The sequence below is a fragment of the Lepus europaeus genome, chromosome 10 (genome assembly GCF_033115175.1).
Source record: "Lepus europaeus isolate LE1 chromosome 10, mLepTim1.pri, whole genome shotgun sequence".
NCBI classification, from domain to species: Eukaryota; Metazoa; Chordata; class Mammalia; order Lagomorpha; family Leporidae; genus Lepus; species Lepus europaeus.
Window position 1 is genome coordinate 77574427 of NC_084836.1, and position 144179 is coordinate 77718605.

Consider the following 144179-nt stretch of genomic DNA (forward strand, 5'->3'; position numbering starts at 1 on the left):
TCAACAGGTAGTAGCTCTAAAGACAGATCATCGTCCCTCGACCCCTCCCAGACTTTTGGGACTAATATAATCCCATACAAATCCTGCTTTATAAAAAACAAAAGGGGGGATGTTAGGAGACTGGTGCAGTTTTAGCCAGGTGGCCCCATGGCCCAGCTACCTGAGCCAGGCTCCAATCCCATCCTAATGGGATTCTCTGCTCCTGCTTCCCTGCCCACCCTCAGGTAAAGTTTTAAAAGGGCTTGTTCCTGAACACGTGCTTTCTAGGCTCTTGATCCTTCTTTCCTGCGCTCTCTCGGCCTCTCTTGGCTTCTCTCCTCCTCTCATCTCTATTGTCTCTCCTCTGTCTCTCTCCCTCTCTTATAGTCTCTTTCTCTCTTTTTCCTTCGCTGCCCCTTCACTCTGGCCTGTTGGGTGTTCCCCAACAAACCTTTTCCCTTAAAAAACAAAACAAAAATAAAAATAAAAATAAAATAAATGATTCAGACTCATTAGACTGTGGTAATTCCATCATTATCAAAATGCATTCAATCCATATTAACATTTTCCTAGCATTTATCTTAGCACTTTCAGGAATGCGAATCTATCGATCTCAATATCTTCTCCTTTATGCCTTGAAGGAATAATACTATCACTTCTTATCTTAATTACATTAACAGCCCTAAATGCCCCTTTACACTTTCCTTTATGTTTCCAATTATCCTCCTAGTATTACAGCCTGTAAAGCTGCTGTTGGGTTAGCATGACTAGTTACAGTCTCTAATACTTATGGCATCTAGATTATGTTCAAAACCTTAACCTCCTACAATGCTAACAATTATTATTCCTACAATTATACTTATCCCTACTACAAGATGGTCTAAGAATTCTATAATTTGAATTAACATGACCGCAAATAGTCTCTTAATTAGCCTGGCTGCCCTTTTTCTATTCAATCAACCAAACGACACCAATCTAAGCTTCTCAACATTTTTTTTCAGACGCCCTATCTGCTCTTCTCCTCATAAGTACAGTTTGACTCCTTCCCTAATAATCTTAGTGAGTCAACATCATCTAGACAAAGAAACCTTAGTACAAAAGAAAACATATATTTCCCTTTTAAACTCTTTACAGGCATTTTTAGTTATAACATTTTCAGCCACAGAACTTATCTTATTTTACACTTTATTTGAAGCAACACTAATCCCCACACTAATTATCATCACACAATGAGGTAACAAAACAGAACGACGTAATGCAGGAACTTACTTCTTATTCTGTACACTTCTAGGATCTCTGACACTTTTTGTTTTTTTGACAGATAGAGTTTTAGACAGTGAGAGAAAGAGAGACAGAGAGACAGAGAGAAAGGTCTTCCTTTCATTGGTTCACTACCAAAATGGCTTCCACAGCTGGTGCTGCACCGATCCGAAGCCAGAAGCCAGGTGTGTTTCCTCCTGGTCTCCCATGCGGGTGCAGGGCCCAAGCACTTGGGCCATCCTCCACTGCCCTCCCAGGCCTCAGCAGAGAGCTGGACTGGAAGAGGAGCACTGGGACTAGAAACCAGCACCCATATGGGATGCTGGCACCAACTGCGGAAGATTAACATAGTGAGCAAGGGCACTGGCCCCTCTCTGCCACTTTTATTTGCTTTAATCTATAGCCAAAACTTTACCAGATCTCTTTACTTTTTACTTATACAATTCTTAAATGAAGCACTGGCACCATCAAAATCTAACTCACTAATATGAGTAGCATGCATAATAGCATTTTTAGTCAAAATACCCCTTTATGGGCTTGATCTCCAAAACCCAGGTTTTAGCCCCTATTGCAGGCTCAATGGTCCTAGCAGCCATCTTACTAAAACTAGGCGGCTATGGCCTATAAGTTTTACCGTTGTGTTTAACCCAATCACATAATATATAGCCTACCCATTCCTTATACTCTCACTTTGAGGCATAATTATAACTAGCTCTATCTGCTTATGACAAACAGATCTAAAATCACTCACTGCTTATCCTTCAGTTAGTCATATAGCCTTAGCAATTGTCGCAATTTTAATCCAAACTCCATGAAGTCTACAGGAGCCACCGCTCTAATAATTGCCCATGGCCTAAACTCCTCTATATTATTCTGCTTAGCTAATTCTACATATGAACCTATTCATGGCCGAAATATACTATTACCACAAGGTCTTCAAACTGTCTTGCCATTAACAGCTGCATGATGACTACTTGCTAGCCTCACTAATTTAGCTTTACCACCTACTACTATCTTACAAGGGGAACTTTTTGTTATAATAGCATCCTTTTCATGATCTAATCTATTATTTTAATAGGCACTAACACTAATTGGTACTAATTACAGCACTTTATTCCCTTTACCTATTATCTATGACCCAAAGAGGAAAATTTACATACCATACTAATAATATTTCACCAACATTCACCTGAGAAAATACTCTAATAATGCCTCACCTAACTCCACTCCTTCTCCTATCTATTAACCCAAAAATTATTCTAGGCCAATATTCTGTAAATATAGTTTTAAAAAAGGATTAGATTGTGAATCTAATAATAGAAGATTAACTCTCCTTATTTACCAAGAATGTTTGCAAGAAATGCTAACTCATGCACCCATGCTTAACTTCATGGCTCTCTCAAGTTTTAAAGGACAGAAGTAATCCGTTGGCCTTAGGAGCCAAAAAATTGGTGCAACTCCAAATAAAAGGAACAAACTTATTCTCCACTTTAGTAGCTCTCTCAATCATCATTCTAGTTCTACCTATTCTAGCCTTGTTCACTAACATTTTAATAACATTAGCTACCTCAATTTTGTAAAAAAGTCAGTATCATATGCATTTGTTATTAGCCTCATTCCAACCCTAATTTTTATTAGAACAAACCAAGAAACAATAATTTACAACTGGCACTGAATGGCCATTCAAACTGTTAAGCTACCATCTAGTTTTAAACTAGATTATTTCTCTTTACTATTTACCCCAATTTCACTTTTCGTGACACGGTCTGTTATAGAATTTTCCATATGATACATATACTCAGACCCCAAAATTAAACAATTCTTCAAATACTTATTAATATTTGTTATGACTATATTAATTCTAGTTACAGCAAATAACCTTTTCCAACTATTTATTGGATGGGAGGGCGTAGGAATTATATCATTCCTCTTAACCGGACGATTACATGGACAGACAGATGCCAACACCAGGGCCCTACAAGCAATTTTATATAATCGCTTTAGAGATAATCAGCTTTATTATAGCTATAGCCTCATTTGCCATTAACCTCAGTACATGGGAATTCCAACAAATATTTATTACAGACCACAACGTTATGATTCTCCCACTAAGTGGACTTATCTTAGCTGCCACAGGAAAATCCGCACAATTGGGATTACACCCATGACTGCCCTGAGCAATAGAAAGCGCCACACCAGTTTCAGACTTACTTCTTTCAAGCACTACAGTAGTAGCAGACCATCTGTTAGAAAACAGCAGAACAGCCCAAACACTAATCTTATGCCTAGGAGCATTTACGACCCTTTTCACAGCCCCTTGTGCTCTCATCCAGAAAACAGGTGTCACCAAAAACACACACTTTGTCCATTACAGACACTCTGTACGTATTAAAAGAAAAGCTCAGGACATACAGAAAAATGGCTGAAACTATTCCAGGTAGGAACACACCACTCTATGACCTTTGACAATTCTTCCCTCCCAATTTCTCCAGACCACAAAACAAGCTCAGGTTGTACAAGGCTCACAGACATGGCCAACAATGCCATACCCCAGAGACGCATTTCATGAGTTTTACCACAAAGAGATTTCGAGAGCGATTTCACTACTTCTACATTTCACCTAGGCTTGCTCAAGAACCAAGGGCATCACGCACAAGCCCTGCAGTGTTTCTAACTCTCCCCTGCGGTACTCGGCGGCCTGGCCTCTGTCCATCCAGGACCCCTGGACGCAGCCACAGCCGCTGGTTTGGAAAGGCCGTGTTAAAGCAGACAGCAGCTTCTGCATCTGACACACGCAGGCCTCCCGACAACGGCCGCCACATCCTCCCGAGGGCCACGGGCTTCTCAGCCGGCCTTCTCCCTGTGCACACCAGCGTCCAGCAGCGCCCAGCCCACCTGCCTGGCCCATGGCCACTCACCGCTCGGCCGCCGTCGTCCCGCGGGGCTCCGCTCCCTTCCTGGCCGCTCAGCTCACTTCCCTTCGCAGAGACCTCGGTCCGGTCCCTCTTCCGGGGCTGCTGAGGTGTCCACCAGCTGGGACACCGCACTGGTTCTGGGTCCAGCGTGGGTGAGGCCCTAAGGCCCGAGGACCAGGCCGTGCTTGCGCAGTAGAGCCCGCCTCCCCTGCTCGGCCCTAGAACTGCCAATGGACTCCCCGGCCTGCCAACACCTGCCAGGCTCCTAGCCAGACCACAAGCGCACACCAAGGCCCATGGTCCCTGGACCGCACCCAGGAGGACTGGAGCAGCCATTTGCAAATGCTGCCAAACTGCCAAGTGCAGCATCACCCTCTAGACTAACCACACATGCACACACAGGAATACAGCTACCCATGCACACACACAACATGCCACGTCACACACACACACAGGCATGCACAGGCACAACACATGCAGAGACTCAGACACCACACATACACTGCCCCACAGACTCAGAGACACCACATATACACACATGCACACACACACTCACCCATGTACTGACACACAGACACACCAACATGAACACATGCACTGACACACACCCTCCCACACACAGACACCACACAGACACACAGGCACACACAGGCACTCATGCTCACAACCCACACACACTCACAGACATCACACATACCCACATGCACACATGCGCAGACACATACCACAACATGCACACACTTGAAAAGCCTACATGTGTTCGTTGATTGTATTGAATCAACTTCATCAATAAACTACCATTCTGAATATGATCCGGCTTTAATTACCTGAGGGTCCCTAGATTCTCGGTCGGGCAATAGTTTTATAGCTTTTGTTTCGGTTTGGTTGTTTCTTGGGACAGGGTGAAGAGGATACACCCTTTGTTCTCCCTGATCTGGGATAACTTATAGAGCCCTGAGAAGGTCATCTATAGAACTGAAATCCACACTGTGACAAGCAATGTCTTTGAACAGCCCTTGGTTGACTGTGGAGGAACAGTTTTTTTTTTTTCCCCATGCAATCTGTTGAACACTTTACTTAGTAGAGAATTAACTCTATGCACATACACTTAATTGAAATAGAACTTAGTAAAGAATAGGAATGGGAAGAGGAGAGGGAGGAGGAAGAGGGGTGGGAGAGGGGGCAGAGTGTGGGTGGGATTGTGGGAAGATATGGTATTCCTAAAGGGGTACTTAGGAAATGCATGAAGTTTCTATTCCTTCATGACAATGTTTCTGGGGGAAAACTCGATGCTTCAGAGTAAGGACTTAGCTGTCCACTATCCACACAGCAGTACAAAACTGCACACTACTATAACAGCCATCATTTGAACAGGAGGTAATGTGTTGATTCAGCAGTGGCCGATCAAACAGGGGTTTATAGTGCTTTGTTAAGTTAAGCTTTTATTTTGATGTACAATCTGGCATAAGGTTTACATTTAAGTGACATGATTGGATTTATCATTTTGAAGGGTCACTCTAGCTATTATGTGCAGAATAGACTACAAGGTAGCAAATCTAGAAGTAAGAGTAGTTTGGAGGTTATCGATGGAAAATTAAAGTTCTATATCTTGCTTCCCAAGCAAAAGTCACAGATACATTTCAATATGCAGACAAATTTAAATCCCAAACAATCCACAAGAAAACTCTTAAGAGTTTGTAAATTCAGTAGAGACAGAATACAAGGTCAACACACAAAATTCAGTTGTATTTATAGGCGGCAAGATGGCGGAATAGGCAGGGAGCACACTTAGTCCGGGGGGAGAGAAAGTTTAATATAAGTGGAGATACTGCAGTGTCAAGGAAGAGTAGGGGATGAAACAGCAGAGGAAACTCTTCCGGAACTAGTGATTCACAGTGGACCTGCGTGGAGAGCGTGGGAGCCCAAGTTCGGGACACCAGCAGCAGACTCAACGCACCAGCGCTGGAACGCGAGGTGAGCCGAACCTCCATAGCCCGAGATACCAGCGGGCAAGTGGAAAGAGGAGGCTAGAGGGAACGAGGCTTGAAACTCCGTGGGGAAAAGTTCACCAGGCTAACTAGAAGAGAGAGAGGAAAAAAATAAAAAAAGTGACTGATACAGACACAAGTTTCTCTCTCTCCACTCACCTCTCAAAGGCAAGCAAGACAGAGCAGGCGCCATTTTGGACATACGTCATAAGCAGGGCGACCTCAGGTCTGCACTGGCCCTGAGCCTAGCAGAAAAACCTGACTCTGTGGGGAGGGGTGAAATAACAGGAGATTAGCATCTAACTTGGCAACCCAGTGGGAGACTGCAGGAGAATTGGAGCCCACACTGAGGGCAGCAGAGATTCCCTGTGTGGTCCTTGGGAAAGAGCTTCCGATCTCTGGCTCCTGTGGGTATATCATTTGCCTGCTAACTACCTCCAATTACGTTCAGCTGTGCGGAATTACTTCCCTTTTAAATCAAAAAAAGGAGAGAGATTTACCACACCTAACCTGGGAGTGTCAACCTTGACACACCCTCAACCCTGAGGAACCAAACACAGCTCTCAGTCCACACTCATCTCAAGCCTCTAAGGCTCCACCGAAAGCAGACAGTCCACTTAATATAGAGCCATAGTGTAACAAGAAAAAACACCACAGTGAAGAAACCAAATATCTCCAACATGCCAAACAACAAACGCAAAAACCAAGCTAACAAGAACAAGGAAGAAACTATGACGCCCCCAAATGAAAAAGACACCCCAATGCAAGATTATGAAGATGATGAGATCAAAGAAATGCAAGAAGCGGATCTCAAAAAATTGATAAGAACATTAAGAAGTTCTCAAAAACAAATTCTTGAACTACAGAAATCCTTCATGGACAAGATAGAAAATCTCTCTCGTGAAAGTGAAATATTAAGGAGGAATCAAAATGAAATGAAACAACTAGTGGAACAAGAAACTCTGATAGTGACTAGAAATCATAATGAAATGAAGAGTTCAATAGATCAAATGACAAACACATTAGAGAGCCTTAAAAACAGAATGGGCGAAGCAGAAGAGAGAATATCAGACTTAGAAGACAGAGAACAGGAAAGGAAACAGGCAAACCAAAGAAAAGAAGAAGAAATTAGAAATCTAAAAAATATTGTCGGGAATCTACAGGATACTATTAAAAAACCCAACATTCGGGTTCTAGGAGTTCCTGAAGGCATGGAGAGGGAGAAAGGATTAGAAGGCATTTTCAGTGAGATACTAGCAGAAAATTTCCCAGGTTTGGAGAAGGACAGAGGCATCTTAGTACAGGAAGCTTATAGAACCCCTAATAAACATGACCAAAAGAGATCCTCACCACGACATGTTGTAATCAAACTCACCACAGTGAAACATAAAGAAAAGATCCTAAAAGGTGCAAGAGAGAAACGTCAGATCACTCTTAGAGGATCTCCAATTAGACTCACAGCAGACTTCTCATCAGAAACCCTACAAGCTAGAAGGGAATGGCGAGACATAGCCCAGGTACTAAGAGAGAAAAACTGCCAGCCCAGAATACTATATCCTGCAAAGCTCTCATTTGTGAATGAAGGTGAAATTAAGACTTTTCATAGCAAACAGAAACTGAAAGAATTTGTTGCCACTCATCCTGCCCTGCAAAAGATGCTTAAAGATGTCTTACACACAGAAACACAGAAACATGGTCACCAATATGAAAGAATGTAAAGGAAGGAAACCTCACAGCAAAAGATCACAGGAAACTCAAATTTCTTTGACATAGAATTTAAATCTGATTCTCTGTTAAAGCAATGTGTTAAAGTAATCTATTATGTTCTCTTGATGTCTGTTAAATTCTAATTGTTCAAAAACAGCTGAATTTTTATTAAGAGCTATGGGTTATTTAAATATGTGCTTTTTTCAAAAATTTGAATAATCACCTTGTAACAATGATCAAATTTGGTCTATGTTGTGTCATGATTTTAAGGAATCTTATTTCAACCAGATATTTTGGATTTTGAGCCTTCTTGGCATTCTTGACAGGCATTCAAAAAATCAAAGTTTCAAACAATCTGGTCTCTAAAATTTCCAGTAAATCCTGGACTTTGGTTTTTCCAGTTTGGGCCCAACTGAAAAAATTGAAGGACCTATGTCTCTCATCTTATAGAGACACCAACTAATCAGTCTATTTGGAGTATATTAGAAGTACTGTCAAGATGTGATGTGGTACCAGACTTTAAGTTTCTATAATGGAAAATGCTATTAATACAAATGTTTGAGAATTAAAAAGTCTAATGATCTTGTGTTACTAGACATGATAGTTATCTTAATGAGAAAGCCCCAGAGGCTTAAAGGGTTAAATACTTGTAAAGTCCTACAGGTGCTTTCAAAAATACTGTGAAGTAAGCAAGTGCCTCTTGTTGGTTGATGAGTTTATAATTTTAAACATGGCGACTTAAAGTCTTTTGTCATCCACAGTTATATATGATGTGCTGCTCATAAAACTAAAGTGTTGTTGGTTCTGTGTTTAGCTGTCCTCCTATAGGTTCCTATGGACTTTTTCCAGCCACTTTTATTGTATTCAATACTTTGGGATGGCTCTGTAAACAGATGAAGCCAATAATGTATTAACAGTACCAACTGAGAGAAAGTATGGTTAACTGAGGTTACTAAAAAGAAAAAGCAATTCAAATCAATTGGCAATCTACAAAAAGAGTTAAAGATTTTAAAAGCTATTATTAAAATTGCTATATTGGTCTATTATGCTATATGTGTGTACATATTGTATGTCCACATGGGGAAATTTTATTAAGAGTTTTATTTTAAATGGCTTATAGATAAGATTGTCCATAAATTTAAGCTGCTAAAATCAATCAAAGATACATTTTAATTTGTGGGACCTGAATCTGTGTATCATATGTTTTAGACTTGTTGGTAGAAAGAAACTAAAAACATTTTAGATGGTTGTGCTTAAGTTTACTGGCTAAACAAACTACACCATGTTAGATATTTAAAAGGTGTTTTCAAATACATGATTCTTAAAATTTATAGAAGGCATTGGACCTTCTGGTAAATGTTTTCTTAAGTTGTTATCTAATGGTTGAAACGGTTTGCTAAGTATTCATGTGATATTGCTATTGTCAGCAAGCGATCTAGGACTTGCTCCCTCATTTCTCTATTCTAAGCCCAACTTGTTCTTTCATTTCTCTATTCTCTTCAAGGTAGGAAACTAATTCTATTATGAAGGAATCTGTAGGATGCACGATTTAATCTTTAGACCTTATAAAAGAGATGGCTAACATTTTTCTGCAATAGCATAGCCAAAATAAGAACTCAAATAATAATCTCATAGCTAGATTTACTTCGCCATCAGTGAAGTATACAGTAAGTAGAAAAAACCTCCCTTTCAGACCAAAGGGAAAGAAAGTTTTAAAGTGAGAATATAATTTTCCTCATGGGCATTGTCTACCTTAGAAAAACTACTACAGAACATGCCTGTGACTATACACTTGTAGTTCAGGCCACCGAAGATTAGAGATGGGAAACGGGCACTCCCTTGACTTGCATCCTCTGGTCTGCTTTAACACAAACCAGGAGGAAAAGAAAGCTCGGCATCAGAAGCAATGGGTGGCAGGCCTATTAATGGCTGATCTGTACAGTGATCTGCCCTCAAGGAGACCCAACAGGCCAGTCCACTGCAGTGGCTTTCAATGTGGTAAGCCTGGGCTTCAGCAGAAGTCAGCTTGTGAAGAGCCCTGGCAGCTCTGCCAAGAGTTGGATCACTGGAAATGGACCTGCCCTGGAGTCGAAGGATGCCCAGGTCAGAGCCACAGATCTTATTGGCTCTAAGCTGAAAAGCCCTTCACTCAGCCCAACTTCCAAAGTGACCACTGCAGCTGAGGGGATGGTCAAGTAGGGTCAGCAACATTGCAGGCAGAACTGTAAATTTCTTGTTAGAGATGCCACCTGCCTTTACCTGGCCAGCTCTCCTCCCAGGCCAGCCAAGTAATGAAAGTCAACAGAGTGCCTTCCCCTAGGAGGTTCACACCTCCCTTAGGATATACCCCATGGGAAGAGATAGATAGGTCTGGGCCTCGTAACTTACAAGGCCTAAAGCCCAACAGATTATTATCAAGCCCCTTCTATCAGGTTCTATTTGCCTCTCAATCAGAAAACTTAATTGTAGCTTAAACAGCACCTTTCTTAGCTCCTCTAATAATGACTCTGTCCTTTGTTCTAGGCCCTGTCTAGTGCACTTGGGCCTCATTCCTTTGTAATCATAATCTCTACTCTACCACCAATGGCTCTACTCCCAACATGTGTGTACTGATGGTCCTCTTCCCCACTTAATGCTGTATAATTGTTCAAACCTGGTAAATGCCACTCTTAGGATCATTGGTTACTATCCTCACTCTGTCTTTTATGACCTTGTCTAAATATGATCAGAGTCGGCAAACTTGGAAGGCATCCATAGCCTTGGCAACTCCTGACGACAGCCTAGGGTGGTTACTGGCGCCATAAACTAGAGTGTCAATTTGTTGGGTCAACAACAGGAGCCACTGTGCACTTGCTCCTCATGTGGGATCTCTGTCCTTAATGTGCTGTACATTGTGATTTAATGCTATAACTAGTACTCCAACAGTATGTTTCACTTTGTGTTTCTATGTGGGTGCAAACTGTTGAAATCTTTATACTAAATTGATCTTCTGTATATAAAGAGAATTGAAAATGAATCTTGATGCAAATGGAAGGGGAGAGGGAGCGGGAGAGGGGAGGGCTGCGGGTGGGAGGGAAGTTATGGGGGGGGGAACCCATTGTAATCCATAAGCTGTACACTGGAAATTTATATTCATTAAATAAAAGTTAAAAAAAAGAAAAAAAAGATGGCAATAACATAAAAAGCAATCCACAAATTTAATATACTGCAATTAATGTCTTTCTTTTCTTTTTAACAGAAATTGAAAAATCAATTCTAAAATTAAAGGGCATTTAGGAAATTACAAAAAGTCTCAAATATTTATAATTATAAAAAGTCTCAAATAGCAAAAAAAATGATGAAAAGCAACGAAGTTGGAGAATTAATAGTTTGCGTTTTAAAATTTATTACAAAGCTATATCAACCTAAATATGCACAGGCATATAGATAGTCATACAGATGAATGAAATGTGACTGAGAATTCAGAAATAAACTCACCTATCTATGGTCAATCAGTTTTAAAAACTTCTGAGAAAATTCAGTGGAAAAAAAAAACTGTCTTCAGCAAATAGAGCTGAGGCAACTGGATAACCACATGCAAAAAGTGAAGCTGAATGCTCTATCTCACATCATATAGAAAAATTAGTTCACAACTGCTCGAAAACCTCAAATACCAATTAGAAATGACAAAAGTCTTAGAAAAGCAAGCAGTATTCAAGACCTTGTGTTTAGCAATGGGTCCTTAGATATGACAACAAAAATATATACAAAAAAAGAAAAATAGCTAAATTCCACTTCATCAACATTAAAACAATTTGTATATCAATGAATTATATCAAGAAAGTGAAAAGATAGTCTATGTGATGGAAGAAAATCATTGCAAATCATATGACAGTACATCAAAAGGTTCACAGAAAAATGGAATTAAAACAAAGGCTTACTGTGGTGCCAAAAAAGTTTGAAATCCATGCATAATTTACTCACAATTCATCCTTTACATGAACTTTTTTTAAAAAGATTTTTAAATTTATTTATTTGAGAGAGTTACAGAGAGAGAGAGAGGGAGAGGCAAGTAGAAAGGTCTTCCATCCACTGGTTCACTCTTCAAATGGTCGCAACAGCTGGAGCTGGGCCGATCCAAAGAAAGGAGCTTCTTCCAGGTCTCTTGTGCAGGTGCAGAGGCCCAAGCACTTGGGTCATCTTCCACTGCTTTCCCAGGCCATAGCAGAGGGCTGAATCAGAAGAGGAGCAGCCGAGATATGAACCAGTGCCAATATGGGATGTGGGTGCTGTAGGTGAAGGCTCAGCCCATCATGCCACAGGGCAAGCCCCTTTTCCATGATCTTTTTGAAGTACCCTCTTATACCTGATAAGGGCCTAGTGTCCAGAATAGGTAAAAAATTCATATGACTTAACAATAAGCAGACAACCAGGTGGCTGGAGTTTTGGCACAGTAGGTTAAGCTGCCATGCCGGCATCCCATGTAACCGCCTGTTCCAGTCCTAGCTGCTCCACTTCCAATCCAGCTCCCTGCTAATGCTCCAGGGAAAGCAGTGGAAGATAGCCCAAATACATGAGTCCCTGTCACCCTCTTGGGAGACCAGGATGGAATTTCTGGCTCCTGGTTTCACCTGTCTCACACTTGGCCATTGCAACCATTTGAGGAGTGAACCAAAAGATGAAAGACCTCTTTTTCTCCCTCTCTCTCTCATTATTCTGCCTTTCAAATAAATACAATAAATTTAAAGAAAAAAAGACAGGGGCCAGAGCTGTGGAGCAGCGGGTTAACGCCCTGGCCTGAAGTGCCGGCATCCCAGATGGGCACTGGTTCTAGTCCTGTCTGGCCCTCTTCTGATCCAGCTCTCTGCTAAGGCCTGGGAAAGCAGTAGAAGATGGTCCAAAACCCACTTGGAAGACCCAGAGGAAACTCCTGGCTCCTGGCTTTGGATCGGCCATTGCAGTCATCTGGGGAGTGAACCAGCATATGGAAGACCTCTCGCTCTCTGATTCTACCTCTCTCTAACTCTATCAAATAATTAAAATATATATTAAAAAAGACAATCTAATTATAAATAAGCAAAAGACTTGGATAGATATTTGCTCACAAAAAACATTCAAATGACCAACAAGTAAGTATAAAGATGATTATATGATCAGTCAATAGAGAAATGCTAATTCAAATAAGATATCACCTCATAATCACTTGGTTGCATTAAAAAAAAAAACTCAAAAAATAACAAGCCTTGAAGAGAGTATGCAGAAAATAGAACCCTCACAGATTTCTGGTAGAAATGGAAAATACTGCAGCCTCTAGCTTGTCAGTTTCCCAAGAAGTTAAATAGGTGCTCAAATCCACGTCAGCAGCACCATTCATGGAAGTCAAAAAGGAGAAACAATCCAAATCTCTATCAATGAATTCACAAATACAAACATTGTGATATGTACCTAAAATGGAATATTAGCCATAAAAGAAATGAGCACTGTCACACGCTATAATATGAATCCACTTTTTTAAAAAGATTTATTTATTTGAAAGTCAGAGTTACAATGGGAGAAAGAGAGAGAAAAGAGTGAGAGAGAGAGAGAAATCATCATTCACTGGTGCACTCCCCAAAAGGCCACAGTAACTGGGCTGGGCTAGGCTGACACCAGGAGCTTCTTCCAGGTCTCCCACGTGGCTAGCAGGGACCTAGGGACTTGGGCCATCTTCCCCTGCTTTCCCAGACTATATAAAGAGATCACAAAACTCCACAACAACAAAACAAGAAACCCAGTTAAGAAATGGGCCAAGGACTTAAACAGATATTTTTCAAAAGAGGAAATCCAAATGGCCAAAAGACACATGAAAAAATGTTTAGGATCACTAGCCATCGGGGAGATGCAAATGAAAACCACAATGAGGTTTCACCTCACCCCAGTTACAATGGATTTCATACAGAAATCAACAAATAACAAACGCTGATGAGAATGTGGGGAAAAGGTACCCTAACCCACTGTTGGTGGGAATGTTAACTGGTAAAACCACATGGAAATCAGTTTGGAGATACCTCAGCAATCTATGACCCAGCCATTCCATTCCTGGGAATTTACCCAAGGGAAAGGAAATCAGCATACAAAAGAGCTATCTGTGCCCCCACGTTTACTGCAGCTCAATTCCCAATAGCTAAGACATGGAATCAACAAAAATGCCCATCAACTGAAGACTGGATACAGAAATTATGGGATATGTACTCTATGGAATATTATACAGTGGTTAAAAAGTCATTTGCAATAAAATGGATAAATCTGGCAAAATCATACTTAGTGAAATAAGACAGTCTCAGATGGACAAACGCCATATATTCTTTTTGATCTGTGGTAACTAATAGAGCACCTGAAACGTAATCTGTAGAAGTGAAACTGACACTTTGAGAAGCAATGACTTGAACAACCCTTGTCTTGACTGTCGAGGAATAGTTTTTTTTTTCCTCTTTTTCATTCTATTTGTTGAACTCTTTACCTAACCTAGAGCTAATCGTTGTGTATCAAGTCAACTTAAAACAGATCTCAGTAAAAAATAAGAGTGGAATAAGAGAGGGGTGAGGAAGTTTTTAACTGTAAAGCTGTATAGTTCTGCATACCTTCCTCTGGACTTAGTTCTAAGGGCACAGTTTAAAAACTTGCCATGGGACCCCAAATCTCATCAAGCTGGGTGGTAAAAATGCCATCTTAAGTGTTAAAGTGATCAAATAGATAGGATTAAGTGTTAAAGGGATCATATAAATAAGATCAAATGCCTGGTAATAACAATAGATAGAATTAAAAAGCAGAGAAAGTTCCAACATTTTCAAATGTAGGCTTTTTCTTTTGCACCCACTACAGCCAGGGCTGGGCTAGGCTGACGATAGAAGCCAAGAGACTCCACCTGGTCTTGTGTGTGTGTAGCAGGGAATCAAGTACTTAGGCCATCATCTGATGGTTCCCATGTGTATTAGCCGGATGCTAGAGAAGCAGAGTAGGTAGTACTTGAACCAGGCACTGTTATGGGTTGCAAGCATTCCAAGCAGCAGCTTAATCCACTGTGGCACAACACACACCTCTAATATAAACTTTTAGGTGGGATACACATATAGAAAGTGGATACACCATAAATATACAGTATGATGAAAATGATAAAGTGAATTAGTACACAGAACAAAAAATAGTAGCAGCATCCAAGAAACTTCCCCACATACCCTCTTCCAGTTGTTACCCATCCACAAGGGTATGTGTATCCTAGCGATCCTTCCTCCTGCTTTCTGATTTCTAACTTCCACAGACTACAAAATATATAACCAAGCTTTCTTAAAACTCTATACAAAGTAACTGTCGATATATTCTGAAAAGAATGTTAGGGTCTCCAATAAGCAAAGTAGATGATTTTTAGTGAATGAATTTTGTCACAAATTATCCTCAACTATGACCAAGGAAGCTGAAGTTCTCGATAACTGAATTCTAAAAAGTCTGAAACAGCACATACAAGCTGGAAAATGATGAATACATCACACACTAGCAATGCTGTAAAGTATGACCATATCCAAAGGAGAAAAAAGAATAATTAAAAAGGCCCACATCATTCATAAAAACCAAAAACTAACTCTTTCGACAGCTTTCACAGATGCATGTTTGATTCATTATAGATGGAGAGAAGATAACAAAGTCACATTAATATATAAAAATAATCCAAAATTTAAGCTACTTACCGGCAAGCACCAGGGTAATATTCAGTACAATGGATATTCCACAAAATAGACCAACTCTAAAAGTAGTCCATGCTGGTGCCAGCTGTGAACAGAACAACAGCACTTTGGGTATAGGTCAAAGTGTTATAATATAATAGTAGTATAGAGCCTCAGAGTTCTGTCATGAACATTTTACTTTATGATATGAATTTCTATAAATCTTAACCACAGAACCATCTATCTTCCATCATCCTATAATAACTGTAATAGAGTTGCCAGTTAATTGCATTCTATAGAGAAACCTGAGTCTCAAAATAAGATTAAAATCTTAGGCATAAAATTACATGCACACTAATTTTTTTGTAGAGGAGAGATTTAAAAGACAATTTAATTTTTACAATGTATACATCTCTAAATTTTGTGAGTTGCTGATACTCAAAGTTTGCCTACTTTGTACTATGAATACTAGAGTTAATAGTGCAAATAAGAACACTTATTTTCTGTCAGGATTTATTTTGTAGTATTTTTTAAATTACTTTATTATTTTTATATATTTGAAAGGCATAGAGAAAAAGAAAGACTAAGACAGACAAACAAAGATTTCTATCATCTACTGGTTCATTCTTTAAATGCTTGTAACAGCCAAGGGTGGGCCAAGTCAAATCCAGCAACCCAGAATGCAATGCAGGATCTCTCACATGGGTGGCAGGGACTGAACTATGAGCCATGTCCTGCTGCCTCCCAGCATGTGCATCAACAAGGTACTGGAATTCCAAGCGCAGCCAGGACCTGACCAAGGCACTCTGATATGAGATGTGGGCATCGCAAGCAGTAGCATAACCACTGCCTGCCTCCTGATGTAACTTAAATGAACCTTTCTAGATAAAGTACATATTCTCAAGGGACTGGAAAATCAGTCACAAACTAAGAATTTCCAGATTTCATTAAGTTTAAAAAATATTTTTCTCTGTTATGATCTAACTTTTTACATAAAGTGATTTTAATAACTACTGTTTTTTTTAAATAAACAAAATGAAGTGTCTTAGATTTTAACCATAAAGGGGGTTGGGGTGTTGTGGTGCAGCAGGTTAAAGCCCTGTGTGGGGAAGTGCTAGAGATAAAGCCCCACCTCCACTTCAGGTAGTTTCCTGTTAACCTGCAGCTGAGGAGGCAGCAGATAACATAACGGCTCAAGTCGCTGGGTCTCTGCCATTCATGTGGGAGATCCAGATGCGGTTCCAGACTCCTGATTTCTGCATGGCCAAATCCCTGCTATTTTTTCCACATGGAAAGTGAACCAACACCAACAGGTAGAAAATCTCTCTCTCTCTCTCTCTCTCTCTCTCTCTCTCTGCATTTCAAATAAATAAATAAACTTTAAAAAATTAAAAGGGATGACACACATGAAGAAAGATAATCTTAGGGACAAATATATATATAATGAATGTTATAAAAAGTTTTATTAATATTAGAGGTGGCATTACATTTCAGGTATGTTAAATGTTTTCTAAAAATCTATAAAAAATATTGAGACTCAATTTTTCTTTTTTATTATTTATCAATAGAAGGTATCAGACTGAAAACATCCAGAGGATGATGGTCATGTTATTTTAAACAAACTATCTTTAGTTTCAAAAACTGCAAAATTTATCACATACACCAAAAAATGTATACCAGTGACCTCAGACTGGTAGAAATGAATATTAACAGAGTACTACACAGTACCTAGAACTCTTCTTTAGAATCAGAATATGCCCATTAGCTTTGAAGTCTCTACAGCTCCCTGACCCAAAAACCTGCCCGCCTTACCAGGTAACAATTTGCATGCTTTCTTTACCTTAATGCCTCTACATACATTCCCAAATACCTACATCTTTTAAAATTAGTTACTAGCAATTTTATTCAGATATAACTAATTACAATAAATACATACTTTAAGTATATATTTTGTTTTTCCTTTGTTTTAAAATTTTTCTTTAATTTACGAAGTTTGACTATGATATGCCTATTCTAAAAACTGCTTTATTGATTAAACTGACAGAAACTACACATACTGGGTACAATTTATCTATTACCATAATCAAGACAATGAACATACCCATGACTTCCAAGAATTTGCTCATGCCTCTTCTTAGCCTTTCCCTTCAAACCATACTACTCTACCTCTGATGTATGTTTTGTCACAATATATTAGCCTGCATTTTCCAGACACTTGGGTAGGTGGAATCACAAGAATTATAGTGTTGTTTTTTGGGTCTGCATTGCTTCTGTCAGCATAAGGCATTTGAGAGTCACCCATGTGGCTGCATTATCAATAAGTTAATCCTTTTATTGCTGAGTACTAAATCGTTGTATGGATATATCATAAATTGTTTATAATTCACATATTAATGGACATTTAGATTTTTAATCAGTTTTAGCTTCTTACAAATAAAGCTGCTATGAATGTTTATGTATCAGCCTTTATATGGACATATGCTTACATTTAGTAAAATATTTAGGAGTATAAAAGATCATGTTAAAAACGTAGTGGTGGGGGGCCAACGCTGTGGTGTACTAGGCTAAGCCTCCACCCATGGAGCCATCATCCCATTTGCGTGCTGGTTCATGTCTTGGCTATTCATCTTGAGATCCAGCTCTCTGCTATGGCCTGGGAAAGCAGTGGAGGATGGCCCAAATGCTTGGGCCCCTGCACCCGTGTGGGAGACCCAGAGGAAGCTCCTGGCTTTAAATCAGCCCTGCTCCAGCAGTTGAGGCCATTTGGGGAGTGAACCAGTGGATGGAAGAATATTTTCTCTGTGTCCTCCTCTCTCTGTCTGTAACTCTACCTCTCAAATAAATAAATAAATTTTTAAAAAATAAAAAGTGTAGTGGTTATACCATTTTACATTGCATCACAGCATATGAAATACGAGAACTCTTGTTCCTCCAATATTTATTTATTTTTTTTTATTTTATTTTTATTTTTTTAAATTTTTTTGACAGGCAGAGTGGACAGTGAGAGAGAGAGAGACAGAGAGAAAGGTCTTCCTTTTGCCGTTGGTTCACCCTCCAATGGCCGCCGCGGTAGCGAGCTGCGGCCGGCGCACCGCGCTGATCCGATGGCAGGAGCCAGGTGCTTCTCCTGGTCTCCCATGGGGTGCAGCACCCAAGCACTTGGGCCATCCTCCACTGCACTCCCTGGCCACAGCAGAGAGCTGGCCTGGAAGAGGGGCAACCGGGACAGGATCGGTGCCCCGACCGGGACTAGAACCCGGTGTGCCGGCGCCGCAAGGCGGAGGATTAGCCTAGTGAGCCGCGGGGCCGGCCTCCTCCAATATTTATTATGATTACTATTTAAATTTTAGCTGTTCTAATAGGTATTATTGCATTACTGGTTTACTACATAATGATATAGAGGATCTTATCACTTGCTAATATTTTTACCTATATGTACATGATAAAGTTCCTGTTTACCTTTTATTTTCCACCCTGCCTTTTTTTTTTTTGACAGGCAGAGTGGACAGTGAGAGAGAGAGAGAAAGGTCTTCCTTTTCCGTTGGTTCTTTAATGTTTTGTAATTCTCATTGTACAGCTTCTTGATATTCTTAGAAAAATTTTTTCCAAGGTACTTTTTTTGTAGCTATTGTGAATGGGATTGATCTTAGAAATTCTTTCTTAGCCATGGCATTGTCTGTATATAGAAAGGCTACACTCAGCAGTACAATGTTGAACAGAAGTGGTAAGAGAAAATATCCTTTTGGTTCATAGCCTTAGAGAGAAAGTATTCAGTGTTTTACCATTAACTATGGTATTAATTATAGATTTTTCATAGATGCCTCTTATTAGGATATGGAAGCTCTTTCTGTTATTGATTTCAGTTCCACTGTGGTCAAAGAATACATCGTGTACAATTTAAGTCCTTGGAATTCATTTATGATACAGAGGATATCACCTAATAGAGTCTTTTTTTTTTTTTTGACAGGCAGAGTGGATAGTGAGAGAAAGAGAGAGAGAGACAGAGAGAAAGGTCTTCCTTTTTGCCGTTGGTTCACACTCCAAATGCCGCTGCGGCCGGCACATCGTGCTGATCCGAAGCTAGGAGCCAGGTGCTTCTCCTGGTCTCCCATGCAGGTGCAGGGCCCAAGGACCTGGGCCATCCTCGACTGCCTTCCTGGGCCACAGCAGAGAGCTGGCCTGGAAGAGGGGCAACCGGGATAGAATCCGGAGCCCCAACTGGGACTAGAACCCGGTGTGCCGGCGCCGCGAGGCAGAGGATTAGCCTGTTAAGCCACGGCCCCGGCCCTAATAGAGTCTTAATAGAGTCTTTTTTTTTTTTTTTTGTATAACCGATAGATTTCAGACAATGTTATATAGCAGTCCAACACATATGAACACACTGTATCATTTAAAAAGTAAAGTAATCATTTTGAGAAACCAAAGCTACTATGTCATTAAAAGTAAACAAGAGAGGGAATGCAGGCAAGTTAAAAAGAGAAAGTTGGGGTGACATTATAATTCATTATGAACAGAAATCTGGCATCTTATTTTTTAAAACTACAACAATAACAGTAACAACTACTTATAAAATGTGCCTGAAATTCTGGCTTTAAGGTTATGAAACCAGCTAACCAGATTGTGCTGATTATTACCTAGGCAAAAGCAAATAAACCACTAGACATAATACTAACCTGAGCAGCTCCCAAAGAGGGAACACGTAAACTTTCCTTCATAGCTTTTTGTCTGTCACCATCTTCAAGTTCATTGGTCACTAAAGCCTAGAAAGATGTAATTAAATTATGAAATGAGTTATACTAAATTTGAATCTTGCATTAATAATTATGCAACATTTGTATACATTGCTTTGTGATAATCTCTTGATGAGTTTATACTGACATAGCAAAAGTAAAAAATCATAAGACTATTGTATTGAGGGCCAGTGTGGTGGCGTATCAGGTTAAACTGCCATCTGCAATGCTAGCACCCCTATGGGCGCCAGTTCGAGTCCTTACTGCTCCACTTCTGCACCCACGTGGGAGACCCAGAGGAAACTCCTGGCCCAACCCCAGCTGTGGTGGCCATTTGCAGTGTGAAACAGTAGATGGAAGATCTTTCTCTCTCTGTAATTCCACCTTTCAAATAAATAAAAATTAAATTAAAAAAGACTATATGTATTGAAAGCTACCAACTATTTGGAGAACAGGAATGAGGAAGTATTTCTTTAAAAATAAGACATGAATGTGATTGCAGACACATGGTTGATAAGTGGGATGATTATACCTCAGTTTCAGAGATGAGCTGGTTAATTTTATTGCATGTATAAAATGGGGCTACTTCTACATGAGCCACTCACCAATCTGCTCCACGAGATGTTTCCAGGATCTTGTCATGCCTTTTAAGGATTTTTCAAAATCCTGCAAAATTCAGATTCCACAGGAAGAAATGAAAAACACAACCATAAAAATCTATCATCACCAAAGAGAAAACCAACAAGCACTAGGCTGACTAGACAAAAACTGAGTACACTGGGAGACGCAATGCTTCTATGTAAAGAATACTTCCAGAAAAGGTCTTGCATGTATCACACACTAAATATATTTCTTTATTTCTCTGCTTTTTGAGGGACTAGTAGAGATGTGCATTTTCTCCCCTACCACACAAGCATACACGTATCAGCAAGGAAAACAGAAGATCAGCTAATTCTCTTAAAGTACATTCTCCTTCCATTCCTTCTCACTTTGTGGATAGTGGTGTGTGGTCAATCAGTAGAAAGGAGTAAGCGACTACATTTTGGTTCAGCTGATGATGGGTAGGAACCCCCATTTTCCCTGCTTCTTTTTTTTTTTTTTTCACATGCAGAGTTAGACAGTGAGAGAGAGAGAAAGGTCTTCCTTCGGTTGGTTCACCCTCCAAATGGCTGATATGGCAGGCACACTGCACTGATCTGAAGCCAGGAGCCAGGTGCTTCCTCCTGGTTTCCCATGCGGGTGCAGGGCCCAAGTACTCGGGCCCTCGGGCCATCCTCCACTGCCTTCCTGGGTGACAGCAGAGAGCTAGACTGGAAGAGGAGCAACCGGGACAGAATCCAGCACCCAAACCAAGACTAGAACCCAGGGTGCCGGCTCCTCTGGCGGAGGATTAGCCAAGTGAGCCACGGCTCCGGCCCCTCAGTTTCGACAATGACAAAATACCATACTTCTGGGGCACTGGTTCGAGTCCTGGATACTCCATTTCTGATCCAGCTCCCTGCTAATGCACCTGGGAAAGCAGTGGAAGATAGCCCAAGTGTTTGGACCCCTTCACCTGGGAGACCCAGAAGAAGATCCTAGCTCTTGGTTTTGGATCAGCCCAGATGTTGCTGTTGTGGTCATCTGGGGAGTAAACCAGCGAATGGAAGATCTCTCTCTCCCTCAATCTGTTACTCTGCCTTTCAAATAAATAAATAAATCTTTAAAAAATATGCCATACTTCTTTACAGTATCAAATTCTATCATGCTTTATGAAAAAGTAGGAAGCCATGCACTTGCAAAGTTAAATTACAAACCAGAGGGATCCCAAGATGACTGATCAACTATCCCTATCAGCAAATAATTTAGCACTCACTGCAAACAGGCCTCGCTTGCTTCTTTATAATTTTCCCTCATACTTCACTTACTTGGAGTGCATGTGTCATAACTTGGGGGCAGTTTTAGTCAATCTTCTCCCTTTCTCAAAAGAAACACATTCTTACAGAATAACACATTCTTACAGAATCAACCCAAAAACATGGAACAGAACACAATTTGTATAGTCAAAAACTATTCTTGCTTTCCCAAGGAGTATTTTTTAATGATACAAAACAAAATGCTAGTGAATTTAACAGGGAATTTCTCTGTAACACACAAGCACAGAGCTAATGAACTAAGAAATGTTAATGTTTTTAAAGCATTATAGGAAAGTGGAATATATATTAATATATATTAATTTAAATTAAATTATAAAACTTAAATTAAAAATTGTAGAATATGGGAGGCATCATGTTCTTAAAACTGTATATATGAAATAATGAAATCTGTTTTAAATGATAAAACCACAGATAAAGTTCAAAGAAAAGGAATGTATCATTGTATTATATATATTTTATAATGTGAAGTTTTCTATTAAATTATCTTCCCCTGAGTTTGTATGTGAATAACAACACTTAAGTTACCAAAGGAAAAAACTCTGAATTTTTCAAAGAGGAAGATGGAAACACACGCATTAACAATTTATATAGTTATTGCAGATATGAAACTTTAGTTACTCTTAATTTTGAAATTCTCATATCCCAGGTATTGCTTTTATAGCATAATTTAGCTTTTTATATGGTATATCATTCTATGATGATCCTAACCACTCATCTAAGTAATAATCAAAAGAGTAAAATGAAAAAAAACCAGTATATCTAGTCTATAAGATAAGGAAGTTGATTTACCTATTTAAATAGCTTTCAATTAAATTCCTAATAAATGATAAATTTATGTCAAGAAACATGCAAGGAACAAAAAATGAATAAATGTCCTATATCTCTGTAATTTAGGAAAGCTGCAGTTTTAGAAACACTGAGTGATAGATATAAGTGGTAGATTTAAGTCCTTACACCCATTTGCCATATCCTGATTTCTGTTCTTTCTCAGGAACTTTAAAAAACAAACAACAACAAAACAGCCATATTGCAGCCTGTCAAGAAGAAAGGTTCTTTTAGTGGCACATTAAAAGTCCAGATCTTTTATTAATGTTCCTTGAAGGAATTTTAACAATCCAACTGCTTTCAGAAAAATTTTGCCATTGCCTAGAAGGAACATAAAAGTTCTTCCAATGCCAGCAATGATTTGGTAGATATGTATTATTTCTTCTATCAGCATCATCAGAGTTGCTGCTAAAAATAGGGCACAAATGGCTGCTCTGTAAAGCTACCCCAATTCAGAAAGCTTTAGAAAATTAATCTTCAAAAACAGAAGTCCTGTTAGCACTGTTTTACTGCCTCTGGTACTTGCTTTTTAGCCAATGAGGACATCTGAAATCCCAACAACAACATGCTAAGGATTATCCTTTTCCAATGGACTCATTTGTAGAGTTCCAGATAATCCCATCTACAGGGATTTCTCATTTACGAAAGGTGCCATTCACCTGGGTAAAATCTCATTACCTGACAGTTCTGCAGCAGGAAGACTGGGGGAGAACTCGCTGAAGGCCAGTTTAAGGTCTTTAATACTCCTGTGGTGGATACGTTCTTCACGGGACAGGTGGAGGACTGGTTTTCTAGTTGTCGTAGTGTAGTAGCACCAGCAGTTTCCTTCTGCGCCTCCAGTGACAACTGCAGCACATTCTGAAGTGTGGAAACCTGCGCTGAGCCTCTGTGAGCTTCTCTGTAAGAAAACAAGGTCGTCCAATCAGTAAGATAAAAGGTGATGGAAGTTTTCAATGGGGCGGTGGTTAAAAAGCTGACTGGGGCCGGCACTGAGGCTCACTAGACTAATCATCCGCCTTGCGGCGCCGGCACACCGGGTTCTAGCCCTGGTCAGGGCACCGGATTCTGTCCCAGTTGCCCCTCTTCCAGTCCAGCTCTCTGCTGTGGCCCGGGAGTGTGGTGAAGGATGGCCCAAGTGCTTGGGCCCTGCACCCCATGGGAGACCAGGATAAGCACCTGGCTCCTGGCTTCGGGTTTTCGCAGTGCACCTACTGTGGTGGCCATTTGGCAGGTGAACTGGCTGAGGAAAGACCTTTGTCTCTCTCTCTCTCTCTCTCATTAACACGGCCTGTTAAAATTTTTTTTAATTAAAAAATAAAATAAAAAGCTGACTGTGACTCCCACATCCCATACTGTGGAGCCTGGTCAAGTTCCACCTCCATTTTTCTGCTAAGTGCACCCTGAGAGGTAGCAGGTGACTGCTCAAGCACTTGGGTTCCTGTCACTCATGTGGGAAACCCAGATGGAATTCCTAATTTCCAACTTGGCCAGGCTAGGTCCCAGCTGTTGCAGGCATTTAGGGAGTGAACAAGCAGATGGAAGATATCTGTCTCTCCATCCAAATAAAATTTTAAGTAAAATATGTAAAATTTATATTAAAATGTCAACACTGTCCTTTGCATTTTTACTAATTATTCTAGTTTGCTTCTGTAGATTTTTTTTTGATATGCAGAGTTAGACAGTGAGAGAGAGAGAGAGAGAGAGAGAAAGGTCTTCCTTCTGTTGGTTCACCCCCCAAATGGCCACTATGGCTTGTGCATTGAGCTGATCCGAAGCCAGGAGCCAGTTTTTACTCCTGGTCTCTGATGCAGGTGCAGGGCCCAAGCACTTGGGCCACCTTCCACTGCCTTCAAGGCCCACAGCACAGAGATGGACTGGAAGAGGAGCAACCGGGACAGAACCAGCACCCCAACCAGGACTAGAACCCACGGTACTGGTGCTGCAGGTGGAGGATTAGCCAAGTGAGCCACGGTGCCGCCCATGTGTAGAATTTCTAAGAAATAATGTTATAAGTAATATTTAGAACTAGATGGAAAAATATTTTTGTGTAACATCCTCCTTTTATTTTACCTCACACTTCCCTAACCCACAAAATTTCTAAGGTAACCTTTCCTTTCCCCCACCCCAGAAGAAGAAATCAAATGCAAAGAGCTACTAAGAGTGAAAATAAAATGGTACAGCTGTTTTGGATCTTGGAAAACATTTTGGCCTTTTCCAAAAGGTTAAACACAGAGTTACAATATGATTCCGTGATTCTACTCCTAAGTACATACCTAACGGAATTGAAAACACATGCTCACACGAAAGCTTGCACATCTATACATACACCCAAACAGCAGAAAGCAATGCAAATGACCATCAGCCAGTGAATGGGTATATAAAAACATAGGGTATGCACACATGAAAATACACAATGGAATATCAGTCACAAAAAAGAATGAGTACTACTTCATGCTACAATATGGATGAATCTTGAAGATACTAAGTGAAAGCAGACATAAAATACCTCACACGTATGATTCTATTTATATGAAATGTCCACAACAGGGAAATCTATGGAAACAGGAAGTAGGTACGTGGTTGCCAGGGGCTGGGGGAGAGTGGAGTGAGGAGTGACTGCTAAAAGGGACTGATGGAAATGTTCTGTAATAAGATACAGAGGGCTGTTGTACAAACTTTGTAGAACTGTCCACACTTTAAAGGGTGAATGCTGAGGTGGAGTGCCTGGGTTTGTGTTCGAACTCTGCTCCCAATTCCAGCTTCCCACTAATACCCACCCTGGGAGTCAGTAGGTGGTGGGTGAAGTAGTTGGGTACCACAGAGAAGACCAGGTTTCAGTCAGCCTGGCCTAGCCCCAGCCATTTTGGGAGTAAACCAGTGTGGACTGAAACACACTTGCTGTTTGTCTATCCTCTGCCTCTTGAATAAAATAATTACTAATTAGCTTTATCACATAGGTGCAGGTACCGAACCACTTGAGTCATCACTTTTGCCTCCCAGGAACTGCACTGGCAGGAAGCTGCAGGTGGGAATTGAATGTAGGCTCTCTGACGTGGGATGCAGATGTCTTAACTACTCACTGCTCCTCAACTCATTTTTTTTTTAAGATTTATTTTATTTATTTGAAAGACAGAGTTACAGAGAGAGGTAGAGACAGAGAGATAGACAGGTCTTCCATCCACTGGTTCACTCCTCAGATGGCCACAACAGCGGAGCTGGGCCAGTCCGAAGCCAGGAGCCAGGAGCTTCTTCTGGGTCTCCCACATGGGTGAAGGGGCCCAAGCACTTGGGCCATCTTCCACTGCTACCCCAGGCCACAGCAGAGAGCTGGATCAGAAGAGGAGCAGCCAGGACTAGAACCCGCGCCCATATGGGATGCTGGCACTGCAGGCTGTGGCTTTAACCTACTGCGCCAGTGCTGACCCCTCCTCAACCCATTTTAATCCTAGTTAATGGAGTTGGCACTGAGGTGTAGCGGGTAAAGCTGCTGCCTGCAGTGCCGGCATCCCATATGGGCACCGGTTCGAGTCCCGGCTGCTCTCATTCCTATCCAGCTCTCTGCTATGGCCTGGGAAAGCCGTTAAGATTGCCCAAATTGTTGGGTCCCTGCACCCATGTGGAAAACCCAGAAGAAGCGCCTGGCTTCAGATCGGCGCATCTCTAGCCGTTGTGCCCAATCAGGGAGTGAACCAGCAGATGGAGGATCTCTCTCTCTCTCTCTCTCTCTCTCTCTCTCTCTCTCTCTCTCTGCCTCTCCTTCTCTTTCTGTGTAACTCTTATTTTCAAATAAATAAATAAATCTTTAAAAAAATCCTAGTTAACATCAACCAGTTTTCTTCCCAGGTAGTGAATCACAGACGACTGGCTGAAGATACATCCCTGTGGTGAACTCTCCTTGATAAGAAACCTAGGGCCCAACCTGACTGAAGCTGGGTCAAGAATTCTGCACAAAAACAGAAATTGTATCCTCAGCTTCCCCTTTCTGACATAAAAAGGCAAAATCCCTGTACATAATATGTACAATCTCCACCTCCAAATGAGTATGCAACACATGTAACACACATGATAACCTAGTTGGGTATGTGTGCCCACCTTCTTTCAAATAAGCATGCCCATCCCCAGAACTTCCTCAAAAATTAACCAATATTTACTTTCCTAGATGCAAGTCCTACGAAATTAATGACTCCTAGCTCTTCAGTGAGCCTGATTTTGTTCACAAAATCACCTTGCTAAACCAAGTATCTTTTTTTCTGTTTACAGCTCAAATTGCTGTCTGTGTGCTTCCCCTGCCACAATGCTACATAAGAACTCTCTGTTTTCCTTCCTGAATCCACTAGAGTCAATTAAGTTAAGGCTCCAGGGCAGAAGAGGAGGTCATAAGCTGAGGTGACTTGATTCAGTCCCGTAGTTTCAATTATCATTTAAACAGTGGTGGTTCCCAAGCTGACCCACAGCAAGTTTCCTCAAGCTTAGTACAACCGACATTTGGAACCAGATAATTCCTTGTTAAGGGGTGGGAGTGCTGCTACTTGCAATGCAGGATTTTTAGCAGGATTCCTGGCCTATAGAGACCCATTAGATAAATATCCCCTGGGAGGCAAAAAACAACCATCACAGACAAGACTTAGAGCAGGTTAAAGCACCACCTTCAATGCCAGGATCCCATACTGGTGATGGGTTGTGTCCTGGCTGTTCCACTTCCAATACAGCTGCCTGCTAATGCACTTGAAGAGCAGTGGAAGACAGCCCATGTGCTTGGACCCCTGCACTCATGCGGGACACCCAAATGGACTTCCAGGCTTCTGGCTTTGGGCTGGCCCAGCTGCCATTAGGGGAGTGGGAATGAACTAATGGATGGAAGATCTCTCTTTCTCTTTCTGTAACTCTTTCAAATAAATAAATAAATCTGGGGCTGGCACTGTGGCATAGTGGGTAAAGCTGCCTCCTGAGGTGCAGGCATCCTATATGGGCACCAGTTCGAGTCCCAGCTTCTCCACTTCCCTCCCAGCGTTCTGCTATGGCCTGGGAAAGCAGCAGAGGATGGCCCAAGTCCTTAGGCCCCTGCACCCATGTAGTCCCTGGAGGAAGCTCCTGGCTCCTGGCTTCAGATTGGCACAGCCCCAGCAGTTGCGGCCAATTGAGCAGTGAACCAGCAGATTGAAGACCTCTCTCTCTCTCTCTCTGCCTCTCCTTCTCTCTCTGTGTAACTCAGACTCAAATAAATAAATAAATCTTAAAAATTATTTAAATAAATAAATCTTTTTAAGAAAAAAAGATTTATTTGAAACTCAGAGTTACAGAGAGAGAGGGAGAGACAGAGATAGAGAAGTCTTCCATCTGCTGGTTCACTCCCCAGATGGCCGCGATGGCCGGAACTGTGCCAACCTGAAGTCAGGAGTTTCTTCCAGCCTCCCATGCAGGGAAATATCATTATATTAAAAAAAAAGAATCATATCTATGAAACCTGTTTATAATAATGACTAAAAATGTTAAAAAAAAAGTGTGAGAAAGAAGGCAATGTAAAAATTTTTGATTTTTTTAAAAAAAATTTGGATTAACCTGTAATATATGAACATTTTCATGGGGTACAGTGCAATATTTCAATACACGATAACAGCATAAACCAATGGCAGCAGGCCACCAGGCTTTGCATCTCCATGCCACTTTGTTCTGTCTGAAGCCTCCTAACCTCTCTCTTCCAGGTGTTTACACAGTAGGAGGTAACACAGCTTTGAAATGTGTGGTTGTTCCACTGTGCTTGAACCTGCCACTTCCACCCAGCTGTGTTCTGGTACCTGTCATCCTGCCTCCCTGTATCCCTTCCTTGCCATCCTGGGGCGGGGGGGGGGCTTTCTTTTTTAATTTTAAAATTAAAAAGGGGTTTTTCAGGAAACATCCTAGTATTGACCTCATAATTTAGTGGGAAGGACTCACCAGCTCCATGACACTCACCTTCAGTTCTGAGGAACCACAGTGGCTGGAGCAAGAATTTACCGTTGTGTCCTAGCCGGCCATAGCACCCTAGTAATGGAGCCTGCACTGTTCAAGTCAAAGGTGCCTGCTCTTCATTTGAAGCATGGAAATGTTGCTATGATTCCAGCTTACTTTACAGGTTTGCTGTGAGGACCAAATCCTAAAGTGTAAGGTTTCCCAGTATCATAAAGAGAAGAGCAGAATTTTTTGGGGGGGTGTGGGTTCCTGCAAAGATAGCACCTAGGGCTCCCAGATGCCAGGTACCGTAGAAGGGGGTAGGGGTGATCCATGGTTTTACACAGAGTGCCCAGTGCAGGAAGGGTCACTGTGGTGTGGCCCTGGCCAACCCCACAAACACATGCACCTGCCCAGTCCCACTGATTCAGCTGCCTCCCTCAAGCCCCATAGGCAACCCACCTATGACGGCCAAAGCCCTGTTGAAAAGTTGAGGTTGCCAGGGTCTGACAAAAGGAAAGTCAAAGGAATTTTATATCTTGTATAGTAGGATTCCTCAGAACTACTGCTTTTGGAACATAGATGGAGGGAAATAAAAGGGTTCTGGGCCAGAGAGTTCACGCTTTGAAGACACTTTCATATGATAGCTATTGTAGTTGTGCAGTTTTGTACTGCTGTGTGGATAGTGGACAGCTAAGTCCTTACTTTGAAACATCGAGTTTTCCCCCAGAAACCTTTTACTGAAGGAATATCAACTTCATATATATCCTAAGTACCCCTTCAGGAATACCAGAATCTTCCCACGATCCCACCCACACTCTGCCCCACACTCCCACCCCTCTTCCTCCTCAGTCTCTTAGTCCCATTCCTATTCTTTACCAAGTTCTATTTCAATTAATTTATTATGCACATAGGGTTAATTCTCTACTAAGTAAAGTGCTCTACAGATTGTATGGGAAAAAACCCTGTTCCTCCAGAGTCATAAAAGGGCTGTTCAAAGACATTGCTTCTCACAGCGTCAATTCCAGTTCTATAGGTGACCTTCTCGGGGCTCTATAAGCTATCGCAGATCAGGAAGAACAAAGGGTGTATCTCTTCACCCTATCCCAACAAACAACCAAACCAAAACAAAAGCTATAAAATTATTGCCCAACCAAGAATCGAGGCACCCTCAGGTAATTAATGACGGACTATATTTAGAATGGTATTTTATTGATTAAATTGATTCAATATAATCAATGAACACATATAGGCTTTCGAAGTGTTTGTATGTTGTGGTATGTGTGTGTGCATCTGTGTGTGCATGTGGGTACGTGTGATGTCTGTGGTGTCTATGTGTCTGGGAGGGTGTGCACATGTGCATGTGTTCATGTTTGTGTGTCTATGTGTCAGTGCAGAGTGTGAGTGTGTGTGTACAGGTGTATGTGTGTCTGAGTGTGTGTGTGTGTTGTGTCTGTGCATGTGTGTGTGTATGTGATGTGTATGGGGTGCCTATGTTGTGTGTGCATGTGTAGATGTATTCCTGAGTGTGCATGTGTGGTTTGTCCAGAGAGTGATGCTACACTGGGTAGCTTGGCAGCATTTGCAAATGGCTGCTCCAGCCCTCCTGGTGTTGTGCAGGGAGCATGGCCCTTGGTGTGTGTGTGCAGCCAGGCGAGGATCGTGGCAGGCGCTGGCAGGTCACAGAGGCCATTGGCAGCTCCAGGGCCGAGCAGGCAGGCTCTACTGCACAAGCGTGGGCTGGTCCTCTGGCCTTGGGGCCTCGTGGATGTGGGCCTGGGGAGAGTGCGGTGTCCCGGTGATCGACACCTCATGGGGCCCAGGAAGACGGACCAGACCGAGGCCTTGGCAAAGGGAAGTGAGCAGAGTGGCCAGGATGTGAGCAGAGCCCACTGGGATGACGGCAGTGGAGCCGTTTCCAGAAGTTTAGGGGAGAAGAGAGAGGGTTGAATGGATAAAGCACAGGGGAAGTTTTAGGGCAGTGTACTTTTGTGCCTAATCCTAAATTTGTGGAGATATAACATTATGCATTTGTCAAAACCCACTGAATGTTAGAGCAATGCAAATCAACGTTAATATATGTAAATAAAGTAATTATTTAGGCAGTTCAAGGAGTGCCAGCATGAAAGGCAACTAGTGAAAAAACACTGTAACCATATTACAAATGTATGGAACGACTTCATTGAGAAGCATGGGGAAAAAGATGTTAACACAAGTAATTCTGGAAAGGACTGAAGTCTGTGACAGTCAAGGCAAAGGAAGCTGCCAAACACCTTGCTCTAGTTAATAATGTTTTCTAGGATGATACGGGTTTTACTTTCTCTTTTTCTTTAAATTCAACAGGCTTATTGCACCTAATGCCACAGAGAAATGAATCAGAATATGACATGAGGAAGTTTTCAGTTTCCCATACATCGACATTCAACTGATCAGAAGTATACAGTCCCATCCATTTCTGTCCTTGGGGCTTGAATAATAACAAATCCCCAAATTTTCTCCATTTTCAAACACCACTTAAATTTAGGTATATGTCTATATTGCTTCCAAGATTTACGGTTGATAAAACTTTGACATCTAAAAATTAACATTTGGGGGTGGGGAGCTGCTTAATTGATGAAAAAACATTATATTAAAATATAATTTCCAAAAGCCCAATTAAAAAAAAAAGGTCAGATTAATGGTGAAAGCATGCATGAACAAAATATTCCCCAAAGTACACCTTAGTGAAAAAGAGATATTTAAAAAAAATTGGGCTCACTTTTTATTTCTTTTTTATTTAAATGTACAACCAACTCCAGTTAGGAACCTAAAAAGCTACGTAATAAATTGTTATAAAATCTCAGGATCTATTTTAAGAGCCCAAGAAATGGTTTACTATCATTTAGCAAGTAGGGATTTTTCCTCCCTCCAAAGAATAATTTTGAAAAATATGGTTAAGTTTAAAAAGTTGCAGTGTGTGAACAGCAGTTCCATTGGAAGTGAGATTACATTACTGTCATTAAAAAACAGCCCACTTCAGAAAAATGGAATGAAGCCTGTACAAAAAGCTATTTAACACTGATAAAAAATAAAATACTTTGGAATTATGCACACATATGGAAGCTACATTTTAAACTTTTCTCATTGTCATGTTTAAAATGTACACAATTACCTTACATTCATATCACTTATCAATTTATTAAAAATAGAACTGCAATATGCTAGAAGAGGTCCATCCCAGGGACGTGGGCACACATCTGCAGCCCCCTGGGAGGCCGGAGTCCTGTGCACAGCCAGGTTTGGAACAGGCTCTACCACGGTCCTTCCCTGTCTTCCAATAGAAGCCCACGGTCATCCCTATGCTCTCCTTCCGGTTGCCGCTGCACCGTCAGGAGGGGAGAGCGAGCTGGCGGCGTGGCCAGGACCCCAGCAGCAGCATCTGCTGTGGCATCCATTCTGACGCTTCCGTCCTCCGTAAAGCCCCAGCCTGCATGCCCTATGGCTCCCCTGTACTGCGAGTCTGAGGAGAGCAGTCACTGTCCCCAGGGCCAGGTCTGGAGGAGCATCTGGAAACCTGCTGGTCCTCAGCCCCCAGGGGACCCCCGGCTGCCTTGGATGCTGTCCACAGGCCCTCAGCCGCTCCTCCCTTTTTTTGATGTGGCTTTCAAAAACAGACTCTGGTGACACGGAGCGTCCAATGTGGAAAGTGAGCAGGAGGCTTCTGCCAGGAATGTTGGTCAGGGCAAGGCTTGGCTGCTGAGTGGTCCGGCCCTTTCTCAGGCAGCTCCCCTCGGGCCTTCTCGTGGGCAGCTGGTGGGCCGCCCTCATGCCTGCCCCTGGAGCCTCACAGCCGGACAGGAGTAAGGAGTCACCCCATGGAGCCTGTTTCTTACTTTCTTCAGCTCTGCAAAACACACCCTGAGGCTTCCAGGCATGTCTACTGCCGGCTCTGGGGGCCCACACCACAGGACTTGAACTCTACTCCTGCCTCTTGCTTGTCTTTGTCAGGTCTGGGACCTGGGGCTCTCCATGCATGCCCTCTAGGGTCTCCGGTAACCCTGCAGGCCTGGGGTACCTTCTCTATGTCATGGCTGGGGCAGGGTGGGGGTACGAGAGCAGGCTCATTTCTCAAAAGGGCCACCACAGACTCTGACTCCTCCACCTCTTTCTTCTTCAGGGCGGTGATGATCTGGTTCCCATTTACAACCCGGTCACTCTCGCTGTGAGCCCCTCTCCAGGTCAGCTTGCTCTCTCGTAGCTCAGAGCACCGGAGAACGTAGGTCAGGAAGTACCTGTGGGCTGCACCCAATACTTCTGCTCCCCTCACCCCCCACCGTGGATGTCAGCCTCACTGGTGAGCCCATGGCTCTATAAAGGTCACCCAGCTGCACCCAAGAGGACTGTAGGGATGTGTTTTGGCCAGCATGTTCACCGACGGAAAAGTGTGCTTCTCTGAGAAGCGTTCATGGGAGGGCGGTCAATGGACATGACAGTCAGGACCCAGGCCAGGTGGGAGGCTGACCTCGCAGTCAGTAAGGCAGAACAAACCTGGATCCTGTGCTCTGTTCTATCAGCAGTGTAAACTCCTTGAGAAAGCGCTGGCAGAGCTGGGTTTTCCCCAAAGTGCTGGACATCATGGTAAGCCACACAGGTTCAGCTACCCCTGGAACAGAACGTACATTTGAGAGAGTCCCACCTAATGCCCCCAGAGCTTGGACCTGCAGAGTGGACTCTGCTATCTCCCTCCAGCAGATCATGGCCTTTCCAACTGCACTCTTGAGCCTGCTCATGAGAGTCAAACAGGGGAAATGAGAGAAAAAGAAGTCCTGGAAGTTCCTTTTTGCTTCATTTCTCTCACACAGGGAAACGATGATGCTCACGGCAACTTTCTTCCTCCTAACCATGGCTGCGTAGAACTGCAGGTTTCTTCAGCCAAGCTGCATGTCTCGGCCGTTGACTTCCTGGGAGTGATGCTGTTGCCAGACGTTTCATCTGACTTCGGAGCCAGAGGCATTGTAACTACTGGAGGACGAGGTAATGGAGCCCAGGCATGGGAAGGGCATGGAAAAAGGCTGCCCAGGGAGGCTGGTGGAGCAACACCCCCATCCCTGTCTCCATTCTGCCCTTGGCCCTGTGTTTCAAAAGGTGTGCAGGAAGCTACAGAGAAAGAAGCTCTCCTGGTGAGCTGGAGGGGTCCTCCGTCACTTGGCCCTGCAGCAGACCTAGGTCACCTGCATCGCGCCCAGGACCCACACAGTTCTGATGTGTGTTCAGTTTTCCCGAGTTAGGCTCTTGGTGCATGTGGTCCAGGCTGACTTGGCATCATCTGCACTTCCTCGGAAGCTGCCCATTCTAGCAGAGCAGACGGCACTGAGCATCCATTGTGGAGGAGAACGCGCTCAGTGCATCCTTCAGGAGGGTCCTTTGGAACTCACTGCCACAGCGCCAAACTTCATTTCCCCCAGCACGCTGACACCAGAAGCTGGTCCTTTGGGCTCCCCCCTGGCGTGTGTAAAGACCCCGGAGGAGCCATGGGAAGAGCTGCTGCTGCCGCTGCTGCTGAGGCTGCCACTTCCCTGACAGCACCTGGCTGACCCCTTCACTGGGACAGCCTCTGTTTGCTGAGCTGTGGCCTCTTCAACCTCTGAGAAGCTTTAGAACTGCACAAGGCATGTCTGCCTCTTTATTCACAGGCCTGGTAAACCAGCAGGGGAGTTTCATTCAGGTCAGACTTCGGCCATGACCAAGAGCTACAGGTTGCCAGGAGCCAGTCACATGAAGGAGCGGCCGACGCCACCTGGCAAGCTGACAGTACCCGGGTCATATATTCTCATACTGCACTATATGTACACTGGCATTAAACAGTTAATTAAATGGACTGAAGGAGTAACAAACAGATTTCTCACCACTGAAATGGGATTTTACAGATCGTTGGGGGAAGTGAAGCTGTAATTCATGTCTGATGTTTAAGCTTTAGACATCAGTGTGAACTCATGTTTAGTTTGTTTCACATAAATCCTGATGTTACACAGAGATATGTAGAGGTGTGAACACAGGCCTGGGATTGTACGTACATGTGTATTTCTTGGCTTTGTCAGCTCAAAGTGCCCAGAAGTAACATACGTTCCATAGCACGCAGCACACCAATCACTTGACCTTGCCTTCTAACGTTAGTTATTCAATTATGAAGCTCCTTTGGGAAATGAATGATTCTAAGATTGGCACATGGAATATACAAGGTAAGCATGAAGCATGTGTAGTTCCAAAAGTAAAGGAGTGGTGAGAAGAAAAACTTTCCTAGATTGACAGTATTGTCAAAGGGAAAAGAGACAACTGAGGGAGCTTCCAGGTTACTGCTAAAACAATGTGAACAATGAAACAATTACATTACATTATAGTCCAGATTTGAAAAGCATTTCCTTAAGTCTCTGCTCATATAAGTAATTAATGACTAAATTCATCAATGGGGGACAATTGATTCTATGGACACAACGGACTATCACTCAGCCATAGAGACGAATGAAATCCTGACACTTGTAGCAAAACATGTGGAACTGAAGATAATCTTATTAAGTTAAATGACCCAGACAGCAACAGTAGGGCCAGAAGAGGTGGCAGAAGAGATGGCCGAGGCTGCAGGAGTGTGAGGTGCAGCAGTCCAGGCTCCCCCAGGTCCGGTGACCCGGACACCGCTTGGTCACCTTCAGGCAGGAAACTGAGGAGGAACTATGAGAAGGGGGAGGAGATGGACAGTGGCCAGTTGGCCGTCAGCGGAAGTGCCAGAGGAGGGCCCTGGGAGGGTGTCCCCAGCCAAGGTCATCAGGAAGGGGCACCTGTCCTCCAGCCGGCAAGGGGCCAGCTGGGGGAGATGGAGTGGGAGGTGTGCGTCCTACGGGGCATCCCCCAGCATCGCTGAGCTGCCTGATGGCTTCCAGCACAGGATGGGAGTGGTGCGCATCCCGAGCTCTGCTACTTCCTGGCCGAGGAGGAGGCTCTGGCCTGATGTGGGAGGAGGCCATGCAGTTCCGCAAGTGGATCCTGCGCGGCACGCACCATCACGCATTCAGACCTCAAGCCCAATGACATCATGGGTTGGACAAGGGAGCGCCAAGCCCATGGGCAAGCTTGTCGGCTTCAGCATTGCGCACAGGATGGAGGCGGGGACCGAGTTTAAGAACCTCGTTGGCACCTGGAGCTCCTGGCTCCAGAGATCGTCAGCTACACACCTCTGGGCCTGGAGGTAGACAGTGCAGCATTGGTGTCATCACCGACACCCTCCTCAGCGGCCATCCCCGCTCTGGGGGAGACCAAGCAGGAGGCCCTGACCAGCATCTTGGCCGTGAACCAGGATTTCAGTGAGGAGGACTCCAGCAGCACCAGCGAGCTGGCTGAGGGCTTCATCTGTGGGTGCTCGTCATGGACCCCAAGAGGGGAAGGGCTTCGCCCAGAGCCTGGGGCACTCCTGAGTCATGGCCACCGGGGCGGACATATACAGGGAGACAGGGGCTGTGAGCCTGAGCGGCTCCAGGAGGACAGATCCAGTCTGCTCCAGCAGGCCGCTCACAGTAGCTGTCAGCTCCCAGCGCTTCTCCAAGGTGCTGCAGGAGGCGGGGGCCGCCAAGGGCCTGGGAGAGCAGGAGCACAGCATGCGCCTGTGCCAGAGCCTGTGGAAGTGCTCAGGGCCATCTGCGAGGAGGGGGAAGCCTGGTACGAGGAGGAGATGAGAGCATGGTCCAGGGCCTGCGGCGGCTGCGCCAGGAGCTGCCCAAGACTGAGGCTCTGCAGTGCCAGGCCCAGGAGGAGGCCAAGGGCACTCTGCTGGGGGCCAGCTGGCTCAAGTGCAGCTTTGGCCACCTGGAGAACCACTAGGAGGTCCTGGCAGAGCAGGTGGCCTCGGAGATGCACTTGCTGCAGGATCTGGTGTGCGTCCTGGAGAAGAAGCTGCAGGTGGGGGAGTGCCGCCTGTGCTAGGCCATGCCAGGCCCACAGGCTCCTGCTCCTGCTCCTGGGCTGCTGGCCCTGGCAAAGCTCAGAGAAGTTCACAGCGCCTAGGATGTGGGGGCAGGAGTCTATACTAAGTAGAGATTTCATCTATATGCACCCACACGGACACACAAAGTATCAAGTTCAGTTTGAAGACAAGTTTTACCATTGATTCTCAGAGTATACCTCATTAAGGACAGAGGTCCAACATGGGGAGCAAGTGTTGCTGATTTAACAAATGACGTCAGTGATCACCCAAGTTCTCTCCTCCCTTCAGAGGAAAGTACATCCTTCTTTGATGGCCCTTTCTTTCCACTGAGGTCTCACTCACAGAGATCGTTGATGAAGAACCATGTTTGCCACTAAGTCTTGGCTTTCCATGCCTGAAATGCTCTCATAGTATTTTCAGTCAGACCTGAATGCCTTAGGGGCTGATTCTGAGGTCAGAGTGCTGTTTAGGGCGTTTGTCATTCCATGAGTCTGCTGTGTGCACTGCTTCCCATGTTGGAACTTTCTCTCCTTTGTAATTCTATCTATTGTTATTACCCGGCACTTGGTCTTATTTATGTGATCCCTTTGACTTATGGTCTAACTATATGACCAATCCCATACTTAATACGATCACTTTATCCCATAAGATGGGATTAGTGCCAGGAATTTGGAGCCCCATGGCAAGTTTTTAGCTTCACCCTTAGTTAGGGTAAGTCTGAGGGAATGTGTGAGGATCTGTATGGCTCCTCACCCTTTCTTTCCCATGCTTGTTTATAACTGGAATCTATTTTCAATTGACTTAATATATCTATGATTAAATCTACATTAAGTAAGGAGTTCAACCAATGGTATTAAGTAGAGAAAAAATAGAACAAAAAATAAGTAAATAAAATGAAATAATTAACTGTTAAATGACAGTCAACATAAGGGCTGCTCAAGTAATTGCATCTCATAATGTCAGTTTCAAAACTATGGAACGCTTCACGAATTTGCATGTCATCTTTCGGCACAGGCCATTTTGTCTTCTCTGTATTGTCCAGTTTTAGTAGATGTGCTGCTGAAGCGAGCACTCTCTCTAACTTTTTAAATGCACTTTAGATACCAGGGTGCTTCAAGAAGTTTGCAGAAAGTAAGAGAAGTAAAATATAAGCTTATTTTGCCAGAAAAATACTGAAATGTATGCAGAGGTTTTTGTCATAATATTCATGTTCAAGAACATTGTTAAGACGTCTATGCATGGATATTTCTTGGCACCAAAATGAATTCATCCATTTTTTTAAAGATTCATTTATATATTTAAAGGCAGAGTGAGTGGTGGAAAAAGAGAGAGAGAGAGAGAGAGAGAGAGAGATCTTCATTTGTTGGTTCACTCCCCAGATGGCCACAATGGCCGGACCTGGGCAAATCTGAAGCCAGGAGCTTCTTCTGGGTCTCCCACATGGGCATCAGCAGGGAACTGGATGAGAAGTAGAGCAGCCAGGTCTTGAACCAACACCCATATGGCAAGCAAGCATCACAAGCTGCAGCTGTACCTGCTACGCCACAGCCTTTGTCCCATGAACTTGTTTTAATGCTGCTTTCCATAACATTCTCAAGTGCCCTAAAATACACACACACACACACACACACACACATATATATATATATATATATATATATATACACACACATATATATATATACTTATATACTGAGCTGGTCATCTTGCTATGGGGATAGAAATCCTGTGTGATCATCTCTCCCCCACAAGAGTCAAAGCTCTGAAATACAATTTCAGCCATATGCGTAAGTCTGGTTTTGAGCCCTGTGTTGCTGACTTCCTTTCCCTTTGGAGATGGGGATGGGCATTGCCCTTCCTCTAATGGAATTGCTCCAGACCTCCAAAGCTTACTCCTGGGGATCCCTGTGTACACACACAGAATCCTGTGAGTCTGCACACTCAGATGTGCTGTTTCAAAGTGCAGGGGCTCCTGCTTCCTTGGCTTGCAGCTCCTCTTCCTCACCCTTCCTTCCTGAGATTGCCCTGTTTGTCTATCCTTTATGCATTCTCCAGAGGCTTCTCTGAGCCCCTCCCCAGCAGCAGTTTTCCGTCTGTGGTTCTGGGCATGCTCTTAACCATGAAAGGGCCTTCTTGCAAAAAGCTCTTGTTTGTTTGCTTGTTTAAAATATCTTTTCTCAAACAGTATTTTACACTTTACGTTCTGTGTGGGTGCAAACTGACGAAATCTTCATTTAACACATACTAAATCGATCTTCTGTATATAAAATTAATTGAAAATGAATCTTGATGTGAATGGAATGTGAGAGGGACAGGAGATGGGAGGTGTGTAGGTGGGAAGGAAGTTATTGGGGGGAAGCCATTGTAATCCATAAACTGTACTTTGGAAATTATATTTACTAAATAAAAGTTTTAAAAAATATCTTTTCTTTTCTCAAAGCTAATAAGTGCATTACAGGAAACTTAAAAACACAAGACACAAAGAACAAAGTCATCTGCTATCACAACCTGTTGAGTTCATCATGTCCTTTTGGGTCCCGTGCACGCACACACAACACTCACGTTTATATGACTGAGATATAGAATGTACCCATCATGCTTTCTGACACTGCAAGAATATTTACCAATTCCAAATGCCAAAGATGTATGAGTATTTTAATAACCAAAAATATACTACATTAACTCAGTCTTTTAGGAAAAACTGTAATTGATTTTCTTGGAAACAAAAATTTTGTAAAAGACAAAAATAGCAACAGGCCTCTAAATACAAGTTTTCCCCAAGTTGCAATTAAGATGTTGCATTCCCTCACTGCCCTACACTGACACCCACAGCAACGTGTTCTGTGTGTTCTGTTTCTAAGAGAATTGCTCTAAGAGAATTCATGACCACATTGGTATTATAGAAATATTAGAAAGAAAGCATGTTTGCATTCACTTTCTTAATGCATTCCTACAGAAGTTTAAAAAAATGCACATTCACCAATGGTTACAATCAAAATGCAAATAGGGCACCTCTCACTGTGAACTTCTTTCTGCCTCTCTGGTGACAGCCAACAAAGAAGTTCTGATACACACTGACTACTCAGACATGGTTTAATGATTCATGGTTTAATAGATCCAGCATGCATCTATTTTATCACTTATCACAAAAAGATACAAACTGCCTAATTCACCACCGCTACTTTTATCATACATTGCACCCTCAACACGTGTTATCTATAAAGTGTAGCTGTTGTAAAGAATGAACCATGCCCACAATAACCATGGGTACTTACCAAAAAATGCACATAGATACCTACTGGTTTAACCTAAACGCATCTTCTACATATGGAGGTACTAGTAATGATCCCTTCCCTTCACCGTCCCCATACACCATTGCAGTGACTATGCCCCGAACTGTGACATCTCCCTCCCCGAGGAGGGCTAGCAAGGGTCACTCCCATAAGGCATCCCTCCTAAAAACTACCAAGAGCAGTGTTTACACAGGCATTATCTTCTTACCTCTACTTTGAACATACTTTGGACATTAGGAATATGTATCTTTACTACACAGCAATATCAACTAAAATGCACCTATATGACAACAGATAGACAATTGGAGCAATCTAACAGAAGGTAACCCTTCTATGCACACTTCCTCATGACCCCACCCCCACTGCCCACCACCCAGTGACTTCAGCATTCTCTCCCAGACATCAACTATAATGCCATTCCCAAAATGTAACCACTCCTATGAAATAACAAACTACTTCAGCAAGGTGTTACTTTTAAACACCTAGAGACCAGATGTTTCCAGTAAAAACTTCAGTTGCCCACTAAACACACAAGAGCCCCTAAACTACCCACACACATAACAAAGGCTCTAATGGGAGTGTCTTCTCCCAGTTCTGGGCTAGGAAACCTTTCCCTTCCCATCTATGCCAACCCAGTGGACAGGTAGAAGAAGCACCTGTAATGCTTACAGGGAATGTTAACAATATCACTTCCATAAGTGGCTCTAAGAACAGTCTTTCTTATGAGTTTTAACACAAAGCAAACTCCACGTACTCCTTTATTAACACTACATTTGTCATACACCAGCAACCTATTTAACATCTAGGAAGACTAGGTATTGTAAAGTGGGACTTGTTTGCCCTTTATATATACCTTATGTACACACCATGACAAACAGCCTGGACAATGGTTCACCTCATCCCACTGCACACACTCTGGGGAAAAGCCCTGTAGACTTTCACCCGCTGCTTCCTCCCTGAAGCAGCACAAACACCACAGTGTGTACTGCTCAGACCAGGAGTTCATCATTCCACTTCCAAGAAACAGTATTCCATGTGAATTTAACAAAAGGATATCCTCAAAATGTATTATTCACTACCTATACTGCCAACGAGTTTGGCACTTCAGAAGTTTGCACTTCTGAACATCTAGAAGAATTAGATGTTTCAAAGAAGGACTTAAATGTGTCCACCACATACACAGCAGTGTTGAATAAACTGTACGCAGGGAACTGCTCATATCAGAGGTGTCTTCTAAATAGGAGCATTCACATAGCTCTAGAGAAGTCTTCACTTCTTCCAACTCCGTCCCCCTCCCACTCACAGGTAGATGTGGGCAAACGTGTCACTGCAATGTGAAGTGACAATTTCACTTCCAAAAGTCTTTTTCAGAAGACAGTTTTTGTATAAATTTTAACACAAAAATACCAAATGTGTTAGTCTATTAACTCTACTTTTGTCTTCCATTGGCAATCTCTTTAATATCTACAGACCAGACTACATCTTGTAAAATTAGGACTCTTTGTCCCATACATACACAAAATATAAAAAACAGCAAAGTTAAATCAAATGCATGTAACGTATAGTGAAGTACCAAGCTCTAATTTTCAAGCACACAGTAGTAAAAACACAATTTGTAATCTCTTCCCACCCACCTCCCTCAACCCAACCAACAAAGCACAACAGAGCGCAGTGTCCACAAAACTCGCTCACCAATTCCATTTCCAAACGTTCCCTACCACTTTTTTTTTAAAGCTATATAGGAAAGTGCTAACCCACTGTTCCTACTTTAAATACAATAAGCACTTCTAAACATCTCCATCACTAGATAGTTCATATGCAGATCTTCAAAAAGTTCATGGAAAATACTTGTTACACAAAAAGCTTTATAGGTTTTGATACTTTAGCACCAAAATAAACATCCTTTTGACTTCATTTTCCATGAAATTTCTGAAGTACCCGCGGGTAAGGACCTGCCCACTAAGAATACAACACCGTTAAAACAAAATTGCACAGAAGTAAACAATGGCTATGATCTCAGGTATATTCTAAATATGATTATTTTGATAGTCTGCAACCTCTCTGATGGCCTTCTCCCTGGCCACACCGCGTCCAGCGGCACCCAGCCCAACCGCCCCGGCCCAGGGCCACTCAACGCTCCACTGCCGTCGTCCCGTGGGGCTCTGCTCCCTTCCTGGCCGCTCTGCTCACTTCCCTTCACCAAAGCCTCAGTCCGGTCCATCTTCTGGGGCCTGCTGAGGTGTCGGCCAGCTGGGACACCACGCTCACTCCGGGCCCCACATCCACGAGGCCCCAAGGCTGGAGGCCCAGGCCACGCTTGGGCAGTAGAGCCTGCCTCGCCTGCTCAGCCCTGGAGCTGCCAATGGCCTCGGACCTGGCTGCACAGAGTCCCTGGTGTAGGCTCCTTGGGGTTGGTCCAGAAGCCCTGGCCATGGGCAGGGTAAGGATGGGGGCTCTGGGAGGTGCACCGCATGTGTTAAATCACTGAGGTTGGGCCAGGTGTAATTCCCCGTGCTTCAGTGCCTGGGCCAGGGCAGTGCAGCAGGCACAGCGAGGGCTCCGGGTGTCCACAGTGCAGAGGACATAGTTCGTCCCAGGACGCCCAGCCCACTTGCAGGTCCTGGGCCAGAAGGATAGGAGGTCCCTGGGGTAGCAAACCGCATCCTGCTTCTCTGCCAGAAATTTTTTTGTTTTTTTTTTGGACATTTTTATTCCACCCAGGTTGTTGTCATCCACACGGCTGCTCTACAATACCATCTTGTCCCTGGACAAGTCTTTGGGATGCAATGCTCTGGTTTGTACCATGTGCTGATTCTTTTCTCAACAACAGACTCCAGCCAAAGGGGACCCACCATCTACAAAGTTCTAGATGGACACCAGCAAGAAGGAGAATCTGCATCCAGAATCGTGGCTCACGCATGTGACCATCGCCTGGGATCCACCAGGGATTTAAAAGCCTCACTGCACATTTCGACATGGTAGGTAAAGAGAATTATTTTTAAGATGTAATTTATTTATTTGAAAGGTAGAACTAGAGAGAGGGAGAGGGAGAGGGCAACACAGAGATTGAGAGATCTTCCATCTGCTAGTTCACTCTCCAAATGACAACGGTCGGGCTTGGTCAGATTGAAGTCAGGAGCCTGGAATTCCATGGAAGTCTCCCAACTGGGTGGCGGGGGCTCAAGCACTGGATCCATCTGCTGCTTTCTCAGGCACATTAGAAGGAATCTTGACCAGAAGCAGAGCATCTGGGACTGGAACTGGTGCCCATATGGGATGCTAGTGTTGCAGGCAGCAGCTTAACCCCCTACACAGAAGTGCCAGCTCCATGGTAAAGAGAATTTGAATGTCCTCCACACAACAAAATGATCTATGTGTGAAGTGCTGGATATGCTAAGTATCCTGATTTAGCATATATTCATGACACACTGTACACATCTAACACCACACTGCAGCCCTTAGGGATGTGCACTTACGATGCATCAACTGTTAAAGGCACACAGTAAATAGCAATATGACGGTGACATTGTGTGCCTAAGAGTCTTTCCCAGAATAGCTTACATAACTCGGCCTTTCAAGTAAATAAATAAATCTTATCAAAAAAGTACCTGGCCTTCAGAGTCTACTTTATAAGGAATAATTCCAAGTAAAGAAAAATCTAGTTTTTTAAAATACAATTTTCAACTGAAAAGCCAAAGTGACTCCATTTTAAAACAATAAAAAAAAGCAGCCTCCGTTTCCCATAGCAGACCCGGGTCCTTGTAAGAGCAGCCATTCAGGCATTCCGGAGATATCAAAGCTTACCAGGGACAGCCAGCTCAGTAGACCAAGGACAGCACAGTAGAGATTGCTAAACAAATAACTCCCTGCGCCCAAAGATTCTGTGCTGTGAGCCCCCATTGCAACTCTCTGTAACCAAAGCTTCCATGCTGTATGGAACTCTTTGTTTCTTGCCGATGTAGCCCTCTTTTCCTTTAAAAACTCTCCCAAACAAAGACCAGGGCCTCACTCCTTCCTCTGCTGTGCCAGTTGGTTGGATGGGGTCCCTGCTGCGGCTTGTACTCCGGAATAAACCTTGCTTTTGCAGTTCGGTGTGATCAACTCTCTGGGGGTCTCTGCGGGGATCTAACGATCTGGGCACAACACAACCAACTGACCATGACAACTCACCAGAAAATACAATGAAAGCAAGTCTTTGTGCAGTATTTTACAACATCCCTCATGAGGGTGGGGTTCAAAATGCTGGAACACTGGCTTTGAAACATGCCAAGATCATAACAATTTCAGACATGTTGTATGGCTATGAGTCACATCCTCATCTGTTTATGAGAGAAGATGATGCTACATTAAATAAATCACCCTAAGGTGGCGACAGCTTGGTCCACTGCTTGTCCCAGCTCATTGAGGTCCTCTCATCTCTAGGTCATGCATTAGACACAGGTGATACCAGGCCTCAGGTTTCACAGCTCCCACAAGTGCTTAGTGTTCCACACCCAGAGGGCATGCCTTGGAAGCAGATGCTAGAATAATCCCCTGGCTGCAGAGAGGGGACAGGGGAAGCCCCGAGAGGCACAGGACTTGCTCAGGAACACTGGCCTGGAGGAAGGAGATGCCGGGTGTGACCCTGGTCTATGACCTCCCAGTGGAGAGTGTGGCTGGCCCAAGCCTCCCTCAGAGAGCTAGGAGGGGGTGCTGGTGTAACTGGGTGCAGGTGTGTACTCGGCATCTGTCCCTGGGGGCAGTCAGCAGGAACAGAACCCTTGGGGAGGTCAGCTAAGTGGACTTCAAGAAGTGACCTCACTTCCTTGACGATGGCCACAACAGAACCTGGAACCCCGGTTACCAGGCGCCCACAGTGTGGTGCTGGTGACCCAGCCAGCTCAGTTGGTCAGAGGCCATCGAGCAGATATGTTCTCGTGTTGTCTCCCAAGATCCCAAGGCCCAGGCCTGGGCCAGCCCTGGGCTGCGGATATTCTCCAGAGCTACAGACATTGGGTCAGCCCTCGCCCCCAGCAGCTCTGGCAGTTCTCTCAGAGGGAAACCAAGGTGATCTCAGACAGCCAGGCCAGGACCCCTGGGCAGACCTCCCCTCTGATCCTCCTGGGTGGCCCTGCATCCACCTTGGGTGGTGTGTGTGTGGGGGGCACTCTGGGGAGGTCAGTGACCCATGGGAAGGGACAGAGGGTGGGAAGGGTACCTGGTGGTCCCATGACAACCGCAGGAGGGTGGGGGCAGCACATCAGGGTCAGGATGACGACCACCCTCCTTGTCTCACCCCAGAATGACAGTGGCATTGCCACACCCCTGGAGGACACCAGCGGAGTGGGGACCATGGTGGCAAGCAGGCTGGAGGGGGAGCCCTCGCCAAGAGCAGCTGATTCAGCTCCAGTGGAGCCGGACCCAGCCGAGATGGCAGCAGCTAAGATGGGGCCAGGACCAATCCTGGAACCTGAGGAACCAGCAACAGTGGAACCCGTGCCGTCCCTGTCGCCTGCCAGCAGCGTGGGGGCCCAGGAGGCAGGCATGGTGGAGAGGCTGGTGAGTCAGCTGGTGCCTGCCCAGCAGAGAGGGGACCGCTTCATCGTCCCTGCATTCCTGCTCATCTACCACAAGTTCGCCACCACCCAACAGGTGCTGCATCTGCTGTTCCAAAGGTGAGGGCCTGCACCTGCAGGCGCAGGGGGGACTCGCCACCCTTGGCTGGAACCTGGTGACACCCTGCTCCCCTTCAGGGCCTCAGTGTGTTCTTGGAGCATCTGGGTGGTCAGGGGAGTGTCTCTGAGGTTGCTAAAGTTCTTTCTAACCCTGGTCCTGAGGGACAGGCTGCCCAGGAGGTCTGATTTAGAGATTTCCTCCCATGGCTCATGAAACAGCCTTGGACCTAAGGCTTCATCTCTCATGGCCACAGGCAAAGCTGTTTTGCTGTTCACAAAGAACCTTCTAGATGCCCTCTGGAGGACCCTATCCTGATAATGTCCTGAATAGGACCCCTGGGAGCTGGTAGAGGGGACTCAGACCTCTCAGACACATCAGAAGGAGCTCAATTCACCCACAGAGCAAACATAAGAAAGCGCCCAATGTGTGCAGGCACATACCCAGGAACTTAGCAAAAGACAGCACACAGCACAGACCACTCTATCTGCCCTGCTTTTCTTCCCTTCTAGTCAGGGAGTCAGCCCCTCCCCCAGACCTCCTGGCAGGTGGCACACAGGACACCACAGGTGACAGCTCCTGTCCTCCTCTAGGTATGCATCCTTTCAGCCTCACTGCGAAGAGGACGACCGCACTAAGGAGTGAGCGGGCTTTGGGTCAGGAGGGAGGTTTCTAATGTCCACAGCAGGGACATGGGGTGCAACTGGGGGGCTGACCTTGACCCGGGATTGCCCACTTCCTGTGATTCCCACTTGATGTCTGAGGTCGGGCTGTTACCTGAAGAACGTGAGAGACATACGAGGTTCCTGGGCATCCTGAGAGCAGTGGGAATCTGTCCCTACCACAACCCTTCTCAGAAGGGCTGGCCCAATCCCTCCCATCTCAAGAACCCGAGAGCAGGTGGGAGCATCGGGCTACACATGACCCCTCTCTGCCCACCTGCACCAGGGGCTGAGCATCCTCTGCCCAGATCTCAGAGTCACAGGGGCGAGGGTGGGTGTGGCCAGGAGACGTCTGACTCTGCTGCCCACCTGCCTGTCCCCAGTGCCCTGTGCTCCCTCCTGGGAACCTGGCTGGAACGTTATCCTGAGCACTTCTGTCAGCCTCAGGACCTGACCTGTCTGCACCAGCTGGTGGCCTACGTCCAGCTCCATATGCCATTCACAGAGCTGGCACTCCGAGCCCAACGGCTCCTGACCCAGCTGGAGGACCCCGAGCCCAAGGAGGCTGAGGCTGAGCCCAAAGGTGAGGAGGGCTTGGGTACGTGGGAGACTGGGAGGGCATTGGGGCAGAGCCACACTGGGACGAGGCTTCAAGCCTGACGTTGTCTGGGAGCAAAGACCAGGCTCAGAGCCTCAGGCCTCACCACATCTGGGCAGGGTCCTGTTGTGGGCAGGGCTGGGGCTTCCCTGGAAGGCAGGAAAACTCCTGCGTGACCACAAGGAGCAGGAAAGGCTGTGGTGTTGATATTTTCTCCTTCTGCATTTGCTCCTGCATTTCTGTGCTTAGATCTAGCGCCAACTACAGCAGCGGCACCCCAACCAGAGTCGGCTGAACCATCGCTGCCCCGGGCAGTCCATCTTTCAGCTGCAGAAGCGCTGGAGGCCCCTGAGGGTCCAGCAGCTGGAGCAAGTGCAGGACCCCACCAGGAACAAGACGTTGTAACGGCGCCCTCCTTGTCAGCTGCCGGCAGGGTCGGGACCCTGGACACAGGCATGGTGGAGAAGCTAGTGAATCAGCTGGTGCCTGCCCAGCAGAGAGGGGACCCCTTCTTCGTCCCCACATTCCTGAACATCTATCGAAGGTTCGCCACCACCCAGCAGGTGCTGCACCTGCTGTTCCAAAGGTGAGGGCCAGAACCTGCAATAATGGGATGACTCAGTACCTCTCGACTGGGTCTTGGTGATGTCCCAGACCCTGCGTGGTCTCAAATCATTCACGCAGAGTTTTGCTGCTCAGAGAAAAGCCCCTTGGTGATTTCGGGACCAATGGGATGAGCTCCTGAAAGTGCTTCCCCGAGGAGTGGGCTGCCAGGGACAGGGGTCTCATTTAGCATTATGTTCACCCTACAATGAGGCTCTGGGCCCTCAGGCCTCACCACCCATGGCCTCAGGCAAAGCAGTCTTCCTATTCACAAAGAACCTTCCAGAGACTATGTGTGGTTCTCTGTCCTGGTAGTGACCCAAACTGAGACCCCAGAGGGTGAGAAAGGGGCCCAGGCCCACTTAGACCCCCGGGGACAAGCAGGCTGACTTCACAAGCTCACACTTATGCAAACATAATGAAGTGCCCAGTGTGTGCAGCCCCATGTCCAGGAACTTAATAAAATTCAGTGCACAGTACAGACCACTGTCCCTACCCTGCTTTTCTTCCCTTCTAGTCAGAGAGTCAGCCCCTCTCCCCCAGACCTCCTGGCAGGTGGGACACAGGACACCACAGGTGACAGCTCCTGTCCTCCTCTAGGTATGCATCCTTTCAGCCTCACTGCGAAGAGGACGACCGCACTAAGGAGTGAGTGGGCTTTGGGTCAGGAGGGAGGTTCCATTCTCCCCAGCAGGGACACGGGGGTGCCACTAGGGGGCTGACCAGGACCCCATCTCCTACATTTCTGTGATTAATGCTATAGGGCTGAGGTCAGTGACATTGCCTTCAGCAGGGAACAGAATTGTCTGGGTTCCTGGGCATCTGGGGAACTGTGAGAATTCATCCACAACAGAAAAGAACACAGCCAGGCTGGCCCACCCCTTCCCATTTCTGGGGCCTGCCTGGAGGCAGGCAGCAGCCGGCTCACACATGGGCCACTCAATGCCCACCTGCAAACAAGGCCGTGTCTCCTCAGCCCAGAACCCAGAGTCACAGGGGTGAGGGAGGGTGTGGGCAGAAGGTGTCTGACTCTGCTGAGCTGACCTCCTGCTACCCCTAGTGCCCTCTGCTCCTTCCTCGGTACCTGGCGGGACCGCTACCCGGAGCACTTCTGTCAGCCTCAGAATCAGCTGAATCAGCTGGTGGCCTACGTCCAGCTCCAAATGCCCAGCTCGGACCTGGCACGCCGAGCCCGGCTGCTCCTGATGCAGCTGGAGGATCCAGAGCCCAAGGAGGCTGAGGCTGAAGTGGAGCCCGAGGGTGAGGACGACTGGGGTGGGTGTGTGGGAGCCTGAGAGGGTCTCGGGGCTGTCCCACACCCGGAGGAGGCTCCAAGGCTGGTGTTGGCTGGAGTGAAGACCAGGCTCAGAGTCCTAGGGCTGCAGCACATTCTGGCCAGGGCTCTGCTGTGGGCACAGGGCTGGGGCTCTTCTGGAAGGCAGGGACATCTCCCTCTTGGCAAGGACAGCAGGAAGGGGCAGTGGGGTTCATGACATTTTCTCCTCCTGCAGCTCCAGCACCAGGTGGAGACCTGGAGGCGCCTCCCGCAGCGGCTGCTGCCCTTCTGGGGTCAGATTGGGTGGCAACCCCGCCATCTGCTCCCCAGCCAGAGCCACCTGAAGCCTGTCTGTCCCTGGCAACTGTGCCAGCTGTGGAGGCCCTGGAGCCCCCTGCATGTCCAGAAGCCAAAGCAGAGCCAGAGCGTCCCCAGCCCTGGTTCACGAAGCGGCGCTGGCCCTGGGGCCGCCGGCGTGGGCAGCGTGCAATCTCCAATGAGGACCGTCCCCACCGTCGTTCACCCAGCTGGGTGCGCACCCTCCTAAGCTGCTTCCCCATCCGCTCATCGGGGCCCCGCTCTGGCCCCAGCCACGAGTGAAACAACTGTGGTGGCAGCAAACCGGCTCTGCACAGCTAAGCTCCTGGGTCCTCCAGGGCCACCTCCAGCCAGAACCATCCTGCCCCTGGGCAACATAGTTCATTTGTAGCTCCCTCTCCTGCCCTCTTAGACAGTTTATTTAAATCCCCCTCTGTAGTACAATATAGCTCTCTTCATGCTCCTGTGTGGATGTCAGTGCACTGAGTCCCCACCCATGCTGTGCAGCCACCTTCTCCCTGCTGCACAAGGGAGCCCCACGCCGAGCACACGGGGACCTGGGGGGCACCCGCCGCTGTCCTGGGGCAGGGAGGAGGAAGCCCCTGTGTGTCCAGGGCTCACTGACTGCGCAGAAGAGTGAGTAATCCCTGGTGGGACCACCCCATGGGCTGGGGCCTGATGAGGCAGGGGTCGGCACACAGGAGTGGAGGGAGGACCACATTTGCACCCAGGTCACAGGGATGCTGTACCCCTGCAATTTTGACGAGGAGCCTTCTCCTGGGTATGAGCTCCTAATGCCTCTGCCATGGTGACCCTGGACCTCACAAAGTCTACCTCTGGATCATCCACTGGACGAAGCCTCCAGCCTCTTCCCCCTGCACCGTCTGCCTCCAAGCTGTTAACACTGGGTTTGGAGTCTGAGAAACCGGTGTCCAAATGATGGCTGACCACCCACTGTGCTCAGGAGGAAGCTGAGGCTCCCAGAACCTGCTCCCATGCCCCACAGAGTGGCAGAGCCTGCCAGATTCTGGCACGCAGGCCTGACAAAGAGGCTGCACCCAGACATACCACGATGGAGCTCTGTGCCCAGCGGTGCTGAGGATCTTTGGTCCCAGAGAGAAACCTCGTCCTGCACTCACAGGAGCTGGTCTTGCTACCAGGACAGCCAGGCCTGCACTGGCCTTCCCCGGCTGCCACACTTCACTCAGCATGAGGGGCAGGCTCTGACCCCACTTCTCTGAAGGTCAGAGCATGCTGGGACCCCTGACTCTGGAGAGGCCTCTCTGGGGGAAGGCGAGTAGGACAGAGCCCAGGCTGGAATGTCAGAGACAAGGGTCCTTGTCCTGCTAATCGCTTTGTAGCTATGACCACAGATAAGCTCTGGGCCTCAGTTCGCATCCAGGGAACAAGAAAGATGCAGACCTGCCTGGTGGGTTGTCAGAAGACTTCCGAGATGTGGCTGATGGGATGGTCTCCCTGAAGTGGGGCCCCTTAGGGGCCACCTGCTGGCAGGGCACAGGGTCTGGGCAGCACCTCGCATGTGGCTTCTCCTGCAGCCTGGCCACCAGGCAGTCAGCATCACTGAGCAGCAGTGCAGCAGGTCGAGAGCCACAGTCTGTCCCAGGTCAGGGGGCTCAGCAGGACAGGCGGACGTGCTCTGTGCCTCTGGGCAGGGCCTGTACAGGGACCCCAGACCTACACCCACAAGGAAAGGAGCACGGCTTTCTTCACTCATTCACTCACTGAGCCAGTGTCCCCCAGTCCTTGCTGTGTGTCCCTCTCCTGTCTTCATTGGGGACGGCCCCACGGAATCCACGGGAGCCTTACACAGTCAGGCCAGCCCTTAGGAGGCTGCGGACTGCAGTGTCGGACAGAAGGGGGGATTCTCCCTGGACTCCTTCAGACTTCAGTCTACACTCAGTTCCTCCCAGTCAGAGTCTCATCTAGTTCCCCCAGCAAATCTCTCAGAGGTCCTAGCGTCCTACTGCCTCTGCTTCCTGGGAAAACCAGACTACCATATAAATTATAAAGAACAAACGGCAATCATAAAGATGTGTCAAATGGGGTTATAATTTATAAAGATGCAATGTCAATCAAAATAACAGCACCAAGTAGAAGGAACAATAGTGCAGGAACCAAGTTTTTATATGTTATTTTGTACTATATATATATATATATATATATATGTATAATACATTAGGTTGGTATCAATCCAAGCTAGATTGTTGGAAACTTGTTAATCCTAATATGCAAGACAATCTTTAAGAAACTCTACTTATAGTAAAAGAAGCAACGTGAACATTAAAATCATACAATACCTATTTAGTGCAAAAAAAATAGGAACAGATGAAGAGAGGAAAAAAAGCACCAGACCAGATCTCACAGTCCAGGCTTCAAACATACCTCAGCATCAGCCCAGCACCCACAGACCAGATATCAGCCCAGCACCCACAGGAGCAGCATCCCAGCCTGCCCTGTAGACCCAACCACCAGGCTGACCCAAGGTCCCATGCTCAAGTAGACCAAGCGTGTATGCCTGCTTCAGGAGAACCTAGATAGAAGACCTCCTAGTAGAACCCTTCCTACAACCTGCTGCATCTAGGCTCCGGGACACTCCACCCCATATGCATTCTGCTTCTAAACAGTTCCTCAAAGCCCCAAGGTTTAAACCCACTCTCATGGGCCCAGCCTCCAAAATGACCCCTGTGGATCCAGGATCGGGGCCACTCCCCATCTCCCCAGATTGCAGATCACCCCTCATGGCCCAGGCAGCCGGCCACACCTGTGACCACAGACCTTACACTGGTTAGCACAAGCTCAAGCTCCATGCCTGCCCCAGCACCTGTGTGCCCAGGATTCAGCTGATCCCTGTGACCACAGTTTGCAGTAACCTATGTCCGTGTCTGGTCTTACAGACCCAGGACCCAGGGCAAGCACGGAAGATTTTGGTGCTGAGTCAGTCACTACGCACCAATGTTCCACAATCCAACCCTGTGTACCCAAGCTCTAGGCCACAATCAATAATAGAAGGAATATTGGAAAACGCACAACAGGGAAATAAATGTACCTGACCCTGAACAATCAATGAGTCAAAGACAAAAGAAATGGTGATCTTAACATGTCTGCAGCAGAATGAGAATGCACACACCACTGAACAACGAGCAAGGGGACTGAAGCACTAATAAATCCTACTGTCTAAGAAAAGTGCAAGATGGGATGATTTCACTGTGGAATTCTATCAACCATGTGAAAACTGATACAGAGTTTTCCCAAATTCTTCCAAAAATTTGAGGGTGGATCAGCACTCCAAAACTCAGTTTACATGAACAACATTACTCTGATTCTAAAACTAGACTAGGATGCCAAAGAAAAGATTACAGGTCAATATTCATACTGAGCATACATTTTAAAAATCCTTAACAAAATACTATCCAGCAAAATTCAGAGCATACCATCTGACTCAACACATGAAAATCAATAAATACAATTCTTCCACCACATTAACAGAATGAAAATTGACATGTGGAAAATAAATGTGGTATACAACACTACCAGACTGAAGGTCAAACCCATATGATCTCCTCAACGGACCCATGGAAAGTCCTTTACAAAAGCCAGTACCCTTTCATGAGAAAATCTCAACAAACTATCTAGACAAGGAAAGTCCCTCAGAACAATGCAGGTTATATGACGATCCCACACCTAACATCACATTCAATGAAAAGCTGAAAGCTTTTACCCTAAGATCAGGAAGAGACAAGGATGAAACCTTCTAACACTTGTATTCAATCTAGCACTAAATGTCCTATTAAGAACAATGAGGCATGAGAAAGAAAGATATCCACATTAGATAGGAAAAACTTAGTTGCCGCTGACATGATCTTATATGTGGAATATCCTAAAGATTCGAATAAAAACTGTTGAAATTAATAAACATTCAATAAGTTGCAGGATAGAAATCAACAACACACAAAAATCAGGAGAGTTGGGCCCCACATTGTGGCATAGCTGGTAAACACCACTCCAGTATCCCATATGTGCGCCAGTTTGAGTCCCAGCTGCTCTACTTCTAGCTCCAAATTGGCCCAGCTTAGGCCATTGCAGCCATATGGGAAGTGAACAAGCAGATGGAAGACATCTCTCTTTCTCTCTCTCTCTCCCTCTCCCTCTCCCTCTCCTTCCCTATCTGTGTAACTCACTCAAATAAATAAATCTTAAACACATGCACACACACACACACACACTGATATAGTGCCCCACTCACGTCAGAATGGCCAGTTTGCAAATCAAACCAAGACAAAAAGGAACAAGTACTGGTGAGGATGTAGAGAGAAGGGAACACTCCTTCCCTGCTGGTGGGAATGCAAATTCGTATAATGATTATGAAAAGCAATATGGACAGTCCTCAAAAAATTAAAAGTAGATCTACCGTACGATCCAGGAACCCTACTACTGAGGCCTCATGAGTAGATCAGTGCTCTCCTGGGAGCCAGTCCTCACTCTGGCAGGATTCCTTTCCAAAAGACAGGGCTGGTCCTGGTGTTCCCGCCTCCCTTTCACACGTACTCCTCTTCTTCACGCAGCCGTTTCTCCTTTCTGCTTCTCCACCATGAACTGATGCAGTACGTGGTCCCCACCACAGACAGGGATCTCAGACTTTCCACCTTCCACTTCTTGAGCCAAAATAAGTCCTTTTTCTTTAGACAGTAGTGTCTGGGGGGATTTTGTTACAGCAATATTAAATGGTCTAAGACAACATCCAAACAAGTTAGAACATTATGCCGAGGAGGTATCTGCACTCTGATGTAGCAGCAGTACCACAACAGCCAAGAAATGGAAACAACCTAGGCATCCTTTGATGGATCAATGCTTAAAGAAAATATGGCAGGGGCTAGCATTTTGTCGAGCTGTCAAAGCTGACACCTGCAATGCTGGCATCCCATATGGGCTCTGGCTTGATCCCTAGTGGTCCACTTCCAGGGCAGCTGCCTGCCAATGTGCCTGGGAAAGCAGTGGAAGGTGGCCAAAGTCCTTGGGCCCAGGCACCCACATGCCAACAACAGAAAGAAGCTCCTGGCTCTTGTCTTCAGATTGGTACACCTCCGTACACCTCCGGCCATTGTGACCATCTAGGGAGTGAACCATTGGATGGAGTCTCTCTCTCTCTCTCTCTTTCTCTCTTCTCTCTCTCTCTGTAACTGCCTTTCAAATAAATAAGTAAGTCGTTAGAAAAACCAATATTCTTTGCATACACAAACAATGCCATTGCTGAGACAGCACTTCTAAGATCAATCCTACTCACGTTAGCTCCACAAAAAGCTAAATATCATAGAATAAATTAAACAAGGACATCAAAGAACTTTACGATAAAAATTACAAAACATTAAAGAAAGAAATAGAAGAAGGCATTAAAAAGTGGAAAATCTTTCAAATTCATGAATTGGAAGAATAAATCACATCAAAATGTCCATTCTACTGAAAGCTGGGGCAGGCGATGTGGGGTAGCATGTAAAGCGACTGCTTATAGTGCTTGCATCCCATAGTGATGCCAGTTCAAGTCCCAGCTGCTCCACTTCCGATCCAGCTCTCTGATATGGCTTGGGAAAGCAATACAAGATGGCCTACATCCTTGGGTCCGTGCACTCACATGGGAGATCTGGAAGAAGCTCCTGGATCCTGGTTTTCCTTCGGCCCTACTAAAGCCATTGCAGCCATCTGGGGAGTGAACCAGCAGATGGATGATCTCTCTCTCTCTCTCTCTCTCTCTCTCTGCCTTTCAAATAAATATATAAATTTTTTCAAAAGTGAAGTGTAGACTAAATGCAATTCCAAACAAGATAGCAACAACATTCTTTTCAGATCTAGAAAAAAATGATGCACAAATTCATATGGAAACACAAGAGACTCCAAATAGCTAAAGCAGTCTGAAACAACACAAACAAAGCTGGAGGCACCATAATACCAGTGCTCAAGACATAGCACAGGGCAATAATAATCAAAACAGCTGTAATGGCACAAAATCAGATGTGCAGACCAATGAAACAGAAAAGAAACTCCAGAAATCACTCCATGCATCTATAACCAACTGATCCTTGACAAAGGAGCTAAATCAATCCCTCAAGCAAACACAATCTCTTCCAAAAATGGTGCTGGCAATACTGGATCTCCACATGCAGAAGTAGGAAGCAAGACCACTTCTTTACACCTCACACAAAGTCCACTCAACGTGGATCAAAGACCTAAAGCTATGACCCAATACCTTCAGATTACTAGAAACACTGGGGAAACCCTGCAACACATTGATATAGTCAAAGAGTGCTTGAAAAAGACCCAGAGCCACAGGCAAGCAAAGCCAAAAGTAACAAATGGGATTATACCAAATTGAGAAGCTTCTGCACTGCAAAAAGATGTTCAGCAAAGTGAAGAGGCCACCTATAGCATGGGAGAAATTATTTGCAAATTATGCAACTGATAAAAGATTAATTTCTAGAATGGCTAAAGGACTCAGGAAACTCAAAAACAAGAAAACAATTCACTTAAGAAATGGGCAAAAATCTGAACATTTTTCAAGAGACGGACATCAAATGGCCAACAGACACATAAAAAATGCTTAGGATCACTAGCCACAAGGAACTGCAAATCAAACCCATAATTAGGTTTCACCTCATCCCAGTTAGAATGGCTTTCATACAGAAATCAACAAACAACAAATGCTGGCAAGGATGTGGTTGAAAGGGCACCCTAATCCATTATTTGTGAAAACGTAAATGGGTGCAGCCACTGTTGAAGGCACATACCTCAGAAATCTGAATAAATACCTTCCATATGACCCCGCCATCCCACTCCTGGGAATTTATCCAAAGGAAAAGGCATTCAGAACATGAAAGAGTGATCTGCACCCCAATGTTCTCTGCGGCTCAATTCACAATGGCTAAGATATGGACTCAACCTAGATGCCCATCAACTGTTGACTGGATAAAGAAATTCTGGTGCATTTACACTGTGGAATACTACTCAGCTTAAACAAAAATCCTGTATTTTGCAACAGGTCTAAGACTTCACAGTGCGGGTTCTGGTTAGCCCAACCTGCCACAGGGAGCTGATGGGTGACACTGGTATAATGTGTGCAGGTGTGCACACGGCATCTGTGCCTAGGTGGGGGGTGGGGTGGAAGTCAGCAGCCCACAGAACCTTAGGGGAGGTCAGCTAAGTGGACTTCAAGAAGTGACCTCACTTCCTTGACGATGGCCACAACAGAACCTGGAACCCCGGTTACCAGGCGCCCACAATGTGGTGCTGGTGACCCAGCCAGCTCAGTTGGTCAGAGGCCATCGAGCAGATATGTTCTCGTGTTGTCTCCCAAGATCCCAAGGCCCAGGCCTGGGCCAGCCCCGGGCTGCGGATATTCTCCAGAGCTACAGACATTGGGTCAGCCCTCGCCCCCAGCAGCTCTGGCAATTCTCTCAGAGGGAAACCAAGGTGATCTCAGACAGCCAGGCCAGGACCCCTGGGCAGACCTCCGCTCTGATCCTCCTGGGTGGCCCTGCATCCACCTTGGGTGGTGTGTGTGTGTGGGGGAACTCTGGGGAGGTCAGTGACCCATGGGAAGGGACGGAGGGTGGGAAGGGGACCTGGTGGTCCCATGACAACCACAGGAGGGTGGGGGCAGCACATCAGAGTCAGGATTACGACCACCCTCCTTGTCTCACCCCAGAATGACAGTGGCATTGCCACACCCCTGGAGGACACCAGCGGAGTGGGGGCCATGGTGGCAAGCAGGCTGGAGGGGGAGCCCTCGCCAAGAGCAGCTGATTCAGCTCCAGTGGAGCCGGACCCAGCCGAGATGGCAGCAGCTAAGATGGGGCCAGGACCAATCCTGGAACCTGAGGAACCAGCAACAGTGGAACCCGTGCCGTCCCTGTCGCCTGCCAGCAGCGTGGGGGCCCAGGAGGCAGGCATGGTGGAGAGGCTGGTGAGTCAGCTGGTGCCTGCCCAGCAGAGAGGGGACCGCTTCATCGTCCCTGCATTCCTGCTCATCTACCACAAGTTCGCCACCACCCAACAGGTGCTGCATCTGCTGTTCCAAAGGTGAGGGCCTGCACCTGCAGGCGCAGGGGGGACTCGCCACCCTTGGCTGGAACCTGGTGACACCCTGCTCCCCTTCATGGCCTCAGTGTGTTCTTGGAGCATCTGGGTGGTCAGGGGAGTGTCTCTGAGGTTGCTAAAGTTCTTTCTAACCCTGGTCCTGAGGGACAGGCTGCCCAGGAGGTCTGATTTAGAGATTTCCTCCCATGGCTCATGAAACAGCCTTGGACCTAAGGCTTCATCTCTCATGGCCATAGGCAAAGCTGTTTTGCTGTTCACAAAGAACCTTCCAGATGCCCTCTGGAGGACCCTAACCTGATAATGTCCTGAATAGGACCCCTAGGGGCTGGTAGAGGGGACTCAGACCCCTCAGACACCTTAGAAGGAGCTCAATTCACCCACAGAGCAAACATAAGAAAGCGCCCACTGTGTGCAGGCACATACCCAGGAACTTAGCAAAAGACAGCACACAGCACAGACCACTCTATCTGCCCTGCTTTTCTTCCCTTCTAGTCAGGGAGTCAGCCCCTCCCCCAGACCTCCTGGCAGGTGGCACACAGGACACCACAGGTGACAGCTCCTGTCCTCCTCTAGGTATGCATCCTTTCAGCCTCACTGCGAAGAGGACGACCGCACTAAGGAGTGAGCGGGCTTTGGGTCAGGAGGGAGGTTTCTAATGTCCACAGCAGGGACCTTGACCCGGGATTGCCCACTTCCTGTGATTCCCACTTGAAGTCTGAGGTCGGGCTGTTACCTGAAGAACGTGAGAGACATACGAGGTTCCTGGGCATCCTGAGAGCAGTGGGAATCTGTCCCTACCACAACCCTTCTCAGAAGGGCTGGCCCAATCCCTCCCATCTCAAGAACCCGAGAGCAGGTGGGAGCATCGGGCTACACATGACCCCTCTCTGCCCACCTGCACCAGGAGCTGAGCATCCTCTGCCCAGATCTCAGAGTCACAGGGGCAAGGGTGGGTGTGGCCAGGAGACGTCTGACTCTGCTGCCCACCTGCCTGTCCCCAGTGCCCTGTGCTCCCTCCTGGGAACCTGGCTGGACCGTTATCCCGAGCACTTCTGTCAGCCTCAGGACCTGACCTGTCTGCACCAGCTGGTGGCCTACGTCCAGCTCCATATGCCATCCACAGAGCTGGCATGCCGAGCCCAACGGCTCCTGACCCAGCTGGAGGACCCCAAGCCCAAGGAGGCTGAGGCTGAGCCCAAAGGTGAGGAGGGCTTGGGTACGTGGGAGACTGGGAGGGCATTGGGGCAGAGCCACACTGGGACGAGGCTTCAAGCCTGACGTTGTCTGGGAGCAAAGACCAGGCTCAGAGCCTCAGGCCTCACCACATCTGGGCAGGGTCCTGTTGTGGGCAGGGCTGGGGCTTCCCTGGAAGGCAGGAAAACTCCTGCGTGACCACAAGGAGCAGGAAAGGCTGTGGTGTTGATATTTTCTCCTTCTGCATTTGCTCCTGCATTTCTGTGCTTAGATCTAGCGCCAACTACAGCAGCGGCACCCCAACCAGAGTCGGCTGAACCATCGCTGCCCCGGGCAGTCCATCTTTCAGCTGCAGAGGCGCTGGAGGCCCCTGAGGGTCCAGCAGCTGGAGCAAGTGCAGGACCCCACCAGGAACAAGACGTTGAAATGGCGCCCTCCTTGTCAGCTGCCGGCAGGGTCGGGACCCTGGACACAGGCATGGTGGAGAAGCTAGTGAATCAGCTGGTGCCTGCCCAGCAGAGAGGGGACCCCTTCTTCGTCCCCACATTCCTGAACATCTATCGAAGGTTCGCCACCACCCAGCAGGTGCTGCACCTGCTGTTCCAAAGGTGAGGGCCAGAACCTGCAATAATGGGATGACTCAGTACCTCTCGACTGGGTCTTGGTGATGTCCCAGACCCTGCGTGGTCTCAAATCATTCACACAGAGTTTTGCTGCTCAGAGAAAAGCCCCTTGGTGATTTTGGGACCAATGGGATGAGCTCCTGAAAGTGCTTCCCCGAGGAGTGGTTTGCCAGGGACAGGGGTCTCATTTAGCATTATGTTCACCCTACAATGAGGCTCTGGGCCCTCAGGCCTCACCACCCATGGCCTCAGGCAAAGCAGTCTTCCTATTCACAAAGAACCTTCCAGAGACTATGTGTGGTTCTCTGTCCTGGTAGTGACCCAAACTGAGACCCCAGAGGGTGAGAAAGGGGCCCAGGCCCACTTAGACCCCCGGGGACAAGCAGGCTGACTTCACAAGCTCACACTTATGCAAACATAATGAAGTGCCCAGTGTGTGCAGCCCCATGTCCAGGAACTTAATAAAATTCAGTGCACAGTACAGACCACTGTCCCTACCCTGCTTTTCTTCCCTTCTAGTCAGAGAGTCAGCCCCTCTCCCCCAGACCTCCTGGCAGGTGTGACACAGGACAACACAGGTGACACCTCCTGTCCTCCTCTAGGTATGCATCCTTTCAGCCTCACTGCGAAGAGGACGACGGCACTAAGGAGTGAGTGGGCTTTGGGTCAGGAGGGAGGTTCCATTCTCCCCAGCAGGGACACAGGGGTGCCACTAGGGGGCTGACCAGGACCCCATCTCCTACATTTCTGTGATTAATGCTATAGGGCTGAGGTCAGTGACGTTGCCTTCAGCAGGGAACAGAATTGTCTGGGTTCCTGGGCATCTGGGGAACTGTGAGAATTCATCCACAACACAACTCAAGCCAGGCTGGCCCACCCCTTCCCATGTCTGGGGCCTGCCTGGAGGCAGGCAGCAGCCGGCTCACACATGGGCCACTCAATGCCCACCTGCAAACAAGGCCGTGTCTCCTCAGCCCAGAACCCAGAGTCACAGGGGTAAGGGAGGGTGTGGGCAGAAGGTGTCTGACTCTGCTGACTCCTGCTACTCCTAGTGCCCTCTGCTCCTTCCTCAGGACCTGGCGGGACCGCTACCCGGAGCACTTCTGTCAGCCTCAGGACCTGGCCAGCCTGAATCAGCTGGTGGCCTACGTCCAGCTCCAAAGGCCCAGCTCGGACCTGGCACGCCGAGCCCCGCTGCTCCTGATGCAGCTGGAGGATCCAGAGCCCAAGGAGGCTGAGGCTGAAGCGGAGCCCGAGGGTGAGGACTACTGGGGTGGGTGTGTGGGAGCCTGAGAGGGTCTCGGGGCTGCCCCACACCGGGAGGAGGCTCCAAGGCTGGTGTTGGCTGGAGTGAAGACCAGGCTCAGAGTCCCAGGGCTGCAGCACATTCTGGCCAGGGCTCTGCTGTGAGCACAGGGCTGGGGCTCAGAATTCTGGAAGGCAGGGACATCTCCCTCTTGGCAAGGACAGCAGGAAGGGGCAGTGGGGTTCATGACATTTTCTCCTCCTGCAGCTCCAGCACCAGGTGGAGACCTGGAGGCGCCTCCCGCAGCGGCTGCTGCCCTTCTGGGGTCAGATTGGGTGGCAACCCCGCCATCTGCTCCCCAGCCAGAGCCACCTGAAGCCTGTCTGTCCCTGGCAACTGTGCCAGCTGTGGAGGCCCTGGAGCCCCCTGCACGTCCAGAAGCCAAGGCAGAGCCAGAGCGTCCCCAGCCCTGGTTCACGAAGCGGCGCTGGCCCTGGGGCCGCCGGCGTGGGCAGCGCGCAATCTCCAATGAGGACCGTCACCACCGTCGTTCACCCAGCTGGGTGCGCACCCTCCTAAGCTGCTTCCCCATCCGCTCATCGGGGCCCCGCTCTGGCCCCAGCCACGAGTGAAACAACTGTGGTGGCAGCAAACCGGCTCTGCACAGCTCAGCTCCTGGGTCCTCCAGGGCCACCTCCAGCCAGAGCCATCCTGCCCCTGGGCAACATAGTTCATTTGTAGCTCCCTCTCCTGCCCTCTTAGACAGTTTATTTAAATCCCCCTCTGTAGTACAATATAGCTCTCTTCATGCTCCTGTGTGGATGCCAGTGCACTGAGTCCCCACCCGTGCTGTGCAGCCACCTTCTCCCTGCTGCACATGGGAGCCCCACGCCGAGCACACGGGGACCTGGGGGGCACCCGCCGCTGTCCTGGGGCAGGGAGGAGGAAGCCCCTGTGTGTCCAGGGCTCACTGACTGCCCAGAAGAGTGAGGAATCCAGGGGAACCATGAAGCGGCCATGGGCTGGGTCAGTGCTCCCTCATGCTTAGGGACATGGGTTCTGAGGGTAGGCAGAGTGGCTGGTGTCCTCACTGGAGCCTCAGTGTTCTCATCTCTGACATGGGGTCACAGCCCTCCCCACAGGGCCCCATGGAGCCGGGTGGAATTAGATGCATATTGTTCCCTAAGTACTCCTTGAGCTCCCAGCTCCTCAGCTCCTGGCTCCTGGATGAGGACTCACTTGAGTTCCACATGGATAGGGCAACTTTCTCCCAGCAGGGGCACAATCTCTGAGCCTGGGGAACCGTGTCACCATCCGTCACTGTGATCTGAGTTCTGACAGCCCATATCCCAGTGCCCACGGATGGGGCTCTGACAGGAGGAGCCCAGGAGTGCGTGGCCTGGATGGTGCAGGCAGTGGTGTCCACAACACAGGAGAGAAACCAGGCCAGGCCAGGAAGCTGACAGACCCCACTGACAGACCGCCCAGGATCCAGGCCGAGACGCACTGCGGCTGCAAATTGGATTCTGTGTTGTGTCCCTGAGTGGGGGGACAACTCCCTGCATGGATTACTGCTCTGTGCCATGCACCTGGCAGGGCACTGGGTCCCTCCTCTCCTGAAAGCCAGGGGCCATGGTCGCTGACACTGTACTGAGTCCCTGCCCATCGTGGGACTGGGAACTCAGGGGTGGATCCCCTCCACTGCTGCACCCAGACCAGGGCAAGCACCAGGCCCACCATGTGTAGAATCACAGCCCAGAGCCAGAAGCTGCAGGGAGGTCAATGGTCAGGGTAGTTCGTTTTTTGGAAGACTTTGAAACCCGAGGTGATTTTCTTACAGATTTTCTCAACTTTTCCACAGGATTTGGGCTGGGGTGGGCAGGTTGCCTATGGGGCTTGAGGGAGGCAGCTGAGTCAGTGGGAATTGGGCAGGCACATGTGTTTGTGGGGGTGGCCAGGACCACACCACACTGTCCCTACCCACAGTGCCCACTCTGGGAAAAACCATGGATCGTCCCCCCTCCCCAAGGTATCTGGCATCTGGGAGCCCTAGGTGATAACTGTGCAGGATCTGAGGAGGGTGCAACTATATACAGGCCCAGGCTGTGAGACTGGATGGTGACAGGGCTATGAAACAAGTCAGAACAGAGAGGAGATGTGAGTGGCTCACTGCCACAGAAGGACATGGCACAGTGCATCCAGGTGTGTCGCCAACAGAAGAAAATGAAACAACCCCAAATAACAATATAGAAAGACCAAGCAACAACCATGACCTCAGTGAGGAAAATCAGAATCCCAACTTGCGACAACACATGATTGGAAACATCTGCTCTACTTTCCAACCCCCCCTCCAAAGCCCCCACAACGAAAACCATCAGCCAAGCGGGTGAAAGACAAACAGAAATAGGTGACCAATACTCATGGGAAACAAACTGGCAACAAAAAACCAAAATGTGACCATTTTGGTCTGGAACCATTCCCTCTTCACTCCCTCCCTGCCCTCCCTCCTGTGGACAAGTGCTAGCATATGGAATGTTTACCGATGGTGTAACAAACGTTCATCCAAAAGTCACTTACAGAGGACATGCTTTCCCATGAATGTCAACACCAATTACATAAAATATGTGAAGTTTACTGCCTTGTCATACATAGGCAACCTCTTGACATCTAGAAACTAGGTGTCACAAAATTAGGAGTCGTTTGTCCACTATATACACTATAGAAATAGTAAAACAAACGGACCCAAACACAGAAAAATGGCTGAAAATAGCCCAAGCAGCAACACACCATCATATTACCTCTTACAATTCCTCACCTCCCACCTTCTCCAAACCACAGAACACACACAGGTTGTACAAGGCTCCCAGACAAGGCCAACAATTCCATTCCCCAGAGACGCATTTCATGAGTTTTACCAAAAAGATATTTAGAGAGGTATGTCACTATTTCTGCATTTAACCTAGGATTGCTCAAGAACCAAGGGGCATCACGCGCAAGACCTGCGGTGTTTCTAACTCTCCCCTATGGTACTCGGCGGCCTCTGTCCATCCAGGACCCCTGGATGGAACCACAGCCTTAGGTTTGGAAAGGCTGTGCATAAAGCAGAGAGCAGCTTCCACATCTGACACACGCAGGCCTCCCGACAACAGCTGGCGCATCCTCCTGAGGGTGGCTGGCCTCTCAGATGGCCTTCTCCCTGTGCACACCAGTGTCCAGCGGGGCCCAGCCTGCCCACCCTGGCCCACGGCCGCTCACCGCTCTGCCGCTGTCATCCCGAGGGTCTCTATTTCCTTCCTGGCCGCTCCACGCACTTCCCTTCACAGAGGCCTCGGTCCAGTCCCTCTTCCAGGGCCGCAGAGGTGTCCGCCAGCTGCAACACCGTGCTCAGCCCAGGCCCCGCATCCGCCAGGCTCCAAGGCCGGAGGACCAGGCCGCGCTTGTGCACTGCAGCCCGCCTCGCCTGCTAGACCCTGGAGCTGCCAATGGCCTCCGCGGCCTGCCAGTGCCTGCCAGGCTCCTCGCCTCACCGCACGCGCACACCAAGGGCCATTCTCCCTGCACCCAGGAGGACTGGAGCAGCCATTTTCAAATGCGGCCAAACTGCGAAGGGCAGCATCACTCTCTACTCTAACCACACAAGCACACAGAGGAATATACTACACATGCAAACACAACACAGGCACCCCACACACATCACATACACCCATGCACAGACAACACACAGACACCATACATACACCCTCCCCACAGACTCAGAGACATCACACATACACATGTGCACACATGCACTTACACACTACACTGACACACACACAAACATGAACACATGCACATATGCGTACCCTCCCACACACACAGACACCACACAGACTCACTTGCACACACAGGCACACATGCACACAACCCACACAGACTCACAGACATCACACATACCCACATGCACACAGTGATGCACAGACACAGACACACACAGATGCACACACACATACCACAACATACACACTCTTGGAAAGCCTACATGTGTTCATTGATTGTACTGAATCAACTTAATAAACTACCGTTCTGAATAGGGCCCATCTTTAATTAGCGTAGAGTCACTAGCTTCTTCATTGGGCAATAATATTATAGCTTTTACTTTGGTTGGGTTGAGTCGTCCATGGTTAGGTACTTATACTGGTAGCTATCAGATTGACAGCTTGTTCCTGGGAAGTCGCAGCTTTATTTGTCACATCATTGTGATACACGACTTGGAATCATCTTGGGGAACACTCAGAGCAATTTGATCTGTGAAACAGTTTCTGAAGCATCCTTCATCCGTGTCATGGAAGATTAATTCTCTGTGCAGGAGGAGGTCAGCCGCCAAGACAAGGCACCGCCTGTAGCAGCTTCACCTGCCTGCAGGAGGAGGGCAGATTGCACAGTGCTGTTTTTCCTGAAACCAGATCTACAATCGCCCCCCTGGAGCAGTGAGGCATGCTTAGCTGCTGGTGTGGCTTCCAAGAAATCCAGGATCTGGGGAGAGATTTGCCCCAGGCTAAAGAGATCTCTCTCACCCTCCCCAGGAGGCACTGTTGCCCACTCCAGTCCTTTCAGAAAATTATATTCCATGAGTTTCGGCTCCCTCTAAATCTTCCACCAAACCAGTAGAGTGCTTTCATTCTTACTAAGGAAAATATAAATGAGAAAATATAAAAATGAGAGCTATTATGCACTGAATGTGTCAACCATTTAACAGTGAAATGTACAAAAGAGTTCCGGGTGATTATCCTAGTGCTGCCACCACACTGTGACTGGATTTTGGTGTGATAGGTCAGCTGTTCCCAAAAGTCTATTCAGTAGCTGCCAAGAAATGGGCAGGGTGCTACTACTTCAGGGACTGGCTTCTATTCTTGGAAACTTCATCATCTGAAAATTATTGCTAGAATTCTTGGTAAAAATGTCAGTATGCCTAGACATTTCTTAGAAAAGAATATAAATTTAAGGTAGAAATGCTTGGTGTTCTAGGAAAATTCCAACTATCAATAACTTTCAATTTTTAAATTTTATGCCAACAAACTCTCTTCATTTAATGATGTATTTCTGTGTCCTTAGGTTTTAAGGTTTCCTTTATATAGGAAATACACACACACACACACACACATATTGGCAGATGAAGAGGATCCTTATTTAATCCAATAAAAAAGAGTAGGCTATATAAAATCTACCTACAATGTGGTCATTTAGCCCCCGTTCCACTATAGTACCAGACAGCGATGCCTACTCTCATCATTGCTATTCAATATAGTACTGAAAATTTTAGCCAGGGACGTTAGGCAAGAAATAGAAATCAAAAGGATGCAAATTTGGAAGGAAGTAGTCAAACTATCCCACTTCGCAGACAATACAATCCTTTTTTTAGAGAATTCCAAGAACTCCACTAAGAGACTATTGGAACTCATAGGAGAGTTTGGTAAAATAGCAGGATATAAAATCAACACACAAAAAATCAACAGCCTTTGTATACACAGAGAATGCCATGGCTGAGAAAGAACTTCTAAAATCAATAGCATTCAGAACAGCTACAAAAATATTAACTATCTTGGAATAAATTTAACCAAGGTGGTCAAAGATCTCTACGACGAGAATTACACAACTCTAAAGAAAGAAATAGAAGAAGATATAACAAATGGAAAAAAAAATCATATTCATGGATTGGAAGAATCAATATTGTCCAAATGTCCACTCTTCCAAAAGCAAATTAGAGATTAAATGTGATACCAAATAAATACCAAAGACATTCTTCTCAGACGTGGTAAAAATGATGCTGAAATTCATATGCAGGCAGAAGAGACCTCGAATAGCTAAAGCAATCTTATACAACAAAAACAGACCTGTAGGCATCAATACCAGATTTCAAGACATACTGCAGGGCAGTTAAAATCAAAACAGTCTGGTGCGAGTACAAAAACATATGGACAGACCAATGAAACAGAATAGAAACACCAGAAATCAATCCAAACATCTACAACCAACTTATTTTTGATCAAGGAGCTAAATCCAATTCCTCGAGCAAGGATAACGTATTCAAAAATGGTGCTGAGGAAAATAGATCACCACAAGCAGAAGTATGAAGCAAGACCCCTACCTTACACCATACACATTCAACATGGGTTAAACATCTAAATCTAAGATCTGCCACCAACAAAGTATTAGAGAACATTGGAGAAACCCTGCAAGATACTGGCACAGGCAAAGACATCTTGGCAAAGACCCCAGAGGCACAGGCAGCCAAAGGCAAAATTAACAACTGGGATGACATCAAATTGAGAAGTTTCTGTACCAACAGAATGGGAGAAAAAATTATGCAACTAATAAAGAATTAATCACCAGGATCTACAAAGCATTCAAGAAACTCCACCACAACAAAACAAACAACCCACTTAAGAGATGGGCCAAGGACCTAAACAGACATTTTTCAAAAGAAGAAATCCAGACATCCAATAGACACATGAAAGAATGTTCAGGATCACTAGCCATCAGAGAAATGCAAATCAAAACTACAATGGAGGTTTCACCTCACCCCGGTTAGAATGGCTTACATACAGAAAGCAACTAACAATAGATGCTGGCGAGAATGTGGGGAAAAAAGGCACAGAAATCCACTGTTGGTGAGAATGCAAACTGGTGAAGCCACTATGGAAGACAGTTTGGAGGTACCTCAGAAATCTGAATGTAGCCCTACCACAGGACCCAGCCATCCCACTCTTCACAATTTACCCAAGGGAAGTTAAATTGGCAAATACAAGAGCTATCTGTACCTCCATGTTTATTGCAGTTCAATTCACAAGAGCTAAGGCATGGAGTCAACCTAAATGCCCATCAACAGAAGACTGCATGAAGAAATTATGGGATATGTACTCTATGGAATACTACACAGCAGTTATAAAAATGAAATCTGGTCATTTGCAACAAAATGGAGGAATCTGGAAAACATCATGCTTGAGTGAAATAAGCCAGTCCCAAAGGGACAAATATCATATGTTCTCTGTGATCTGTAACTACTAACTGAGCAACTAAAAGGAAACCTGTAGAAGTGAAACTGACACTACGAGAAGCAATGACTTGAACAGCCTTTGTACTGACTGTCAAGGAACAGCTTACCATTTTACTCTTTTTAGTAGTTTATTTTTCTACTTAATACAATTTGTTGAAGTCTTTATTTAACACAGAATTATACTTAGGTGTTTAAATTTAACTGAAAATTGATCTCTATTAAAAATAAGGGTTCAAATAAGAGAGGAAGGAGATGTACAATTTGGCACACGTTCCCTAGGACTTACCCCTAAGGGTCAAGCTAAAAATGTGCCATAGGACTCCAAATCCCATTAAGTTGGCAGGCCCCATTGCCATCTTCTTAGTTAAAGTGATCAGTTTAAGTTCATAACTGATCATAAAGATTCGATTAAGTGTCAGAGAGATCACATAAATAAGACCAAGTGTCTGCTAATAATAACTGATAGAATTTAAAAGGAGAGAATGATCCAACATGGGAAGCAGGATACACAGCAGACTCAGAATGAGAAATGTCCTAAACAGCACTCTGGCCTCAGAATCAGCCCTTAAGGCATTTGGAGCTGGTAAAAAGCCCATGAGAGTTTCTCAGGCATTGAAAGCCAAAACACTCTGGCAAAAAATGACCTACATGAAAGATCTCTGTGAGTGAGAACCCAGTGGAAAGAATGGGCCATCAAAGAAGGAGGTACCTTTCTCTGAAGGGAGGAGAGAACTCCCACTTTGATCATGGCCTTGTCAAAATATTGTAGGAGTTTGTGGACTTAAGAGGCTTCCATAGCCTTGGCATTTCATGACAAGAGCCTCAGGTGATCAGTGACATCATAAATAAGAGTGTCAATTGTTAAATCAGCAACAGGAGTCACTATGCACTTATTCCCCATGTAGGACCTCTGTCCTTAATGTGTTGTACTATGAGAATTAATGGTAAAACTAGTCTTCAAACAGTACTTTATACTTTATTGTCTATGTGGGTGCAAACTGTTGAAGTCTTTACTAGTATAGAGTTGATCTTCTGTGTATAAAGATAATTAAAAATGAATCTTAATGAGGAATGGGATGGGAGAGAGAGTAGGAGGTGAGATGTTTAGGGGTGAGAGGGCGGGTATGGGGGAAAGAACCACTATATTCCAAAAGTTGTACTTTGGAAATTTATATTTATTAAATAAATCTTTCTATAAAAAACTGCATCTCAAAGTGTCAATTTCACTCCTGTACATTACCTTTAAGGTATTCTATTAGTTGCTACAGATCAGGGAGATCATTTAGTATCTGTCTTTTTTGGGACTGGCTCATTTCACTAACTATAATGGTTTCCAGTTGCATCCATTTTGTTGCAAAAGACAGGATTTCATTTTGTATTACTGATTGGCGGTATTCCATATTGTATATATCATAATTCCTTTATCTAATCTAGTTTTAACTTTGATAAGTAGATGGTTTGTTTCCATGATGAACAGCTGAATCTATTTGGATTGCCAGGCTTACATCATGTGTCTGCTGTTCAACAATCACGTGTGTTTTGCGTTGGATATGTGATCACCTATCTTGACAGAATATTTCAGTCTCCCTTGGTAAGCATGCTTCATAATCTTAGTGCTTTTAAATATTGATTCTATTTGAATTTATTTCTTAAATAATATTTATGAGAAGTAGAAAATACAGAAACATCAATATTTCTTAATCATAATTTTTCCAGAAAGCATATTTATATAAGTAACAACAGAAAACTTCCCTGATCTGGCAATAGAAGCCAGTACTCTCTGAAGTACAGAGGTGTCAACCAAATTCTACACAAAAATAAAAGAGCAGAAGAGATAAGAAGCTCATTACATGCAAAGGAGTATTGATATGACTATATAAAAATATGAAGGCCAGGAGGCAGTGCAATATGTTCAAAGTGCTGAAGGAAAAACCTGGCAACCAAGGAAAAGCTTTCTTTCATAAGTCAGGGACAGATTAATCTGCTTCCATCACTGTCACAAAACACCTGAGGCTGGCTACCCCATAAGGTAAACAGGGTTATGTAACTCAACACTTTGGAGGCTCAGAGTTCAAGATCTGACCCCTACAGAGGTTCCCATTGGACACTCACATCATGGGAGGAACATATGCAAGAGGGAGTGGTCACATGGTGAGAAGGGGAGCCAGAGCAAGGGCAGCCTCTCTCATGAACTATCTGGACTCCATGGAAACTCTGAATCTCTTCTGAGGGCAGCACTCCCAATAACTTAATTATCTGGCGTCAGGCCCCAATTCTTCAGAGTCACAACCCTCCTCCAATTTTGCCACATCGAGAATCATGCCTCCAACACATGGGCCCTTGGGGTACACACGAAACCATAACCAAACCAAAGCAAAGGGGAAATTTTAAAATTTCCCAGGCAACCTAAATCGAAAGGAGTCCATTGCCACTAGACCTGTCTTTCAAGGACTGCTGATGGGAGTTCTTTAAGCTGAAATAAAAGACTGTTAGTTAATAACATGAAATATATGGCAGCCCAGAACTCGATGGTACAGTAAAACAGAATATTCTAAGACTGAAATGATGATGTATACAACTTTATCCCTTAAACAAAAGTTAAGAGACAAAACTATGAATAACAACTATAGCTACAATAAATCGTAAGGGACACACATTACAAAATGATATAAATTCTAACATCAAATACATAAAAATGGGAGGTGGAATAAAAGTGTACAATTATTCGATGCAATCAATTTATTATCAGTTTTAAACAGGTTTTATATGTACAAGATGCTCTGTGTCAGCCTCAGGTAAACATGAAGCAAAAATCTTTAGTAAAAGTATAAAACACAGGTAGAAAGGATTCAAAGCACACAAATACAGAAGGCCATCAAACCACAAGGGAAGAAGACAGCAAGGGTGAAGAAAGAAATACTGTCTATAAAACAAGAAAATGACCAACAAAATGTAAGTAGTGAGTCCTTGCCCATCAATAACTACCTGAGTATACCTGGAATAAAGTCGCCAACAGAAAGACCCAAAGTGCATGAGTAGGTTTTCCCTGCACTTCTATCAATCGACAGATGAATAGGCAAAAATCAAAAGAAACAACAGAGCAAACCTATACCATTGGCCAAATGGATCCAATTGATCTAGCAAAAGAGAGCTCACTCTCTCTCCCTCTTTCTGTCTTTCCTGATCTGTTTCTCCATCTCTCTGTTCCTCACTCTCTTCTCTCTCTCTCTCTCTCTCCCTCTTTCATCTCACAAACATAAAAAATAATATAATGGTCACATTCCTGTGCATTATGTCTACACATGTAACTGTTCATGAATGTTTTAGCATCTGTGTTTGCCCAATATTGCAAACAACCAAGTTGTTCTTAAATATATAAATGGAAAAACAAAAAGATGTGATATATCTACACAGTAAAATGTTTTTTTTTTTCAAAATAAAAAGGAACAAACTAATATGCCACATAATGGCATAGATAGAGTTAAATGGATATTAAGTGCAACAAAAGCCTATTTTGAATATATATTATATCTTATCTAATTATATGTTATTCTGCAAAAGGCAGTAGAAAGTTCAGTGGTTTCCAGAAGTTTAGGGGAGTAGAAGGAGGGCTGAATGGATGAAGCACAGGGGAAGTTTTTGGGCAGTGTACTTTTGTGCCTAATCCTAAATTTGTGGAGACATAACATTATGCATTTGTCAAAACCCACTGAATGTTAGAGCAAAGCAAGTCAATGCTAATATATGTAAATAAAGTGATTATTTAGGCGGTTTGTGGAATGCCACTATGAAAGGCAACAGGTGAAAAAACACTGTAACCATATTACAAATGCATGAAATGACTTCATTGAGAAGGATGGGGAAAAGACGTCAACACAAGTAATTCTGGAAAGGACTGAAGTCTGTGACAGTCCAGGCAAAGGAAGCTGCCAAACACCTTGCTCTAGTTAATAATGTTTTCTAGGATGATGCGGGTTCTATATTCTCTTTTTCTTTAAATTCGACAGGCTTATTGCACCTAATGCCACAGAGAAATGAATCAGAATATGACATGGAGAAGTTTTCAGTTTCCCGTACATCGACATTCAACTGATCAGAAGTATACAGTCCCATCCATTTCTGTCCTTGGGACTTGAATAATAACAAATCCCCAAATTTTCTACATTTTAAAACACCACTTAAATTTAAGCATATTGCAAATCTGTCTTCGATGATTTACAGTTGACCAAACTTTGACATTTAAAAATTAACATTTGGAGGTGGGTAGCTGTTTGATTTATGAAAAAAAATTATATTAAAATATTCTCTCTCAAAAGCTCAATTTTAAAAAAATGGGTCATATTAAGCAAGAGAAGCTAAATACCTTTTCAATTTAATGGTGAAGCATGCATGCACAAAATATTCCCCAAAGTACAACTTAGTGAATAAACAGATATTTACAAAAAATTGGGGCTTACTTTTTATTTATTTTTTTTTTAATTTACAACCAACTCAAGTTAAGAACCTAAAAAGCTACAGACTGAATTGTTATAAAATATCAGGATCTAATTTTAAGAGCCCAAGCAATGGTTTAATATCATTTAAAATCATAGGGATTTTTCCTCCCTCCAAAGAATAATTTTGAAAAATATGGTTAAGTTTAAAAAGTTGCAGTGTATTAACAGCTATTCCATGGGAAGTGAGATTACAGTTACTGTCATTAAAAAACAGCACACTTCAGAAAAATGCATTGAAGCCTGTACAAAAAGCTATTTAACACTGATACAAAATAAAATACTTTAGAATTATGCACACATATGGAAGCTACATTTTAAACTTTACATTGTCATGTTTAAAATGTACACATTTACCTTACAGTTATTTCACTTATCAATTTATTAAAAATACAACTGCAACATGCTAGAAAGCAGTCCATCACAGGGACGTGGGCACACATCTGCAGCCCCCGGGAGGCCGGAGTCCTGTGCACAGCCAGGTTTGGAACAGGCTCTACCACGGTCCTTGCCTGTCTTCCAAATACAAGCCCAGGGTTGTTCCGGTGCTCTCCTTCCAGTTGCCACTGCAACATCAGGAGGGGAGATTGGTTCTGAGTCCTCCGTCCTCCGCAAAGCCCCAGCCTGCATGCTCTACTGCTCTCCAACAACAGCCAGTCTGAGCACAGCGGGCACTGTCCCCAGGGCCAGGTCTGGAGGAGCATCTGGAAACCTGCTGGTCCCGAGCCCCCAGGGGACTCCCGGCTGCCTTGGGTGCTGTCCACAGGCCCTCAGCCGCTCCTCCATTTTTTGATGTGGCTTTCAAAGCCAGACTCTGGTGACACGGAGCGTCCAATGTGGAAAGTGACCTTCTCCCAGGAGGCTTCTGCCAGGAATGTCGGTCAGGGCAAGGCCTGGCTACTGACTGGTCTGGCCCTTTCTCAGGCAGCTCCCCACAGGCCTTCTCGTGGGCAGCTGGTGGGCCGCTCTCATGCCTTGTTCTGGAACCTCACAGCCAGACAGGAGTAAGGAGTCACCCCATGGAGCCTGTTTCTTACTTTCTTCAGCTCTGCAAAACGCACCCTGAGGCTTCCAGGCACTGTCTACTGCCGGCTCTGGGGGCCCCACGCCACAGGCCTTGAACTCTACTCCGGCCTCTTGCTTGTTTCTGTCAGGTCTGGGACCAGGACTCTCCAAACATGCCCTCTATGGTCTCCGCTAACCCTGAAGGCCGGGGTTCCTTCTCTCTGCCATGGCTGGGAGCACCAGAGCAGGCTCATTTCTCACAGGGACCACCATGGACTTCCACTCCTCCACTTCTGCCTTCTCCAGGGCGGTGATGATCTGGTTCTCATTTATAACCCGGTCAGTCTCGCTGTGAGCCCTACTCCAGGTCAGCTTGCTCTCTCGTAGCTCAGAGCACCGCAGAACGTAGGTCAGGAAGTACGGGATGCACTGCACCCAATCCTTCTGCTCCCCCCCAACCTCCCAATGTGCATGTCAGCCTCACTGGTGAGCCCATGGCTCCTTTAAGGTCACCCAACTGCAACCAAGAGGACTGTAGGGATGTGTTTTGCCAGCATGTTCACCGACTGAGAAGTATGTTTCTCAGAGAAGGCGTTCATGGGAGGGTGGCCAACGGGCATGACAGTCGGGACCCAGGTCAGTTGGGAGGTTGACCCTGCAGTCAGTAAGGCAGAAAAAACCTGGTTCCTGTGCTCTGTTCTATCAGCAGTGTAAACTCCTTGAGAAAGCACTGGCAGAGCTGGGTTTTCCCCAAAGTGCTAGACATCATGGTAAGCCACACAGGTTCAGCTACCCCTGGAACAAAACGTATGTTTGAGATAGTCCCACCTAATGCCCCCAGAGCTTGGACCCACAGAGCAGACTCTGCTATTTCCCTCCAGCAGATCATGGCCTTTCCAACTGCACTCTTGAGCCTGCTCATGAGAGTCAAACAGGGGAAATGAGAGAAAAAGAAGTCCTGGAAGTTCCTTTGTGCTTCGTCTCTCTCACACAGGGAAACAGTGATGCTCATGGCAACTTCCTTCCTCCTAACCATGGCCAGGCTAGAACTGCAGGTTTCTTCAGCCAAGCTGCATGTCTCAGCAGTTGACCTCCTGGGACTGATGCCGTTACCAGCATTTCGTCTGACTTCAGAGCCAGAGGCATTGTAGCTGCTGGAGGATGACGTAAAGGAGCCCAGGGTCAAAGGCTGCCCAGGGAGGCTGGTGGAGCAATATCCCCGTCCCTGTCTCCATTCTGCCCTGGGCCCCATGCATCAACAGGTGTGCAGGGAGCTTTAGCAAAAGCAGCGCTCCCAGTGAGCCAAGTGGATCCTCCGTCAGCTCCCCCTGCAGCAGAACTAGGTCACCAGCATTGCGCCCAGGACCCACACGGTTCTGATGTGTGTTCAGTTTTCCCGAGTTAGGCTCTTGGTGCATGTGGTCCAGGCTGCCTTGGCGTCATCTGCACTTCCTCGGAAGCTGCCCATTCTAGCAGAGCAGACGGCACTGAGCATCCATTGTGGAGGAGAACGCACTCAGTGCATCCTTCAGGAGGGTCCTTTGGAACTCACTGCCACAGCGCCAAACTTCATTTCCCCCAGCACGCTGACACCAGAAGCTGGTCTTGTGTACGGTCCTTTGGGCTTCCCCCGGCATGTGTAAAGACCCCGGAGGAGCCATGGGAAGAGCTGCTGCTGCCGCTGCTGCTGAGGCTGCCACTTCCCTGACAGCACCTGGCTGACACCTTCACTGGGACAGCCTCTGTTTGCTGAGCTGTGGCCTCTTCAACCTCTGAGCAGCTTTAGAACTGCACAAGGCACGTCTGCCCCTTCTTTCACAGTCCCAGTAAACCAGCAGGCGAGTTTCATTCAGGTCAGACTTCGGCCATGACCAGGAGTGCCCGGGCTGCCAGGACCTGGTCACATGAAGGAGCCAGCCCGCCACCACCTGGCACACTTACAGTTCCCGGATCATATATTCTCATATTGCACTATGTGTACTCTGGCATTAAATAGTTAATTAAATGGACTGAAGGAGTAACATACAGATTTCTCACCACTGAAACGGGATTTTACAGATCAGTTGGGGGAAGGGGAAGCTGTAGTTCCATGTCTGATGTTTAGAGCTCAAGCTCAAGACATCAGTGTGAACTCATGTTTAATTTGTTTCACATAGATCCAGATGTTACATAGAGATGTGTACAGGTGTGAACACAGGCCTGGGATTGTACGTACATGTGTATTTCTTGGCTTTGTCAGCTCAAAGTGCCCAGAAGTAACACACCTTCCGCAGCACGCAGCACACCAATCACTTGACCTTGCCTTCTAACGTTAGTTATTCAATTATGAAGCTCCTTTGGGAAATGAATGATTCTAAGATTGGCACATGGAATATACAAGGTAAGCATGAAGCATGTGTAGTTCCAAAAGTAAAGGAGTGGTGAGAAGAAAAACCTTCCCTAGAGTGACAGTATTGTCAAAGGGAAAGGAGACAACGGAGGGAGCTTCCAGGTTACAGCTAAAACAATGTGAACAATGAAACAACTACATTACATTATAGTCCAGATTTGAAAAACATTTCCTAAGTCTCTACTCATATAAGTAATAAATGACTAAATTCATCAATGGGGGACAATTGAGTCTATGGACACAATGGAATATCACTCAGCCACAGAGAAGAATGAAATCCTGACATTTGCAGCAACACACGTGACACTGAAGATAATCTTATTAAGTTAAATGACCCAGACAGCAACAGTAGGGCCAGAAGAGGTGGCAGAAGAGATAGCCAAGGCTGTGGGAGTGTGACGGGCTACAGCAGGCTCCCCCAGGGTCTGTGACCCAGACACCGCATGGCCACCTTCAGGCAGGAAGCTGTGGAGGAACTATGATATGGGGAGGAGCTGGGCAGCAGCCAAGTGGCCATCGGTGGAAGTGCCGGAGGAGGGCCCAGGAGGGATTCCATGGCCAGGTTCATCAGGAAGCAGTGCTTGTTGTCCAGCCAGCGCAGGGTCAGCTGGGGGATATGGAGTGGGGCATCTAGCACTAAGCATCACCATGCTGCCCGAAGGCTTCCAGCACAGGACATGCATGGTGCGCATCCCCAGCTCTGCGACTTCCTGGCCTAGAAGGAGGCGCTGACCTGATGGGGGACGAGGCCACACAGTTCCGCAAGTGGATCCTGGGCAGTGTGCACCACCTCCACTCACTGGATCGCACACTCAGACCTCAAGCCACTCGGACATCATGCGCTGGACAAGTGCCCTCCCAGCCCTGGATCAAGCTCCTTGGCTTCCACATGGAACAGGATGGAGGCGAGAGCATTGGCCAGGACCTGTGGCGGCTTCGCCAGGATCTTCCCAAGACGAGGCACTGCAGAGCCAGGCCCAGGAGGAGGCCAAGGGCGCCCTGCTTGGGGCCAGCAGGCTCAAGTACCGCTTCAGCTGCCTGGAGAACTGCTAGGAGGCCCTCGCCAGCAGGTGGCCTTGGAGATGAACTTCCTGCATGATTTAGAGCATGCCCTGTAGCAGGAGAAGCTGCAGGCGGGGGAGTGCGGCCTGAGCTAGGACCTGCCCAGCCCGTAGGCTCCTGCTCCTTTGCCGCTGGCCTTGGCAACCCTAGGAGAAGTTCACAGCGCCCAGAATGCGGGGGCAGGAGCCGCACCTCCTCCACCCCTCTTTACCTGGCCCTCCTGCCCAAACTCTGCCCCTCTGTGATTCAGGGAGGGCTGGGCATCCTCGGAGCAGAAGTGGCCACTGCTGGGCTGAGCAAGGTGCACGGAGGTCGGGTGGGCTGGGGGTTGGTGACTTGGGGATCTTGTGAACAGCCGGTCCCCCTGTCCCTGGGAGCCCCTAGGGCACCAGCACGGGAGCTGCGGGGGGGAGGGGGGAAGGGAGCATCCCCTGCCAGGCCCAGAGCCTCCTGGCCTGGGATGAGGGACAGTTGCCACCCATCCTGCGCCATGGTCACTGCCCCTCCCTGTCTCTAATGACATCTGCAGTGCTGCTCCTGAGTCTGTCCGTGCTTGGTACCGAGTGGACGCGTCTCCGCAGGGCTCCCCAGCAGAGGCCCGTGTGCCCCATCACTGGGAGGAAGTGGGGTCCCAGGGGCCTGGGTCCCCCAGCTGGCACCGCAGCAGCCTGGCAGGATACCAAAGCGCCATGTAGTACCACCTGCCACTGCCAGTTTGCCAACCTTCTGCCTGAGTGCAGGTCCAAATGGGCAGGTGGCTAGAACCGCTGGGCGGTGTGCACTGACCAGGCTGGGGGCCTCTATCACGTGCCCCCCAAGAGCTCCATCGGGCCTGCGTGCATGTGCACGCCATGCTCCTGTCAAGCTCAGAGAAATAAAACACAACTCTGCCAGTGGGGTGACTGTCATTCCTTACAATGTAGTATGTAGTGTATAAAGAATTGGAGGAGAGGTGATGGTAGGTTCTAATCAGAAAAAGGGGGGGGGCAGAAAAGGAGAGTTGCCTGGTTTGATCATTTTACACCGCACATAATTAAAATATGGCGCTGTGTAACATAAATATGTATCAACACTAATGCTAACCAAACTTTCCATGAATAACATTATAAATAAGGAAACATGCTAACAACATGGGAGCACAATGCTACCCTATGAGAGCTAGAGAGCAAAATGAGCACCACATTCACATTCAGGAACCTGGAGTCAGACCTCAGCATTACAACTGATTCAGAACCAGTGAAACCATCCAGACCATAGTAATACCAAAATTGCTCCACAGAGACCCTGTCACATGCCAGGGAGAGCTTCCACGTGACAGAAAACTGCTAAAATAAATAGTACATTATCAACTCAAGACATGTGAGACACTATACTTCCAGGAAGGAAGCCAGAGGATGGGAAACAGGAGAAGTACTGTTAGTGAACTGGAAAAACTAAGACAATATCAAGAGTTCTTTCATTATAGTCAATCAACAAAGAGAAGACCTAAAAAGCAGAATTGTGTTGGGAGAAAAGAAATTCAGAATCTCACAAAACAGAATTTCTAAGAGTAAAAATTGCTGAGTGATAACATCCAAGCAATGAAAAAAAAGGTGAAATCATGACACTCAGTGCAAATCTGAAGATAATTTTGGGACATTTCAAAGTTTATGGAAAATGGAATTAAAAGAGATTTATTTTGGTGCCAAAAGTATTGAAATCCTCACATATAGGGGTTTTTTGAAAGTTCATAGAATGCGAATTATAAAAATCATGTAGTAGGTAAATTATGATTTGAGTGGAATGTGTAAACATAGTCTTAGCCAATATAATGGCTTTTCGTAAATTTTCACAAATTAGACTCCCTAACCAAGGCTAATTAGTTTTACTATCACTTTAACGGAAGGAATAGTTACATGCAACATTTCTGAAAGAAAAAGCAAAATGATCTCTATGTCTCCCTGGCAAAGGAGAAATCATATTTACAATTACCATGGAACTCATGTATCAGATTTAGAGGAGATTCTTCAGCATACCCTCTCGAGCTATTTTTCATTGTCCTAATACAGAGTTCAGAAGAGTCCTGGTAGGTATTTCTCCTTGGAAGCCTCACCTCCCACATCATGGAAGTACAGGTTTGCACATATACATAACATGTTGATGGAAAATAAGATATGGTAAAGTAGATTTCTAAATTTTGGTTCTAAATCTCCTTGTCAATACCAGTAGATAAGTGTGCAGGCAGCACTTCTTCTCAGAGAGATGCACACAGCAAAAACTGTATCCAGCGGTTTTGGAGTTAGTTGCAGGAAAACAAATGCGCTGATCACAGTTAAGAGAATCAATCAGGATGTTAAGCTGCCAACATCTAAATGGATGATGGATCCTTGGCGGACGTCTTCCAGAACAGAGGTCTATTGTCCAGGCCACTGGTGCCACAGGTCCTGGCAGAGAAGTTCTCCATTTGGGGCTTCCTCGCTTGTCCCAAGCTGCTCACCAGAGAGCTGGCACTGCTTCCCGAAGCCTCAGTGCACCCGCATGATGGAAGCCCCGCGGGTCCTCACTGGCAGGGTCAGGGCCGCTCCGCCCAAGCCCCACTCTCCTTCTCAGCCTGAGCAGCTGGGCTCGGTGTCCCCCAGGCACCTGCACACTGTGGAGTCTCAGCCACGCCACAGTCCATATTCTCCACCCAGGCTCAGGGCCCCCACAGGACGTGTGGTGTGGAAGGCAGTGTCTGCTGTGGGTCCCTCTCCAATCACATTATTATTAAAGGAGACTCTTACACCTACTAATGTAAGGGGGGTTACTAAGAAACAAGAAGGAATTTAATATTCTGTATACTGAAAATTTGCCTGAATGACTGGAACTATGTCCTCTGAACACTACCATCCCATAATTTAGGCAAGTAGAGCTTGCTGAAAGATTTCCACACTAAAGGCATATTCACAGGTTAAAGGGTAGTTTTCCATTAAAAATGTACCATTTCAGTTAACGTTTAACTATCTTCTACTGACCAGGAAAGAACAGAGTGATTTTATTTTACTCACTCTTATTTTAAAGCTAAAATATTTTGCGTATTTACTATACATTTTGTTTTGTGCTTTCCATTGAATTTCTCATTTATTCAAACATGTACCAACACAATGTCAAGTATGGAGAGCCAGGGTGCCTGGTCCAGGTGGGCTGGAGAAGTCCTCTGGGTGCCCCCAGCCTCTTCTCAACTCTCAGTATGGGCCCCTCCACCAGCCCCAAACCATGCTCCCATGCCTGCTGCCTTTGCAAACACAAGGCTCCACTTCCCTCTCCAGCTGCAAGTCACTCCCATGTCCATCACACCAGCACAGCTTAGCCTTGACCTTAGCCTCACTTGCCCTCTCGCCTCCCAGGGGCCCCTGCTGTGTGACACTCACATCCCCTGCCCACATGGGGCTCCCCCATGTCCCCTCCTTTTCCACCTGTCTAGCCACTGCTCTGTCACTCCAGGACACTATGCCATTATGCGAAGTTGGGCCAGAGAATTTGTGTTTGTGGGAGTTGTCATGAGAATGTGGCCTCAACCCACCAGTGCCAGTCTCACCCGTAGCTGTGATGACCAAAAATTCTTTAGATGATGCAGGTTTTATATGGAGTTAGGGCAACATCACTTGTGGTTAAGCACAAAGATGGCGGCTCCAGTGAAAACTCCCAACAGCGCACCCTCTGCTCACAGCACTGCTCTGCAGTCCATGTTCTCAACCATCTTCCCTGCCCCAAGAGCACTCTAGCAGAGCTTGTGGTATGTGGGAGATGCCTAATGATATTGGCTGGATGATGGACGGATAGGTTGGTGGATGCATGGGTTGTCTGATAGTGATGGACGAATAAATTGATGGATGCTTCATGGATGGATAAATGGATGGGTGGGGCAGGAATGGATTGATGATGGTTGCATGGATGCATGGATGATGGATGGATGGGTGGATGGGTGGAGCATGGATGGATGGATGGATGGATGAATGGATGGTGAACTCATGGATGCATGGATGAATGTTGGATGATGGATGGATAAATAGATGTGTGGAACATGGCTGAATGGATGATGGGTACATAGATGGATGGAGGGTAGAACATGAAAGGAAGGGTGGATAATAGATGGGTGGAACATGGATGGATGGATGAATGGGATGAGTGGAGCCCAGATAGATGGATGAATTAAAGAACAGTCCCATTTATGAGTGCTAGTCAGAGTCTTCCTGTCTAAGAAATTTCTCCCTAGCCACACAGTAAAGACCAGTGGCCACTCAGGCAAGGAGCATAAAATTTGTGGTGGGAAAGTCACCCTATGGCAATAGCTCCCTGCAGGGTACAATCAGGCCACTTGGACCTCTGAGGAAAGAAATAATAAGAATCAGAGAAGAAGCAAACAAAATTGACAAAAAATACAAAATAACAGTGAAATGAAGAACTGACTTTTTGGAAAAATACAAAAGAAAACTGATAAATTACTGGCCCAGCTAACCAAACAAAAAGGGGAAAAGATACAAATTAATAAAATTAGAGATTAAAAAGGAGTTGTAACAATAATGCCATGGAAATTAAAAAAAACGTTAGGAATATTACAAACAGCTTTATGCCATCAAATTGGAAAATCTAGAAGAAATCTAGAAGAAAGACTTCTGGACACATACAATTTACCAAAATTGAAGCAAGAAGAGATAGAAAACCTAAATAGGCCAACTATCAAGATGGAGGCTGAATTGTAATAAGACCATCCCGACAAAGAAAAGTGAAAGACCAGATGATTTACTGCTGAAATTCACAAGACCTTTAAAGAAGAACTAATCCTAATTCTTCTTAAACTATTCAAAACAACTGAAATGAAGGGAATCCTCCCAAACTCTTTCTATGAAGCCAGCCTGATCTTAATTCCAAAGTCAGACAACAACATAATAAAGAGACATATAAACCAACATCCCTGATGAACGTTGATGCAAGCATCCTCAACAAGATACTAGCTAACCTAGTCCAACAATGCATCAGAGAGATCATCTACCTGGACCAAGTGGGATATATTCCAGGGATGCAAGGATGCTTCAACATATGCAAACCATTAAACATGCTACAACATATTAGCAAACTTACAAATAAAAACCAAATGATTATCTCAATAGACACAGAGAAAGCATTTGATGAAATATAACATCCTTTCATGATGAATATTTTAAGTAAAATAGGTATAGAAGGAAGTTACCTCTGCACAATCAAAGCAATATATGACAAATCCACAGCTAGCATCATATTGAATGTGGAAAAGTTGCAAGCATTGCCAGTAAGACCTGGAACCAGACAAGATGCCCACTTTCACCATTGCAGTTCATCAATATAGCTCTGTAAGTTTTAGCCAGAGCAATTACACAAGAAAAAGAAATCAAAGGGATACAAAGTCAAATTATCCTGGGTGGTGGATGACATGATCATATATATAGGGAAACCAAAAGACTCCACTAATATTTTACAAGAACTCAGAAGAGAGTTTGGCAAAATTGCAGATTATTAAATCAACCCATAAAAACCAATAGCCTTTATACACACAAACAATACTATGGTTGAGAATGAACTTGTAAGATTAATGTCATTCACAGTTGCTTCACAATTTTAAATACTTTGAAATAAATGTAACCAAGGGTATGAAAACTCTGTCCTATGAAAATTACAAAATATTAAGGAAAGAAATAAAAGAAAACACACACAAACATGGAAGAATGTTTGTGGTTTGGAAGAATTAATACCATCAAAATGTCCACACTATCGAAGTAATTTTTAGATTCAATGCAATCCCAACCAAAATAACAAGGACATTCTTCTCAGATTTATAAAAAAATACTAAAATTCATATGGAAACACAAGAGATCCTGAATAGCTAAAGCAATCTTTTTTTTTTTTTTTTGACAGGCAGAGTGGACAGTGAGAGAGAGAGAGACAGAGAGAAAGGTCTTCCTTTGCCGTTGGTTCACCCTCTAATGGCCGCCGCGGTAGCGCGCTGCGGCCGGCGCACCGCGCTGATCCGATGGCAGGAGCCAGGTGCTTATCCTGGTCTCCCATGCGGGTGCAGGGCCCAAGCACTTGGGCCATCCTCCACTGCACTCCCTGGCCACAGCAGAGAGCTGGCCTGGAAGAGGGGCAACCGGGACAGGATCGGTGCCCCGACCGGGACTTGAACCCGGTGTGCCGGCGCCGCAAGGCAATCTTAAAGAACAAAAACAATGCCAGAGGCATCACAATGCCAGATTTCAAAACTTAATGCAGGGCACTTATAATCAAAACACTCTGGTACTTGCACAAAAATAAGCATGTAAACCGGTGGAGAAGAATAGAAACCCCAAAAATTAAGTCACACATCTGCAACCAACTAATCTTTGACAAACAAGCTGAAATCATTCTCTTAAGAAAGACAGTCTCTTCAACAATTGCTGTTGGGAAAACTGGATTTCCCCACGCAGAAGTATGAAGCAAGACCTATATCTTACACCATATACAGAAAATCAACTCACAATGGATAAATAAATCTATGGCTTGATACCATCAAATTACTAGAGAGAACTCTGGAAGACATTAGTATAGGCAAAGACTTCTTGGAAAAGATACGAGAAGCACAGGTCATAAAATAAAAAACAGACAAATGGGATTACATCAAGCCAAGAAGCTTTGGTACTATAAAAAAATTTCAGCAAACTAAAGAGGCAACCAAGAGAATGGGAGAAAATACTGGCAAACTATGCAACTGATAAAGGATTACTATCTAGGATCTATAAAGAACTCACAAAACACAGCAACGACAAAGCAAACAATCCAGTTAAGAAATGAGCAAAAGAAATGAACAGGCAATGTTCAAAAGAGGAAATGCAAATGGCCAACAGACGCTTGAAAAAATGTTCAGGATCACTAGCCATTTGGCAAATGTGAATGAAAACTACAATGAGGTTTCAGCTCACCCCAGTTAGAATGGCTGTCATCCAAAAATTTAAAAATAACAAATTCTGGCAAGGATGTAGAGAACAAGGTGCACTGATAACACTACTGGTGGCAGTGTAAACTCATATAACCATTGCTGAAAGATAGCATGGAGATACCTCAGAAATCTGAAAATAGAACTACCGTATGACTCAGCCATCCCATCCTGGGAATTTACCAAAATGAAATGAAATCAGAATATGAATACTTGTACCCTCATGTTTTTGCAGCTCAGTTCACAATCACCAACATATGGAATCAACCCAGATGTTCATCAATGGATAAAGAAAGTGGAGATTAGATAGATAGATGCAGATATAGATATAGCTATACTGTGGGATCCTACTCAGCCATAATAAGAATGAAATACCATCTTTTGCAAAAAAATGGATGCTACTGGAAGCCACTATGTTTAGCTAAATAAGCCAGTCCCCAAAAGAGAAATATCATGTTTTATCTGATATGTGGTAGTTAATATAGAATAAAAAATAGTATAAGTATGAAACAGACATCTTATGATTTGGTTATTGACTTTAGCCTTTGTCTATACTACTGTGGAACAGTGGGCTTTCTGTTTTTAATGTTGAATATTATGTCCTGCATTAAGCCTGTGATCATAAAGAAAACTGAAAGTACAATTTTTAATAAAAATTTAAGAAAAAGGAAGGAAAGAGGGGGCTTGAGGGCAAGGGAATGGGAAGGAAGTAAGTATGATTGTCTTTTTAGATTTGTACCAATGAAATACATGAAATCTGTTCTCTTTCAACTAATAAAATAAAAATGACCCAGGTATATCCTGTCCATAACAGGCTCACCTCACTTTTAAGGATCCACACAGACTGAAAGTGGAGGGATGAATACAGATGTTCTATACAAATAGAAATTAAAAGACAGCAGACAAAATAGAATTTGAATCAAAAACTGTAAAGTGAGACAACAAAGAACATTCATTAGTCAATGCATCAGAAGATATAAGAATTGTAAATATATGAATACAACATCAGAGCATCTAAACAACTAAAAAAGAAACTTAAGGATCTAAACAGACAGATAGATTGAAATGCAATAATAGTAGGGAACTTCCACATCCCACTTTGAACAATGGACACATCATCCAAATAGAAAATCAATGGAATGTTGGATTGAATGTCACATAAGCCCAAATGGAACTAATTGACACTTACAGAGCCTTCCATTCAAAAACAATATTCTTCTCAAGAGCTCATGAAACATCTTGAGGATAGCTCCCATGTCAGGGCACAAAGCAACCCTTAGCAAGTTTCACAAGACTGTAATTATATCAAGTGTCTTTATGGTATGAAGCTAGGAATAAATAATAAGAAGGATTTCAGAAAATGCACAAATACATGGAAATTAAACAGCATATGTATAAACAACTAGAAGTTCAATAAAGAAATTAGGGAAATTGAAAAACAGTGCAAGATGCATGAAAATAGAAACACAAAATATCAAAACACCGGATATAGAATGGCAGCTCCAAAAGAAACTCTCCAATAATAAATGTCTACATGAGAAAAAAAAGAAGGGAAATCTCAAACAACCTAATATTAGTATTTCCTCAAGGAACTAGAAAAAGGAAAAACAAACTAAGGCCAAAGTTAGGGACAGGAAGAAAATAAACAACAGAGCAGTACTAAATGAAATAAACACTGGAACAAAGGGCTGCTTTTTGAAAAGAAATTGACAGACCTCAGCTAGATCAATTGAGACAAAAAGAGGGAAGATTCAAATAAATAAAATCAGAAATGAAAGAGGAGACATTACTACTGATATCATATAAACACCAAAGAGCATAAGTGCCTATGATGAAGAGTGCCTGCCAACACACCAGATAACCTAGAAGAAATGGACACATATCTCCTACCAAGACTGAGACAGAGTAAACAGAAAACCTAAACCAACCAATAATGAGCAAGGAGATTGAATCAGTAATACAAAAAATCTCCCTGGAGAGGATGGCTTCACCACTGAATTCTACCAAAGGTTTAAAAAGAACTGACACCACTCCTTCTCAAACTCTTCCTAACCACCAAAGAGGAAGGAACACTCGCAAACTCTTCCTATATGGCTAGAATTACCCTGATACCAAGGCCAGGCAAGGACAGTACCAGGTAACAGCTTCCTTCTAGAGGCATTAGGTTTTATGTTTCAGCGGTGTGTATTTTTTTTTTATTCAGATGTGCCTTTAGCATAATAGGTGCATGTCTTGGAGTTAAGAAATAGCAGGGATTTTGTAGTTGAAAATACACTAGCAGTGGGCTTCCTTACTCCTCTGTACCCACCCTCTAAGTCAGATGAGAAAAAAAAAAAACAGATTATAGCACCAGTCCCAGGTCATGAGTTCCTTCAGTCCCTGGACTGGGACCCCCTTCTGGTCCCAAACAACATTTCCCTCTACTCCCACCCCTGAGAACCAGGCAGCTGCCATGACCCCAACTACCAAATGTGCCCTTATTTTCTCTGTATTGTCTTATGGCTTTGCCAAATTCACTTTTTCCCTTGCACTACTGGGTTGCCTCCAAGGAGCAGTTGTTTCCCAGGATATCTTAAAAGTTTTCCTTGGCTTGCAGCTTGGCTGCAAGTTTTCCCAGCATACAAACCAGGAGAAAAGATCCCTGTTTCTGACTGCTGTTCTCTCTGTGTTGCTGGATGCATCAGCTGGGAGGTAAAGCAATTTAAATTTTGCTAAAATTCAAAAAATTTTTAGGCTTAATGAACTAGAAATTTTAATTTTTATTTATATGATTTAAAAAGTACCCTCACAATACTGACATAGCACTCTACATTTTATTTCCCTTTTGATGGACTAGGCCAACTAGAGCTAAAATCAATTGGGATTTTAACTAGGAATTCTTTTAGCCAAACCTTACATAAATGGTTAATGTAGCTTAACAATAAAGCAAACCACTCAAAATGCTTATATGAGCTTTTAGCTCCATAAACATAAAGGTTTGGTCCTGGCTTTTTTACTATTTTATAGCAAATTTACACATGCAGGACTCCCCGCACCAGGGAGAATGCCCTTTATATCAAACTAGATGAAGAGGACCAGGCATTAAGCACACCAAGCAGTAGCTCACGATGCCTTGCTTAACCACACCCCCAAGGGATACAGCAGTGATAAAAATTTAGCAATGAACGAAAGTTTGACTGATTTATGCTATGATAGGATTGGTAAATTTCATGTCAGCCACTGTGGTCATAAGATTAACCCAAATAAATAAACACTCAGTGTAAAGCGTGAATAGGTGTAAATAAAAATAAAATCAAATACTAACTAAGCTGTAAAAAGTAATAGTTATTAACAAAAATAACCAACGACAGTGATTTTACAACCTCCAGACTCACGACAGCTAAGACCCAAACTGGGATTAGATACCCCACTATGCTTAGCCCTAAACCTTAATAATTCCATAACAACATTATTCACCAGAGAACTACAAGCCAGAGCTTAAAACTGAATGGATTGGCGGTGCTTTATACCCACCTAGAGGAGCCTGTTCTATAGTGAATAAGCCCCGATAACCCTTACCACTCTTTGCCAACTCAGCCCATATAACACAAACTTCAGGGATCCCTAAAAAGGAACAAAGTAAACTGAATTATCCTCATAAAAACGTTAGGTCAAAGTGTAGCCTATAGAGTGGAAAACAATGGGCTACATTTTCTACTACAGAACATTTACGAAAGCCCCTGTGAAATCTTAAGGCCTAAAGGAGGATTTAAAAGTAAATTAAGAATAGAAAGCTTCTCTGCTGTGGCCCAGGAGGGCAGTGGAGGATGGCCCAAGTGCTTGGGTGCCTGCACCTGCATGGGAGACCAGGAAGAAACACCTGGCTCCTGGCTTCGGCTCGGCACAGCACTGGCCATAGCGGCCTTTTAGCGGGTGAACCAAAGGAAGGAAGACCTTTCTCTTTGTCTCTTTCTCTCTCTCTCACTATCTAAAACTCTACCTGTCAAATAAAAAAAATTTAGAATAAAAAAAAAAAAAGAATAGAGACCTTAATTGAACCTGGCCATGAAGCACACACACACTGCCCATCGCCCTCCTCAAATACTGTATAAATTCTGATACATAATTACAAAATAAACCAGCATAAGAAGACTGTAACAATGTAAACATACTAGAAAATGTGCTTGGATAATTCATAGTGTAGCTTAACTCAAAGCACTTGGCTTCCACCCAAGATATTTCATACTTAATTGACCACTCTGAGCCAATGCTAGCCCTACATAATTAAAATAAAACTTAAATAACTTAATAAACTAAACCATTTACCTTATATTTAAAGTACAGGAGACAGAAATTTATCTTAGGTGCTATAGAAAAAGAACCATAAGGGAAAGATGAAAGAACTATTAACAGCATAAAAAACAGAGATTATTACTCTTACCTTTTGCATAATGAATTAGCTAGAAAATCATTAGCAAAAAGAATTGCTGTTAAAAATCCTGAAACCAGACGAGCTATCTACGAGCAGTTATAAGAAGGAACCCGTCCATGTAGCAAAATGGTGGGAAGACTTATAGAGAGATGAAAAGCCAACTGAGCCTGTTGGTAGCTGGTTGTCCAGAACAGAATTTTAGTCCAGCTTTAAATTTTTCCAAACCAGCATCATAAACTTAATGAATTTTTTTTTTTGACAGGCAGAGTGGATAGTGAGAGAGAGAGACACAGAGAAAGGTCTTCCTTTTTTTTTTTTTGCCATTGGTTCACCCTAAAATGGCCGCTGCGGCCGGCGCATCTCGCTGATCCAAAGCCAGGAGCCAGGTGCTTCTCCTGGTCTCCCATGCGGGTGCAGGGCCCAAGCACTTGGGCCATCCTCCACTGCCTTCCCGGGCCATAGCAGAGAGCTGGCCTGGAAGAGGGGCAACCGGGATAGAATCCGGCGCCCCAACCGTGACTAGAACCCAGTGTGCCAGCGCTGCAAGTCAGAGGATTAGCCTGTTAAGTCACGGCGCCGGCCAATGATTTTTTTTTTTTTTTTACAGGCAGAGTGGACAGGTCTTCCTTTGCTGTTGGTTTACCCTCCACTGGCCGCCACAGCCAGCGTGCTGTGGCCGGTGCACCGCGCTGATCTGAAGGCAGGAGCCAGGTGCTTCTCCTGGTCTCCCATGCGGGTGCAGGGCCCAAGGACCTGGGCCATCCTCCACTGCATTCCTGGGCCACAGCAGAGAGCTGGCCTGGAAGAGGGGCAACCGGGACAGAATCCGGCGCCCCGACAGGGACTAGAACCCAGTGTGCCGGCGCCCCTAGGCAGAGGATTAGCCTATTGAGCCACGGCGCCGGTTTTAATGAAAATTTAGACGTAGATTCACATGCATACTTCACATCTGCCACTATAATCACTGCTATCCCTACCGGAGTGAAAGTATTTAGTTGACCAGCAACTCTACATGCAGGAAATATTAAATGATGCCTGGCTATACTTTGAGCTCTAGGATTTATTTTCTTATTCACTGTAGGTGGGCTCACAGGAATTGTCTTAGCTAATTCTTCTCTAGACATTGTTCTTCATGACACATAAAATGTAGCAGCCCGTTTCCACTGTTTTATTCATGGGAGCTGTTTTCGCGATTATAGGTGGATTTGCTCATTGATTAGTGATTCCCACAATTTTCAGGTTATACACTAGATCCTACTTGAGCTAAAATCCACTTCACTGTAATGTTTGTAGGAGTTAATTTAATTTTCTTCCCTCAACATTTCCTTGGACTTTCTGGCATGCCCCACCGATATTCAGATTATCCATCGCTTACAATATGTGAAATACAGTTTCATCAATAGGGTCATTCATCTCACTCACTGCGGTAATAGTAATAATGTTTATAATCTGAGAAGCCTTCGCTTCAAAACGAGAAGTCTAAACGATTCAATTAACACCTACAAACCTGGAGTGACTCCACGGATGTCCCCCACCATGCACATTTGAAGTGCCTGCTTATGTAAAAGCCTAAATCAAGATAGGAAGGAACCGAACCCCTAAGACTGGTTTCAAGCCAGTCACATAAGCATTATGACTTTTTCTATAAGTTATTGCTAAAATTATCACATAACTTTGTCAAAGTTAATTCATAGGTTAAACCCCTATATATCTTTATGGCATATCCGTTTCAACTAGGTTTCCACGACACCTCATCCCCCATTATAGAGGAGCTACTTAACTTTCATGATCACAAGTTCATCATAGTTTTCCTAATTAGCTCCCTAGTCCTCTACATTATCTCACTAATACTTACTAAAAGACTTACTCACACAAGCATAATAGATGCACAAGAAGTAGAAACCATCTGAACTATTCTCCCAGATATTATCCTAATTTTAATTGCACTTCCTTCCCTGTAAATTCTATACATAATAGACAAAATTAACAATCCATCCCTGACAGTAAAAACTATGGGTAACCAATGATATTGAAGCTATGAATGTACTGACTATGAAGACCTAAAGTTCGACTCATACATGATCCCAACATCTGACTTAAATCCAGGAGACCTGCGATTGTTAGAGGTAATTGAGTTGTTCTTCCAATAGAGCTGCCAATTGGAAAATTAAATTCATCAGAAGATGTACTACATTCATGGACTGTACCTTCACTAGGCTTAAAAAGAGATTCCATCCCTGGACGCCTTAACCAAGCTACTTTAATCTCAACTTGCCCAGGGCTTTTCTACGGCCAATGCTCAGAAATCTGTGCTCGAAAGGCTCCAAGCACAGTTTCAATCCAACTGTTCTTGAAATAGTTCCACTACAACACTTCCAAAGCTGGTCACTATCTATAATCTAAATTCATTATGAAGCTAAACTAGCACTAGCCTTTTAAGCTAGAGAATGAGAGCTGACTAACCCTCTCCATAATGAAATGCCACAACTTGACACATCCACATGACTAATCACCAGTGTCGCTATAATTCTCACACTATTTGCCTTCATTCAACTTAAATTTCACAGATATGTTTATCCAATAATCCCTGTATTAAAAACATTTGAATCCATTTCTCCCCCATCCCCATGAGAAATAAAATGAACGAAAATATATTCTCCTTTCTGTTACCCCTACAATAATAGGACTACCAATTGTAATCCTATTCATTATATTTCCAACCTTGTTATTTCCCGCCCCCACTCGCTTAATAAACAATCGATTAGTTTCAGTTCAACAACCATTAGCTCAACTAGTTCTAAAACAAATAATAACAATACACTCTGCCAAAGGGCAAACTTCATTCCTAATAGTAATTTCTTTAATTATATTATTCTTATCCTCCTCACTGTCTTAGAATTTGCTGTCACCCTAATTCAAGCCTATGTATTTGCCCTTCTAGTCAGCCTATATTTACATGATAACACCTAAGGACACACCAAACCCATGTGTATCATATAGTAAATCCCAGCCCATGATCACTTACAGGAGTGCTATCCACCCTTCTCATAACATCAGGCTTCGCCATATGATTCCATTTTAATTCATCCACACTTCCCCTTATTGGCCTACTAACAAATACACTCACTATCTATCAATGATGAGGAGACACTCTACAAGAAGGCACATTCCAAGGCCACCATACACCTATTGCTCAAAAAGGCCTATGGTATGGAAGAAACCTGTTTATTTTATCAGAAGTATTCTTTTTCGCAGGCTTCTTTTGAGCTTTTTATCACTCTAGCCTAGCCCCGATTCCAAAACTGGGAGGTTGCTGACCTCACACAGGGATTAATCCCTTAAACCCACTTGAAGTACCCCTACTTACTACTTTAGTCCTACTAGCCTCGGGAGTATCAATGACTTGGGCTCACCATAGTCTAATAGAAGGAAATTGTAAAAACAAACAGCACGCCTTAGCCATTACCATCCTCTTAGGTATCTACTTCACTCTTCTTCAACCATCTGAATACTACAAAACATCCTTTACTATTTCAGATGGGGTTTATGGATGAACATTTTTCATAGCTACAGGATTTCATGGCCCTCATGGGATTATTGCATCTACCTTCCTCACAGTTTGCCTTCTACGACAATTTAATTTCCATGTTACATCAAATCATCATTTTGGCTTTGAAGCAGTCGCATGATATTGATATTTTGTTGATGTAGTTTGATTATTCTTCTATGTATCAATTTATTGATGAGGCTCATACTCTTTTAGCATTAATTAGTACAACTGGCTTCCAATCAGTTAGTTTTGGTTTACCCCAAGAAAGAGTAATTAATCTAATTTCAGTTTTATTAATTAATGTATCCATTGCACTAATTTTAGTGATGACTGCATTTTGACTCCCCCAACTAAATATGTACTCAGAAAAATCGAGCCCCTACGAATGCGAATGTGGATTTGACCCTATAGGATCAGCATGCCCACCATTCTCAATAAAACTTTTCCTAGCAGCCATTACATTCATATTGTTTGACCTCGAAATTGCTTTCCTTCTTCCTCTCCCATGAGCAGCACAATTCAACAACCTCAACCTAGTTCTCATCACAGCACTCATACTAATATCAATGCTAGCTTTAGGCTTAGCTTACGAATGAAAACAAAAAGGATTAGAATGAATTGAATATGATAGTTAGTTTTCTTAAAATAAATGATATACTCGGCTCCCCACCCAGGAGACAGCAGCCTGAGACATCGCCCCATGCCAGCAAAGAGTACCTCATCGCCCTATGTCAACAGGTAGTAGCTCTAAAGACAGATCATCGTCCCTCGACCCCTCCCAGACTTTTGGGACTAATATAATCCCATACAAATCCTGCTTTATAAAAAACAAAAGGGGGGGATGTTAGGAGACTGGTGCAGTTTTAGCCAGGTGGCCCCATGGCCCAGCTACCTGAGCCAGGCTCCAATCCCATCCTAATGGGATTCTCTGCTCCTGCTTCAATGCCCACCCTCAGGTAAAGTTTTAAAAGGGATTGTTCCTGAACACGTGCTTTCTAGGCTCTTGATCCTTCTCTCCTGCGCTCTCTTGGCCTCTCTTGGCTTCTCTCCTCCTCTCATCTCTATTGTCTCTCCTCTGTCTCTCTCCCTCTCTTATAGTCTCTTTCTCTCTTTTTCCTTCACTGCCCCTTCACTCTGGCCTGTTGGGTGTTCCCCAACAAACCTTTTCCCTTAAAAAACAAAACAAAACAAAAATAAAAATAAAAATAAAATAAATGATTCAGACTCATTAGACTGTGGTAATTCCATCATTATCAAAATGCATTCAATCCATATTAACATTTTCCTAGCATTTATCTTAGCACTTTCAGGAATGCGAATCTATGGATCTCAATATCTTCTCCTTTATGCCTTGAAGGAATAATACTATCACTTCTTATCTTAATTACATTAACAGCCCTAAATGCCCCTTTACACTTTCCTTTATGTTTCCAATTATCCTCTTAGTATTACAGCCTGTAAAGCTGCTGTTGGGTTAGCATGACTAGTTACAGTCTCTAATACTTATGGCATCTAGATTATGTTTAAAACCTTAACCTCCTACAATGCTAACAATTATTATTCCTACAATTATACTTATCCCTACTACAAGATGGTCTAAGAATTCTATAATTTGAATTAACATGACCGCAAATAGTCTCTTAATTAGCCTGGCTGCCCTTTTTCTATTCAATCAACCAAACGACACCAATCTAAGCTTCTCAACATTTTTTTTCAGACGCCCTATCTGCTCTTCTCCTCATAAGTACAGTTTGACTCCTTCCCTAATAATCTTAGTGAGTCAACATCATCTAGACAAAGAAACCTTAGTACAAAAGAAAACATATATTTCCCTTTTAAACTCTTTACAGGCATTTTTAGTTATAACATTTTCAGCCACAGAACTTATCTTATTTTACACTTTATTTGAAGCAACACTAATCCCCACACTAATTATCATCACACAATGAGGTAACAAAACAGAACGACTTAATGCAGGAACTTACTTCTTATTCTGTACACTTCTAGGATCTCTGACACTTTTTGTTTTTTTGACAGATAGAGTTTTAGACAGTGAGAGAAAGAGAGACAGAGAGACAGAGAGAAAGGTCTTCCTTTCATTGGTTCACTACCAAAATGGCTTCCACAGCTGGCGCTGCACCAATCCGAAGCCAGAAGCCAGGTGTGTTTCCTCCTGGTCTCCCATGCGGGTGCAGGGCCCAAGCACTTGGGCCATCCTCCACTGCCCTCCCAGGCCACAGCAGAGAGCTGGACTGGAAGAGGAGCACTGGGACTAGAAACCAGCACCCATATGGGATGCTGGCACCACCTGCAGAAGATTAACATAGTGAGCAAGGGCACTGGCCCCTCTCTGCCACTTTTATTTGCTTTAATCTATAGCCAAAACTTTACCAGATCTCTTTACTTTTTACTTATACAATTCTTAAATGAAGCACTGGCACCATCAAAATCTAACTCACTAATATGAGTAGCATGCATAATAGCATTTTTAGTCAAAATACCCCTTTATGGGCTTGATCTCCAAAACCCAGGTTTTAGCCCCTATTGCAGGCTCAATGGTCCTAGCAGCCATCTTACTAAAACTAGGCGGCTATGGCCTATAAGTTTTACCGTTGTGTTTAACCCAATCACATAATATATAGCCTACCCATTCCTTATACTCTCACTTTGAGGTATAATTATAACTAGCTCTATCTGCTTATGACAAACAGATCTAAAATCACTCACTGCTTATCCTTCAGTTAGTCATATAGCCTTAGCAATTGTCGCAATTTTAATCCAAACTCCATGAAGTCTACAGGAGCCACCGCTCTAATAATTGCCCATGGCCTAAACTCCTCTATATTATTCTGCTTAGCTAATTCTACATATGAACCTATTCATGGTCGAACTATACTATTACCACAAGGTCTTCAAACTGTCTTGCCATTAACAGCTGCATGATGACTACTTGCTAGCCTCACTAATTTAGCTTTACCACCTACTACTATCTTACAAGGGGAACTTTTTGTTATAATAGCATCCTTTTCATGATCTAATCTATTATTTTAATAGGCACTAACACTAATTGGTACTAATTACAGCACTTTATTCCCTTTACCTATTATCTATGACCCAAAGAGGAAAATTTACATACCATACTAATAATATTTCACCAACATTCACCTGAGAAAATACTCTAATAATGCCTCACCTAACTCCACTCCTTCTCCTATCTATTAACCCAAAAATTATTCTAGGCCAATATTCTGTGAATATAGTTTTAAAAAAGGATTAGATTGTGAATCTAATAATAGAAGATTAACTCTCCTTATTTACCAAGAATGTTTGCAAGAAATGCTAACTCACGCACCCATGCTTAACTTCATGGCTCTCTCAACTTTTAAAGGACAGAAGTAATCCGTTGGCCTTAGGAGCCAAAAAATTGGTGCAACTCCAAATAAAAGGAACAAACTTATTCTCCACTTTAGTAGCTCTCTCAATCATCATTCTAGTTCTACCTATTCTAGCCTTGTTCACTAACATTTTAATAACATTAGCTACCTCAATTTTGTAAAAACGTCAGTATCACAATGCATTTGTTATTAGCCTCATTCCAACCCTAATTTCTATTAGAACAAACCAAGAAACAATAATTTACAACTGGCACTGAATGGCCATTCAAACTCTTAAGCTACCATCTAGTTTTAAACTAGATTATTTCTCTTTACTATTTACCCCAACTGCACGTTTCGTGACACGGTGACATGGTCAATTACAGAATTTTCCATATGATACATATACTCAGACCCCAAAATTAAACAATTCTTCAAATACTTATTAATATTTGTTATGACTATATTAATTCTAGTTACAGCAAATAACCTTTTCCAACTATTTATTGGATGGGAGGGCGTAGGAATTATATCATTCCTCTTAACCGGACGATTACATGGACAGACAGATGCCAACGCCAGGGCCCTACAAGCAATTTTATATAATCGCTTTAGAGATAATCAGCTTTATTATAGCTATAGCCTCATTTGCCATTAACCTCAGTACATGGGAATTCCAGCAAATATTTATTACAGAGCACAACGTTATGATTCTCCCAGTAACTGGACTTATCTTAGCTGCCACAGGAAAATCCACACAATTGGGATTACACCCATGACTGCCCTGAGCAATAGAAAGCGCCACACCAGTTTCAGACTTACTTCTTTCAAGCACTACAGTAGTAGCAGACCATCTGTTAGAAAACAGCAGAACAGCCCAAACACTAATCTTATGCCTAGGAGCATTTACGACCCTTTTCACAGCCCCTTGTGCTCTCATCCAGAAAACAGGTGTCACCAAAAACACACACTTTCCCATTACAGACACTCTGTACGTATTAAAAGAAAAGCTCAGAACATACAGAAAAATGGCTGAAAGTATTCCAGGTAGGACCACACCACTCTATGACCTTTGACAATTCTTCCCTCCCAATTTCTCCAGACCACAAAACAAGCTCAGGTTGTACAAGGCTCACAGACATGGCCAACAATGCCATACCCCAGAGACGCATTTCATGAGTTTTACCAGAAAGAGATTTCGAGAGCGATTTCACTACTTCTACATTTCACCTAGGCTTGCTCAAGAACCAAGGGCATCACGCACAAGCCCTGCAGTGTTTCTAACTCTCCCCTGCGGTACTCGGCGGCCTGGCCTCTGTCCATCAGGACCCCTGGACGCAGCCACAGCCGCTGGTTTGGAAAGGCCGTGTTAAGCAGAGAGCAGCTTCTGCATCTGACACACGCAGGCCTCCCGACAACGGCCGCCACATCCTCCCGAGGGCCACGGGCTTCTCAGCCGGCCTTCTCCCTGCCCACACCAGCGTCCAGCGGCGCCCAGCCCACCTGCCTGGCCCATGGCCCACTCACCGCTCCGCCGCCGTCGTCCCGCGGGGCTCCGCTCCCTTCCTGGCCACTCTGCTCTCTTCCCTTCGCAGAGACCTCGGTCCGGTCCCTCTTCCGGGGCTGCTGAGGTGTCCACCAGCTGGGACACCGCACTGGTTCTGGGTCCAGCGTGGGTGAGGCCCTAAGGCCCGAGGACCAGGCCGCGCTTGCGCAGTAGAGCCGCCTCCCCTGCTCGGCCCTAGAACTGCCAATGGACTCCCCGGCCTGCCAACACCTGCCAGGCTCCTCGCCAGACCACAAGCGCACACCAAGGCCCATGGTCCCTGGACAGCACCCAGGAGGACTGGAGCAGCCATTTGCAAATGCTGCCAAACGGCCAAGTGCAGCATCACCCTCTAGACTAACCACACATGCACACACAGGAATACAGCTACCCATGCACACACACAACATGCCACGTCACACACACACACAGGCACGCACAGGCACAACACATGCAGAGACTCAGACACCACACATACACTGCCCCACAGACTCAGAGACACCACATATACACACATGCACACACACACTCACCCATGTACTGACACACAGACACACCAACATGAACACATGCACTGACACACACCCTCCCACACACAGACACCACACAGACACACAGGCACACACAGGCACTCATGCTCACAACCCACACACACTCACAGACATCACACATACCCACATGCACACATGCACAGACACATACCACAACATGCACACACTTGGAAAGCCTACATGTGTTCGTTGATTGTATTGAATCAACTTCATCAATAAACTACCATTCTGAATATGATCCGTCTTTAATTACCTGAGGGTCCCTAGATTCTCGGTCGGGCAATAGTTTTATAGCTTTTGTTTCGGTTTGGTTGTTTCTTGGGACAGGGTGAAGAGGATACACCCTTTGTTTTCCCTGATCTGGGATAACTTATAGAGCCCTGAGAAGGCCATCTATAGAACTGAAATCCACACTGTGACAAGCATGTCTTTGAACAGCCCTTGGTTGACTGTGAAGGAACAGTTTGTTTTTTTCCCCATGCAATCTGTTGAACACTTTACTTAGTAGAGAATTAACCCTATGTACATACACTTAATTGAAATAGAACTTAGTAAAGAATAGGAATGGGAAGAGGAGAGGGAGGAGGAAGAGGGGTGGGAGTGTGGGGCAGAGTGTGGGTGGGATTGTGGGAAGATATGGTATTCCTAAAGGGGTACTTAGGAAATGCATCAAGTTTCTATTCCTTCATGACAATGTTTCTGGGGGAAAACTCGATGCTTCAGAGTAAGGACTTAGCTGTCCACTATCCACACAGCAGTACAAAACTGCACACTACTATAACAGCCATCATTTGAACAGGAGGTAATGTGTTGATTCAGCAGTGGCCGATCAAACAGGGGTTTATAGTGCTTTGTTAAGTTAAGCTTTTATTTTGATGTACAATCTGGCATAAGGTTTACATTTAAGTGACATGATTGGATTTATCATTTTGAAGGGTCACTCTAGCTATTATGTGCAGAATAGACTACAAGGTAGCAAATCTAGAAGTAAGAGTAGTTTGGAGGTTATCGATGGAAAATTAAAGTTCTATATCTTGCTTCCCAAGCAAAAGTCACAGATACATTTCAATATGCAGATAAATTTAAATCCCAAACAATCCACAAGAAAACTCTTAAGAGTTTGTAAATTCAGTAGAGGCAGAATACAAGGTCAACACACAAAATTCAGTTGTATTTGTATATACCAGCATCCAAAACAATAAAACACCCTGGAATAACTTTAGTCAAGGAAGTGAAAGATTTGCATATTGAAAACTAAAACATATTACAGAAAGCAATTAAAATTGACTTAACTATATGGACGGAAATCTCATGTCAGAGGTTGGAAGATATTCTACTCTTAAGATGGCAATAACATAAAAAGCAATCCACAAATTTAATATACTGCAATTAATGTCTTTCTTTTCTTTTTAACAGAAATTGAAAAATCAATTCTAAAATTAAAGGGCATTTAGGAAATTACAAAAAGTCTCAAATATTTATAATTATAAAAAGTCTCAAATAGCAAAAAAAATGATGAAAAGCAACGAAGTTGGAGAATTAATAGTTTGCGTTTTAAAATTTATTACAAAGCTATATCAACCTAAATATGCACAGGCATATAGATAGTCATACAGATGAATGAAATGTGACTGAGAATTCAGAAATAAACTCACCTATCTATGGTCAATCAGTTTTAAAAACTTCTGAGAAAATTCAGTGAAAAAAAAAAAACTGTCTTCAGCAAATAGAGCTGAGGCAACTGGATAACCACATGCAAAAAGTGAAGCTGGATGCTCTATCGCACATCATATAGAAAAATTAGTTCACAACTGCTCAAAAACCTCAAATACCAACTAGAAATGACAAAAGTCTTAGAAAAGCAAGCAGTAATTATTCAAGACCTTGCGTTTAGCAATGGGTCCTTAGATATGACAACAAAAATATATACAAAAAAAGAAAAATAGCTAAATTCCACTTCATCAACATTAAAACAATTTGTATATCAATGAACTATATCAAGAAAGTGAAAAGATAGTCTATGTGACGGAAGAAAATCATTGCAAATCATATGACAGTACATCAAAAGGTTCACAGAAAAATGGAATTAAAACAAAGGCTTACTGTGGTGCCAAAAAAGTTTGAAATCCATGCATAATTTACTCACAATTCATCCTTTACATGAACTTTTTTTAAAAAGATTTTTAAATTTATTTATTTGAGAGAGTTACAGAGAGAGAGAGAGGGAGAGGCAAGTAGAAAGGTCTTCCATCCACTGGTTCACTCTTCAAATGGCCGCAACAGCTGGAGCTGGGCCGATCCAAAGAAAGGAGCTTCTTCCAGGTCTCTTGTGCAGGTGCAGAGGCCCAAGCACTTGGGTCATCTTCCACTGCTTTCCCAGGCCATAGCAGAGGGCTGAATCAGAAGAGGAGCAGCCGAGATATGAACCAGTGCCAATATGGGATGTGGGTGCTGTAGGTGAAGGCTCAGCCCATCATGCCACAGGGCAAGCCCCTTTTCCATGATCTTTTTGAAGTACCCTCATATACCTGATAAGGGCCTAGTGTCCAGAATAGGTAAAGAATTCATATGACTTAACAATAAGCAGACAACCAGGTGGCTGGAGTTTTGGCACAGTAGGTTAAGCTGCCATGCCGGCATCCCATGTAACCGCCCGTTCCAGTCCTAGCTGCTCCACTTCCAATCCAGCTCCCTGCTAATGCTCCAGGGAAAGCAGTGGAAGATAGTCCAAATACATGAGTCCCTGTCACCCTCTTGGGAGACCAGGATGGAATTTCTGGCTCCTGGTTTCACCTGTCTCACACTTGGCCATTGCAAACATTTGAGGAGTGAACCAAAAGATGAAAGACCTCTTTTTCTCCCTCTCTCTCTCATTATTCTGCCTTTCAAATAAATACAATAAATTTAAAGAAAAAAAGACAGGGGCCAGAGCTGTGGAGCAGCGGGTTAACGCCCTGGCCTGAAGTGCCGGCATCCCAGATGGGCACTGGTTCTAGTCCTGTCTGGCCCTCTTCTGATCCAGCTCTCTGCTAAGGCCTGGGAAAGCAGTAGAAGATGGTCCAAAACCCACTTGGAAGACCCAGAGGAAACTCCTGGCTCCTGGCTTTGGATCGGCCATTGCAGTCATCTGGGGAGTGAACCAGCATATGGAAGACCTCTCGCTCTCTGATTCTACCTCTCTCTAACTCTTTCAAATAATTAAAATATATATTAAAAAAGACAATCTAATTATAAATAAGCAAAAGACTTTGATAGATATTTGCTCACAAAAAACATTCAAATGACCAACAAGTAAGTATAAAGATGATTATATGATCAGTCAATAGAGAAATGCTAATTCAAACAAGATATCAGCTCATAATCACTTGGTTGCATTAAAAAAAAAACTCAAAAAATAACAAGCCTTGAAGAGAGTATGCAGAAAATAGAACCCTCACAGATTTCTGGTAGAAATGGAAAATACTGCAGCCTCTAGCTTGTCAGTTTCCCAAGAAGTTAAATAGGTACTCAAATCCACGTCAGCAGCACCATTCATGGAAGTCAAAAAGGAGAAACAATCCAAATCTCTATCAATGAATTCACAAATACAAACATTGTGATATGTACCTAAAATGGAATATTAGCCATAAAAGAAATGAGCACTGTCATATGCTATAATATGAATCCACTTTTTTTAAAGATTTATTTATTTGAAAGTCAGAGTTACATTGGGAGAAAGAGAGAGAAAAGAGTGTGAGAGAGAGAGAAATCATCATTCACTGGTGCACTGCCCAAAAGGCCACAGTAACTGGGCTGGGCTAGGCTGACACCAGGAGCTTCTTCCAGGTCTCCCACGTGGCTAGCAGGGACCTAGGGACTTGGGCCATCTTCCCCTGCTTTCCCAGACTATATAAAGAGATCACAAAACTCCACAACAACAAAACAAGAAACCCAGTTAAGAAAAGGGCCAAGGACTTAAACAGATATTTTTCAAAAGAGGAAATCCAAATGGCCAAAAGACACATGAAAAAATGTTTAGGATCACTAGCCGTCGGGGAGATGCAAATGAAAACCACAATGAGGTTTCACCTCACCCCAGTTACAATGGTTTTCATACAGAAATCAACAAATAACAAACGCTGGTGAGAATGTGGGGAAAAGGTACCCTAACCCACTGTTGTTGGGAATGTTAACTGGCAAAACCACTATGGTTTGGAGATACTTTAGCAATCTATGACCCAGCCATTCCATTCCTGGGAATTTACCCAAGGGAAATGAAATCAGCATACGAAAGAGCTATCTGTGCCCCCACATTTACTGCAGCTCAATTCACAATAGCTAAGACATGGACTCAACCAAAATGCCCATCAAATAAGACTGGATACAGAAATTATGGGATATGTATTCTATGGAATATTATACAGCGCTAAAACAAATAAAATCTGGTCATTTGCAATAAAATGGATAAATCTGGCAAAATCATACTTAGTGAAATAAGCCAGTCTCAGAGGGACAAATGCCATATATTCTTTTTGATCTGTGGAGCTAATAGAGCACCTAAAACGTAATCTGTAGAAGTGAAACTGACACTTTGAGAAGTAATGACTTGAACAACCCTTGTCTTGACTGTCGAGGAATAGTTTGTTTTTTCCTCTTTTTCATTCTATTTGTTGAACACTTTACCTAGCATAGAGCTAATCGTTTGTGTATCAAGTCAACTGAAAACAGATCTCAGTAAAAAATAAGAGTGGAATAAGAGAGGGAGGAAGAAGTTTTTAACTGTAAAGCTGTATAGTTCTGCATACATTCCTCTGGACTTAGTGTTAAAGGGATCATATAAATAAGATCAAATGTCTGGTAATAACAATAGATAGAATTAAAAAGCAGAGAAAGTTCCAACATTTTCAAATGTAGCCTTTTTCTTTTTCACCCACTACAGCCAGGGCTGGGCTAGGCTGACGATAGGAGCCAAGAGACTCCACCTGGTCTTGTGTGTGTGTAGCAGGGAATCAAGTACTTAGGCCATCATCTGATGGTTCCCATGTGTATTAGCCGGATGCTAGAGAAGCAGAGTAGGTAGTACTTGAACCAGGCACTGTTATGGGTTGCAAGCACTCCAAGCAGCAGCTTAATCCACTGTGGCACAACACACACCTCTAATATAAACTTTTAGGTGGTATACACCTATAGAAAGTGGATACATCATAAATATATAGTATGATGAAAATGATAAAGTGAATTAGTACACAGAACAAAAAATAGTAGCAGCATCCAAGAAACTCCCCCACGTACCCCCTTCCAGTTGTTACCCATCCCCCAGGGTATGTGTATCGTAGCAATCCTTCCTCCTGCTTTCTGATTTCTAACTTCCACAGACTACAAAATATATAGCTAAGTCACATTAATATATAAAAATAATCCAAAATTTAAACTACTTACTGGCAAGCACAAGGGTGATATTCAGTACAATGGATAATCCACAAAATAGACCAACTCTAAAAGTAGTCCATGCTGGTGCCAGCTGTGAACAGAACAACAGCACTTTGGGTATAGGTCAAAGTGTTTTAATATAATAGTAGTATAGAGCCTCAAAGTTCTGTCATGAACATTTTATTTCATGGCCTGAATTTCTATAAATCTGAACCACAGAACCATCTATCTTACATCATCCTATAATAACTGTAATAGAGTTGCCAGTTAATTGAATTCTATAGAGAAACCTGAGTCTCAAAATAAGATTAAAATCTTAGGCATAAAATTATATGCACACTAATTTTTTTGTAGAGGAGAAATTTTTTTTAAAGTTTTTTTATTAAACTTTTATTTAATGAATATAAATTTCCAAAGTATAGCTTATGGGTTACAATGGCTTCCCCCTCCCATAACTTCCCTCCCGCCCGCAACCCTCCCCTTTCCCGCTCCCTTTCCCCTTCCATTCATGTAAAGATTCATTTTCAATTCTCTTTGTATACAGAAGATCAGTTTAGTATATATTAGGTAAAGATTTCAACATTTTTCCCATATAGCAACATAAAGTGAAAAAACTACCATTGGATTACTAATTATAGCATTAAATAGCAATGTACAGCACATTAAAGACAGAGATCCTACATAATTTTTTTTCAAATTAATTAATTTTCTATGCCATTTCCATTTTAACACCAGGTTGTTTTTTTTTTTCATTTCCAATTCTCTTTATATACAGAAGATCACTTCAGTATATAATTAGTAAAGACCTCATCAGTTTGTGCCCACACAGAAACGCAAAGTATAAAAATACTGTTTCAGTACTAGTTATAGCATCACTTGGCTTTAGACGACACATTAGGGACAGATCCCACATGGGGTGTAAGTACACAGTGACTCCTGTTGCTGATTTAACAATTTGACACTCCTGTTCATGGCGTCAGTAATCTCCTTAGGCTCTAGTCATGAGTTGCCAGGGCTATGGAAGCCTTTAGAGTTCGCTGACTTTGATCTTATTCCGATAGGGTCATAGTCAAAGTGGAAGTTCTCTCCTCCCTTCGGAGAAGGTTACCTCCTTCTTTGATGGCCCCGTTCTTTCCACTGGGATCTCACTCACAGAGATCATTCATTTAGGTCTTTTTTTTTCCATGATATCTTGGCTTTCCATGCCTGCTATACTCTCATGGGCTCTTCAGCCAGATCTGAATGCCTTGAGGGCTGATTCTGAGGCCAGAGTGTTGTTTAGGACATCTGCCATCCTATGAGTCTGCTGTGTATCCCACTTCCCATGTTGGATCTTTCTCTCCCTTTTTGATTCTATCAGTTAGTATTAGCAGATACTTGTCTTGTTTGTGTGATCTCTTTGACTCTTAGACCTATCAGAGCTATCAATTGTGAGCTGAAATTGATCACTTGGACTAGTGCGATGGCATTGGTACATGCCATCTTGATGGGATTGTGTTGGAATCCCCTGGCACATTTCTAACTCCACCATTTGCGGCCAGTCCGATTGAGCATGTTCCAAATTGTTCATCTCCTCCCTCTCTTTTTCCACTCTTAGATTTAACAGGGATCACTTTTCAGTTAAAATTTAAACACCTAACAATAATTGTGTGTTAATTACTGAGTTCAACCAATAGTACTAGAACCACAACAACAACAACAAATACTAAAAAGGATAAAGTATTACATTGTACATCTAAAGTCAGGACAGGAGCTGATCAGTTCATTGTTGCTTATAGTGTCCATTTCACTTAACAGGTTTCCCCTTTGGCGCTCAGTTGTCACCGATCAGGGAAAACAAATGATATTTTTCTCTTTGGGACTGGCTTAATTCACTCAGCATGATGTTTTTCAGATTGCTCCATCTTGTTGCAAATGACTGGGTTTCGTTGTTTCTTACTGCTGTATAGTATTCTATGGAGTACATGTCCCATAATTTCTTTATCCAGTCTACTGTTGATGGGCATTTGGGTTGGTTCCAGGTCTTAGCTATTGTGAATTGAGCTGCAATAAACATTAATGTGCAGATGGCTTTTTTATTTGCCAAATTAATTTCCTTTGGGTAAATTCCAAGGAGTGGGATGGCTGGGTTGAGTGGTAGGGTTATGTTCAGGTTTCTGAGGAATCTCCAGACAGACTTCCATAGTGGCTTAACCAGTTTGCATTCCCACCAACAGTGGGTTAGTGTCCCTTTTTCCCCACATCCTCTCCAGCATCTGTTGTTGGTAGATTTCTGAATGTGAGCCATTCTCACCGGAGTGAGATGGAACCTCATTGTGGTTTTGATTTGCATTTCTCTGATGGCTAGTGATCTTGAACATTTTTTCATGTGTCTGTTGGCCATTTGGATTTCCTCTTTCGAAAAATGTCTATTGAGGTCCTTGGCCCATTTCTTAAGTGGGTTGTTTGTTTTGTTGTTGTGGATTTTCTTGATTTCTTTGTAGATTCTGGTTATCAATCCTTTATCTGTAGTATAGTTTGCGAATATTTTTTCCCATTCTGTTGGTTGCCTCTTCACTTTCCTGACTGTTTCTTTTGAAGTACAGAAACTTCTCAATTTGATGCAATCCCAAATGTTAATTTTGGTTTTGACTGCCTGTGCTGTTGGAGTATTTTCCAGGAAGTCTTTGCCTGTGCCTATATCTTGCAGGGTTTCTCCAATGCTCTCTAATAATTTGATGGTTTCGGGTCATAGATTTAAGTCTTTAATCCATGTTGAGTGAATTTTTGTGTAAGGTGATAGGTATGGGTCTTGCTTCAAGCTTCTGCACGTGGAAATCCAATTTTCCCAGCACCATTTATTGAATAGACTGTCCTTATTCCAGGGATTAGATTTGGATCTTTGGTCAAATATAAGTTGGCTGTAGATGTTTGGATTGATTTCTGGTGTTTCTATTCTGTTCCATTGGTCTATCCATCTGTTTCTGTACCAGTACCATGCTGTTTTGATAACAACTGCCCTGTAGTATGTCCTAAAATCAGGTATTGTGATGCCTCCGGCTTTGCTTTTGTTGTACAGGATTGCTTTGGCTATTCGAGGTCTTCTGTGTCTCCATATGAATTTCAGCATCATTTTTTCCAGATCTGAGAAGAAGGTCTTCGGGATCTTGATGGGTATTGCATTGAATGTATAAATTGCTTTTGGGAGAATAGACATTTTGATGATATTGATTCTTCCAATCCATGAGCATGGAAGATTTCTCCATTTTTTGGTATCCTCTTCTATTTCTTTCTGTAAGGTTTTGTAGTTTTCATCGTAGAGATCTTTAACGTCTTTGGTTAAGTTTATTCCAAGGTATTTGATTGTTTTTGTAGCTATTGTGAATGGGATTGATTTTAGAAGTTCTTCCTCAGCCGTGGCATTGCCTGTGTATACAAAGGCTGTTGATTTTTGTGCATTGATTTTATATCCTGCTACTTTGCCAAACTCTTCGATGAGTTCCAGCAGTCTCTTAGTAGAGTTCTTTGGGTCCCCTAAATAAAGAATCATATCATCTGCAAAGAGGGATAGTTTGAGTTCGTCCTTCCCGATTTGTATCCCTTTAATTTCTTTTTCTTGCCGAATAGCTCTGGCCAAAACTTCCAGAACTATATTGAATAGCAGTGGTGAGAGAGGGCATCCCTGTCTGGTACCAGATTTCAGTGGAAATGCTTCCAACTTTTCCCCATTCAATAGGATGTTGGCCGTGGGTTTTTCATATATTGCTTTGATTGTATTAAGGAATGTTCCTTCCATACCCAGTTTGCTTAGAGTTTTCATCATGAAAGGGTGTTGTATTTTATCAAATGCTTTCTATGCATCTATTGAGAGAATCATATGGTTTTTCTTCTGCAGTCTGTTAATGTAGTGTATTACGTTGATTGTTTTGCGAATGTTGAACCATCCCTGCATACCGGGGATGAATCCCACTTGGTCTGGGTGGATGATCTTTCTGATGTGTTGTTGCATTCTATTGGCCAGAATTTTATTGAGGATTTTTGCATCTATGTTCATCAGGGATATTGGTCTGTAATTCTCTTTCAATGTTGCGTCTCTTTCTGGCTTAGGAATTAAGGTGATGGTGGCTTCATAGAAAGAATTTGGGAGGATTCCCTCTTTTTCGATTGCTCTGAATAGTTTGAGAAGAATTGGAGTTAGTTCTTCTCTAAATGTCTGGTAGAACTCAGCAGTGAATCCATCTGGCCCTGGGCTTTTCTTTGTTGGGAGGGCCTTTATTACTGTTTCAATTTCTGTGTCAGTTATTGGTCTGTTTAGGTCTTCTATGTCTTCCTGGCTCAATTTAGGGAGGTTGTATGTGTCCAAGAATCTGTCCATTTCTGATAGATTTCCCTGTTTGCTGGCATACAAGTCCTTGTAGTAATTTCTGATGATTCTCTTTATTTCTGCGGCGTCTGTTGTTACGTTTCCCATTTCATCTCTGATCCTATTGATTTGGGTCTTTTCTCTTCTTTTTTTAGTTAGTTGGGCCAATGGGGTGTCAATTTTGTTTATTTTTTCAAAAAACCAGCTCCTCGTTTGGCTGATTTTTTGTAATTTTTTTTGGATTCAATCCTGTTGATTTCTTCTCTGATTTTAATTATTTCTCTTCTCCTACTGGGTTTGGGTTTGGCTTGCTGCAGATTTTCTAGATCCTTGAGATGACTTGAAAGCTCATCTATTTGGTGCCTTTCCAATTTCTTGATGTAGGCACCTATTGATATAAACTTTCCTCTTAACACTGCTTTTGTTGTATCCCATAGGTTTTGGTATGTTGTGCTGTTATCCTCATTTACTTCCAGAAAATTTTTTATTTCTCTTTTAATTTCTTCTATGACCCATTGTTCATTCAGGAGGATCTTGTTCAATCTCCATGTGTTTGCATGTGCTCTAGGGATTCCTGAGTTGCCAATTTCCAATTTCATTCCTTTGTGGTCTGAGAAGCTGCATGGTGTGATTCTAATTCTTTTGAATTTGCTGAGACTTGCTTTATGGCCTAGTATGTGGTCAATCCTAGAGAGGGTTCCATGTACTGCTGAGAAGAATGTAAAGTCCTTAGATGTAGGATGAAATGTTCTGTAGATATCTGTTAGATCCATTTGGGCTATAGTGTCATTTAAATCTACTGTCTCCTTGTTGATCTTCTGTCCTGTTGATCTGTCTATCTCTGAGAGTGGAGTATTGAAGTCCCCCAGTACTATTGTATTGGGGTCTAAGTCTCCCTTTAAGTCCCTTAACAAGTCTTTTAAATAAGCTGGTGCCCTGTAATTAGGTGCATATACGTTGATAATCGTTATATCTTCCTGTTGAATGGATCCCTTAATCATTATATAGTGCCCCTCTTTGTCTCTCCTAACAGTTTTTGTGGTAAAGTTTATGTTGTCCGATATTAAGATGGCTACGCCCGCTCTCTTTTCATTTCTGTTGGCGTGGTATATCTTTTTCCAGCCTTTCACTCTCAGCCTGTATGGATCATTGTTGGATAGATGGGTTTCTTGTAAGCAGGAAAAGGATGGGTTTTGTTCCTTAACCCAATCAGCCAATCGGTGTCTTTTAACTGGACAGTTCAAGCCATTAACATTCAATGTGACTATTGAGAAGGAGTAACTTTGCCCTGCCATTAGCCAAAGATACTTTCTAATATATGGTTTGAGATTCCTGTGATCTTTTGGTGTGAGGATTCCTACCTTTACCTTCTTTCATATTGGTGACCGTGTTTCTGTGTTTCTGTATGTAACACATCTTTAAGCATCTTTTGCAGGGCTGGACGAGTGGCGACAAATTCTTTCAATGTCTGTTTTCTGTGAAAGGTCTTTATTTCACCTTCATTCATAAATGAGAGCTTTGCAGGATATAATATTCTGGGCTGGCAGTTTTTCTCTCTTAGCACCTGGGCTATGTCTCGCCATTCTCTCCTAGCTTGCAGGGTTTCTGAAGAGAAGTCAGCTGTGAGTCTAATTGGAGATCCTCTGAGAGTAATCTGGCGTTTCTCTCTTGCACATTTTAGGATCTTTTCTTTGTGTTTCACTGTGGTGAGTTTGATTACGACGTGTCGTGGTGAGGATCTCTTTTGGTCATGTTTATTAGGGGTTCTATGAGCTTCCTGTATTAGGATGTCTCTGTCTTTCTCCAAACCTGGGAAATTTTCTGCTAGTATCTCACTAAAAAGGCCTTCTAATCCTTTCTTTCTCTCCATGCCTTCAGGTACTCCTAGAACCCGAACGTTGGGTTTTTTAAGAGTATCCTGTAGATTCCTGACAGTATTTTTTAGATTTCTGATTTCTTCTTCTTTTCTTTGATTTGATTGTTTCCTTTCCTGTTCTCTGTCTTCTAAGTCTGATAGTCTCTCTTCTGCTTCGTCCATTCTGTTTTTAAGACTCTCTAATGTGTTTGTCATTTGATCTATTGAATTCTTCATTTCATTATGATTTCTCGTCACTATCACCATTTCTTGTTCCACTAGTTGTTTCATTTCATTTTGATTCCTCCTTAATATTTCATTTTCATGAGAGAGATTTTCTATCTTGTCCATGAAGGATTTCTGTAGTTCAAGAATTTGTTTTTGAGAACTTCTTAATGTTCTTATCAATTTTTTGAGATCTGCTTCTTGCATTTCTTCAATCTCCTCATCTTCATAATCTTGAATTGGGGTGTCTTTTTCATTTGGGAGCGTCATAGTGTCTTCCTTGTTCTTGTTACCTCGGTTTTTGCGTTTGTTGTTTGGCATGTTGGAGATATTTGGTTTCTTCACTGTGTTGTTTTTTCTTGTTACACTATGGCTCTATATTAAGTGGACTGTCTGCTTTCAGTGGTGCCTTAGAGGCTTGAGATGAGTGTGGACTGAGAGCTGTGTTTGGTTCCTCAGGGCTGAGGGTGTGTCAAGGATGACACTCCCAGGTTAGGTGTGGTAAATCTCTCTTTCTTTTTTTGATTCAAAAGGGAAGTAATTCCGCACAGCTGAACGTAATTGGAGGTAGTTAGCAGGCAAATGATATACCCGCAGGAGCCAGAGATCGGAAGCTCTTTCCCACGGACCACACAGGGAATCTCTGCTGCCCTCAGTGTGGGCTCCAATTCTCCTGCAATCTCCCACTGGGTTGCCAAGTTAGATGCTAATCTCCTGTTATTTCACCCCTCCCCCCAGAGTCAGGTTTTTCTGCTAGGCTCAGGGCCGGTGCACACCTGAGGTCGCCCTGCTTATGACGTATGTCCAAAATGGCGCCTGCTCTGTCTTGCTCGCCTTTGAGAGGTGAGCGGAGAGAGAGAAACTTGTGTCTGTATCGGTCGCTTTTTTAAATTTTTTTTCCTCTCTCTCTTCTAGTTAGCCTGGTGAACTTTTCCCCACGAAGTTTCAAGCCTCGTTCCCTCTAGCCTCCTCTTTCCGCTTGCCCGCTGGTGTCTCGGGCTATTGTGGTTCGGCTCACCTCGCGTTCCAGCGCTGGTGCGTTGAGTCTGCTGCTGTGTTCCGAACTTGGGCTCCCACGCTCTCCACGCAGGTACACTGTGAATCTCTAGTTCCGGAAGAGTTTCCTATGCTGTTTCATCCCCTACTCTTCCTTGACCCTGCAGTATCTCCACTTATATTAACCTGTCTCTCTCTCTACTAATAGTGTGCTCCCTGCCTATTCCGCCATTTTGCCCGCCTTTTTTTTTTTTTTTCTTGACAGGCAGAGTGGACAGTGAGAGAGAGAGAGAGAGAGAAAGGTCTTCCTTTTGCTGTTGGTTCATCCTGCAATGGCCGCCGCGATAGCGCGCTGCGGCCGGCGCACCGCGCTGTTCCGATGGCAGGAGCCAGGTGCTTCTCCTGGTCTCCCATGGGGTGCAGGGCCCAAGGACCTGGGCCATGCTCCACTGCACTCCCTGGCCACAGCAGAGAGCTGGCCTGGAAGAGGGGCAACCGGGACAGGATCGGTGCCCCGACCGGGACTAGAACCCGGTGTGCCGGCGCCGCAAGGCGGAGGATTAGCCTGTTGAGCCACGGCGCAGGCTTGTAGAGGAGAAATTTAAAAGACAATTTAATTTTTACAATGTATACATCTCTAAATTTTTGAGTTGCTGATACTCAAAGTTTGCCTTCTTTGTACTATGAATACTAGAGTTAATAGTGCAAATAAGAACACTTATTTTCTGTCAGGATTTATTTTGTAGTATTTTTTAAATTACTTTATTATTTTTATATATTTGAAAGGCATAGAGAAAAAGAAAGACTAAGACAGACAAACAAAGATTTCTATCATCTACTGGTTCATTCTTTAAATGCTTGTAACAGCCAAGGGTGGGCCAAGTCAAATCCAGCAACCCAGAATGCAATGCAGGATCTCTCACATGGGTGGCAGGGACTGAACTATGAGCCGTGTCCTGCTGCCTCCCAGCATGTGCATCAACAAGGTACTGGAATTCCAAGTACAGCCAGGACCTGACCAAGGCACTCTGATATGAGATGTGGGCATCGCAAGCAGTAGCATAACCACTGCCTGCCTCCTGATGTAACTTAAATGAACCTTTCTAGATAAAGTACATATTCTCAAGGGACTGGAAAATCAGTCACAAAATAAGAATTTCCAGATTTCGTTAAGTTTAAAAAATATTTTTCTCTTTTATGATCTTTTTACATAAAGTGATTTTAATAACTACTGTTTTTTAAAGAAACAAAATGAAGCATCTTAGATTTTAACCATAAAGGGGGTTGGGGTGTTGTGGTGCAGCAGGTTAAAGCCACTGTGTGGGGAAGTGCTAGGGATAAAGCCCCACCTCCACTTCAGGTAGTTTCCTGTTAACCTGCAGCTGAGGAGGCAGCAGATAACATAACGGCTCAAGTCGCTGGGTCTCTGCCATTCATGTGGGAGATCCAGATGTGGTTCCAGACTCCTGATTTCTGCATGGCCAAATCCCTGCTATTTTTTCCACATGGAAAGTGAACCAACACCAACAGGTAGAAAATCTCTCTCTCTCTCTCTCTCTCTCTCTCTCTGCATTTCAAATAAATAAATAAACTTTAAATAATTAAAAGGGATGACACACATGAAGAAAGATAATCTTAGGGACAAATATATATAATGAATGTTATAAAAAGTTTTATTGATATTAGAGGAGGTACAATATTTCAGGTATTTTGAATGTTTTCTAAAAATCTTTAAAAAATATTGAGACTCAATCTTTCTTACTTATTATTTATCTGTAAAAGGTATCAGACTGAAAACATCCAGAGGAAGATGGTCATGTTATTTTAAACAAATTATCTTTAGTTTCAAAAACTGCAAAATTTATCACATACACCAAAAAATGTATACCAGTGACCTCAGACTGGTAGAAATGAATATTAACAGAGTACTACACAGTACCTAGTACTCTTCTTTAGAATCAGAATATGCCCATTAGCTTTGAAGTCTCTACAGCTCCCTGACCCAAAAACCTGCCCGCCTTACCAGGTAACAATTTCCATGCTTTCTTTACCTTAATGCCTCTACATAGATTCCCAAATACCTACATCTTTTAAAATTAGTTATTAGCAGTTTCATTCAGATATAACTAATTACAATAAATACATACTTTAAGTATATAATTTATTTTTCCTTTGTTTTAAAATTTTTCTTTAATTTACGAAGTTTGACTATGATATGCCTATTTTAAAAACTGCTTTATTGATTAAACTGACAGAAACTACACATACTGAGTACAATTTATCTATCACCATAATCAAGACAATGAACATACCCATGACTTCCAAGAATTTGCTCATGCCTCTTCTTAGCCTTTCCCTTCAAACCATACTACTCTACCTCTGATGTATGTTTTCTCACAATATATTAGTTTGCATTTTCCAGACACTTGGCTAGGTGGAATCACAAGAATTATACTGCGGTTTTTTGGGTCTGCATTGCTTCTGTCAGCATAAGGCATTTGAGAGTCATCCATGTGGCTGCATTATCAATAAGTTAATCCTTTTATTGCTGAGTACTAAATCATTGTATGGATATATCATAAATTGTTTATCATTCACATATTAATAGACATTTAGGTTGTTAACCAGTTTTAGCTTCTTATAAATAAAGCTGCTATGAATGTTTATGTATCAGCCTTTATATGGACATATGCTTACATTTAGGTAAATATTTAGGAGTATAACAGATCACGTTAAAAGCATAGTGGTGGGGGACCAATGCTGTGGTGTAGTAGGCTAAGCCTCCACCCGAGGAGCCAGCATCCCATATGGGTGCTGGTTCATGTCTTGGCTATTCATCTTGAGATCCAGCTCTCTGCTATGGCCTGGGAAAGCAGTGGAGGACGGCCCAAATGCTTGGGCCCCTGCACCTGTGGGAGACCCAGAGGAAGCTCCTGGCTTTAAATCAGCCCAGCTCCAGCAGTTGAGGCCATTTGGGGAGTGAACCAGTGGATGGAAGAACATTTTCTCTGTCTCCCCCCTCTCTGTCTGTAAATCTGCCTCTCAAATAAATAAATAAAATTTAAAAAAATAAAAATGTTAGTGGTTATACCATTTTACATTGCATCACAGCATACGAAAATGAGAACTCTTGTTCCTTCAATATTTATTATGATTACTATTTAAATTTTAGCTGTTCTAATAGGTATTATAGCATTACTGGTTTACTACATGATGATATTGAGCATCTTGTCACATGCTAATATTTTTACCTATATGTACTTGATAAAGTTCCTATTTACATTTTATTTTCCCCTCTTGCTTTTTTTTTTTGTGACAGGCAGAGTGGACAGTGAGAGAGAAAGAAAGGTCTTCCTTTTCCGTTGGTTCTTTAATGTTTTGTAATTTTCATTGTACAGATCCTTGACATTCTTAGAAAAATTTATTCCAAGGTACTTGTTTTGTAGCTATTGTGAATGGGATTGATCTTAGAAATTCTTTCTCAGCCATGGCATTGTCTGTATATACAAAGGCTATTGATTTTTGTGTGATAATGTTATATCCTGCCATTTTATCAAATTCTTGTATGAGTTTCAATAGTCACTTAGTGGAGTGTTTTGGATCCCCTACATAGAGAATCATGTCATAATTAAGCTCCAAGTTGTTTTCAATTCAACAATATTTCATAGTTTTTACTATGAATGTCTTGAACATCTTTTGTCAGAATTATCCCTACATATTTCATTTTTTGATGGTATTATAAATAGCACTGTTTCTATTTCCTACTGTTCTTGCTATTGTATAAACACACAATTGATTTTAGAATGCTTATCGTGTATTCTACAAAGAGCTCTTTTATTGGTTCTTATTAGTTCTTACAAACCCATAGACCCACTGTATTTTCTACAGAGATCATCACCGTCAACAGCAAAAAAATCTCAGAAGTTTTACATCATCATTTCTAATCTAAATGCCATTTATTTCTTTTTCTTATTTTACAATGATGTCTACACTCAGCAGTACAATGTTGAACAGAAGCAGTAAGAGAAAATATCCTTTTTGGTTCATAGCCTTAGGGAGAAAGTATTCAGTGTTTTACCATTAACTATGGTATTAATTATAGATTTTTCATAGATGCCTCTTATTAGGTTATGGAAGGTCTTTCTGTTATTGATTTCAGTTCCACCGTAGTCAAAGAATATATCGTGTACAATTTAAGTCCTTGTAAATTCATTGAAATTTATTTATGATACAGAGGATATCACCTAATAGAGTCTTTTTTTTTTTTTGGACAGGCAGAGTGGATAGTGAGAGAGAGAGAGACAGAGAAAAAAGGTCTTCCTTTTTGCCATTGGTTCACCCTCCAATGGCCGCTACGGCCGGCACATTGCACCGATCTGAAGCCAGAAGCCAGGTGCTTCTCCTGGTCTCCCATGCAGGTGCAGGGCCCAAGGACCTGGGCCATCCTTGACTGCCTTCCCGGGCCGTAGCAGAGAGCTGGCCTGGATTAGGGGCAACCGGGATAGAATCCGGCACCCCAACTGGAACTAGAACACGGTGTGCCGGCGTCGCAGGCGGAGGATTAGCCTGTTAAGCCACGTTGCCGGCCCTAATAGAGTCTTAATAGAGTCTTTTTTTTTTGTATAACTGATATATTTTAGACAATGTTATATAGCAGTCCAACACATATGAACACACTGTATCATTTAAAAAGTAAAGTAATCATTTCGAGAAACCAAAGCTACTATGTCATTAAAAGTAAACAAGAGAGGGAATACAGGCAGGTTAAAAAGAGAAAGTTGGGGTGACATTATAATTCATTATGAACAGAAATCTGGCATCTTATTTTTTAAAACTACAACAATAACAGTAACAACTACTTATAAACTGTGTCTGAAATTCTTGCTTTAATGTTATGAAACCAGCTAACCAGATTGTGCTGATTATTACCTAGGCAAAAGCAAACAAACCACTAGACATAATACTAACCTGAGCAGCTCGCAAAGGGGGAACACGTAAATGCTTCATAGCTTTTTGTCTGCCACCACCTTCAAGTTCATTGGTCACTACAGCCTAGAAAGATGTAGTTAAATTATGAAATGAATTATACTAAATTTAAATCTTACATTAGTAGTTATGCAACATTTGTATACATTGTTTTGTGATAATCTCTTGATGAGTTTATACTGATAAAACAAAAGAAAAAAATCATAAGACTATTGTATTGAAGGCTAGCATAGTGGTGTAACAGGTTCAGCTGCCATGTGCAGTGCTAACATCTCATAGGGGGCATCGGTTCGAGTGCTGACTGCTCCACTTCTGCACCCATGTGGGAGACCCAGAGGAAACTCCTGGCCCAACCCCAGCTGTGGTGATCATTTGGAATGTGAAACAGTAGATGGAAGATCTTTGTCTCACTGTAATTCCGCCTTTCAAGTAAATAAAAATTAAATTAAAAAAGACTATCTGTATTGAAAGCTACCAACTATTTGGAGAACAGGAATGAGGAAGTATTTCTTTAAAAATAAGACATGAATGTGATTGCAGACACATGGTTGATAAGTGGGATTATCATAACTCAGTTTCAGAGATGAGCTGGTTAATTTTCTTGCATGTATAAAATGGGGCTACTTCTACATGAGCCACTCACCAATCTGCTCCACGAGATGTTTCCAGGATCTTGTCATGCCTTTTAAGGATTTTTCAAAATCCTGTAAAATTCAGATTCTACAGGAAGAAATGAAAAACACAACCATAAAATCTACCATCACCAAAGATGAAAACCAATAAGCACTAAGCTGACTAGACAAAAACTGAGCACACTGGGAGACGCAATGCTTCTTTGTAAAGAATACTTCCAGAAAAGGTCTTGCATGTATCACACACTAAACATATTTCTTTATTTCTCTGCTTCTTGAGGGACTAGTAGGGATGTGCATTTTCTCCCCTACCACGCAAGCATACATGTATCAGCAAGTAAAACGGAAGATCAGCTAATTCTCTTAAAGTACATTCTCCTTCCATTCCTTTTCACTTTGTGGATAGTGGTGTGCGATCAATCAGTAGAAAGGAGTAAGCAACTACATTTTGGTTCAGCTGATGATGGCTAGGAACCCCCATTTTCCCTCAGTTTCTTTTTCTTTTCCTTCTTTTTTTTGACATGAAGAGTTAGAGAGAGAGAGAGAGAGAGAGAGAGAGAGAGAGAGAAAGGTCTTCCTTCGGTTGGTTCACCCTCCAAATGGCTGCTATGGCAGGTGCACTGCGCTTATCTGAAGCCAGGAGCCAGGTGCTTCCTCCTGGTTTCCCATGCGGGTGCAGGGCCCAAGTACTTGGCCCCTGGGCCATCCTCCACTGCCTTTCTGGGTGACAGCAGAGAGCTAGACTGGAAAAGGAGCCACCGGGACAGAATCCAGCACCCAAACCAAGACTAGAACCCAGGATGCCGGCTCCTCAGGCAGAGGATTAGCCAAGTGAGCCATGGCTCTGGCCCCTCAGTTTCGACAATGACAAAATACCATACTTCTGGGGCACTGGTTCGAGTCCTGGATACTCCATTTCTGATCCAGCTCCCTGCTAATGCACCTGGGAAAGCAGTGGAAGATAGCCCAAGTGTTTGGACCCCTTCACCTGGGAGACCCGGAAGAAGATCCTAACTCTTGGTTTTGGATCAGCCCAGATGTTGCTGTTGTGGTCATCTGGGGAGTAAACCAGCGAATGGAAGATCTCTCTCTCCCTCAATCTGTTACTCTGCCTTTCAAATAAATAAATAAATCTTTAAAAAATATGCCATACTTCTTTACAGTATCAAATTCTATCATGCTTTATGAAAAAGTAGGAAGCCATGCACTTGCAAAGTTAAATTACAAACCAGAGGGATCCCAAGATGACTGATCAACTATCCCTATCAGCAAATAATTTAGCACTCACTGCAAACAGGCCTTGCTTGCTTCTTTATAATTTTCCCTCATACTTCACTTACTTGGAGTGCATGTGTCATAACTTGGAGGCAGTTTTTAGTCAATCTTCTCTCATTCTCAAAAGAAACACATTCTTACAGAATAACACATTCTTACAGAATCAACCCAAAAACACGGAACAGAACACAATTTGTATAGTTAAAAACTATTCTTGCTTTCCCAAGGAGTATTTTATAATGATACAGAATAAAATGCTAGTGAATTTAACAGGGAATTTCTCTGTAACACACAAGCACAGAGATGATGAACTAAGAAATATTAATGTTTTTATTTCCAATTATCTTTATATACAGAAGATCGATTCAGTATATAATTAGTAAAGATCTCATCAGTTTGTACCCACGCAGAAACACAAAGTGTAAAAATACTGTTTCAGTACTAGTTATAGCATCACTGCACATTAGACAACACATTAAGTACAGATCCCACATGGGATGTAAGTACACAGTGACTTCTGTTGCTGACTTAACAATTTGACACTCCTGTTCTTGGTGTCAGTAATCTCCCTAGGCTCTAGTCATGAGTTGCCAGGGCTATGGAAGCCTTTGAGTTTGCTGACTTTGATCTTATTCTGATAGGGTCATAGTCAAAGTGGAAGTTCTCTCCTCCCTTCAGAGAAAGGTACCTCCTTCTTTGATGGCCCCATTCTTTCCACTGGGATCTCACTCACAGAGATCTTTCATTTAGGTCTTCTTCTTTTTTTTTCTTTTCCATGGTATCTTGGCTTTTCATGCCTACAATACTCTCATGTGCTCTTCAGTCAGATCCGAATGCCTTAAGGGCTGATTCTGAGGCCAGAGTGTTGTTTAGGACGTCTGCCATTCTATGAGACTGCTGTGTATCCCACTTTGTGTTTCTGCATGGGTACAAACTGATGAGATCTTTACTAATTATATACTGAATCGATCTTCTGTATATAAAGTTAATTGGAAATGAAAAAAAAAACCTGGTGTTAAATTGGAAATGGCATAGAAAATTAATTAATTTTTAAAAAAAATTATTATGTAGGATCTTTGTCTTTAATGTGCTGTACATTCTTATTTAATGCTATAACTAGTACACCAACAGTATTTTTTTTTCACTTTGTGTTGCTATATGGGGGCAAACTGTTGAAATCGTTACCTAATGAATACTAAACTGATCTTCTGTATATAAAGAGAATTGAAAATGAATCATGGTGAGATTGGAAGGGGAGAGGGAGCGGGAAAGGGGAGGGTTGTGGGTGGGAGGGAAATTTTGGGAGGAGGAAGCCATTGTAACCTAGAAGCTGTACCTTGGAAATTTATATTCATTAAATAAAAGTTTAATAAAAAATAATAACGTTTTGAAGCAGCAAGATGGCGGAATAGGCAGGGAGCACACTATTAATCCGGAGAGAGAGACAGGTTAATATAAGTGGAGATACTGCAGGGTCAAGGAAAAGTAGGGGATGAAACAGCATAGGAAACTCTTCCGGAACTAGAGATTCACAGTGTACCTGCGTGGAGAGCGTGGGAGCCCAAGTTCTGGACACCAGCAGCAGACTCAACGCACCAGCGCTGGAACGCGAGGTGAGCCGAACCACAATAGCCCGAGACACCAGCGGGCAAGCGGAAAGAGGAGGCTAGAGGGAACGAGGCTTGAAACTTCGTGGGGAAAAGTTCACCAGGCTAACTAGAAGAGAGAGAGGAAAAAAAATTAAAAAAAGCGACTGATACAGACACAAGTTTCTCTCTCTCCGCTCACCTCTCAAAGGCGAGCAAGACAGAGCAGGCGCCATTTTGGACATACGTCATAAGCAGGGCGACCTCAGGTGTGCACCGGCCCTGAGCCTAGCAGAAAAACCTGACTCTGGGAGGAGGGGTGAAATAACAGGAGATTAGCATCTAACTTGGCAACCCAGTGGGAGATTGCAGGAGAATTGGAGCCCACACTGAGGGCAGCAGAGATTCCCTGTGTGGTCCGTGGGAAAGAGCTTCCGATCTCTGGCTCCTGCGGGTATATCATTTGCCTGCTAACTACCTCCAATTACGTTCAGCTGTGCGGAATTACTTCCCTTTTGAATCAAAAAAAGAAAGAGAGATTTACCACACCTAACCTGGGAGTGTCATCCTTGACACACCCTCAGCCCTGAGGAACCAAACACAGCTCTCAGTCCACACTCATCTCAAGCCTCTAAGGCACCACTGAAAGCAGACAGTCCACTTAATATAGAGCCATAGTGTAACAAGAAAAAACAACACAGTGAAGAAACCAAATATCTCCAACATGCCAAACAACAAACGCAAAAACCGAGGTAACAAGAACAAGGAAGACACTATGACGCTCCCAAATGAAAAAGACACCCCAATTCAAGATTATGAAGATGAGGAGATTGAAGAAATGCAAGAAGCAGATCTCAAAAAATTGATAAGAACATTAAGAAGTTCTCAAAAACAAATTCTTGAACTACAGAAATCCTTCATGGACAAGATAGAAAATCTCTCTCATGAAAATGAAATATTAAGGAGGAATCAAAATGAAATGAAACAACTAGTGGAACAAGAAATGGTGATAGTGACGAGAAATCATAATGAAATGAAGAATTCAATAGATCAAATGACAAACACATTAGAGAGTCTTAAAAACAGAATGGACGAAGCAGAAGAGAGACTATCAGACTTAGAAGACAGAGAACAGGAAAGGAAACAATCAAATCAAAGAAAAGAAGAAGAAATCAGAAATCTAAAAAATACTGTCAGGAATCTACAGGATACTCTTAAAAAACCCAACGTTCGGGTTCTAGGAGTACCTGAAGGCATGGAGAGAAAGAAAGGATTAGAAGGCCTTTTTAGTGAGATACTAGCAGAAAATTTCCCAGGTTTGGAGAAAGACAGAGACATCCTAATACAGGAAGCTCATAGAACCCCTAATAAACATGACCAAAAGAGATCCTCACCACGACACGTCGTAATCAAACTCACCACAGTGAAACACAAAGAAAAGATCCTAAAATGTGCAAGAGAGAAACGCCAGATTACTCTCAGAGGATCTCCAATTAGACTCACAGCTGACTTCTCTTCAGAAACCCTGCAAGCTAGGAGAGAATGGCGAGACATAGCCCAGGTGCTAAGAGAGAAAAACTGCCAGCCCAGAATATTATATCCTGCAAAGCTCTCATTTATGAATGAAGGTGAAATAAAGACCTTTCACAGAAAACAGACATTGAAAGAATTTGTCGCCACTCGTCCAGCCCTGCAAAAGATGCTTAAAGATGTGTTACATACAGAAACACAGAAACACGGTCACCAATATGAAAGAAGGTAAAGGTAGGAATCCTCACACCAAAAGATCACAGGAATCTCAAACCATATATTAGAAAGTATCTTTGGCTAATGGCAGGGCAAAGTTACTCCTTCTCAATAGTCACATTGAATGTTAATGGCTTGAACTGTCCAGTTAAAAGACACCGATTGGCTGATTGGGTTAAGGAACAAAACCCATCCTTTTCCTGCTTACAAGAAACCCATCTATCCAACAATGATCCATACAGGCTGAGAGTGAAAGGCTGGAAAAAGATATACCACGCCAACAGAAATGAAAAGAGAGCGGGCGTAGCCATCTTAATATCGGACAACATAAACTTTACCACAAAAACTGTTAGGAGAGACAAAGAGGGGCACTATATAATGATTAAGGGATCCATTCAACAGGAAGATATAACGATTATCAACGTATATGCACCTAATTACAGGGCACCAGCTTATTTAAAAGACTTGTTAAGGGACTTAAAGGGAGACTTAGACCCCAATACAATAGTACTGGGGGACTTCAATACTCCACTCTCAGAGATAGACAGATCAACAGGACAGAAGATCAACAAGGAGACAGTAGATTTAAATGACACTATAGCCCAAATGGATCTAACAGATATCTACAGAACATTTCATCCTACATCTAAGGACTTTACATTCTTCTCAGCAGTACATGGAACCCTCTCTAGGATTGACCACATACTAGGCCATAAAGCAAGTCTCAGCAAATTCAAAAGAATTAGAATCACACCATGCAGCTTCTCAGACCACAAAGGAATGAAATTGGAAATTGGCAACTCAGGAATCCCTAGAGCACATGCAAACACATGGAGATTGAACAAGATCCTCCTGAATGAACAATGGGTCATAGAAGAAATTAAAAGAGAAATAAAAAATTTTCTGGAAGTAAATGAGGATAACAGCACAACATACCAAAACCTATGGGATACAACAAAAGCAGTGTTAAGAGGAAAGTTTATATCAATAGGTGCCTACATCAAGAAATTGGAAAGGCACCAAATAGATGAGCTTTCAAGTCATCTCAAGGATCTAGAAAATCTGCAGCAAGCCAAACCCAAACCCAGTAGGAGAAGAGAAATAATTAAAATCAGAGAAGAAATCAACAGGATTGAATCCAAAAAAACATTACAAAAAATCAGCCAAACGAGGAGCTGGTTTTTTGAAAAAATAAACAAAATTGACACCCCATTGGCCCAACTAACTAAAAAAAGAAGAGAAAAGACCCAAATCAATAGGATCAGAGATGAAATGGGAAACGTAACAACAGACGCCGCAGAAATAAAGAGAATCATCAGAAATTACTACAAGGACTTGTATGCCAGCAAACAGGGAAATCTATCAGAAATGGACAGATTCTTGGACACATACAACCTCCCTAAATTGAGCCAGGAAGACATAGAAGACCTAAACAGACCAATAACTGACACAGAAATTGAAACAGTAATAAAGGCCCTCCCAACAAAGAAAAGCCCAGGGCCAGATGGATTCACTGCTGAGTTCTACCAGACATTTAGAGAAGAACTAACTCCAATTCTTCTCAAACTATTCAGAGCAATCGAAAAAGAGGGAATCCTCCCAAATTCTTTCTATGAAGCCACCATCACCTTAATTCCTAAGCCAGAAAGAGACGCAACATTGAAAGAGAATTACAGACCAATATCCCTGATGAACATAGATGCAAAAATCCTCAATAAAATTCTGGCCAATAGAATGCAACAACACATCAGAAAGATCATCCACCCAGACCAAGTGGGATTCATCCCCGGTATGCAGGGATGGTTCAACATTCGCAAAACAATCAACGTAATACACTACATTAACAGACTGCAGAAGAAAAACCATATGATTCTCTCAATAGATGCATAGAAAGCATTTGATAAAATACAACACCCTTTCATGATGAAAACTCTAAGCAAACTGGGTATGGAAGGAACATTCCTTAATACAATCAAAGCAATATATGAAAAACCCACGGCCAACATCCTATTGAATGGGGAAAAGTTGGAAGCATTTCCACTGAAATCTGGTACCAGACAGGGATGCCCTCTCTCACCACTGCTATTCAATATAGTTCTGGAAGTTTTGGCCAGAGCTATTCGGCAAGAAAAAGAAATTAAAGGGATACAAATCGGGAAGGACGAACTCAAACTATCCCTCTTTGCAGATGATATGATTCTTTATTTAGGGGACCCAAAGAACTCTACTAAGAGACTGCTGGAACTCATCGAAGAGTTTGGCAAAGTAGCAGGATATAAAATCAATGCACAAAAATCAACAGCCTTTGTATACACAGGCAATGCCACGGCTGAGGAAGAACTTCTAAAATCAATCCCATTCACAATAGCTACAAAAACAATCAAATACCTTGGAATAAACTTAACCAAAGACGTTAAAGATCTCTACGATGAAAACTACAAAACCTTACAGAAAGAAATAGAAGAGGATACCAAAAAATGGAGAAATCTTCCATGCTCATGGATTGGAAGAATCAATATCATCAAAATGTCTATTCTCCCAAAAGCAATTTATACATTCAATGCAATACCCATCAAGATCCCGAAGACCTTCTTCTCAGATCTGGAAAAAATGATGCTGAAATTCATATGGAGACACAGAAGACCTCGAATAGCCAAAGCAATCCTGTACAACAAAAGCAAAGCCGGAGGCATCACAATACCTGATTTTAGGACATACTACAGGGCAGTTGTTATCAAAACAGCATGGTACTGGTACAGAAACAGATGGATAGACCAATGGAACAGAATAGAAACACCAGAAATCAATCCAAACATCTACAGCCAACTTATATTTGACCAAAGATCCAAATCTAATCCCTGGAATAAGGACAGTCTATTCAATAAATGGTGCTGGGAAAATTGGATTTCCACGTGCAGAAGCTTGAAGCAAGACCCATACCTATCACCTTACACAAAAATTCACTCAACATGGATTAAAGACTTAAATCTATGACCCGAAACCATCAAATTATTAGAGAGCATTGGAGAAACCCTGCAAGATATAGGCACAGGCAAAGACTTCCTGGAAAATACTCCAACAGCACAGGCAGTCAAAACCAAAATTAACATTTGGGATTGCATCAAATTGAGAAGTTTCTGTACTTCAAAAGAAACAGTCAGGAAAGTGAAGAGGCAACCAACAGAATGGGAAAAAATATTCGCAAACTATACTACAGATAAAGGATTGATAACCAGAATCTACAAAGAAATCAAGAAAATCCACAACAACAAAACAAACAACCCACTTAAGAAATGGGCCAAGGACCTCAATAGACATTTTTCGAAAGAGGAAATCCAAATGGCCAACAGACACATGAAAAAATGTTCAAGATCACTAGCCATCAGAGAAATGCAAATCAAAACCACAATGAGGTTCCATCTCACTCCGGTGAGAATGGCTCACATTCAGAAATCTACCAACAACAGATGCTGGAGAGGATGTGGGGAAAAAGGGACACTAACCCACTGTTGGTGGGAATGCAAACTGGTTAAGCCACTATGGAAGTCTGTCTGGAGATTCCTCAGAAACCTGAACATAACCCTACCACTCAACCCAGCCATCCCACTCCTTGGAATTTACCCAAAGGAAATTAATTTGGCAAATAAAAAAGCCATCTGCACATTAATGTTTATTGCAGCTCAATTCACAATAGCTAAGACCTGGAACCAACCCAAATGCCCATCAACAGTAGACTGGATAAAGAAATTATGGGACATGTACTCCATAGAATACTATACAGCAGTAAGAAACAACGAAACCCAGTCATTTGCAACAAGATGGAGCAATCTGAAAAACATCATGCTGAGTGAATTAAGCCAGTCCCAAAGAGAAAAATATCATTTGTTTTCCCTGATCGGTGACAACTGAGCGCCAAAGGGGAAACCTGTTAAGTGAAATGGACACTATAAGCAACAATGAACTGATCAGCTCCTGTCCTGACTTTAGATGTACAATGTAATACTTTATCCTTTTTAGTATTTGTTGTTGTTGTTGTGGTTCTAGTACTATTGGTTGAACTCAGTAATTAACACACAATTATTGTTAGGTGTTTAAATTTTAACTGAAAAGTGATCCCTGTTAAATCTAAGAGTGGAAAAAGAGAGGGAGGAGATGAACAATTTGGAACATGCTCAATCGGACTGGCCGCAAATGGTGGAGTTAGAAATGTGCCAGGGGATTCCAACACAATCCCATCAAGATGGCATGTACCAATGCCATCGCACTAGTCCAAGTGATCAATTTCAGCTCACAATTGATAGCTCTGATAGGTCTAAGAGTCAAAGAGATCACACAAACAAGACAAGTATCTGCTAATACTAACTGATAGAATCAAAAAGGGAGAGAAAGATCCAACATGGGAAGTGGGATACACAGCAGACTCATAGGATGGCAGATGTCCTAAACAACACTCTGGCCTCAGAATCAGCCCTCAAGGCATTCAGATCTGGCTGAAGAGCCCATGAGAGTATAGCAGGCATGGAAAGCCAAGATATCATGGAAAAAAAAAGACCTAAATGAATGATCTCTGTGAGTGAGATCCCAGTGGAAAGAACGGGGCCATCAAAGAAGGAGGTAACCTTCTCCGAAGGGAGGAGAGAACTTCCACTTTGACTATGACCCTATCGGAATAAGATCAAAGTCAGCGAACTCTAAAGGCTTCCATAGCCCTGGCAACTCATGACTAGAGCCTAAGGAGATTACTGACGCCATGAACAGGAGTGTCAAATTGTTAAATCAGCAACAGGAGTCACTGTGTACTTACACCCCATGTGGGATCTGTCCCTAATGTGTCGTCTAAAGCCAAGTGATGCTATAACTAGTACTGAAACAGTATTTTTATACTTTGCGTTTCTGTGTGGGCACAAACTGATGAGGTCTTTACTAATTATATACTGAAGTGATCTTCTGTATATAAAGAGAATTGGAAATGAAAAAAAAAAACAACCTGGTGTTAAAATGGAAATGGCATAGAAAATTAATTAATTTGAAAAAAAATTATGTAGGATCTCTGTCTTTAATGTGCTGTACATTGCTATTTAATGCTATAATTAGTAATCCAATGGTAGTTTTTTCACTTTATGTTGCTATATGGGAAAAATGTTGAAATCTTTACCTAATATATACTAAACTGATCTTCTGTATACAAAGAGAATTGAAAATGAATCTTTACATGAATGGAAGGGGAAAGGGAGCGGGAAAGGGGAGGGTTGCGGGCGGGAGGGAAGTTATGGGAGGGGGAAGCCATTGTAACCCATAAGCTATACTTTGGAAATTTATATTCATTAAATAAAAGTTTAATAAAAAAACTTTAAAAAAAATTTCTCCTCTACAAAAAAATTAGTGTGCATATAATTTTATGCCTAAGATTTTAATCTTATTTTGAGACTCAGGTTTCTCTATAGAATTCAATTAACTGGCAACTCTATTACAGTTATTATAGGATGATGTAAGATAGATGGTTCTGTGGTTCAGATTTATAGAAATTCAGGCCATGAAATAAAATGTTCATGACAGAACTTTGAGGCTCTATACTACTATTATATTAAAACACTTTGACCTATACCCAAAGTGCTGTTGTTCTGTTCACAGCTGGCACCAGCATGGACTACTTTTAGAGTTGGTCTATTTTGTGGATTATCCATTGTACTGAATATCACCCTTGTGCTTGCCAGTAAGTAGTTTAAATTTTGGATTATTTTTATATATTAATGTGACTTAGCTATATATTTTGTAGTCTGTGGAAGTTAGAAATCAGAAAGCAGGAGGAAGGATTGCTACGATACACATACCCTGGGGGATGGGTAACAACTGGAAGGGGGTACGTGGGGGAGTTTCTTGGATGCTGCTACTATTTTTTGTTCTGTGTACTAATTCACTTTATCATTTTCATCATACTATATATTTATGATGTATCCACTTTCTATAGGTGTATACCACCTAAAAGTTTATATTAGAGGTGTGTGTTGTGCCACAGTGGATTAAGCTGCTGCTTGGAGTGCTTGCAACCCATAACAGTGCCTGGTTCAAGTACTACCTACTCTGCTTCTCTAGCATCCGGCTAATACACATGGGAACCATCAGATGATGGCCTAAGTACTTGATTCCCTGCTACACACACACAAGACCAGGTGGAGTCTCTTGGCTCCTATCGTCAGCCTAGCCCAGCCCTGGCTGTAGTGGGTGAAAAAGAAAAAGGCTACATTTGAAAATGTTGGAACTTTCTCTGCTTTTTAATTCTATCTATTGTTATTACCAGACATTTGATCTTATTTATATGATCCCTTTAACACTAAGTCCAGAGGAATGTATGCAGAACTATACAGCTTTACAGTTAAAAACTTCTTCCTCCCTCTCTTATTCCACTCTTATTTTTTACTGAGATCTGTTTTCAGTTGACTTGATACACAAACGATTAGCTCTATGCTAGGTAAAGTGTTCAACAAATAGAATGAAAAAGAGGAAAAAACAAACTATTCCTCGACAGTCAAGACAAGGGTTGTTCAAGTCATTACTTCTCAAAGTGTCAGTTTCACTTCTACAGATTACGTTTTAGGTGCTCTATTAGCTCCACAGATCAAAAAGAATATATGGCATTTGTCCCTCTGAGACTGGCTTATTTCACTAAGTATGATTTTGCCAGATTTATCCATTTTATTGCAAATGACCAGATTTTATTTGTTTTAGCGCTGTATAATATTCCATAGAATACATATCCCATAATTTCTGTATCCAGTCTTATTTGATGGGCATTTTGGTTGAGTCCATGTCTTAGCTATTGTGAATTGAGCTGCAGTAAATGTGGGGGCACAGATAGCTCTTTCGTATGCTGATTTCATTTCCCTTGGGTAAATTCCCAGGAATGGAATGGCTGGGTCATAGATTGCTAAAGTATCTCCAAACCATAGTGGTTTTGCCAGTTAACATTCCCAACAACAGTGGGTTAGGGTACCTTTTCCCCACATTCTCACCAGCGTTTGTTATTTGTTGATTTCTGTATGAAAACCATTGTAACTGGGGTGAGGTGAAACCTCATTGTGGTTTTCATTTGCATCTCCCCGACGGCTAGTGATCCTAAACATTTTTTCATGTGTCTTTTGGCCATTTGGATTTCCTCTTTTGAAAAATATCTGTTTAAGTCCTTGGCCCTTTTCTTAACTGGGTTTCTTGTTTTGTTGTTGTGGAGTTTTGTGATCTCTTTATATAGTCTGGGAAAGCAGGGGAAGATGGCCCAAGTCCCTAGGTCCCTGCTAGCCACGTGGGAGACCTGGAAGAAGCTCCTGGTGTCAGCCTAGCCCAGCCCAGTTACTGTGGCCTTTTGGGCAGTGCACCAGTGAATGATGATTTCTCTCTCTCTCACACTCTTTTCTCTCTCTTTCTCCCAATGTAACTCTGACTTTCAAATAAATAAATCTTTAAAAAAAGTGGATTCATATTATAGCATATGACAGTGCTCATTTCTTTTATGGCTAATATTCCATTTTAGGTACATATCACAATGTTTGTATTTGTGAATTCATTGATAGAGATTTGGATTGTTTCTCCTTTTTGACTTCCATGAATGGTGCTGCTGACGTGGATTTGAGTACCTATTTAACTTCTTGGGAAACTGACAAGCTAGAGGCTGCAGTATTTTCCATTTCTACCAGAAATCTGTGAGGGTTCTATTTTCTGCATACTCTCTTCAAGGCTTGTTATTTTTTGAGTTTTTTTTTTAATGCAACCAAGTGATTATGAGCTGATATCTTGTTTGAATTAGCATTTCTCTATTGACTGATCATATAATCATCTTTATACTTACTTGTTGGTCATTTGAATGTTTTTTGTGAGCAAATATCTATCAAAGTCTTTTGCTTATTTATAATTAGATTGTCTTTTTTAATATATATTTTAATTATTTGAAAGAGTTAGAGAGAGGTAGAATCAGAGAGCGAGAGGTCTTCCATATGCTGGTTCACTCCCCAGATGACTGCAATGGCCGATCCAAAGCCAGGAGCCAGGAGTTTCCTCTGGGTCTTCCAAGTGGGTTTTGGACCATCTTCTACTGCTTTCCCAGGCCTTAGCAGAGAGCTGGATCAGAAGAGGGCCAGACAGGACTAGAACCAGTGCCCATCTGGGATGCCGGCACTTCAGGCCAGGGCGTTAACCCGCTGCTCCACAGCTCTGGCCCCTGTCTTTTTTTCTTTAAATTTATTGTATTTATTTGAAAGGCAGAATAATGAGAGAGAGAGGGAGAAAAAGAGGTCTTTCATCTTTTGGTTCACTCCTCAAATGTTTGCAATGGCCAAGTGTGAGACAGGTGAAACCAGGAGCCAGAAATTCCATCCTGGTCTCCCAAGAGGGTGACAGGGACTCATGTATTTGGACTATCTTCCACTGCTTTCCCTGGAGCATTAGCAGGGAGCTGGATTGGAAGTGGAGCAGCTAGGACTGGAACGGGCGGTTACATGGGATGCCGGCATGGCAGCTTAACCTACTGTGCCAAAACTCCAGCCACCTGGTTGTCTGCTTATTGTTAAGTCATATGAATTCTTTACCTATTCTGGACACTAGGCCCTTATCAGGTATATGAGGGTACTTCAAAAAGATCATGGAAAAGGGGCTTGCCCTGTGGCATGATGGGCTGAGCCTTCACCTACAGCACCCACATCCCATATTGGCACTGGTTCATATCTCGGCTGCTCCTCTTCTGATTCAGCCCTCTGCTATGGCCTGGGAAAGCAGTGGAAGATGACCCAAGTGCTTGGGCCTCTGCACCTGCACAAGAGACCTGGAAGAAGCTCCTTTCTTTGGATCGGCCCAGCTCCAGCTGTTGCGGCCATTTGAAGAGTGAACCAGTGGATGGAAGACCTTTCTACTTGCCTCTCCCTCTCTCTCTCTCTGTAACTCTCTCAAATAAATAAATTTAAAAATCTTTTTAAAAAAAGTTCATGTAAAGGATGAATTGTGAGTAAATTATGCATGGATTTCAAACTTTTTTGGCACCACAGTAAGCCTTTGTTTTAATTCCATTTTTCTGTGAACCTTTTGATGTACTGTCATATGATTTGCAATGATTTTCTTCCGTCACATAGACTATCTTTTCACTTTCTTGATATAGTTCATTGATATACAAATTGTTTTAATGTTGATGAAGTGGAATTTAGCTATTTTTCTTTTTTTGTATATATTTTTGTTGTCATATCTAAGGACCCATTGCTAAACGCAAGGTCTTGAATAATTACTGCTTGCTTTTCTAAGACTTTTGTCATTTCTAGTTGGTATTTGAGGTTTTTGAGCAGTTGTGAACTAATTTTTCTATATGATGTGCGATAGAGCATCCAGCTTCACTTTTTGCATGTGGTTATCCAGTTGCCTCAGCTCTATTTGCTGAAGACAGTTTTTTTTTTTTCACTGAATTTTCTCAGAAGTTTTTAAAACTGATTGACCATAGATAGGTGAGTTTATTTCTGAATTCTCAGTCACATTTCATTCATCTGTATGACTATCTATATGCCTGTGCATATTTAGGTTGATATAGCTTTGTAATAAATTTTAAAACGCAAACTATTAATTCTCCAACTTCGTTGCTTTTCATCATTTTTTTTGCTATTTGAGACTTTTTATAATTATAAATATTTGAGACTTTTTGTAATTTCCTAAATGCCCTTTAATTTTAGAATTGATTTTTCAATTTCTGTTAAAAAGAAAAGAAAGACATTAATTGCAGTATATTAAATTTGTGGATTGCTTTTTATGTTATTGCCATCTTAAGAGTAGAATATCTTCCAACCTCTGACATGAGATTTCCGTCCATATAGTTAAGTCAATTTTAATTGCTTTCTGTAATATGTTTTAGTTTTCAATATGCAAATCTTTCACTTCCTTGACTAAAGTTATTCCAGGGTGTTTTATTGTTTTGGATGCTGGTATATACAAATACAACTGAATTTTGTGTGTTGACCTTGTATTCTGCCTCTACTGAATTTACAAACTCTTAAGAGTTTTCTTGTGGATTGTTTGGGATTTAAATTTATCTGCATATTGAAATGTATCTGTGACTTTTGCTTGGGAAGCAAGATATAGAACTTTAATTTTCCATCGATAACCTCCAAACTACTCTTACTTCTAGATTTGCTACCTTGTAGTCTATTCTGCACATAATAGCTAGAGTGACCCTTCAAAATGATAAATCCAATCATGTCACTTAAATGTAAACCTTATGCCAGATTGTACATCAAAATAAAAGCTTAACTTAACAAAGCACTATAAACCCCTGTTTGATCGGCCACTGCTGAATCAACACATTACCTCCTGTTCAAATGATGGCTGTTATAGTAGTGTGCAGTTTTGTACTGCTGTGTGGATAGTGGACAGCTAAGTCCTTACTCTGAAGCATCGAGTTTTCCCCCAGAAACATTGTCATGAAGGAATAGAAACTTGATGCATTTCCTAAGTACCCCTTTAGGAATACCATATCTTCCCACAATCCCACCCACACTCTGCCCCACACTCCCACCCCTCTTCCTCCTCCCTCTCCTCTTCCCATTCCTATTCTTTACTAAGTTCTATTTCAATTAAGTGTATGTACATAGGGTTAATTCTCTACTAAGTAAAGTGTTCAACAGATTGCATGGGGAAAAAAACAAACTGTTCCTTCACAGTCAACCAAGGGCTGTTCAAAGACATGCTTGTCACAGTGTGGATTTCAGTTCTATAGATGGCCTTCTCAGGGCTCTATAAGTTATCCCAGATCAGGGAAAACAAAGGGTGTATCCTCTTCACCCTGTCCCAAGAAACAACCAAACCGAAACAAAAGCTATAAAACTATTGCCCGACCGAGAATCTAGGGACCCTCAGGTAATTAAAGACGGATCATATTCAGAATGGTAGTTTATTGATGAAGTTGATTCAATACAATCAACGAACACATGTAGGCTTTCCAAGTGTGTGCATGTTGTGGTATGTGTCTGTGCATGTGTGCATGTGGGTATGTGTGATGTCTGTGAGTGTGTGTGGGTTGTGAGCATGAGTGCCTGTGTGTGCCTGTGTGTCTGTGTGGTGTCTGTGTGTGGGAGGGTGTGTGTCAGTGCATGTGTTCATGTTGGTGTGTCTGTGTGTCAGTACATGGGTGAGTGTGTGTGTGCATGTGTGTATATGTGGTGTCTCTGAGTCTGTGGGGCAGTGTATGTGTGGTGTCTGAGTCTCTGCATGTGTTGTGCCTGTGCGTGCCTGTGTGTGTGTGTGACGTGGCATGTTGTGTGTGTGCATGGGTAGCTGTATTCCTGTGTGTGCATGTGTGGTTAGTCTAGAGGGTGATGCTGCACTTGGCCGTTTGGCAGCATTTGCAAATGGCTGCTCCAGTCCTCCTGGGTGCTGTCCAGGGACCATGGGCCTTGGTGTGCGCTTGTGGTCTGGCGAGGAGCCTGGCAGGTGTTGGCAGGCCGGGGAGTCCATTGGCAGTTCTAGGGCCGAGCAGGGGAGGCGGCTCTACTGCGCAAGCGCGGCCTGGTCCTCGGGCCTTAGGGCCTCACCCACGCTGGACCCAGAACCAGTGCGGTGTCCCAGCTGGTGGACACCTCAGCAGCCCCGGAAGAGGGACCGGACCGAGGTCTCTGCGAAGGGAAGAGAGCAGAGTGGCCAGGAAGGGAGCGGAGCCCCGCGGGACGACGGCGGCGGAGCGGTGAGTGGGCCATGGGCCAGGCAGGTGGGCTGGGCGCCGCTGGACGCTGGTGTGGGCAGGGAGAAGGCCGGCTGAGAAGCCCGTGGCCCTCGGGAGGATGTGGCGGCCGTTGTCGGGAGGCCTGCGTGTGTCAGATGCAGAAGCTGCTCTCTGCTTAACACGGCCTTTCCAAACCAGCGGCTGTGGCTGCGTCCAGGGGTCCTGATGGACAGAGGCCAGGCCGCCGAGTACCGCAGGGGAGAGTTAGAAACACTGCAGGGCTTGTGCGTGATGCCCTTGGTTCTTGAGCAAGCCTAGGTGAAATGTAGAAGTAGTGAAATCGCTCTCGAAATCTCTTTCTGGTAAAACTCATGAAATGCGTCTCTGGGGTATGGCATTGTTGGCCATGTCTGTGAGCCTTGTACAACCTGAGCTTGTTTTGTGGTCTGGAGAAATTGGGAGGGAAGAATTGTCAAAGGTCATAGAGTGGTGTGGTCCTACCTGGAATACTTTCAGCCATTTTTCTGTATGTTCTGAGCTTTTCTTTTAATACGTACAGAGTGTCTGTAATGGGAAAGTGTGTGTTTTTGGTGACACCTGTTTTCTGGATGAGAGCACAAGGGGCTGTGAAAAGGGTCGTAAATGCTCCTAGGCATAAGATTAGTGTTTGGGCTGTTCTGCTGTTTTCTAACAGATGGTCTGCTACTACTGTAGTGCTTGAAAGAAGTAAGTCTGAAACTGGTGTGGCGCTTTCTATTGCTCAGGGCAGTCATGGGTGTAATCCCAATTGTGTGGATTTTCCTGTGGCAGCTAAGATAAGTCCAGTTACTGGGAGAATCATAACGTTGTGCTCTGTAATAAATATTTGCTGGAATTCCCATGTACTGAGGTTAATGGCAAATGAGGCTATAGCTATAATAAAGCTGATTATCTCTAAAGCGATTATATAAAATTGCTTGTAGGGCCCTGGCGTTGGCATCTGTCTGTCCATGTAATCGTCCGGTTAAGAGGAATGATATAATTCCTACGCCCTCCCATCCAATAAATAGTTGGAAAAGGTTATTTGCTGTAACTAGAATTAATATAGTCATAACAAATATTAATAAGTATTTGAAGAATTGTTTAATTTTGGGGTCTGAGTATATGTATCATATGGAAAATTCTGTAATTGACCATGTCACCGTGTCACGAAACGTGCAGTTGGGGTAAATAGTAAAGAGAAATAATCTAGTTTAAAACTAGATGGTAGCTTAAGAGTTTGAATGGCCATTCAGTGCCAGTTGTAAATTATTGTTTCTTGGTTTGTTCTAATAGAAATTAGGGTTGGAATGAGGCTAATAACAAATGCATTGTGATACTGACGTTTTTACAAAATTGAGGTAGCTAATGTTATTAAAATGTTAGTGAACAAGGCTAGAATAGGTAGAACTAGAATGATGATTGAGAGAGCTACTAAAGTGGAGAATAAGTTTGTTCCTTTTATTTGGAGTTGCACCAATTTTTTGGCTCCTAAGGCCAACGGATTACTTCTGTCCTTTAAAAGTTGAGAGAGCCATGAAGTTAAGCATGGGTGCGTGAGTTAGCATTTCTTGCAAACATTCTTGGTAAATAAGGAGAGTTAATCTTCTATTATTAGATTCACAATCTAATCCTTTTTTAAAACTATATTCACAGAATATTGGCCTAGAATAATTTTTGGGTTAATAGATAGGAGAAGGAGTGGAGTTAGGTGAGGCATTATTAGAGTATTTTCTCAGGTGAATGTTGGTGAAATATTATTAGTATGGTATGTAAATTTTCCTCTTTGGGTCATAGATAATAGGTAAAGGGAATAAAGTGCTGTAATTAGTACCAATTAGTGTTAGTGCCTATTAAAATAATAGATTAGATCATGAAAAGGATGCTATTATAACAAAAAGTTCCCCTTGTAAGATAGTAGTAGGTGGTAAAGCTAAATTAGTGAGGCTAGCAAGTAGTCATCATGCAGCTGTTAATGGCAAGACAGTTTGAAGACCTTGTGGTAATAGTATAGTTCGACCATGAATAGGTTCATATGTAGAATTAGCTAAGCAGAATAATATAGAGGAGTTTAGGCCATGGGCAATTATTAGAGCGGTGGCTCCTGTAGACTTCATGGAGTTTGGATTAAAATTGCGACAATTGCTAAGGCTATATGACTAACTGAAGGATAAGCAGTGAGTGATTTTAGATCTGTTTGTCATAAGCAGATAGAGCTAGTTATAATTATACCTCAAAGTGAGAGTATAAGGAATGGGTAGGCTATATATTATGTGATTGGGTTAAACACAACGGTAAAACTTATAGGCCATAGCCGCCTAGTTTTAGTAAGATGGCTGCTAGGACCATTGAGCCTGCAATAGGGGCTAAAACCTGGGTTTTGGAGATCAAGCCCATAAAGGGGTATTTTGACTAAAAATGCTATTATGCATGCTACTCATATTAGTGAGTTAGATTTTGATGGTGCCAGTGCTTCATTTAAGAATTGTATAAGTAAAAAGTAAAGAGATCTGGTAAAGTTTTGGCTATAGATTAAAGCAAATAAAAGTGGCAGAGAGGGGCCAGTGCCCTTGCTCACTATGTTAATCTTCTGCAGGTGGTGCCAGCATCCCATATGGGTGCTGGTTTCTAGTCCCAGTGCTCCTCTTCCAGTCCAGCTCTCTGCTGTGGCCTGGGAGGGCAGTGGAGGATGGCCCAAGTGCTTGGGCCCTGCACCCGCATGGGAGACCAGGAGGAAACACACCTGGCTTCTGGCTTCGGATTGGTGCAGCGCCAGCTGTGGAAGCCATTTTGGTAGTGAACCAATGAAAGGAAGACCTTTCTCTCTGTCTCTCTGTCTCTCTTTCTCTCACTGTCTAAAACTCTATCTGTCAAAAAAACAAAAAGTGTCAGAGATCCTAGAAGTGTACAGAATAAGAAGTAAGTTCCTGCATTAAGTCGTTCTGTTTTGTTACCTCATTGTGTGATGATAATTAGTGTGGGGATTAGTGTTGCTTCAAATAAAGTGTAAAATAAGATAAGTTCTGTGGCTGAAAATGTTATAACTAAAAATGCCTGTAAAGAGTTTAAAAGGGAAATATATGTTTTCTTTTGTACTAAGGTTTCTTTGTCTAGATGATGTTGACTCACTAAGATTATTAGGGAAGGAGTCAAACTGTACTTATGAGGAGAAGAGCAGATAGGGCGTCTGAAAAAAAATGTTGAGAAGCTTAGATTGGTGTCGTTTGGTTGATTGAATAGAAAAAGGGCAGCCAGGCTAATTAAGAGACTATTTGCGGTCATGTTAATTCAAATTATAGAATTCTTAGACCATCTTGTAGTAGGGATAAGTATAATTGTAGGAATAATAATTGTTAGCATTGTAGGAGGTTAAGGTTTTGAACATAATCTAGATGCCATAAGTATTAGAGACTGTAACTAGTCATGCTAACCCAACAGCAGCTTTACAGGCTGTAATACTAAGAGGATAATTGGAAACATAAAGGAAAGTGTAAAGGGGCATTTAGGGCTGTTAATGTAATTAAGATAAGAAGTGATAGTATTATTCCTTCAAGGCATAAAGGAGAAGATATTGAGATCGATAGATTCGCATTCCTGAAAGTGCTAAGATAAATGCTAGGAAAATGTTAATATGGATTGAATGCATTTTGATAATGATGGAATTACCACAGTCTAATGAGTCTGAATCATTTATTTTATTTTTATTTTTATTTTTGTTTTGTTTTGTTTTTTAAGGGAAAAGGTTTGTTGGGGAACACCCAACAGGCCAGAGTGAAGGGGCAGTGAAGGAAAAAGAGAGAAAGAGACTATAAGAGAGGGAGAGAGACAGAGGAGAGACAATAGAGATGAGAGGAGGAGAGAAGCCAAGAGAGGCCAAGAGAGCGCAGGAGAGAAGGATCAAGAGCCTAGAAAGCACGTGTTCAGGAACAATCCCTTTTAAAACTTTACCTGAGGGTGGGCATTGAAGCAGGAGCAGAGAATCCCATTAGGATGGGATTGGAGCCTGGCTCAGGTAGCTGGGCCATGGGCCACCTGGCTAAAACTGCACCAGTCTCCTAACATCCCCCCCTTTTGTTTTTTATAAAGCAGGATTTGTATGGGATTATATTAGTCCCAAAAGTCTGGGAGGGGTCGAGGGACGATGATCTGTCTTTAGAGCTACTACCTGTTGACATAGGGCGATGAGGTACTCTTTGCTGGCATGGGGCGATGTCTCAGGCTGCTGTCTCCTGGGTGGGGAGCCGAGTATATCATTTATTTTAAGAAAACTAACTATCATATTCAATTCATTCTAATCCTTTTTGTTTTCATTCGTAAGCTAAGCCTAAAGCTAGCATTGATATTAGTATGAGTGCTGTGATGAGAACTAGGTTGAGGTTGTTGAATTGTGCTGCTCATGGGAGAGGAAGAAGGAAAGCAATTTCGAGGTCAAACAATATGAATGTAATGGCTGCTAGGAAAAGTTTTATTGAGAATGGTGGGCATGCTGATCCTATAGGGTCAAATCCACATTCGCATTCGTAGGGGCTCGATTTTTCTGAGTACATATTTAGTTGGGGGAGTCAAAATGCAGTCATCACTAAAATTAGTGCAATGGATACATTAATTAATAAAACTGAAATTAGATTAATTACTCTTTCTTGGGGTAAACCAAAACTAACTGATTGGAAGCCAGTTGTACTAATTAATGCTAAAAGAGTATGAGCCTCATCAATAAATTGATACATAGAAGAATAATCAAACTACATCAACAAAATATCAATATCATGCGACTGCTTCAAAGCCAAAATGATGATTTGATGTAACATGGAAATTAAATTGTCGTAGAAGGCAAACTGTGAGGAAGGTAGATGCAATAATCCCATGAGGGCCATGAAATCCTGTAGCTATGAAAAATGTTCATCCATAAACCCCATCTGAAATAGTAAAGGATGTTTTGTAGTATTCAGATGGTTGAAGAAGAGTGAAGTAGATACCTAAGAGGATGGTAATGGCTAAGGCTTGCTGTTTGTTTTTACAATTTCCTTCTATTAGACTATGGTAAGCCCAAGTCATTGATACTCCCGAGGCTAGTAGGACTAAAGTAGTAAGTAGGGGTACTTCAAGTGGGTTTAAGGGATTAATCCCTGTGTGAGGTCAGCAACCTCCCAGTTTTGGAATCGGGGCTAGGCTAGAGTGATAAAAAGCTCAAAAGAAGCCTGCGAAAAAGAATACTTCTGATAAAATAAACAGGTTTCTTCCATACCATAGGCCTTTTTGAGCAATAGGTGTATGGTGGCCTTGGAATATGCCTTCTTGTAGAGTGTCTCCTCATCATTGATAGATAGTGAGTGTATTTGTTAGTAGGCCAATAAGGGGAAGTGTGGATGAATTAAAATGGAATCATATGGCGAAGCCTGATGTTATGAGAAGGGTGGATAGCACTCCTGTAAGTGATCATGGGCTGGGATTTACTATATGATACACATGGGTGGTGTGTCCTTAGGTGTTATCATGTAAATATAGGCTGACTAGAAGGGCAAATACATAGGCTTGAATTAGGGTGACAGCAAATTCTAAGACAGTGAGGAGGATAAGAATAATATAATTAAAGAAATTACTATTAGGAATGAAGTTTGCCCTTTGGCAGAGTGTATTGTTATTATTTGTTTTAGAACTAGTTGAGCTAATGGTTGTTGAACTGAAACTAATCGATTGTTTATTAAGCGAGTGGGGGCGGGAAATAAATAGGATTACAATTGGTAGTCCTAAGGTTGGAAATATAATGAATAGGATTACAATTGGTAGTCCTATTATTGTAGGGGTAACAGAAAGGAGAATATATTTTCGTTCATTTATATCTCAAGGGGATGGGGAGAAATGGATTCAAATGTTTTTAATACAGGGATTATTGGATAAACATATCTGTGAAATTTAAGTTGAATGAAGGCAAATAGTGTGAGAATTATAGCGATACTGGTGATTAGTCATGTGGATGTGTCAAGTTGTGGCATTTCATTGTGGAGAGGGTTAGTCAGCTCTCATTCTCTAGCTTAAAAGGCTAGTGCTAGTTTAGCTTCATAATGAATTTAGATTATAGATAGTGACCAGCTTTGGAAGTGTTGTAGTGGAACTATTTCAAGAACAGTTGGATTGAAACTGTGGTTGGAGCCTTTCGAGCACAGATTTCTGAGCATTGGCCGTAGAAAAGCCCTGGGCGAGTTGAGATTAAAGTAGCTTGGTTAAGGCGTCCAGGGATGGAATCTGTTTTTAGGCCTAGTGAAGGTACAGTCCATGAATGTAGTACATCTTCTGATGAATTTAATTTTCCAATTGGCAGCTCTATTGGAAGAACAACTCGATTACCTCTAACAATCGCAGGTCTCCTGGATTTAAGTCAGATGTTGGGATCATGTATGAGTCGAACTTTAGGTCTTCATAGTCAGTACATTCATAGCTTCAATATCATTGGTTACCCATAGTTTTTACTGTCAGGGATGGATTGTTAATTTTGTCTATTATGTATAGAATTTACAGGGAAGGAAGTGCAATTAAAATTAGGATAATATCTGGGAGAATAGTTCAGATGGTTTCTACTTCTTGTGCATCTATTATGCTTGTGTGAGTAAGTCTTTTAGTAAGTATTAGTGAGATAATGTAGAGGACTAGGGAGCTAATTAGGAAAACAATGATGAACTTGTGATCATGAAAGTTAAGTAGCTCCTCTATAATAGGGGATGAGGTGTCGTGGAAACCTAGTTGAAACGGATATGCCATAAAGATATATAGGGGTTTAACCTATGAATTAACTTTGACAAAGTTATGTGATAATTTTAGCAATAACTTATAGAAAAAGTCATAATGCTTATGTGACTGGCTTGAAACCAGTCTTAGGGGTTCGGTTCCTTCCTATCTTGATTTAGGCTTTTACATAAGCAGGCACTTCAAATGTGCATGGTGGGGGACATCCATGGAGTCACTCCAGGTTTGTAGGTGTTAATTGAATCGTTTAGACTTCTCGTTTTGAAGCGAAGCCTTCTCAGATTATAAACATTATTACTATTACCGCAGTGAGTGAGATGAATGACCCTATTGATGAAACTGTATTTCACATATTGTAAGCGATGGATAATCTGAATATTGGTGGGGCATGCCAGAAAGTCCAAGGAAATGTTGAGGGAAGAAAATTAAATTAACTCCTACAAACATTACAGTGAAGTGGATTTTAGCTCAAGTAGGATCTAGTGTATAACCTGAAAATTGTGGGAATCACTAATCAATGAGCAAATCCACCTATAATCGCGAAAACAGCTCCCATGAATAAAACAGTGGAAACGGACTGCTACATTTTATGTGTCATGAAGAACAATGTCTAGAGAAGAATTAGCTAAGACAATTCCTGTGAGCCCACCTACAGTGAATAAGAAAATAAATCCTAGAGCTCAAAGTATAGCCAGGCATCATTTAATATTTCCTGCATGTAGAGTTGCTGGTCAACTAAATACTTTCACTCCGGTAGGGATAGCAGTGATTATAGTGGCAGATGTGAAGTATGCATGTGAATCTACGTCTAAATTTTCATTAAAGCTGGCGCCGTGGCTCAATAGGCTAATCCTCTGCCTAGGGGCGCCGGCACACCGGGTTCTAGTCCCTGTTGGGGCGCCGGATTCTGTCCCGGTTGCCCCTCTTCCAGGCCAGCTCTCTGCTGTGGCCCAGGAATGCGGTGGAGGATGGCCCAGGTCCTTGGGCCCTGCACCCGCATGGGAGACCAGGAGAAGCACCTGGCTCCTGCCTTCAGATCAGCGCGGTGCACCGGCCACAGCACGCTGGCTGTGGCGGCCAGTGGAGGGTAAACCAACAGCAAAGGAAGACCTGTCCACTCTGCTTGTAAAAAAAAAAAATTCATTGGCCGGCGCCGTGACTTAACAGGCTAATCCTCTGACTTGCAGCGCTGGCACACTGGGTTCTAGTCACGGTTGGGGCGCCGGATTCTATCCCGGTTGCCCCTCTTCCAGGCCAGCTCTCTGCTATGGCCCGGGAAGGCAGTGGAGGATGGCCCAAGTGCTTGGGCCCTGCACCCGCATGGGAGACCAGGAGAAGCACCTGGCTCCTGGCTTTGGATCAGCGAGATGCGCCGGCCACAGCGGCCATTTTAGGGTGAACCAACGGCAAAAAAAAAGGAAGACCTTTCTCTCTGTCTCTCTCTCTCACTATCCACTCTGCCTGTCAAAAAAAAAATTCATTAAGTTTATGATGCTGGTTTGGAAAAATTTAAAGCTGAACTAAAATTCTGTTCTGGACAACCAGCTACCAACAGGCTCAGTTGGCTTTTCATCTCTAAGTCTTCCCACCATTTTGCTACATGGACGGGTTCCTTCTTATAACTGCTCGTAGATAGCTCGTCTGGTTTCAGGATTTTTAACAGCAATTCTTTTTGCTAATGATTTTCGAGCTAATTCATTATGCAAAAGGTAAGAGTAATATTCTCTGCTTTTTTATGTTGTTAATAGTTCTTTCATCTTTCCCTTATGGTTCTTTTTCTATAGCACCTAAGATAAATTTCTGTCTCCTGTACTTTAAATATAAGGTAAATGGTTTAGTTTATTAAGTTATTTAAGTTTTATTTTAATTATGTAGGGCTAGCATTGGCTCAGAGTGGTCAATTAAGTATGAAATCTCTTGGGTGGAAGCCAAGTGCTTTGAGTTAAGCTACACTATGAATTATCCAAGCACATTTTCTAGTATGTTTACATTGTTACAGTCTTCTTATGCTGGTTTATTTTGTAATTATGTATCAGAATTTATACAGTATTTGAGGCATTATTAGAGTATTTTCTTGGGTGAATGTTGGTGAAATATTATTAGTATGATATGTAAATTTTCCTCTTTGGGTCGAAGATAATAGGTAAAGAGAACAAAGTGCTGTAATTAGTACCAATTAGTGTTAGTGCCTATTAAAATAATAATAAGATTGGATCATGAAAAGGATGCTATTATAACAAAAAGTTCCCCTTGTGAGATAGTAGTAGGTGGTAAAGCTAAATTAGTGAGGCTAGCAAGTAGTCATCATGCAGCTGTTAATGGCAAGACAGTTTGAAGACCTTGTGGTAATAGTATAGTTCGGCCATGAATAGGTTCATAAGTAGAATTAGCTAAGCAGAATAATATAGAGGAGCTTAGGCCATGGGCAATTATTAGAGCGGTGGCTCCTATAAACTTCCTGGAGTTTGGATTAAAATTGCGACAATTACTAAGGCTATATGACTAACTGAAGGATAAGCAGTGAGTGATTTTAGATCTGTTTGTCGCAAGCAGATATTGCTAGTTATAAATATGCCTCAAAGTGAGAGTATAAGGAATGGGTAGGCTATATATTCTGTGATTGGGTTAAGCACGATGGTAACACTTATAGGCCTTAGCTGCATAGTCTTAGGTCATAGTCAAAGTGGAAGTTCTCTCCTCCTTTCAGAGAAAGGTACCTCCTCTTTGATGACCCGTTTTTTTCCACTGGGATCTCTTTAATGTAGATCATTTTTCTGCAGAGTGTCTTAGCTTTCCATGCCTGAAATACACTCATAGGCTATTTAGCCAGATCCAAATGAAAGCTTGTTTTCTAGAACATTCTATCGTTGATATATTTTTTTCTTTTTTTTTTGACAGGCAGAGTGGATAGTGAGAGAGAGAGAGAGAGACAGAGAGAAAGGTCCTCCTTTCTGCCGCTGGTTCACCCTCCAGTGGCCACTGCGGCCGGCGCATCTTGCGGATCCGAAGCCAGGAGCCAGGTGCTTCTCCTGGTCTCCCATGCAGGTGCAGGGCCCAAGCAATTGGGCCATCCTCCACTGCCTTCCCAGGCCATAGCAGAGAGCTGGCCTGGAAGAGGGTCAACCGGGATAGAATCCGGCACCCCAACGGGACTAGAACCCGGTGTGCCGGCGCCGCAAGGCAGAGGATTAGCCTGTTAAGCCATGGCGCTGGCCTGATATACTTTTTTTAACTTTTATATAGTAAATATAAATTTCCAAAGTACAGTTTATGGAATACAATGGCTTCCCCCCCCCATAACCTCCCTCCCACTCGCACCCCTCCCATCTCCCGCTCCCTCTCCCATTCCATTCACATCAAGATTCATTTTCAATTCTCTTTATATACAGAAGATAGATTTAGTATATATTAAGTAAAGATTTCATCAGTTTGCACCCACACAGAAACACAAAGTGTAAAATACTAGTTTCAGTACTAGTTATTTCATTACTTCACATTGGAAAACACATTAAGGACAGATCCCACATGAGAAGTAAGTACACAGTGACTCCTGTAGTTGACTTAACAATTTGACACTCTTGTTTATGGTGTCAGTAATCTCCCTATCTCTAGTCATGAATTGTCAAGGCTATGGAAGCCTTTTGAGCTCGCTGAGTTTGATATGATTCCGACAGGGTCATAATAAAAGTGGAATGTCTCTCTTCCCTTCAGAGAAAGGTACCTCCTTCTTGGATTGCCCCATTCTTTCCACTGGGATCTGACTCACAGAGTTCTTTAATTTAGGTCTTCTTTTTCTTTTTTTTTTTTTTTGCCAGAGTGTCTTGGCTTTCCATCCCTAAAATACTCTCATGGGCTCTTGAGCCAGATCCGAATGCCTTAAGGGCTGATTCTGAGGCCAGAGTGCTGTTTAGGACATCTGCCATTCTACAAGCCTGCTGTGTATCCCTCTTCCCATGTTGGATCGTTCTCTCCCTTTTTTATTCTATCAGTTAGTATTAGCAGACACTAGTCTTGTTTGTGTAATCCCTTTGACTATCAGTGTGATCAATTGTGAACTGAAATTGATCACTTTGACTAGTGAGATGGCATTGGTACATGCAAGCTCGATGGGATTGTATTGGAATCCCCTGGCACGTTTCTAACTCCACCATTTGGGGCAAGTCAGCTTGAGAATGTCTCAAATTGGACATCTCCTCCCTCTCTTATTCCCACTCTTATATTTAACAGGGATCACTTTTCAGTTAAAATTTAATCACCTCGCCATTCCCTTCTAGCTTGTAGGGTTTTTGATGAGAAGTCTGCTGTGAGTCTAATTGGAGACCCTCTGAGAGTAATCTGACGTTTGTTTCTTGCACATTTTAGAATCTTTTCTTTATGTTTCACTGTGGTGAGTTTGATTACAACATGTCGTGGTGAGGATCTCTTTTGGTCATGTTTATTAGGGGTTCTATAAGCTTCCTGTACTAAGATGCCTCTGTCCTTCTCCAAACCTGGGAAATTTTCTGCTAGTATCTCACTGAAAATGCCTTCTAATCCTTTCTCCCTCTCCATGCCTTCAGGAACTCCTAGAACCCGAATGTTACGTTTTTTAATACTATCCTGTAGATTCCTGACAATATTTTTTAGATTTCTAATTTCCTCTTCTTTTTTTTTTGGTTTGCCTGTTTCCTTTCCTGTTCTCTGTCTTCTAAGTCCGATATTCTCTCTTCTGCTTCACCCATTCTGTTTTTAAGGCTCTCTAATGTGTTTGTCATTTGATCTATTGAATTCTTCATTTCATTATGATTTCTCGTCACTATCACAGTTTCTTGTTCCACTAGTTGTTTCATTTCATTTTGATTCCTCCTTAATATTTCATTTTCACGAGAGAGATTTTCTACCTTGTCCATTAAGGATTTCTGCAGTTCAAGAATTTGTTTTTGAGAACTTCTTAATGTTCTTATCAATTTTTTGAGATCCGCTTCTTGCATTTCTTCTATCTCATCATCTTCATAATCTTGAATTGGGGTGTCTTTTTCATTTGGGGGTGTCATAGTGTCTTCCTTGTTCTTGTTACCTCGGTTTTTGCGTTTGTTGTTTGGCATGTTGGAGATATTTGGTTTCTTCACTGTGGTGTTTTTTCTTGTTACACTATGGCTCTATATTAAGTGTACTGTCTGCTTTCGGTGGAGCCTTAGAGGCTTGAGATGAGTGTGGCCTGAGAGCTCTGTTTGGTTCCTCAGGGTTGAGGGTGTGTCAAAGGAGACACTCGCAAGTTAGGCGTGGTAAATCTCTCTTTCTTTCTTCCTTTTTTTTATGATTTAAATGGGACGTAATTCCGCACAGCAGAACTTAATTGGAGGTAGTTAGCAGGCGAATGATATACCCACAGGAGCCAGAGATCGGAAGCTCTTTCCCAAGGACCACACAGGGAATCTCTGCTGCCCTCAGTGTGGGCTCCAAATCTCCTGGGTTGCCAAGTTAGATCCTAATCTCCTGTTGTTTCACCCCCCCCCCCCAGAGTCAGGTTTTTCTGCTAGGCTCAGGGCTGGTGCAGACCTGAGGTCGCCCTGCTTATGACGTATGTCCAAAATGGCGCCTGCTCTTTGTCTTCCTCGCCCTTGAGGGGTGAGCGGAGAGAGAGAAACTCATGTCTGTAACGGTCACTTTTTTTTTCCCCTCTCTCTCTTCTAGTTAGCCTGGTGAACTCTCCCCCACGGAGTTTCAAGCCTCGTTCCCTGTAGTCTCCCCTTTCCGCTTGCCCACTGGTGTCTCCGGCTATTGAGGTTCAGCTCACCTCACGTTCCAGCGCTGGTGTGTTGGTTCCGCCGCTGGTGTCCTGAACTTGGGCTCCCACGCTCTCCACGCAGGTCCACCATGAATCA

The 144179-nt window shown here is 43.4% G+C and overlaps 1 non-coding gene and 3 pseudogenes across 1 annotated transcript; all 4 read right to left on the bottom strand.

Annotated features, from left to right (window-relative positions):
• Positions 1-32840: 32840 nt before the first annotated feature.
• Positions 32841-34727, bottom strand: LOC133768113 (folliculin-interacting protein 2-like; annotated as a pseudogene).
• Positions 34728-37842: 3115 nt separating this feature from the next.
• On the bottom strand, positions 37843-37947 carry LOC133769239 (U6 spliceosomal RNA). Its single transcript, XR_009867135.1, has one exon. It is a non-coding gene; the product is annotated as a U6 spliceosomal RNA (small nuclear RNA).
• Positions 37948-72546: 34599 nt separating this feature from the next.
• Positions 72547-78463, bottom strand: LOC133768114 (folliculin-interacting protein 2-like; annotated as a pseudogene).
• A 16-nt stretch (positions 78464-78479) lies between these two features.
• On the bottom strand, positions 78480-78871 carry LOC133768115 (transmembrane protein 243-like; annotated as a pseudogene).
• Positions 78872-144179: the final 65308 nt, after the last annotated feature.